The following is a 109,697-nucleotide window of genomic DNA, read 5'->3' as shown; positions in this document are numbered from 1 at the left end:
AGGATACAGTCCGAACTGTTGAGGCTAGGACCGTCAAACTTGGTACACATGCACATTATGACAAGCGGAGGATGCCTATTATTTTTCAAGGTCAAGGTCGTAGTCAGGGCCGTAACTGCCGATGAGGCAGACGAGGCAACTGCCTCGTCTGATTTTTTGGCAAAAAAGAAAATAAAATTATATAAATGTTATATTATAGGATATATGTTTAAAATGAAGACAAGCACCTTTGTCTTTGACACCATATTACGATTCTTTACATAGTACAAATGAAACACAAACATGATAAATTGGGATTTAAAAAGTGTCATTTTCAGTCGTAAAGTCAATCGGCGGCCCCCAATCCCCTGCCTCCCCTGATTTAGAACCCTACTTACGGCCCTGGTAGTATCACTTGATCTTATTTTCGCTATAGATATATTGTCCTGAAATTTAGTCACAAGCTTCCTCTCGGAGGAGGAATATAAATTCAGTTTGTATTTCAGCTGGATTGGTGCACCACTGCCTAATTTAGAGGTAAAAGTAGGTCAAACAGTTTTCCAGATTTTTAGCGTCATGAATACAGGTATTGCCCTGAAATTTTGTCACAATCTCCACCTCAGAGAAATACATAATCAGTTCACATTTCAACTTGATTGGTGCACCATGACCTACTTTTGGGCTAAATGTATGTTAAATAGTTTTCTGGACTTTTTCTCATCATTGATATAACTATTGCACTGTTTAATGTTTAATGGGCGTATGTTGTACTGTTTGCGGTACTCTTGTTCCAACGGGGGATAATGAAGGTCCGTGAAATTCACAATATTTGTTCCTCTTGGCCCATAGATATTAGATATAACTAATTGTGAACTATTTTCTAATTCGTCTAATATATATATATATATATATTTTCAATAACGCATTTTAAGGCTTATATTGTAAATGTCTTATTGTTAAGACTGCAAAAAACTGGTGCACCATGCAAATTTTCCTGGGGGTAGGGTGGGACTACAACAGGGAATCAACGTTTTACATTGGTGTAGATAAACACAGAGAGATCATCTTTAAGGATGAGGAAGTATTGGGGGAAATTGAAATATGGATCATGTGATTAGGGTGGGGTTGGAATCAGGAATAAAATTTCATATGATACATAAATATAGGGGGAAATAGGGCATCTCTATGTTGTGTGGATTCAAGATGGCTTAAGTAATGGTCCCGTTTGTAGGGTCGTGATACATGTATGTGTTCAAAATTTTTCGTGGGAATGAAAACGGTGGAAAAAAATATATAAAATTTTCTTTTGAAGAACACCAGGTTGACTCAGGTGAATATTGTGACTCATGGACCTCTTGCTTCTGATCACCACTAAGTAGACTTCTCCCAAAAGCAGAGCAAAGAAAATGCAGAGTCTATGTGATTTCCTATTTTATTCCTTATAGCACAAGAAGGATGGTTGGCTAAGGCGTCCAGAGCAGTGGAAACCGTGTGCTTGTAATGCCGAAATCGGAAATATCTATACTACATCATGATTCCCATTGCTTCGTTTTGTGGATTTCGGGCGTTCAAGGTTCATGTCGTCTTCTAAATTCTGTAAAGTGTAGATAATGCGATTAAGTTGTAGATGAAAGATGAAGATAACGAACAGTGATCAATCTCATAACTACAATAAGCAATACACAATAGAGAGCTGGGCAAACACGGACCCCTGGATATACCAGAGGTGGGACCAGGTGCCCAGGAGGAGCAAGTATCACCTTTCGACCGGTCACATCCACCGTGAGCCCCACACCCTGACCAGGTAAACGGAGTTATCCGTAGTCAAAATTAGTGTGCCAAGAACGGCCTAACAATCGGTATGAAACAAGTCAGACAGCATTTGACCCAATGATAATACGAGTAAGTGGTAGATAAGGCAAGTTGTAGATAATGTCAGTAAGTTGTAGATAATGCGAGTAAGTTGTAGATAATGTCAGTAAGTTGTAGATAATGTCAGTAAGTGGTAGATAATGTCAATAAGTGGTAGATAATGTCAATAAGTGGTAGATAATGTCAGTAAGTTGTAGATAATGTCAGTAAGTGGTAGATAATGTCAGTAAGTTGTAGATAATGTCAGTAAGTGGTAGATAATGTCAGTAAGTTGTAGATAATGCGAGTAAGTTGTAGATAATGTCAGTAAGTTGTAGATAATGTCAGTAAGTTGTAGATAATGTCAGTAAGTGGTAGATAATGTCAATAAGTGGTAGATAATGTCAGTAAGTGGTAGATAATGTCAGTAAGTTGTAGATAATGTCAGTAAGTGGTAGATAATGTCAGTAAGTTGTAGATAATGCGAGTAAGTTGTAGATAATGTCGGTGTTTTGTAGATAATGCGAATAGGTTGTAGATAATGTCAGTCAGTTGTAGAAAAGGCGAGTAAGTTGTAGATAATGTCAATAAGTTGTAGACAATGCCAGTCAGTTGTAGATAATGTCAGTAAGTGGTAGATAATGTCAGTAAGTTGTAGATAATGCGAGTAAGTTGTAGATAATGCGAGTAAGTTGTAGATAATGCGAATAAGTTGTAGACAATGCCAGTCAGTTGTAGATAAGGCGAGTAAGTTGTAGATAATGTAAGTTTCCTTGATGCGACATGTATAGTGTACACTTCCTCCTCTGTATTACCCCCAGATCAGTCAATTAACTTGATTACTATCATTATACGTACACTCTGTTCAGGGAAGCTGGCATCCAAGAACACTCTCATTTCAGTTATGACAATGTTAGTACTCAATATTTGACACATTGTGCACATACAGTGCCGATGGTAGCATTTATATGTGTGCTAGATACCACAGGCAATGGTATCGCTTAGGTTCTACTATTGAATTGAATAGAGTAAATTTGAATCCAAGCAATAAAATGCCTGTTCTAGATATATTGCAAGTGCTTACAGTGGCTAATGGGAACCGCTTCAGGTACCAGTGCAACCACATATAAATAGTACCCGTCAAATATGGCTTAGCACCCTGGGGCTACCGGGTAGTGCAGCTATAATGCTCCAAACCTAGGGTCTGATAAGTCTCCTACTTTCCCCTGATATAATTTCCATCTTTTTTTCCGAACTGTTGACTGGCGTAAAGACGTCACCAGTACTAGGCGAAGTGCCACAAATGTTAAACTATGTATGGCCTTTACGGCTGTAGCAGTGAGGGTGAGGGTTCTTTATTGTGACTTGGGACCTTAGTTCTGATCTTCATATCCAAATTAAAAGACCCGTGACTTTCACTCCTAATGCCGGGCGCTTAACGAAGGAACAATTAATTTAATCAAGAAATCATAAATGATTACTTGTCCTGATTAGCGATCAGCTGATATTTCCGAGAGTGCAGAAATCAATATTCGACGTCACCCAGTGCTCCTCTGCTGTCCACTACTAATTTTTCTCTCTCTTTTTTTTTTATTTATTGAAATGCATATTTTCTAATGAGTATTTCATGTCAGTAGGAGAAAAAAAAAAAGCCCGCGTGATTCATTCAATTTTGAGAATCTAAAAAAAAAAATAGGTTGCCTGGCCTTAAAACAGATCATGGCTTGGATTTCTCGACAAAATCTCAAACTGAAGTTCGAGTTTTCTTTTATTTGAACAGTCAGAATATGAGTAAAATCTCAGACTTAAGGTATCCCATGTATAATGAAAGGATAATGAACAATTTTGAAGGATTTAGATCAACATAAAAGTTTATTATTTTAAAAATAATGATGAAAGTGAAGCAGATGAAATTCACATGACTGGTAAATGATTAGAAGCTGACCTTTTTGCACTTAAGACTTTTTGGAAGAGTTGTCTGCCCTTTGTAAAAATAAGAAAAATCTAATTTTCTAAAAATGTATATGGTCAATGATTAAATTTATTTCATATTTTCATAAGAAGAAAGTATATGTAACTTTCTACCATGAGATAATTATGAAAATATAATTTGTTTTTAGAATATTGTAATAAAACCTGCCTTTTCCATATACTTCAATGTTAAATTCTATGTGAAATAAATCAGGCAGTAAACAAAATTTTGAAAATTCCTATGGTGGATTATTTTTATTTGAAGGACCCTTCAAAATGATACCATAATTACAAATATTCCACCATCCATTTATTAGATATGAAATATGGTCATTATACATTGAATACCTTAAGTCCAAAATTTTTTTTATAGCTTTTTAAAACATAGATAAACACACAAGACAACTTTCATCCTTGCATTCACACAGTTGGGAAAAATAATATCACGGGTAGCATTTTGAAATAACAGCAATTAAGTCCAAGTTTTGACCTAAAGTTGTTTCGAGAAACCCGAGTCTAGTTGCACATAAGTCCTAGTCATCCGTTTTGCCACTAATAATAACATTTATTAATGTTTGTTATTTATATCCCATGCCGTTTCAATATATCATAGTATAGTTCTCGGTAAAAGCATTTGAGTTAAATGAGTATTTCATGTCAGTAGGAGGAAAACCTGCCCGCCGAATTTAATTTTGAAACAAATAGCCTGTTCTGAGAATCTAAAACTTTATGTTGCCTGGTCTTACAACAACAAATCTCGCTTGCACACAACTCCCAGTAAACTAGAGATGCACATCTGTTTGTCACAAATAATAACATTTATTAATGTTTTGTTAATCATTTTAATCCCATGCTGTTTCAATGTATTATAGTATTCATAAAATATTTCATAATTGATTGATTAACTACTAACGTCACGTGAAAATATTTAATTTCATATTAGATAGTGGCAATTTACCAAACGAATAGTTATTACGAAATAGTATTCCAATATATAAACAAAAAGGAGCACAAAACGATCCTAGAAATTATAGGCCGATCACAATATTAAGTTGTGTGGGTAAACTTTTCACATCCACACTGGATTGACGATGAATTTAACATCATATGTGAAAATGAAGCCGGGTTCCAGAAAGGTTACCCTACAACAGATAATATTTTTGTTCTTTTAAAACTCACTCATTGATATATCGAAGAGCAAGAAAAAGATATTCTTTTGCACATTCTAAGATTTTGAAAAGGCGTTCGATAAGGTTTGGAGAGATCGGCTATTTGGCAGAAGCTTTGAACATACAATACAAATGGGTTTCAAATTCTCAGTATACATGTATGAAAATATCAAATCCAGGATTTCGTTTCAGGTGAAATATCGGAATATTTTTCATGAAATAATTGATTAAGACAGGGAGAAAATTTGTCTCCGTCTTTTTAAAAAAAAAAATGTTTTGCCATTCATTTGAATGATTTAGAGAAGTTTTTCATTGACAAAATATTCAAAACTGTCAGAACTCGAAGACAAGTTATTTATACATGTATACCTACAATTATTCGTACTGCTTTACGCAGATGATATTTCTCTTGGCTGACTTACAAAACAACTGGTTCTGTGTACAGTGCAAAATATGGAATTAATATATATATATATGTGATTTTTTCAAATGAAAGAATGTCATGTCAAAATGTTCGTTTCACTGATTATATGATGACAAAACAATAAATGTTTGCATTTCAGCGCAATGTAGGAATTCAAATTCGATACTCAAAATCTTGAAATCGTTAAAGAATTTGTATATTTAGGTGTAGTTTTCTTATGTGGAGGGTCATTTCTAAAATAACGTTAAACGTAGTGTAAATAAAGGTACTCAGGCAATGTATGAAATTTTAAGAAAGGGTTGTATACACAACTCATTTATCTAAGTTGTCAATATCAGTTGTTTCTCAAAACTGTGACAATACTATTATACGGTTGTCAAATTGGGGCCATGTAAATACTGAATCAATAGAAAGACTCCATCTAAAATTTTCAAGTTGTTATTGTGTCTAAAACGGTCAACATCAAATTATATGTATATAGAGAGATATAGCCTATCCACTGGACGTATACATCAAAACCAGAATATTAGGTTACCGGGCAAAACTATCATCACAGAGATGACAAACTGTCAACGGTTTTATATAATTCTATATTAAACACATTTTAAACAAGTTTAATTCGAAATGGCTACTATGTATAAAACATACTTTAGATTCATCAGGATGCAGTGATATTTTCATGTTCTAGAATCCGATTAATAAAAAGTGGTTAAATGAAAGCGAGACTTAGATTCTTTGACCAATTTCAGCAAACCTTCAACTCTGATGTTTCAAATTCTTCAAAGGGATTAAACTATAGAATATTTTTAAAAAATCAATTCAAGAACAGAAATGGTTGGGTTGCTTTGAAATATGTCATCTTTCATAGAGACAGCAGTACTAAACAAACTGGAAAAACGACACATTAAATGTAGAATTTTTCAAAAAGACCAGAAGCACTTTTAAAATGTTACATGTACATCTTCAGTGTGTTTATAACATCTATTATGTACAAGGTCTGAACAATGTGAAGTAAAAGCTGTGAGAGGAGTTGGTTACACAAAGTAGGTACGTACCGTACTTAAAAAATGACAAATCAACTACATCATGTACATGTAAATTTTTCAAAGTATGTCTGATCACTTCCAAAATTATCACTTATATTATAACATTGATACTCAACTTTCTTGCCCTGGTCCTCCAGAATATGTACATTAGATCATGTACATGTTCTTTATGTATGGTATGTATGTATATGCATGTATGTACAGTGTAATGTATGTTTTTTTCTTTTGTTCTACTCTAGAACCCCGTGTAGATCCAGTCCCCAGTACCCCTTGTCATAAGAGGCGACTAAATGGGGCGGTCCCTCGAATGAGACCGCGAAAAACCGAGGTCCTGTGTCATGATAAATATTCTGTCCTGCTCAAATGCCATAAGCGCTGAGCATAGGCCTAAATTCTGCAGCCCTTCAATGGCAACGTCTCCATATGAGTGAAATAGTCTCAAGAGGGACGTTAAACAATATTCTATCTACTCTGGATACTGACTTTGTGTATTGTATATTTCAGTATTTGTATTTCTCTATACCTTTTGTATATTGGTTTATGAGAATAAAATCATCATCATCAGAAAGAATATAGTTCTTGGTATAAGTATCGAATTATAGGAGGAATAGATAAATGAATAGGTAGGTAGGTACACTGTAGATATTTACATTGTCATAGCAAGTTATTTGACTTAATTGCCTAGATGGACAAGCAGTATACAAAATATGAAAGCTCTACCTTAAATAGTTCAGTAGATATTGAATATGTTTGGGGAGTGTTGTTAAAAGTAGGTCAAACTCCAAGGTTAAAATATCAAACACCAGTGTTACAGGTTCTTACCATAAACAATATATATACAAAATATGAATGTCCTGCCTAAAATAGTTCTGGATATACTTAATAGGTTATGCTTTCTTAAAAGTAGGTCAAACTCTAAGTTCAAAGGATATAATATGAAAGCTCTTGCCATGAGGAATTATATACAAGATATAAAAGATCTACCATAAATAGTTCAGGACATATTGAATAGGCTAAATTTGTATTTAAAGTAGGTCAAACTTCTAGGTCAAGGTCACACACCATAGTATCACATGAAAGGTCTTGCTGTAAAAAATGTATATACAAAATATGAAAGCCCTACATGTAGTTTAAATATTCCAAGAAATATTTTTTAAAGATTTTTCCTACATGTATCAGCATGTAAAACTGATCCCTTACTGTGACCCCACCCTACCCCCAGAGACAATGATTTGAACAAACTTGAATCTACTCTATGTCAGGAAGTTCTCATGTACAAATTTCCACTTTCTTGGCCACTGAAATGGTTCTTGAGAAAAAGATTCTCTCTATATTCGAATAATTTTTTTGATCCCTTATTGTGGCTCCATCCTACCCCTGGGGGGCCATGATTTAACTACTTGAATCTGCACTATGTAAGGAATCTTTCAGTAAAATTTCAACTTTTTTGGCCCAGGGGTTCTTGAGAAAAATTTTTTAACGACCCTTCCCTATTTTAGCATTTTTGTGATTATCTCCCCTTTGAAGGAGGCATTGCTCTTCATTTAAAGAAACTTGAATCCCCTTCGCCCAAGGATGATTTGTACCATGTATGATTGAAATTGGCCTACTAGTTCTGGAGGAGAAGAAGAAAATGTGAAAAGTTAACAGACAGCAGACAAAATAAAGGTGATGAGCTTTCAGGTCAGTGAGCTAAAAAGCTAAAATTTTTGTTTTCCGTCCATAGATCATCTGTAATGTTCAAACCTTTGCTATCATAAAGTCGTTTGAGTATCTATATTGGTAATGGATTCAGCAATCCCCAGTCAATCTTATAAAACACAAGTCCCTGATCTGATATTGCAAAGACCAGATCACATTAGAATACTGTAAATGTATTACATTTGGCTGTGTATTCTATTTAGCGCCTTTGGCGGAACGCAGCTTCCGCTAAATCAAGTACATCGCTAAATGCCATCCGTAAATCTAGATGTTTAAAGTAATTCAGGAATGCGCTAAATCAAATCTACGCTAACTTGTTGAAAAAACGATTTCCGCCAAATATCGTACACGGCAAATATAATACGTTTACAGTATCTCCTTTTACCAAAGCTAAAACAAAGTAATACCAATAAAGTCAAACTTTATTATCAAATTTTGAAACTCACTTGAACAATTCTTGTCGACAATAACTATTTCAAAATCTTTTTTAAAACTGTTAGATCAGATCAAGCAATGAAATCACAAAACATCTACAAATGTTTGTCACAGACTTGTTAATATCACACAAGAGTGAAAGTTATTTTGATGTAAAGAATAAATAATACTGTCAATAATCACATACCGTCTGTGGAATTTTGATCAGCGGTTAAAAAAATGAACATTATAAAACACTTTAATATAAGAATTACTTTGAAGGGAAAATCACTATATTAAGTACACAAGAGGAGAAAAGTCTCACAACTTAGTCGGTGGTTAATGTGCAATCTTAGAGGCACAATTATTACTGACATTCTTGCTTAGGTGACAACATTCAATCCCAATAAATAATGAATTGTGATTAGATTTTACATAAATGCATTTCCATCTAAAATGAAATTCAAAACTGCACTGCTGATTTAATCCTCATTTTATGAAATATTTCTCGATAACAAAACACTTTTTCATTACTGAATGTTTTGTGTAAAATAATGCAAATATGGGAAGTGACCTCTTTTTAAAAAAAACCATGGTAAATACTAAATGCATCACAAAGGAAATTAATTACAAACAGCCAAAAAAAAATAAAAATAAATAAATAAATAAAAAAAAAAACAACAAAAAATCCGAACAACATAACATACAAAATCATAATATCATTTGCATTTGTTATATACCATGCATCAAAATGAAAGACCATGAAGAGACATTTGAATAAAATATGGTTTGTATTCATCACTCTTTAACATTAAGCACTAGTATGGAGCAATCTACAATGAAAAAATAACAACATAAAAAGAAACAAATTACAGACGAATATTGTAACAGCATCCTCTAGTAGCACTTATCAAGGTGTGTATTTACATGTTCATATAGGAATGTATATATGTCATGTTTACAAAAATAAAAACAACAATTTATCACAGTTTTGGGGGGTTTGTATGTGCTTAAAACTAGAGGTTAGGAGTAAAAGTACCTAAACAATACAATGTACTCTGTGAAGATGCGATGACTTTTGATGTAATACTTACAGTTGTCAAAACAAATACCATTAAAAAAAACCTCATTCATTATTTCGACTTTAATTCACAAGTCTCTTTTGTGGGAATTAAAATGATCGAAAATATCAATATTGAAAATTCCTCCATGTGGAATACATGATTTCAATAAATTAGCTGAAGCTTTTCCCCAAAAATTTCCGGTGAAGAATCCCACCAAATCTATCACAAATACATCTATAAGTCCTACTCTGTAGTTTCACACACTGCCTCAGTCAGGTTAAGCTCAGTTTTGGCACATTCACACTCTCATTGTTCTCATCTTCTTTTTAAACACTCCAGTCCAAGATTTCATAGGCCTTCAGACTTGCCAGAACGATGTAGATAGTCCACATGAAAAACAGAGTAAGGCTGCTACCCCATTTGATGAAGGGATTTTTGCCTCCAAGCTCTCCGCCAACAAACTGTAACATGTCAAATAATATATCATCAAATCAGGTGTAAATCATTGCACAATGATAGAAAATATATTTAGAATCAGGATTACGTAACTTCAGATTATGCATCAGTTGCCTCCCTTTGTGAAACACTTAATGCACGCTGGACTAACAAATATTTATACATGTATAATGAATTTTATAATAGTTATTATAAAGAGTAATTGTTCCAAAAATCTCGCAATACTTTTACCTTCTGCAACTTAAATATTGAATTTCTCTAAAAAAAGATATCTCAAAATTAAGTTTGGGATTTCTTTTATTTGAGCAGTCAAAATTTGAGTAAAATCTCAGTTTCAACTTAATTTTGTCCCCAAAACATCCAGGCCTGAAGAAGGCTATAGTGCAAAGCTCTAAAGTAAGATAGATGACAAGGATTGATTGATTGTATATTGTTTAACATCCCTCTCAAGAATATTTCACTCATATAGAGACGTCACCATTGACAGTAAAGGGCTGCAAAATTTAGGCCTATGCTCAGCGCTTACGGCCTTTGAGCAGGGAGGGATCTTTATCGTGCCACACCTGCTGTGACACGGGACCTCATTTTTTGCGGTCTTATCTGAAGGACCGCCCCATTTAGTCGCCTCTTATGACAAGCAAAGGGGTACTGAGGATCTATTCTAACCCAGATCCCCACGGGAGATGACAAGGAAGTTATGTTTTACTCTGCTAACAAATTATAAAATGGATTTCATTAAAATCTTCACAAAAGATAGCTTTGCTTTACTGCCAAGAGCTGATTTTGGGAGTGCATATGTAGCTGCTTATTTACAGGAAATTTGAACTACGACATTAGCTCAATGTAGTAGAGTCCTACTGTCAATCATGCAAGATAAGCACAGGGAGTGTGATCCGTCCTTGGATTAGTGACCATTTCGATAAGCACAGGGAGTGTGATCCGTCCTTGGATTAGTGACCGTTTCGATAAGCACAGGGAGTGTGATCCGTTCTTGGATTAGTGACCGTTTCGTTACACAGAGAGTTGGTGTGACTGTTTCATATTACACAGAGAGTTTGGGGTTTGCAATATCTGAATGCTTTTCTTTTGATGCATGTTCATTTACAACTTACATGCCAGTGGTTTGTTATATATTTACAATCCAATCTTTTTAATTTTATCTCATAATGGTATCATACATACATTCACCCACATAGTATAAGTAACAAATAATAGCAAGGTTGACAGTAAACATGTAAAGAATGGCAAAGACATTAATCAAAAATATTTTTCCATACAGCCCATATTGTACTGAATTTTTTTAACTGTTCTTTATAAATATTCAATCCGATCTTACCTTCCTCCTGAGTATCAGTATGATAATGCACAAAGCTCCTAAGGAGGAGAAGATGATAACACTCTGAGTTAAGTTTCCTGTAGGTACTTTATACTCGGTCCCATTGGCATAAGCATACATAGTACTCAACACCCAAGGCAGTCCTAAGCCAAGGAATACGTTCACACTATTACTGCCTACAAAGAACAATGTTCACACTATTACTGCCTACAAAGAACAATCAACAGCCAACCATAACTAAGTAAGACGTGCAATACTGGTACATGTACACTTAACATACTGTATGAAACATTATATATAAATATAGCTACCCAAAACCAGCACATTCATTAAATTGGAAACAATCTTAGTATTTTCGTAAAATATGGTAATTCGATCAACCAAACAAGCTACAGTCATGAGTATCTCTACCTGTTACATTTCCAATTGCAGCATCAGCATGCTCATCCTGTATGGCTGCTGTCCGACTGGCAAATGTATCTGGTAAACTGGTTCCCAAAGCAATAATAGTTATACCAGTTACACTGGTTTTCAGACCCACTACACAACCAAGCAAATGTCCAAGCTGCCACGGAAACAAAATTCATGCATATTAAAGTCAAGTACGATGTATCTAAACGCGTAATCTCATTAATTAACATTAAATTTATCTATTTCAAATCAATTTGTTCTGCAATGCTTTCATTTATCTTAAATAACATACCTGTTCAATAACTAATGTAAGTAATGCAATGTACACTAGGGAAAATACAAATGCTGGCCAAGCACCTAACATCGTCCTACAAGAAAGACAAAAGCATGATAACTAAAGGAGCTCTGATAATACAATATTCTGCTGTTATTTACATCTTCCTGTTGACCAGACTGAGACTTGAACCCCGAACCTTCTGTTACCTGTGCAGGTGCTCTATCAACTGAGCTACTGGACCGACACACCCAATCCCTGTTACACTGTGAATACTACTTATAGGAATAACTTACGTTGGTGGCACCATTGCTCCAACAAGTTTCCAAAAGAAGGTAAGGAAGTGAAGAAAATAATCCATGAACGATGGTGGGACATCATTTCCGTCATCATCCTGACCGCCCTCTATAGACATAGCACTGAAAAAAGAATTGTCACATTTAAGGAAGGATCTCCATTTTTCAGCATCCATCAAACAAGAGTACCACATAGTAGTACATTCCCTTGCATGAATCCTATGTATGACTTTAATGTATGACCTTTTGGTAAGTGTCTGACCTTAACACCTGTCTGCAGGGATTTATCTAGGTTGTTTTTACTACCGGTATAAGGTACCTTTCCCCTTTGGCAACAAATGGATATTTCCCCTTCCACAGATAAAAAATTCCCCATCATTTGTAGAAACTTGACAAAATTGTATGAGAATTTTCAACAAAAATCATTTTTTCCAAGTCATTTTCTATAATTGTCAGACTTACAATATAGATAAAATGAGTAATCAATCAATTTACATGGCTGTAATGATCTGTGGATATTATACTCCATGGATGTCCCCCACCACCATCCCCTGGAAGCTCAATGACTGCATTCTCAAAAATTCCCCTTAAATTTAAAATGGATAGTAACATCTAAATGCTGGGTAAAACCTTGGTCTGTCGATCAGCCTGAGACCGACAAATAATCGAGAGGATCGATGAAATTCAAAACATAGTCTAGCCATTGTGCTGGTAAATAACATGTTAGGTTTATGAAAAAATAAGACATTTACCTATAACAGACCAGGATAAAACGATAAAAATTAAAATACATGTAAATATTTTGAATAACAAGAGGCCCATGGGCCATATCACTCACTTGAGTCTCCTTAGCCCATATTCAAAGATTTTCCCTATACATTCACATGTAAAACTTTGATTCCCAATTGTGACCCCACCCTACCTCCTGGCAACATTATTTGAACAAACTCGAATCTGCACTATGTTAGGAAGCTTCTATGTAAATTTGAACTATTCTAGCCCAGTGGTTCTTGAGTAGAAGACTTTTGAATGACCCCACCCTATTTTTGTACTTATCTCCCCTTTGAATGGGACATAGCCATTCATTTGAACTTGGACCCTCTTTACCCAAGGACGATTTGTACCAGAGTTGATTGAAAATGGCCAGCTGGTTCTAGATAAGAAGATTTTTAAAATTTTCAGTGTATTTTCACTATTTTGCTATTATCTCCCCTTGGAGAAGAGTGTTGCCCCTCATTTGAACAAAATTGAATCTCCCTCACTTAAGATTGATTTGTGCCAAGTTTGATTGAAATTTACTGAGTGGTTCTGGAGAAGATGACCTCAACAACAGACAATGGAAAGTTTTGATCAGAAAAGCTCATTTGAACCTTCAGCTCAGGTGAGCTTAAAACAACGTGATTTTATTAGAAAATTGTTTTATTAATGAGTTCGGAGGTCTACATTACAAAATGTCTACCTTGTACATGATGATGTTTAAATGAAGGATCTGATATTGATGATGTAGTAAATTTAGAGATAGCAATTGAGAATGATGACTGATTAAATTCTGATTTTTCATTGTCTAACATTCTTGAATAAATCAAAATCAATTATAAAAATTTGCTACTACCTTTTATTAGTAAAAATTATGTAATACATTGCATTCTATTTGAGATACCAGTAGGACAGACAAATCTGGTACAGGACTATTAACTTTCTATGGTTACTGGTCCCGTCGACCAGCGAGTTAAAATGCTAAGCTGTGAACACTGCTTTTGGCTCAAATTCAATATCCTTCTATCTGAGAACAAGTATGAGAGTGAAAATGGAATGGTTTAAATGTTGTTCATAACATTGCTACATTTCATTATGAACTTATGGCCCAACTTAAAACCTTATTTGTGACAATGAAATCAAGAGTCACATTCCTCTCCCACTTCAGTTGATGCAGTAAGCATCTCAAATGGCATTCTTCATGTGTTGTCCACAATATTTTTCTTTCAGACTGACTATTATCTTGACCTAGTAACTATTTGATTCAGGAATCAATTACCCAGTAGACATTTTCTTTATTCACTTACCATTTCCAGTTTGTATCAGAAAGAGAACTGGAAATCATTCAATACAAGTACTGAATATCAGGGTGTAGTGATATCCCGATACATTCTGGCAATGAACCAGGTCTGTGATATAGATACAGAGTTGGGTTTGATAAAAATCAATCAAGTTAGATACAACAATCAATAACTGTAATTGCCTAAAAAAAAATTCTAAATTTTGAATACTAGGAAAATGTGTGGAACATTTTGACTGGCAAGTGGGTGGCCAAATTCTGCTCGGTGGTCATTGCATATTCTGGTAAAACAACAAATCTATTTGTTCATTTAAACTGTCGTTACAAATTAAACCCAACAGACAAGAACAAGCAATGATCATGTTTTCGCTTGTCTACAAGTTGTAATATTGGCGGCAGAGATAGAGTGTTTAATTTTGGAATGTCAAAAATTACAAAAACATCCCAATTCTATGGATAAATGGCTACTATAATTTGAGTGATATGATTAATAGTCTTGTTGATTGAATGGGTGCTTACAAATTGAAATTATTTTTTAAAACATAAAATTCTCATAACATTGACAGATCCATAGTTCATATGTTTTGCCAAATAAAAAGTTAAAACTTTACTTTGCTTTTTTAGTATTAATCTTTTCATTGAAAAAAGTAGATGCCCATCTTATCGTTAAACTCAATGTCACTGCATATATAAAAGTCACTTTTATATATGTTGTATTAAATAAATCTGGCCAATATACAGCTCTGCTGAATACGTCCAAGTGAACTTTTCTGATTGAAATGTGTGTTGTCTTTCCTTGTGATCGACTGTCATTGTAAACTTTTCACAATTTGATCTTCTCCAGAACCACTTACTCAATTTCAACCAAACTTGGAACAAAGTATCCTTGGATGAAGGGGATTCAAGTTTGTTCAAATGAAAGTCCATCTCCCTTTCCAGGGAAGAGATATTCAAGAAAAGGCCAAAAATAGGGTAGGGTCATTTAAATATTTTCTCAATAACCACTAGGCTAGAATAGATTAAACTTTAAAAATCTTTTCTCAAGAGCAACAGGGCTCTATGATTTGTCATTTTGACATGCAAGCCTTGCTGGGAGGTGTAGATTCAAATTTGTTCAGTATGTTGTAGGGTGGGTCCACAAGGAATAATTTCTTTTTACTCAGGAATATATTGAAAAAGTCTTTAAAAAACTTCTCATAAAGGTTAGGTTATGATTATAGTCATGTTTGATTGGCAAGCATCCTCAGGTAGTGTAGATTCCAGTTTATTCAAATCATAACCCTGCATCACAAACGGAGGGTAGAGTGGGGCTACAATAGAGGATCAGTATTTAATCATCCTTAGGTAGTGTAGATTCAATTTTGTTTGAACCATGGTCCCAGACGTGACGTAGGTTGTAGCCATAGTATGGATCAAATATTCAGTATATTTCAAAAAAATCTAAAAATTTTCTTCTCAAGGACTGGGATTGATTAGTCATACCAATATGCAAGCATTCCAATGTAGTGTCGAATTATATCTTATTAAATCATAGTCCCTGAGGCTAGGGTAGGACTAAAATATCAATTCAAGTTTTCATGAGAATATATATACTAGGATTCTCACTAGATGCTTTTATGTACGAAATATTGCATCACTGTTTATAGGGCATGTATACTTACTTCCTGAACTGCCCTCCCCATGTGATCGGTTCGTCTTCCTCCTCCTCTTTGATAACCTCGGCGATTCGATCCTCTAGTGATTCTAAAATAATCCCATACACCAGTGTAGCAGAAGTAGCTTAGTGCTTTATTCAAATGCCTCTTTTAGATATGGATTTGGAATTTACTAATTATTGTTATTATTTTCATTTTTTACTACTTTTACTGATAATAGACAATAATGATGAAGTCTGTCTTCATTGATTTTTATTTGAAATATCAAAATATATCATTATGATTCCCCCAAGGTTAAATAAGTTGATTGTGTGCAGGGCCCTCTGTATTATGAGTATAAGCAGCCTTACCTTTGTTTATATGACAGACTACAGCACTTCTGTGGCCTATTTTTGCACCCAAACTTGGATTTTTCAGTGCAACAACAAAGTTTTTAGATCCCTGAAAAAAAAATTTACAATCAGGTTTTCCAAATCATATTGTAATATACAATTAAAAAAAAATATCCTTTGAATTTTCATGCAAGTTGAGTTTTTTTTTTGGGGGGGGGGGGGGGGGGGGGGTGTTTGTTATGATTCAAAATTGCTGTTCCTTTAGTCTATGGACATAAAATTGGTATATAGAATAGAAGTATATGTCTATTACTAATAACAATTCAAAAAGTTTGTAAAACATTCAGCATGTAGAAAATATGGTAACCCTTTGACCTGAATATTCAGTAAGGTGATGGACAACCTTCCTTATTAATGAAGTTTGATAACTAGTATGTAATATATAACCATAACTCCCTACACAGTCTGATATCATATGAAGGGTTCTCTAGTCATTTTCCAGATAATAGTAGAAAACCTTGTGACCTTTTGACCTGAAAATCAATGGGGCAAATCAAACTGCATATCAAGTTTGATGACTATCAAGTAAAGAGTTTCTAAATCAGGTCACACAATTGGACAAGAAAAATCCATGACCTGAAAATTAAAAAGGGTCATTTACAAGTCAAGATCAACCTGCCAATGAAGTTTACTAACTATCAAAGGGCTCTTTAGCCACAGTTGGTGTTTGCATCATAGAAAGCTCTTTGGCTATGACCTTTTGACCTGAATCTAGCAGTCATGACCAACTGCCAATTTAGTTTGATGACTACTGTACATGAATCAGGGTTCTGAAGTTTTTGGTTGGACAACAATTGATTTATGCATGGTATACAGTCCAATGACCTGAAAATGAATAGGTCCTGCTAATTTGATAGGATGAACTTGCCAGCAGAGTTTGATAATAACCATGCAGATACATATGCAGGCTCTCTATTAGTTGGACAACATACATGTATCGACTACTGACCTATCAACACACCCACTGATGGATCAACCCACATGTGCAAAGCAATAACAGAAATTTAGAAGTGTTATTCCTAATAATGTAATGACTAATCAAAGCATAACAAAACTTAAATCCGTGAAAGTAAACAGAAAAAAGCTAAAAGTGAAAAAAGGCGAAATCTTGGGTTTCGTTTCTCTTCTTCAAATGCCACCATTCAAAGCACCAACATTATTACCCATGATGTTTCTTTAGGTGACAACTGATTCTTTTTAAAATGACTTAAACAATCGAAGTATTGTAGCATTGTTGTATTTGTCCTATTAAGAATTTCAAACAGAAAAATCACCATCTTCCCTCAAGTTTGGTCTGCTTCATATGCATCTATCAAGTAATTGTAATACCCCCCCCCCCCCCCCACAAAAAAAAAGAAAGAAAAGAAATTCCCATGTTAGTACATGTATTACTATATTATTATGGTTCTTTGATCTAGTGAGAAAATGATTATCAATAACTAGCCAATATATTCTATTATGCCTGTATCATTAAAACTACCATATCGCTAAAACTGTCTTATCAGGATCAAACCCTACAAAATGGGCATATTTGAAATATTGTGCATTATTGCAAAACCAGCTCTCCATACCTTACTACTAAAATTAGGCTGCATTTTATGTCTGCACAATTATACAAACATTTCATACTCTCAGTCCCTGTGTTATGTATGAGCCTCTAAATTCTCAGTACATTTATTAGTAATTCATTACTTCAACCAATATTGTGACCTTGACCTTTTCTATATAACCTTCAGCTATACCATGAAACACCCTCAGGTAATATAAACCTTTGTGTTAAATATGTTTGTCTGTACAGTTTCACACAGATGTTGTCCAAGTTACAAAGATTACAATTTATTCTTTCAAACAGGAATAAAAAAGTTGTTTATTTGCCAACACGTATACCATCTTTTTATACATTCAATACATAAAGAATATGTAAATCGAGTGTAAACAAATCAAAGCTCTCAGTGACAATGACCTTCTCAAAGGCATGTACATATTAGGAATATAACCCCAGGTCGAAAGCTGAGTCAAGATGAGCACCTCACTTTCTCTGTTGCAAAGATATGGACCCAACATGAAGGAGGACTGCAATACAGGCATTCTCTCCCAAAATTTGTTTGTGGATTGTATATATATAGGGGAAAAAAGCAATTGTAGCATTAACTAAAAATCAGAGGGAAGACAGTATGTGTTACTTAATTATGTCAAAAGTCACATTTAAAACAGGAAATGAAATGTGCCCAATTTTCAAAGTGCCATTGGAACTTAAAAAAAGTAAATGTAAAAGCTTTCTGGGGGATAATTAAAAGCAATAGGAAACAGCATAAGGAAATATTTACCATACTCTGCAGGTACTAAAACAATTAAGTTACAAAAATAACTCAGCAGTACATTACAATGACAGGATATGTAAAAAAGAAAAAGGAAAGCGTGATCCAAATCATTCCATTACCACAAAATATAAAAATTCACATCGGTATATAAGTACATTTATGTACCAAGGACAATGTCTTAAAAACCAATATTACATAGTAACCAACATATTGAATAGTTTTTAAGTTCATAAGAACCATATACCCCATACTTTCATTTTTGTAGAGGACTATGTATGATTTTAAAGCTTTAAAGGAAGACTAAATCTTCTTTTTTAAATTTCATGAATGAGATCATGTTCAAATACAGTTTCATATTACTCATCTACAGTCAATTGAAGTACATAGCATTTATAGTGATCCAAAATGCTCATTTTTGTGAACTGTTTTCTTTCCGAAAAGACAGAGTGCAGCTTTAGACAAACAAAATTTTCCTATCATATATATATATACATTTGTATAGGAATGATAAATCTATAATATAAATACAGAGTTTGTCCAAGCCTGCAATTGAATTTTTCTAGAGTAATAAGATATCCAATGACCACATCTCCCCTTCGCATTAGTGTAATTAACTGCTTGACAGGAAGGCATCAACCTATCTACTCATAAAATCTACCACATACACATCTTTGATGATCTTGAATCTCATCAAAACCGGAACAGACAGTGTGATGTAAAAAATTATTGATTTTTGTGGTCTTGAATACAAAAGAAACCCACATCATGGCAGTCTCTATAGATAGCGAGAATTTCAATTTTTAATGTTTTCAAATTAGTACTGAAGCTTATCTAGGTTGTATATCAGCAGAATAGTATGACAAATCTTTATCACATAATTAATCCTATCATTTATCATGTAAAATTGTTTTTGGGTTGCCTTCCCCTTTAAGCCCACCTCATTTCATTATTTCTCAACTATCTTCCATTGATAAAAGACATGGCCCTAAATTTTTTAACAAAACAACAACATACCACCCAATTTTTCATAAATTCTCATTATCTCCCCTTTCAAGAGTGTGACCTTTCATTTTAACAAACTTGAATCCCCTTCACCAAAGGATATTTTGTGCAAAGAGTGGTTGAAATTGGTTCAGCAATTCTTGAGAATATGATATTTAGAATAGAATAGAATAAATAGACTAGAATTGATTTATTGAAACCAATTTGGGGCCCTTGAGGGCATGCAAGTAAAGAGCAACACACATAAGAAGTCAAAATTGATAGCACAACATGTCGACAAAAAAAAACCAACAAAAAAAAACCAACCAGACTACAGAAGATTATTGCGATGGGGATTATCTGTAATAAATGCTTATTTGACATATGTAATTAATATATGTACAGAAAAGAACCTGGACATGTAACATATACACTTGTACTAGAGTATTAACATTATTACTCATTTACATTTGTTTGCTTCTTTTTAAGATTATATAATGCACTATCTTTTGCTTTAAAAATATTGATTAAAAAACTGCCTAGCTTGATAATCAACATATCATTTTCATTAGACATAATCCATAGAAATTTTTCCTTATTTGTTAAACTATAATATTTTTTTACTATTTTTAGCAATATCCTCAAAAAATTCACGTTTATCCTGTTTATATAAGGGACATTCAATCAGCGAATGAATGAATATCTAAAATTTAACATCCAATTTTTCATAATCATCGCCTTGAAAGGTGTGGCTGTTCAAGTAGATAAACTCAATCCTTCACCTAAGGATACTCTGGTGTCACATCCAACTTTTTATGATTTTTATAATTCTCAATAATCTCCTCTTTGAGGAGTGTGTGACCCTTCATTTGAATAAACTTGAATCCTCTTCACCTAAGGATGCTTTGTAACAAGTTTGGTTAAAATGAGCTCATCAGTGTCAGAGAACACATTGATTGTGTGGAAAACTTAACGACGAAGACGCCAATAAAATTTTGATCAGAAAAAATTACTTGAGCCTTTGATATCAAGGGAGATAAAATCTGCATAAAAAAATCACCATTTTTGATTTACTATGTCTTGATATCAACAAGAGGCCCATGGGCCTTAATGGAACCTGAGTATCATAGCCCATACAGGTAGTCTCATATTTGCATATCATCCTCAATAGGGAGTCTTTTGTGCAAATGTTTATGATCTTTCAAAATACATACAATTTTTATTCATTTACAGAAAAAGGAAAAATGAAAGTTTGAAGCATATGAATCATTTTAACATTCCCTAATGTTTTAATACATTTTCACTATAAGGGCCATATTGGCCCTGCCCTAGGGTCTGAACCCCGGACCCAGGAGCCATGAATTTCACAATTTATGTAGAGAGCTTCATGGACATCATAATCATGCATTTAATTTTTCTTCCACATGTTTGGAAGTAGAGAAGATTTTTGAAAATATGGCCTTTTTAAAGCATATTTGGGCCCATCCATGAGGCCCCAGAGGTGGTAAGGTAATAAATTTCAAAATTTACAGCCCTCTTATCCTAGAGATGCTTCACACCAAAAACGGTAACAATTGATCTTGTAGTTTTCAAGAAGTTAAAAAAGTAAAATTATTATACTTTCATGTGTTTGTAATGAACATGAAATACCTGCATTGATAGACAAAACATTGCATGACAATGATTGATAAAATGTCAACAGACGTAAGACAGTAAGTTTTTCTGCTTTGTTGTTTATATATAACGTTTAGTAAAATAAAACAAATATTGCATGTAGTTGAGGGTAACATTGAAAATTTTACCCCTTCAGAAACCATTGTCAACCTCAACTACGACTCGGTTGACAATGGTTTTCTCGGGGTGAAAATTTTCAATGTTAACCTCAACTACATGCAATATTTATGTATTGTTAGTGGGTGATGCACAACGACGGACGATGACCAACCGCAATAGGTCACCTGAGTGACTCAGATGACCTAAAAATTATGACAAAATGATTATGAAGTCATAATTCCAATGCTATGTCATTTTGATCAAAAGATTCTTGCACAAAATACACTTTATTGTGAAACGAAAGCATGACTGTTGATTTTGATGTTTATATATAACGTTTAGTAAAATAAAACAAATATTGCATGTAGTTGAGGGTAACATTGAAAATTTTACCCCTTCAGAAACCATTGTCAACCTCAACTACGACTCGGTTGACAATGGTTTTCTCGGGGTGAAAATTTTCAATGTTAACCTCAACTACATGCAATATTTATGTATTGTTAGTGGGTGATGCACAACGACGGACGATGACCAACCGCAATAGGTCACCTGAGTGACTCAGATGACCTAAAAATTATGACAAAATGATTATGAAGTCATAATTCCAATGCTATGTCATTTTGATCAAAAGATTCTTGCACAAAATACACTTTATTGTGAAACGAAAGCATGACTGTTGATTTTGATGGACAAATAGACCTTCAATCATATATAGTCCTTTACATTCCCAGTAATCAAACATAGGATATCCAATAATTATTGCATATTTATTTATTGCATCACATTCAGTGATGCTGGTTTTTGTCATAGTGTGTATATGTACCTTGGAATCCTTGTTGATTTTGATTTCTATTGTTTTGCTGGTTTCTTGATGTTTAAATTCCAGCGTTCCGGACACCTGGATGTAGTCCACATCTTTAGAAAGACTTGTCCCACCTACTGCTGTACCATCGCTGCAAAAAATGAAACTTGTTTTAAGATCTTATCCATAAAACTAAAATAAACTTAATGAAATCAGATCCTGTCTCAAGCTTTGTAATGAATATACAGTGAAAATATTAAGACTCCAATCAAAAGTTGAGCTCAATCCAATTCTATGGCCCAGAAACCTGATATACATGCAGTCTATTTCCAAGCAAAACCAAACTCTATTTTGGCAGCTACTGCCATGACATCTTACATGGTGGAATATTCCATTGTGACCTTGCCATCCAATCCGTAATCTCTCTCCACATTCACTCTGACTTTCCCTGATGACAGATCAGCATAGGTATGTGGAGTCTCAAACTGAAATTCTCCAGGTTCTGTCAAATTGAAGAAGAAATTAGAGTAAATTTAAAACAATGCATTGAAAATCATGTATGTTCAATATAAAATTGGAAAAATTGTAAACATTGTCTATAGCTTATATACAGGTTACAGTGAATACATATTACCACGAGGTAATATTCACATCCCCCACAAATAAACAGTTCATATTAAGTACAATTCTTATGTCAAAGCTACATAGAACTTCTACATTGCAGTGAATAAGATTTCTGCATTGAGAAAAAAAATACCAACCATCATCATCAACAACGGTAACCCTGGTAACGCTGGGATCCCCGAGAGATGTACCTTTTGTTGCATTTTTGAGAATCACGTAAAAGTCACAATCATTCTCAAACTGATTGTCATTGACGATGTCAATTGTGATGCACTGTCGATACTCGGTGTCCTTGAAGGTCTATAATAAAATTACTAAAATATCATGAAGGTCTATCACAGAATTACTAAAATATAAAGGTGTATGAAGGTCTATAACAGAATTACTAAAATATCATAAAGGCGCATGAGCACAAGAATTTGTTAGTATGCTCATTTTACTTCAACCCACATTATTGTACAAATCGCAGGCTGCGTATGCATGTGTGATAACAATATGTGCAAAATCATTTCATATGTGCTGGATTCATCCACAAACATTTATTGAAAAATAATTTGCATTCATGAAGATTTACAAATTTCAAGTATTTGTGATGCAGTTTTGTTTCTGTGGTCATTGGATCTCCCTAATACTGACCAGGACACCGGTCTGGTATTTGAAATCTTTGCCAGCTTTCCCTGATCCCTCCCTGGTCTCAAACTCTACATTGACTGTCCCCTCAAACACCTGTTCTACATTTTGTTTGTTGGCCGGGTTGGCAGTGGGGGGAATCGGTGTAGGCTGGGTGGAGCCATTCTTGAAAGCAACTGTGTCTCCATTCTGTAATGGATATTAACAATACACTGTATATCAGTTCATGTGTTAGGATTTGGAGAAATCCCTGGCAGTTATAAAGCAGCAGTTTATTGGTACATGTAATGAATAATCAAATCTTTTGCCTCACCATGGAATAACAATAAATATGATTCCATAAATATTCTAATTCAAAATAAAAATTTCCATTTACCATAATCTGTGCTTTCATCCCAGCTTTTCTGCAAAGTCAAAGACATAAAATTGTGTGAATTATGTGTTAATAGAGGATCTCTAGCTAGTTCCAGAACCGCAAACTTCAATATCTGTCCTTTAAATATCAAAATGTCAATGCACAACTTCTCTAATTAACATAAGATGAATCTAAAAAATTCCATTTTTAAGATTGCATTAAAATTCAAGGTCATGCAATGAAGTTTACGAGTATTTATCCGTCTTGAAAAAGAAATCTAAGCTGTTAAACAAACTAAAAACATCTTTGTTTTTCACTTACATAATAGACCCCTGCCCAGAAATCACACACTTAAGAATTCTACAAATGTTTGTGTAATGCACCTTTTATGTTCATTTGCCTGAGATACACAAAATCAAACAAAAACAATTAAGTTTGTGAAGACAAAGTCACGTGTAAACAAAGATGCAGTAATGTATTTTGTCTCTTACTCACATCGATATAAACAAAGTATTCAAGCAGAATCAATGACATTTAAGAAGATATATTACTCCTAAATTTTTAGTAAAACTTTTCTTTTATAGATCGAGGTCTAAGAATGTTGAATAACATCCTTGAAAAACTGTAGGAACATGATGAAGAAAGTTGTTTTTGGTAGCAACAATTCTTTCTTCTCTTCAAATTGAAAAGAACAAGAAAAGGGTCAAGGAGGGAAACTTACGGCATATTTCTGTGAAAAAGAACATCAATAGTAAGCTTCCCTGCACTCTCAAGAACAGCATATCTGTCTGATGCAAATGTAAACTTTCCATACAAGTCACCTACATTATCAAGAAAAGAAATCATCAGTTGATTTGATTGATTTTTCTGAAAAATTAATTTTGTTACATTGTAAAAGAAAAACATGGGGAGGCATTTATTGATCATTATTTCTTTGAAACAATTTCAAAGCCATAAATTTTATTGTTTCAGAAGTCCAACTGCAATATCGTAATAAAATCTAAAAACATTATATTTTCTTAATTCAAGTTTGTGTAAAATACTTTGGAGTCAATAGAAATGCCCCACCTCCATATCAGTGAGTGAATTTACAGGGAATATAAAGCAAAAACTTCTCTTAGTAAAACAATACAAATCAAATGATCAAAATGACATATACAATTGGAGATGGTTGCAAGAACTAACCTGCAGGCATTTTGCCGTCCTTGTTTGCCTGGTTGATGGTCTGAACCTGTTTAACTAATTCAGCAAACCTAGCAGACTTGTGGCCACTACCAACTCTCTTCTTCGTTCCAGTCATAGCACTGACCACGGCATGGCGAAACCTGCCAATTCAATGTTTAAAAGTTCATTTCAAACATCACAAATTATGATTAACTGTATTCAAAGTTCAATTGACAATCTACATTTTTTGTCTCATATAAACTGTGCTGACATTAATTAGGTCACACCACATAATGTCCTGGGAATTACATCAAACTTATAGATGAAAGTCACGCAACATGACATCCTGGGATTATGTCATCATGATGCATTTAATTCCTCTGTTTCCATTTTGTTGCTTTATGTCAAATAAAATTCAAACTTATTTTGAATTAATCAAATTACATCAAATGTATTTTGAAAAAATTGAATTATAATTAATCTCTACTCATTTAATGTGATATAAGGAAAAATCTAATACTAACTTATGTCACATTAAATGAGTAGAAATTACTTGAATAAAGAAAGGATGTGCAAATAAGACAATTTCATACATTTCATGCATGAAGGCAAGAGAACATCAAGTAATTCTAGATCGGTATAAATATCATACAACTGTAGAACACTGCACTGCTACAACAAATAGTAAAGTCAGGAATAAGTTGACAAGCCTTCACAGTGCATAGCATTGAGTGAGATTCACTAATGTCTATAGATTACACAAGCTCACTATAATGTCTATAGATTACACACACAAAGTCCATCAAATAGGATTTGCATCTTCTTGTTTAGAAAAATGGGAATTTAGTGCTGAATCATGATACAATTGAGATGACACCTTAATAATATCAGTAAATGTACTCCCCCTAAAAGATCATTACCCAAAAAATGCACTAGGTTGTAGAGCTTAGATATAGTCAAGCATTCACTACAAGATACTGAATCTTTTCCTCTAAATGTGTGATAGATATGAAATTTGCAATTATCCATGTAAAACTTTGAAATGAATGGGATCATATATCAATCATATTAAATGAGCAGAAACATTCATTTTCCAGCTGTATGTTGTTTGACCAGTATAAAATTCTGGCCATAATACACCTTAAATCACAGCTGAAACTTTTTTCAAATTCTGCCTGGAATTCTACAGTAAAATAATTATCCACATGTAGACCTGGACTTATAATTGTATGTAAATGGGATTCTGACTGTTAAATTGTCACAGAAATTAAGAATCTGTTGAATTAAATAATTTGAGACAAAGTGTATATTCTGAGATTGCACTTCTATTCAATTGTATGTTATACATTCACTTATATACTTTCAAGATCTGACCAACAGTATAGATGGACAAAACAATCGTGATTTATTGAAATATATTATAAAATCTAGGCCATCATACTAATGTAGAAAAATTAAGTCATTTCTTTTAAAACAAGAAATATTTCAGAAACATGTATGACCCTGTGGTACAAAATTGAAAAGGGTACGTTATACACATGTATCATTTGATATTGATAGTAGTGCCAAAACACAAGATATTGAGTGGACAATATCTTTCTATGTCAAGAGTTGTTTGACCCTTGATCTTGTGACCTCAAAATCAATAATGTTCATCTACTCCTAAGGATGTACCAGTGTACCAAGTTTAGTGTCCATCAAGCAAATGATTCTTAGAATATAGGAGGCAATATATTACGATGTCCAGTTTGCCCTTGAACTTTGACCATGTCAGCCCAAAATTGATAGGGGTCACCTACTCCATATGATGTACCAGTGTAACAAGTTTGATGTCTGTCAAGCAAAGGGTTCTCAAGATATTGAGCAGACAGTATCTTCCTATGTTCAGCTTGATACTTGACCTTTGACCATCTCACCTAAAAAACAATAGGGGTCATCTACTTCTTAAGGTACCAGTAAATCCAATTTTCTGTCTGACAAGCAAAGGGTTCTCATGATGTTAAGACAGTATCTTCCTACGTCCAGTTTGACCCTTGACCTTTGACATTGTGACCTCAAAATCAATAGGGGTCATGTACTCCTCACAATGTACATGTACCAAGTTTGATATCTTTTAGGAAAGGGTTCTCAAGATATTGAGTGGACATATATCTTCCCATGTCTAGAGTGGATTGACCAATCAATAGGATTCCTGTTCTACTCATAACCAACCCATGTATGAAATATCATTACAATACAGTGAATGGTTCTCAAGATATTGAGCGGACACATGTGGTCTATTGACTGATATACTGACAGACTAACAGGTGCAAAAGCAATATGCTCCTCTTGTTTGATTAGGGGGTATAATGAATTTGTTTAATAGTAACTACAGATCTTTGTGTCTAAGCAAGTCAAATGAAACCATTCATATTCTTGAAGGTACTTCTATGTGTGAGTGGAGTAAATTGTGTGAGCTAGTTTCTAAATTATGTAGCATTCAAAATTACATTATTTCCCATGCACTGTGAGAACTCTGACTTAGAAAATACAATTTTTCACAAAACAAACCTTCTCATGATGAAACTCTCAAACAGAGAAATAATAAAGCAATGTGGAACATTTATAAACTTTATAAATTCATAACAAAGAGCATATGCTTTATTCATAACTCAACTTTGCTTTGGAGAATTCTGACTTGCATGAAATATCATAAAATAGTTGGTAATTTTAAGTCAAAGTATACAGATACATTCAAGCAAGAGCATATGAATTATGATGCAGGTATAATGATTTTTAAATCCTTGTATCAGCATATATGTTTAGCAATTACTAAGTAAATGTACATAAAAAAACCTGATCGAGTTATTTCCCTTGCAAACCTTTTCCAAAGTACACGTAAATAAAAACTGGGAAATTTTTTATCAAAACCAAATTTATAAGAACAAGAAAGTATAAGTGAGAAAATGCAAATAGGTAGAAAAATCATACTACTGCTAGCTGATACAAACAGAAAATCTTCATGCAATTTTCTAACATGGTGAAATAATAGCTACTTACTCTGCTAGCAGTAACACTACAGATATCTGCTAGTTTGTGTAGTACATTTGCTACAATTTTACATACCGAGCTTTGTTCAATACACTGGTGTTGATATTTTTATGATTTCTACACCATAAAACAACATGTCAATTAAAAACACACCAAAAGAAAGACAGTTAATTGTTCAAAAGGAAATACGATAAATTCTACAATAACACACTCAAATTTAAACAAATTATGCTTTCTTTGTGAGAATTGAATAAAATCAATCGTTATTTCATCACTTTCATTATCAAATTCTCATGTAAATCATGCATGGAGCAATAATCTACAGATTAAGAACTAAGAATACAAAAACTAATTTACATTTTCTGGACTATTAGGATTCTAATTCTTATCTGATTTCAAAGAGAGGGCATTGTTCTCCTTGTTTGAAATCCATTATGGATTACTTCTATAGATGAAATGTACACTACAACATGGACAATTAATGTATATGGAAATCAAGAGTTGAAAAACTGGGAGGGTGTTTCTGACCTCAGAATAAGATTAACTAGCACTATAGTAGTTTAGTATAATCCATTCTAAGCATGTTATTTATGGCGAATTAATGCCACGAGTGTTAATATATATGTACTTGTAAGTTAGTTGCAATCTCTTTATACCTAGCTGGTGCATATATTTTGCAATTATAAAAGCCATGAATACAGAGTGCATTTCATCTACAAGTATTATAAGTTCATGTGTCTTCATAGTAACAGTAGAGCATGTACATAGATTGGTATAATCATGATCAGACAAAGTGAAAGACTGCTCTATCAGTACTAGGTCTTCAATGTTTTACCTTCTGTAAGAATTTCCAGAGCTGTTACAGAAAATCTACTTGTATTACACACAACTTACAACCACCAGTGGAAGTACACACAACTTAGAACCACCAATGGATGTAAACACAACTTACAACCACCAGTGGAAGTACCCGAAACTTACAACCACGAATGGAAATATACACTCAACTTACAACCACAAGTACACACAACTTACAACCACCTGTGGAAGTATACAAACAACTTACAACCACCAGTGGAAGTACACACAACTTACAACCACCAGTGGAAGTACATACAACTTACAACCACCAGTGGAAGTACACATAACTTACAACCACCTGTGGAAGTATACAAACAACTTACAACCACCAGTGAAAGTACACTCAACTTACAACCACCAGTGGAAGTACACACAACTTACAACCACCAGTGGAAGTACATACAACTTACAACCACCAACATCTGCTTTGGAATTAGTGTGGTGTAACCCATGCAGATAATATTACTCTAGCTGTTCTTTTACATTGGTTGCTTACATATATAAAAGCATATTAAAGGCAATTAAAAGTGTTCTTTGTATATTACTGAGCTTTGTTACTGTATAGTTAAATACATCTTAACATCACTGAGCTTCATTGACAAGTGATTTCATACATCATTGAGTTTAGATACTATAAAATGATTTTATATCATTGTACAGAACGAGTTTTGTTTATCACTGAGCTTTGTTACTACATGGTTACACATATCACTGTCTAGGTTGATTAAGGAGGTAATTAAGGTATGCCAGAGAAATTTGATATGGATGAAAAGTGGAGGATATGTACAGCAATATTTTGAAATTGAAAACTTTCAAATTTACTTTATTTAGTCCAAAAATGCAGTTTTAGTAGAAAGCAATCAATTTTTTTTTTTTAAAACCCCTGCTTGACTCGAACCCACAATCTACAGTTCAGCAGTTGACATGCTAACCTACTGAGCTACTGCATGAGCTTGGCAATGATTTTTGAAATGAATAGACAAATATTGCTGATATTCATATTTCCATCCATGTTCTAAAAGGAAGTCAGCCATTATGATGATGTAGAGTACCTCCTTAAATACATCTTTGTACATCACTGAGCTTTAGAATGTAACAGGAAGGGAGAAATGCAATGGACCAGACAGGGATTTGAACTTATGCTCCCTGAAAATCTAGTCAGGTGCTCTAACAACAGAACTATCTGGCACAGGCAATCAACCACATTCCTTCCTCCTTAAATGTCTTCACACCTGAAGACATCAATCCAGGATCTTTATCCCCTGGCAGGCATTTTCACCTGTCAGTTCCAGGGGCTGGTCAACAGCACCAAATGTGACAGGAAAGAGTCTATGGTACCAAATGTAACAGGAAAGAATAAAATGCAAGGGACCATACAGGGATTTGAACCCGGGCCCCTTGAATCTTTAGTCAGGTGCTCTACCGACTGAGCAATCTGGCACAAGTGAATGAAGTTTTCAATGAACCCGACTGACTGTCACATTTACATCACTGAGATTTGTTACATCACTGAACTTTGTTACATCACTGAACTTTGTTGCTAAATTATTACAGGAGACTCTCAATATCTCAAAGTTCAAGGGACCTTGACAAAACTTTGAGAGATCAAGAGATTGAAGGTTCAATCAAATCCGGATATCAAAGTTCTGACCATTATGGTTCAGATTTGATAGTAAATGGAAGTGTCTATTTACAACATTATTATCCAATTATTCTCTCAAAATTACTGTCTCATTGTCAAGTCAAAATAAACGTTTGGAAATTAAACAGCATCCTCCCACTCTGCAGTTAAAATTGGCCAATATAACAATTAATTATCTACCCCAAAAAGGAAGCACAGTTGTAGGGTTAAAACTGACCAATTAAACAATTAATTATCTACCCCAAAAAGGAAGCACAGTTGTGAGGTTAAACTGACCAATTAAACTATTAATCATCTACCCCAAAGAGAAGCATAGGTGCAGTGTCACCTTTGTAACAACCTAATTAACATGGCCACACTAGCCCCAGGTGTTCCACAGTTATCTACACAGGTAAGGTCCAAGCTTATTGACCTAGTTCATGATGATGATATGGTTATATAATTAATGTGAGGATCTTAGCCAACATTGTTTGCTTCTTTCTTTGTTTTTTGTTAATTAGAACATAGGAACTGCTGTTCACAGTGACAAAAAATGGTTGACAGAGGGAATCTGAGCATTTTGTTAATGATGCTTGAGGATATATTTGTGCTGCTACTACAGGAAATTTTTCTTTTTCCCAGGATCTCAATCCAATTCATTATAAGCAAATAAAGTTTGAATTATACCTCTGATGTTGTGATTTTTTACAACATTTTCTCTGAGATATGATTTGATTGTGACTGATTTATTTCTAATGTTTATTTATAGAGCATGTAATTATTAATCATAAGCAAAAAACCCCACAAAAATATCTTTGCGGTAGTCAATAAAAGGGATGCATAAGCTTGCAGTTAATTGGTATCATCACATTCGATCTCGGATGTCCAGTTGACATGCTTGGCCACATCTGTCATCAGAACCTGAGCTATTGTCTCATTGGTATGTTTTTATCTTAGCCCACGTAAAGTTTTAGTGATGCAGCTTAAAATTAAGTCTTTAAAACATTGCTGTGCCGTTATTTCTTTGTTCGTTCAGTTGAACAATTCACCTTTGGTTGTCCAATATTAGTGAGCAGTTTGACATTATTTATATATCAGACTGTCTCCAAGGTAAATGAAATTGAAAGGACAATGCTTTAAGTACGATATCTGCCAAATACAGTTTTCTATGGAAAAAATATCAAATAGTTTGAGGCCCCTTATGACTGAAAGCTGTCTGATTTTTTTAATACAGAATTTATACGGGCATATATCCAATACAGAAATAATCGTATGCTTGATTAAATGGCATCTATATGCTACCACCTCTTCTAGATATCTTAGATATCACAACTCACAAGTGAAAAACAATGAAATATGTTTTACGGGGCCCAAATTTCACTTTAAGAGATCAAGAACTTTGAGACCATTGAGAATCATCTGTATATACATTTGATAAAGTTATATAAATTCTGAATATTCTGCTCTATTTTCTATACAAAATATCAGCTTTCAGGCAGCAGTCCATTCTACACAAAAACAACCAATCACATATTCGTGCACTGTTAATTGTACAAATAGGCAGTATCATAGCACCAGAATGCATGCAACATTACTAATAAAAGTACTAAGACCCCACATTTGTATAATATATACATATATATTTGTCTTTCTAATGTTAGATTTTCTACAGCATGACTGCTTACCTTGCCCTGGCAAATGACTGCTGGGGCTCCTTGGTGCCCTTCTCTAACTTGACTAGTCGATCTTCAGCATTAGTTTGATCATGCTCCTTATCGTGGCTGAAAGTAGAAACATACTTAAACTGAATATCTTGTATAACATGGGAAGATGTTGTTTCAAATTATCTCTCTTAGGAAATATCTTCCACAACTTCCAAGAAAGCTGGAAAAAATTCAATGCAACACAATTGAATAAATGCAGCACCTAAAAAAAAACTATAATGGCATATGACTGTTATATGATTGACGATTAAATGTTTTTCAATCAAAAACAAATTGGGTAATTCTGTCCATTTCATAGCCATTCAAATGGTGAAAAATGATTAAAGCTCCTGTAATAGTTAAGAATATCATTTACTATTTCCAATGGCATGCATTGCCTTTCCATGATTTAATTCACACAAGTTTCTGTATTATAATTACCTCGAAAGAACAATCTACAAATATAGATAAATTTATGACTGAATAAGATGTGATTGTGAAAAACAGTATGCCCCGACCCGAATGTCACAGCCATGTTCAATTCTGGCAGATTTGACCTTGACCTTTATCGGTCTCAGAATTTTGTCCTTGAACTTTCAGTTCATCAAGTATGAAAATCTATCTTGTACATGCAGTTCAAAAGTTACAAAGTGAAGAAAGTACAAGACAAAGTCAGGAAGACTGACCAAAAATAATGACCCCCCCCCCCCTCCCTCCCTCCTCTGTATCCGATATTCCGGGGCATGAAAATATCACGCAGTTTATTGTAAATGTGTCACATTTATGAAAGAATGACGAGTCAAATTAACCCCCTCGTAAATGACTAGTTTTGATCATCCTGATCTGGTAACCACGTTGTGAATATGAAATTCCAGTTCCTTTAGAGGGGATTTGAAAATCCTATGTACACCAATATCTGATGATATCAGTAGGTAATGTAATCATCCAGTATTCAGGTCAGTTGTATCTAAAAACAAAACCTTGCCAACTTATCAAAGGGCACAGTGGTCTTCTTATGCTTCAGTTGTACTGTAGACAGCAGGATAATGATATCAATTAAATCACAAGACAAAAACTTGATGTCCTAAATATTACTAGATTTAATGTCTTTGAGGAGATAGAGAGGTTTGCTCTGTGTTTATGGAAGGCCTGGGCTGTTGTCTTGCAAGAAATGTAAAATCTGCCACTACTTTGATCTTCTAAACATGCTTTGTTGGTTATCAACGTTCTGCACTGCTCTTAGGCTCAGGACATAGTCCACGTCATGAATGTATAGGTTTCAAAAGACAACATAGATTTTAAGGAGATTAGGATACTAATGATTTTTATGAGGTAATTGCTTCGCAGAACATTTAATATGACAGTATTGTACTTTAAACAGAGAAAAGCATTCTTGTGTGGGTTGCAATCATTTAATTTTTCATTTGTTTAAAGTGGCTTATTACACCTTGAAAGAGTTTCTCAAATCAGCATTTGATAGATATGATGATATGCAGTAAGTACATATGGCTAAATGGTATGAAATATGCAATTTTGTATTTCAAAAAATGTGATTTTCCCCCAAAAAAATTTCATTAAGTATGATAATGAAAATAATATTCTGGCAGATTTGAACTCGGGATCTGTGGGTCAATCAGTAACCTGATACTTCATCCACTGAGCTACGATAAAAGACAAACAAATCAATTGAAATAAATTCGCAAAATATTTAAATTTTCATCTTGTGACAATAGTGTCATAAAAAGTATTAGTCTTGGTATTATGAGCCACCTTGTCAGATTCATTGAAATTTAAAATATATAAAAACAGACATACAAAATTTTTTAACCAGATAGGCATGTAGCTACATTATTTTTCTTACCATTGATACCTTTAGAATCTTCTCCAGTAATGGTTTAATTTATTAACTTTATTTACATGCTTTTAATAAGATTGATACAGGATTACCAGTTTTAATATACAAGTGCAAAGCAGAAGCTAAAAATATAACTAAAGCCAATTAATGCATAATAATATTGCATGCAGTTTCTATAGATTATCTTACACAAAAAAAACCCAATAAAGAGATATTGATATACATTTAACTTCAAGTAAAAATTGATACATCTTATCATTGCAAAATCTAACAACAAAAACTTTGAACGGTCTAAAACTGCTAGGAAGAAGTATGGCTATCAGTCAATGCATTTTTGCATTGTAATATAATTTTCTTTCTTTCTCTGAATTCATACCTTCATAACTTTTGTAAGAAGAAATATTTCAGACTACCAAAACTGATATATTAATATTAATTATTAACATTTTTAATATCTAATAGTTAATTTATTTAAAAAAAATAAAAGCAATAGATTAAATCTCATCAAAATACTTACTAAGGCATAATTATATACATGGGGTGTTCCAAAAATAATGTCACTTGCATTGCTTCTTCTATACTACAAATGTTTTGATCAGCCCTTCAAAATACTCTCCATTTGCCTGATTGCACCTTTTTACCGAGTTAATCCACTTTTGGAAGCAATCAGTTCATATACTCTTCAATGGGGACACTATTCACATACTGATAAGCAGCAGATCCAAAGGTGAAAGGCCAAATCTGGTGAATGCATAGGATGTGGAAGGACCGTTTGACTAAAAAAATTCTGTTACATTTAATTTTTGCATGCCTAATTGTGAGAGGGTGCTTACCAAAAATAATGTCATCTGAGCATTTTCCCGTGGAAATCGTAGTGTGAACTCAAGAACAGTCACAGGAAAGTTCTATAAAAATACTCTCAAAAAAATTAAAGAATTACTGGTAATACCAAATTTGCTGCCCAAATGATTTTGAGTGATAGTGCACCCACTCACAAGGCGCACATTAATTTGTGATCGAATTTTTGGAGTCAGAGAAGGTAACAGTCATCCTACATCCCCCGTATTCACCAGATTTGGCCCCATCCGACTATTTTCTGTTTCCCAAACACAAATATCATCTACATGTACCTGGAAAGATATACAATTAGAGGAATGTGCCCTGGGATCTGCTATTTATCAATATCTCAATGGTATCCCAACTGAAGAGTATGAACTAGCTGTGCTTCCAAAAGTGGATTTAACTATTCATAAGCACAGAGCAAGTCATTTGTATAGTATAGGAGAAACAATGCAAGTGACATTACATTATTTTTTGTATACCCCTCGCACCAAAGAAAACTGGATGTAAAGTGGAGGATTATATAATTTCAAATTTACATTATCTATCAAAAAAATGCAGTTTCTGTGGAAACTAACCTGACAAAATACAGTAAAACTCTGATATAGTGAATTTCTGTGGACACTCTATAAAAATTCGCTATAAGCGTAATTCGCTATATGTTTATAGTGAATTCATAATCAAAATATAACGAATTCGTTATAAAACTGATTTGTTCTACATGTATATCAGTTGTATAAGAAAGCAGCAATCGATATACTTGCGTTTGTATTGTCTCTAAGAGAAATTAAGCCTATGTATTTTTGAGAAGAAATATTTATGCAAGAAATATACACACTGATTTATATATGATAATTCATCTTGATCGAGGGATTATTAAGTCGTGCAAGAACATGTCGAAAGAAAAATGTCATGAAAATTATGTGCAATACATACAAACAGTCTATCTTAGTTGTCATTTACTTAATGCTTTACACAAATAAACGAGTGTACGATAAAATAAATGCATGCAAACTTCAAATTTAATTAAATAAAGTAATAAACAATACCAACAATATATTTGCTAAATGTATGTGTAAGTTTTGTTTTGCGTTAACAAACTCTTTTGAAAAAATACAAAGAGATATTTCATATTAAGCAATTGTTAAAAACCACGAATTTAAAATGAAAAAAAAAAATCATTAGAAAAGGTGATTTTTACGTTCATTTTTAATACAAGTGGAATTTGAATTTACTTCGTTATATCCATAAATTCGCTATATCTGTCTTCGTTATAGAAGCAGACTTTTATATAAAACATATAAAGAATTTACCGGGGAAATCGATTTCACTTCGCTATAACCGTAATTTTGCTATATCCATGTTCAGTATATTCGAGTTTTACTGTATGTTGAACTCTGCTATTAACCCATCAAGCTATCCAGTTAAGTATAATACAAGATTTAAAGCACAAGGAATTTATTACTGAAATTCACTTTTCCATTTGTTTCAAACGGAAGTCAGCCATAATATGACAATGTGTTATTCTTCTTTAAAAATAATGTATGCATTTCCTGGGAAATTGAAAAGCTTTAAAACAAGAAGGGAAGAGAAATTGCAAGAAGCAATCAAATTGTTTATTTAGTATTACTGTTGTCAACTTATCGGTTTTAGAAAGTAATGTAGTATGTGCTAAACAAAACACTATTTTACTTTGTGATTTGTGCAAACACACACGCACTAATTCAATGACATGTATCAGTTGGAACCCCATAATTCGTCCATACCCTAAAATTGTCTATAAATTTTTGGTACATACATGTAGCACATTTTGAACAGTTTCTTTAAGATGTCAAGTCATTTTCACTGCTACTGAATGATCTGCACATCAGTACTTTGTTAGTAAAGTTGATGAAAAGGTAGGTTTATCAATTTGCACATGCTGGCCATTTCTACATAACAAGTTTTTCTAAGGGGGACGATTTATGGGTACTCGAGGATACTTCTAAACAAAAGTTGGTATTCAACTCTCATCAAGTTTTAATATGACATTCAGCCATATTGGATAGATTTCCATTCTCTATCTAAAACACCAAATAACTCCATTCCCCAATAAAAAGAAAACCTTTATTACAAAAACTTTAGACTGGTGTCTGGTACCACATTCAGCAGACCATGTACTACAATTTGTAGCAGTCAAAGTGATAAAAAATAAATGTTCTGACCAATCAACTAGTATTTCTCACACACACAAGTTACTGAATTATGCATCAAGTGTCCAAGGAAGAACTGGCTAATGAGAAGCAGTGTCATAATATTATCAGGCTCCGGCTACTTGGAGCAGACGGCAGAAGTTACCTGTCACTGTCTAGCAATACACTGATGTCTTTGGTGGATTTCAAACCAGGAGATAAAGAAAGTCGACGGTCATTGCCATAAGGATGATGATCATCTGATCTTGAAAAACAATGCATTATAATCTGTTTAATCTGTTACCATTAAAGTTTTCATTAAAGCTGCATGCACAGAGGTTAATGCTTATGTGGTCCCATGGTGCACACAGTTCAGTGCTGCGTGATATTCCTAAAAATACTGCATCTACAAAAATACACACTGTCAAATGCACAAGAGCTCATTATTCTGAAATTCTGGAGAGTAATTCAATTTTAAAGATGATAAACAGATGTCTTGCCACAACGTAGAAATGGATAGGTACTCTTATGTGTGTGTGTGTGTGTGATCCAGGTATTGTATCAAATCATACCAGTCGGTAATAACCAGTAATCATATCTATTTTCCTAAATATTTACAAACAACAGTACCCACGAAAAAGTACTTTCTCAAGCCATAGTACAAGCAATTGCAAAATCCTTTAAGAATAATCCTTGCAATGAATGGAAAGAAAGCTTAAATTTTGAAATTTGGAACATGGTCTACTAGTTTGATCAGCCTGCAGGAGTCAATACCAAAAATTTTAACTATTGACTGCAATGGCTAGAGTCAACATCACCATTTCTATAAAACAATCAGCAAATATTTGAAAGAAAGTGTTTCACAAGTACAAAAACTGTCATGTTTTGAAATTTGTTATGACATCTATATTGATTTTCCAAACTCTTCAATTCAATTCACACGGTACATTTATAACAAGACTGGTAACCATGTTTTTGCTTTTCTATATATTGATTGTTCCTTGATAAGTGATTCTATCTATCAAGTTCCTTCAGTGTTTGAGGGTTTCTCTGAATGAAAATAATGTATACTTTTTATAAGGTAAGAGGACCCCACAGAATTGTTGGTATGCTTATAGCTATAGAATTAACACTATACCAACAAACACAAGTTCCAATGGACTTGGATACCAATGCCAGCATACAAATGAGGGTATATAGACAGTGAAAGTCACAATTCAAAAGGTAGTCATTGGATTCACAAATTCTGACCTTCTATTGGTACATTGTTTCAATATCTAGAACATGTCAATATTTTTTTTTTTTCATATCAGTGTCCATATCTATATAACACTGACACAAAGAGCAAAAAAGAACAGAGAAAAAGTAATTAAACAAATACCGCAAAAAAGAAGAGAACATGTTATCAGAAGGAAAACAGCTTGACTGTATATCATACACAATGCAAATTAAATACGCAGTTGTCACAGAGAGAGATCGAGATCATTGATGCAAGAATGAAGAGCGCTGCACCAGGCTTGGGAGATCATAGAGGAGTTAGCTAAGCTGCAGGATACCACCATGATCGACATTGATAAGAGATTCTGTAACAGTAATTGTAGGGCAGGTGTGTACTCATGTCGGGGAACAATTGGCTGTGTGTATCAGTTCCTCCCTCTCAGTAACTGTAATTAATTGCACTGTAAGGAATTGATGCTCTGCCTTTATTTGGTATTGGATTCTAAGTTTCAGACAGCCTGGACAATTCTAAACCCTTCCCAAACTGTACAATCACCACAATTCTGTAACAAGCTACCTGGTAACCAGTGTCAATATTCAAAATGAGTTATATACGAGACCATTGAAACGAACATGCAGTTTACCATTCAAGAATAATGCTCCAAAAATATGTTAAAAATTTGCTTGGTTTCTATAACAATATTCTGCCTGAAATCAAAAGACACACTGATGACTTATATCTGCCAAAAATACCCACACCATTTTTTTAAAAAGTGTATAATATGGGTATATAAAAAAAAAGAGTTTAAATTCTGAAACATTTATCACTTTAAACAGCTAAACTGGAAGGAAACAGACAATTCAACGTGTTTATACATTTTCAGCATACACATTTCTGACACTCTGTGCTCATGCAAAGAAATCAGCTCAACAGGTGAGAACCAAAAGAATAGAATCAGCCAAGACACTTGTACACACTGCAAGGTTTCTGAATTTTAAGTGATACACTGTGTGTAATTCAAATCAGTTATTTGGTTGCTGTTAAAAAAAACAATACATTGGATATGAAGATTAACAAAGTGCCAAATGAAGCCATCGCCTGTTACTTGACCTGAACTGCTACAGGAGGAAGGTATATTTCTGGCTTACCTTGATTTTTTATCAAGAGAATTCAGGCTGAGCACACTGAAACAAAAATATTATATCACATCCAACCCAACACAAGATCTTAATGTACTAAAAAAAATAGCAGTTCTTTTTTTTTGGTGGATTTTTTCTCCCAGAAACTTTCAGAGAGACATTGGCAGTTTGCTAATGTATCAGAATAGAAAAGGTGTGATCAATGATAACACCACACAGTAACAAGATAAGTCAAATTATTATTGTGTTGATGCTGTGGGTTTCCTTAGAATGTTGTGTAAAAACATATAAAACACAAAATACATTTCCAAATATCAAATATGCAGCAAATGGGTATAAAAATCTGATTTTAAAATCATCTGTTTTAAATGATCTGCATGAATAGCAGGTCTGAAAACAATTCATTGTAGTTTGTCAGATCCAAAGATCTTCACCACAATTTCCTGCTGTGAAATCTTGAAAACTGAAGATAACCAAGTGTCATCGAACCCATCAAATCTGCTCCTACATATAGTTTTTGTAAGCATGCGTGAAAACACATGAAATTCAATATCCATCGACAAATTAAAAGTGATTTTTTAAATGCAGTAAATGATTCTATATCGGATGAACCAACATGTAAATCTTAATCAAGTGCAAAGTGATGTTACTATGATAATGTACAGAGACATCTAGACAAATAGTTTAAATTATCTACAAACTGATGAGATTACCTTAGTTTCTGTTGCCGTTCCACCTCCAGCATGTGGAGTTCTTTTCCTGCGGTGACATGTCCAGCAAATGATCCTCTTCTCTGCTGGTTGGTCATGATCCTGATGTGGTCCTGCAATATGCCATATACATGTAAATTTACACATCCTGTGAAATCTAGTGGATATATATTAGTACAGATAAAATGCAAAATTTAATGAATGCATCTAGATGCAAGTATATGTACATGTACTATAAATAAAAATTTATTCACAAGAACATTATTTACGAGCAATTTCATAAGACTAGCCATTAACGCAAATTTTGTTCTTGAGAATAAACTTTTACTTATAGAATATTTATTAAGAAAGAAATAATGATTTGCCAAAGTTATCTGTATAAATATCTGCCAGTAAATAGCTTAAAGACTATTTCCCAGTCTTGAAACTATTGCAACCACCAATGTGATTTCAGAAGTACTTTTCCTGTGCCCTCCATGTGACATATCAGTTGAAATCCAGTGTCTGACAGACAGCTCTTGTACCATCCCACAATGATGAAAGTCAATGTTTCTACTTCTCTGTAGTTTAGTTTATTTGGTATGATCAAATACCTTCACTAACTACTCGAGTGACAGCAAGTTCATAGTTCCCCTTGACAGTAATTATTTCCCTTGGCTGCATGTGTCTTGGGGAGATGCAGTATACTAGCTGGAAAGTTTCCTCGGTAGATAGTGTATTCTACATCTACCGTCCCATACAAGAATGTGTATGTATAATCTAACCCTAGGAATACAGTTGTCTTTTGTACCTTACAATCTCTACCAGAGTAGTTGATAGTACCTAGCATATCTCTATCTGAATTGTTATTCATACTGACACAATCTTTATCTGAGTTACTCATATAACACCTCATCAATGTCTCAATTCTGTTAGCTGAAGACAGATTTTTCAGTTGCATCAGATTTAAAGTTTCATTTGATAGTGTATGCTGAAACATTTGTACCAAATAATCAAACCAGCTGAGGTAATCCCATTTCACAAGAAATGCTCAAAACTATGCATAATACTTCATGGCTATTTGTATTAAATCATTAGGTATAAAAATATACTGTAAATCAAGTGTTATAAAATTGGTTTTTTTACTTTAGAATTTTGGCTAGTCTGAGATGTTGAGTATATAAGCAGTTAGAAACTGCTTACTGAGTATATACTAGTTCATTTATTCCAATAGACTCATTTTTATTCTTTTTAAATGAAAATATAATCGCCAAGGTTTAATGATTTATTCAATGTTTGAAGGAATATATCAACTAGTTCTGCATGATTATCTCAGAGTGATTTGTCTGTTTATTTAAGAAATAAATTTCATTTTTGAATTTTTTTCATCATTGAGGGCATGAAATGTGACACTTTATGCCAGCATACTTCATCATTAGTGTGTTTGTATGCCAGTGTGATTAAGTGCTGCATGCCCTCAATTGCATTTTCAAAACTGAAATTTATTTCTTAAATTCACATTCTACTCTTAGTTCTGAATTCCCAGCCGATGAAATAGACATACTATATTCATCAAGATTCATACGCACATTGTTCACATCTGCATTGTGTTCATGAGGAAATGTTTATCATTATAGGTGGTAAAGATATCAGAGGCAAAAATATTGGAAATGTTCATATTGTGGTATAAATGGTCAAGAAAAACCAAAATCAAGTTTAAGTTACACAAGTATATAATATTGTGATCCTAATGAAAAGATAACTGATGATACAAAATGAGTAAGAGGCTCACTGGGCTTTAAATAATCACCCCGAGTAACATGCATAACTCTTCCACGGACAGCTCAATCATACATTACAAGATAATTGTCTTTAAACCATGAAAATAAATTGCCCTTAGCTTTATAGATTCATTTTTTTTTTCAATGCCCAAGAATGAAAGAGCATTTCAAAAATTTTTTTACTATATTTTCACTATATGATTGCCACAGCTCCCTGAACTCTCAATAACTTGTTCAAGAGTCATCAATTCAAATCCGAAGTATTTCTGTTTTTCATTACCATGCATATATCATTTTGTCACAATGCAAATTAAGGGGTTGATTTCACTACATAAAGTGCATCATCACATTTTTTAAAACCTATTTTGCTCTGCCCTTATAGCTAGAGCCTGAAACCAATGATTTAGGGGTAGGGAGTTGTCACACAATTTGGGTAGACATTCATGACCAGGCAAACAGTATTTTCTTCAGAGTACATAGAAGTGAAAAAGATTTATAAAAATATTCATTGTATTTTCACTATATACCCATTTTGGTCCCACCTTAAAAGCCTGAACCTTTGGTCCATGAATTTTAAAATTTGAGTAGAGGGTTTCATGCTCTTCATTATTATAAACCATGTGTATTTTTTTTCCCGTGTGGTGCAAATGGTTAAAAAGTAGAGTTTTTAAGAAATAACCTATTCTTACTATGTTTGCAATGTCTATTAGAATGTTCCTCAGTGAAGAGGATTTTTAAAGATTTCATCATCGTTTAAGATATTGAGTTTTCACCCCACCACTCATCCCCTGGGATTGCAGTGAGGCGTGGACTGTGACACTTTATGTCAGCATACATACTTCATGGAGAACGATATATAGTGCTTCATTGCTGTTCATACCCTCACATATTTTCTAGAAAGAAATTTATTTTTTTATATTTACATTTTACTTTCATTTCTGTCAGATTATCCCCTGCTGTTAAAATAGTCTTAATACTATATATCTATAAAGATCCATATGCACGTCATTCACATTCATGAGGAAATGTTTATCATTCTAGTATTGGTAAAGACATCAAAGGTAAAACATTGGAAATATGTGTGTATATATATATTCCAGCAGTGGAAGTCTATTTATATTCATGAACATTTTTAATAACAAGGCCATACTTAAAAAAGTATAAATGCCATTGCAAATTATCTTGTCATTTCATAGTCATTTTTATACTTCTGTTGACTTCTTTAATTTCAGAAAAAATGCTTGTTGGGTAATTATAGAATTATTCTAAAAATAATGAGCTTCTCCTACCATTTATGTAACGGGTCCAAGAATTTTTATTAAATTTGTAATGCTTCTCTTCTACTCGAGCTCTGTGAAGTGATTGATTGCTTGAGTGTATATACTGTAAATTTAGATCCTGTATTATTTTCATCCAAATGGCAAAAAGGAAAAAAAAATTCATTTTGAATTTGCGCCCCAAATCATTTATTATACAAATGTACTTTTAAAACTTTAAGGGTAAATATGAGTGAGTTAATTCACATTTCCAAGTAATGCAGGATTAAAAGCACAAAATATGAAGATATTCTTTTAAATCTAAATGTAAATCATATTTTAAGCTTGACTTCTAAATGTGGGTATGTGTATACTTGTTACAATATCAAATACAAAGAAAGGAGTAGTCAATTCAGGTGTATTTAGTGAATCTACAAAGAACATCACACTTACACCGCAATGAAAGTGAGACTTCTACTCTTTTCAATAAAAATTATCTCTGAAAATTTTCATAATTTCAGATTAAAAAAGCCTAGCACTGAAATTGATAACATGAAAAATAAAAAAAAAATGAAGCTCTTCAAAATTTTATCCTGATGTGCTACAATTGCAATATATGTCAACATGCAAATATTGTGTTAGTTGATTACACTTTGCATGTTGCAATGACCATGCAATCTGTGGTTATAATCTTCGGATCCTTAGAATCAATTAAAGTTGCCAACAACAATGGCATAAATTCAGATTAAAACAATGAAGCTGCGGGATGAATAAAATTTCTATTAAAAAATTGTGACCAAGATCTATTTTTTGGAGCATTTTCAACATAACTGTACCACAAGTGTATAAAATATCTTACATGGTGGGTAACTAGGGATTTCAAAGTATACAATATACAATTACATTCTGCAATTTATGATTATTTGAAATGTGATAAGTACCCTCAAGGACTCCTGTTTTAGTGGGTCTACCTTCTAGTGCATGAAGATCAATTTATTCCTATCTCAAATCAATACAACAGTTTAAATTAATTCTCTTGCAAAATAAAGACTACACAAAGGTGTAATTGACCCTGTCATATGCTTTTGTGTCTCATTGATATGCACTAGTACATTCTCTTGGTCTTTAATACTTAAAGTTCAGCCTATAGTATAATTAAATTTTTTTTCATTGAAATATCTACCAGAACTGAGAACATTTTAAAAAAAACCCATTAAACATTTGTGAATTTTTCCAATAAACATCTTTTGTCCCAGTTTCTTTGACAAGTTTAGCATTATTTGATTGAAAGTGCTACCAAATATTACACATTTCCTTGACCTTCACTTGACTAAAAATGAGAACTTCACTCAGCCATTAATACTAGCTAGTAGAACATTCTTTATTAGATAATAGAAAATGTGCAGACACAATTAGGAAGAGTCAGGAGGCTGAAAATCTAATAATTCCTAATGGAAATGGCAAAATTTCTAATTTATATCTGATGGCTTTTCTTCACTTCCTTGTAGTTGAGGAACTACTTTCCTGTCTACCCTGCTCTCACACTTACCATTTGTTTAGGTTCCTGAGCATCTACTTCATTGTTTTTCTTACAACATTTATCCTTCCACCACCCATTGTCTGTGGCATAGGCCAGGAAGACAAAGAGAGGCATATAGAGGAGGGTTACCCAGGCCTCCCAGGGATCAATCACCCCCGGGGAAATGTACTGAACGGCTAGCAGCAACCAAATATAGGCCCAAAGTGACCATATGGCAGTCAGTAAGAAGACTCCAAACTCTTTGATAGATTTAGTCTCTCCGTTACCAACACTAACCACACAAACTGATGTGATTATCAAAAGATTGAATGCTGCACTTCCAATAATGGTAAATGTTCCTAGAGAGTCCTTATCCGAATTGTCTATACCAAGGGAACCAATTGACTCAAAAGTGGCAAGAAGAATTTCTGGAGCACTGCTCCCTAATGCCATCAAAGTCAGGTTAGCAACAGTCTCATTCCAAATGAATACCTCCACCTCTCTCATTTCTCCCTTTTCTGAATCCCATTGTTTTACAATTCGTTTTTTGCTAGTAAGAACCTCAATGCTGTTCATGAATATGTCCGAGGAAATGGCTACTCCAAGGAAAAAATAAATCATGCAGATTGTGTATAACAATCCCCTGAGCCATTCCGGCCATAAATTTTCTGCTGGGACTAGGATCCAACTTTTGCAATACTCCGATGTATTGCTGGCAAGGTATTCCACAACATACCCTCTGTCTCCGTAATTAGTTCTCAATTCATACACCATGGTGAACTTTAGGTAAGAAAACACAATTTATCCCTCCCTCTGGTGATCCTGCAGTGTAAAGTTCCTCACAGACCTCTTCCTCTGAGACTGCTAAGGTCTACGCAAATTACACAGAAACAATTAAGATCACCACTGAGCAAGCGTGCTACCTATATATACATGTGTCGATGGTAAAAAGCTTTCAATACCAAAAAAATCTCTCTCAACCCAGAGTGTTTACTTCATCCTCTGACATACATCACCACTGTGTGAGAAATAAAATAAAACAATTCCCCAGCTCTGCTGAATACTTTGATAATTTCCATCAGCACAAGTAGATGCTCCCACCAACAGTGTATTAGCTGTGTATTAAGCTCTAGGCTACAACAGACTTCAGCAATTAGATAATCTTATCAGATGTAAGGGGACTACCAAGAGATCAAATAGATCTTCTGGGCAAAGGCATTGTACACTGAAGCCAATCGAGCATGATGAATCTATAATATCAAATTTAACAAGTCCAATTTAACCTTTAAATATACCTTTCATAATATAAGACCTTGTCTCTGAATTGGAGTGAACGACTTCATATTAAACTTTGATAGATTATAATCCAGTCATTTATATGAAAATTCAAATAGGTATAGAATATCCTTTTGTTTAAAATCTTAAAAACTACTGATACTGTCGACCATAAAACAGCACTCATCTCTTTATTCTTTTAAGCGGAACAATTAATCAACACATAATGTCTTAAAATTTCAACTTGAGAGAGTCAAAGTGATTGCAAAATACTTTTTTTCACTGTTTCACACCAGATTAAAGACTCTGACCTTTATCTTTGAATGTTTCCTCAAGATTTTCTTTATTCAAATGATCATTACCATTTTCTCTTTTAAGAATAACATATAAAAGTGTGTGCATATTTTAAAAACTCTTATATTTTGCTAACTGAAGTATAGTCACTGCTAGGAAACTACAGTGTCTAAGATTTCTTGAGGAATTAACAGGGTCCTACTGACACATGTTCTTTGAGTATCTGTCATATTGCCCAGGAATTGTTGTTTGACATCTAATACACGCAAAAAAGCACCCCTGACTAGAAGTTTACATCAGCTAACAAGTGTACTAAAGAAGTTGGTCAAGTAGTATACATCTTTCAATAGTGAGAGGCTGGCATAAGCTGCAAGGCCACTTAGGTAAGCTAGTACTATGCAATACCTAGCTATTCTATTCAATTGACATTTCAAAAACTAGACGTTTAGGATCTTTAAAATGTTGACAGCTGCAAATAATGCTTAACATAAGTCAGTGTATCATGCTAGAAATTTTGCCATAGTATACTGAAAATTTCTTATTCTAATTTTGCCTAGGTTTACCATTAAACGAAAGTAACTCCTATCATTTATATCAATCTGCTTTAAATTTGTGCAATGGAAATGACAATTAATGCAACAAAACCAACATCCCAGCATTGCTAGTTGTACTTATAAACCTGGTGTATACTCAGGAAGTAATGAACACATTTTTGTGTATGTTACAGAATAATCTCAGAGGTCGAAAAATGTTGATTTGAAATATAAAAGCCAGGGCTTTTATATTTCAAACAACATTTTGAGACCAAGGAGGATATCCTGCAACATACATGAAAACAAGAACTTTATTTCTATTCTACTGCGGCTCAGAAATATACAGCCGATCGTTTTCCTATATACAGTAGCTACGAATTAGGTCATTGTGATGTCATAGCAGTTTCCGAAACAGTCTACATTGTTTTCAGTTGACGAAAAAGGTGAGATATAGGGGTATACTAAAAAATATTTCAAGTATTTAGTTTGATGTTAACGGATTTATATCAATTGCTTAGAATACAGTTTCCAAAAAACTTATCTGCATGTGCATCGCTATATTCCTCTTGGAATGCAGACGATTGGTTTATAATGAATGACAAATGTTTACAACATATATTGATTGATTTTTATGATTATAAAATAGAATTATCTGTCATCGATTTTATTGTTGCTTTAGCAAGTGAGATATGTGCATCAATTTTCTCATAATCAGTTAATATGTATGAAGGTATATTGTAGAATAATGACTGTGGAATTCCTTTGATCTTTGTAATAACCATGGTAGAATATAAAGTATATACATATTCTTCTTACTGCTGTTTTTCTATGTAAATTTGAAAATGTTAATTTGCATGAAATCACACCCGTGAGGAGGAATATTAAACAAGTCTGATCCAGGACATATGACATCACAATGAGATGACAAATGTAAACACCTTTTTAAAACTAAACTTGCATTTGACTGAAATATTGGTGTCACTGAATTCCTATTGAATATATAAGAAAGTATGTCATTAAAAATGACATCGTCGGATACCCACGGCTGATCTCGTCTTCAAGACGATGATCGAGATCAGCCGTGGGTATCCGAAGATGTAAAAATGATGAAGTTAAGACTTTTTCATTGGTTTATTTTCCATGAAGTATGCCGATGTGAAAAGTATCAAATTCATATCTAACTAATTAAAAAATTTTGAAATGGAAAATATTGTCTTTAAATGAATCAATATGTATTTCATACTTAATAAAACAGTATGTGAATACAGTAAAACTTGGTTATAACAAATTCCTTTCCTTTGTAATATCCAAAATTCAATGTATAATGTTTGTATTACGTACTGTACATTAAAAATCGGTTTGACTCAGTACAATAAAACATGCTTATAGTGAAGTGCTAGGAACAAACAATTTTCATTCATTGTAAACGTAATTTGTTATATGAAATAAATTCATGATATGTTTTAAAACTGCAGATCACTTCACTGTGAGCATGGATTCATTATAAGCCTGTTTGTTGTAACCGTGTTTTACTGTAATATATGATCCTTACTCAAATAAATAAAAAACATACCCAACATCAATATCTCATACAATATCATGAATTAATGCAATATTCATTTCAAAATAAGCACTGGTAGTTTTGGTAATGCAGGCAATTGGAACTTGAGCATATAATGTGACTTTCTAGGACTTCACTTTGCCTAGCAGCCCAATTTGGATGTAACTTATTCACTCCTCATACCTGCATATTGTGGCTTGGTTGTCACTGGAACAAGTATTAGTTGAAGTTTCTTTATGATTCTGATTTAGAATTAGATACTACTTGTGCAGTACTTGCAAGTTAATATATCCAGTGACAAAAACAAAAGAAGGAACAATGGAATAATGCAGTAGAGAATCAAATAAAAAATGATTTTTGAAAAATTTCTTCTTTTTCTTTTCTTTTTTTTTTTTTTTTTTTTTTTTTTTAGATACATTATATATACAAGCTAGTCCAAATGCATTGCTTTAATGCATATCTCAAAAAAGCAAGAAAACTCACAAGGGGCAAGAAAACAATTAAGTCCATTATATTTGTAAATTTTGCTGCAAATTATTTGAAGATATTCTAACTGATTTTTTTAGTGAAGAAATGACAACATTGTGGCAGATGCATAAATAGTTTGTGTTATGACTGAGAAATTTGCAATATCTTAAATTGTTCATACTGAAAGTGTTTTAATGTATATTCTCAATCTGCCTGCAGTCGGAATGATGTCAGCACTTAAACTGAATGCCAATAAATAGTGTTAATATCCTTGACTAGCATTTGTGGCCTAGCTAGCTGTTATATAGCAATTGTACTGTACAAGGGTATATATAGAGCAACGGCACGGAAACACTGCCAGGTTTGAAAATATCACAACTTAGACAGAATATATGCAAGGCATAAGGAAATGTTGATATAAAATGAGGACAGACAGTTATGTAACCATGTATCGAGGCAAGATTTATTATCCAAAACATTTATCATCAAAAGACATAGTGTTTATATATTGTCATCCACAGTTTTGTCTATCAATTTTTGGCAGCCTGCTGTGTGTATATAATGTATGCTATACGTCTGTAATTTACATGTTGAAGTAATTAAACTATCCCATCAATCATTTTCTTTTTTTATCTGGGTATGTGAGGAATGTCAGATACAGTTTAATATGAACAAACATTAATTCAGGATGACCTCCAAGAACTAAACAATGATAATTCTTCTCAACTTAGAACCTGAAACTGAGGTCTTAGATGAGCTCAGTTACCATTTATCAAAAGCAAGAAATAAAAGTACCTTCTTGTATAAAAGTGTGCAACAAATTCCACATTAATAATTTTTTTTAATTAATACAACATAAACAGGACATGTTTGAGAAAGAGGAAATGTCTTGAAACAAGAATTACAGCTATTCATTCACTTATAAATATCAATGGACTCCCACTTAATGTTCAAAGTTTATAAGCACAAAGTTAAACAATTTTGATTGTCAATGTCAAGGTCACAAATCTGTAAAATATCTCACAGCTGGAAAGACTGTCTCACATATAAATTTACACTCTCTAAATATCCAAGCTATCTCACTTATAGGCCTGGGGTGCATTTTACAAAAGAACTTACGACTTACGACCAATTTTACATACAGGAATTATTCCGTTTATTGAAAGATGATTCACTCCATTGTAAAATAGTGAAAACATAATGTTGAAAATTAAGTTTTAGAAACGTTTCAATTCCTTCATTGAAACTAATAACTGTGCTATACAATTTAAGACTTGCGACTTTGTCGTAATTTTTTTTTGTAAAACGGGCCCCAGAATTTATTACAAATATTTTTTGCTATGGTCGGACAGAATTAAACATCAAGACAAAGACTGTATAGACTGGAGTCCTCCATTCCGTAGAGAATGTGCTTACCAGGCCTTATATTGATACTGATATATTGATAATGTCCATATTATGGCCTTTTCAATCCACATCAACCTATTGATGCTTTTTAACAGGGGTTTGCTTATCCTTCGATGTGTTTGAAAACTCATCTTGTTCGCTTTTATCCTTGTTTTTACACAGGGCTAACAAAGTGCTTTCAAAGTGTCTAGAAAACACCCCCACAACAGACAAGAGTGATCGGCTCAAGCCTTGGTCAATTAATACCAATACCCTTCTTATATACCTTGGATATTTGGTAATATGGGGTATCCCCCTGGGATCATGAAATTTACAATTTTGGTAAAGGTCAACCTACTCCTTCTAAAAATCTATTTAGCTTTAATTTTGTTTCAATAGCATTAAAGAAGATATTATTTAAATGTTTTACACATATATATACAATATAATACTAAGTTTTGGCCCCTACCCTGGGGATCATGAAATTTCCAAATTTCGTAGAGGACTTTTAAAATTCCTGCTCGATCTACATCACAATGTATTTAGTTTTTCTTACACATTTGTGGTTGTACAGAAGATTTTTTTTTTTAAATTGTCAATTTTGGACAGTTTTTGCCCCAATCCTCAGGCCCCAGGGGTGCAGGAGTCCTGAAATTTACAATTTATGTCCCCCTTGTCCCAAAGATGCTTCATACCAAAATTGAAAGGAATTGGAATGGCAGTTATCAAGAACAAGTTGAAAATGTTCTATTATTCACACATTTGATAACTGGCCATTTTGGCCCCACCCTGATACCAAAACCCCATCCCCTGGAAATTTACAATTTTGGTAAAGGACTACCTCACAGTTCTTGCATTAAATATCCATTTAGTTTCAATTTAGTATCCATAGCACTAAAGAAGATGTTGATGAAGTGTTGTACACATAAATACTATATAACATCCTGGGGTCAGAACCTCTACCCCGGGGATCATGAAATTTACAACTGTGGTAGAGGACTTAAATTCCTGCTCTACATCACTATACATGATTTAGTTATTTTACTCATGTGCGGGTGTAGAGAATAAGATTTTGGAAAATTGGGTCAATTTTGGGCAGTATTCGCCCCACCCCTAAGGCCCCAGGGGTGTAGGAGTCCTGAAAGTAACAATATATGCCCCCCTTGTTCCAAAGATGCTCCATACCAAATTTGAAAAGAATTGGAATAGTAGTTATCAAGAGGAAGTTAAAATTGTTCAATTGTTAACACACAACGGACGTCGCATGATGATGGACAATAACTAATTGCAATAGGTCACCTGAGTTTACTCAGGTGACCTAAAAACAATAAGAATAAAAAATGCTTTAGAAACATATATACCCATGTGTGGAAATATTGGAAAGGATCAACTTTAAATTTACAATGTCTGTATAATGATGATGAAAAATATGCCTCTTTCTACTGGTCAGGGATAACCACAATACTATATTTGACCTCTGTCAGGCAAAGGGTTCTAAAGATAATGCACAATAGGGTGCCTGGGTAGCGTAGTGGTTAACTCACTCACTCTTATTAACACTACAACCTGAGTTCGATCTTCAGGATCGACAGTGGTTGTATGTGAGAGGGTATTGTGGTTGCCCACTCGGACATAAGGGCTTCCTCCAGGTACTCTGGTTTAGCTCCCACATCAATGACCCTTTCATGCCAAAATCCAAGCTGACAAGAGTTAGAATAGATCCTCAGTACCCCTTGCTTGTCATAAGAGGCGACTAAATAGGGCGGTCCTTCAGATCAGACTGCAAAAACCAAGGTCCTGTGTCATAACAGGTGTGGCACGATAAAGATTCCTCCCTGCTCAGAGGCCGTAAGCGCCGAGCATAGGCCTACATTTTTGCAGCCCTTCACCGGCAGTGGTGATGTCTCGATATGAGTGATAAATTCTCGAGAGGGACACTAAACAATATACAGCCAACCATCAATATTCAATCATCAATTATCATTGTATGAATTTTATACATGTATTAATTTAATGTCCCCTTTGAAATGTGAATATTTTCTTTGTTGGAAGACCAAGATAATATTTCTGACCAGTTGTGTGTCATTTCTTTGTAATTTAATGTCAAAAATGAAGCATTTCATTGTCTTTGTTTTCTTTGACCAAATTCTCATTTTAATGTTTGCTTTTTTTAAAATAAAAATTGTTGTTGAAAACGTAAAGCAATGTTGTGAACAACATTAATGTTTCTACCAGCAACATAGAGCGACGATGTGAACATTAATGTTTCTACCAGTGACATAGAACAACACTGTGAACATTAATGTTTCTACCAGAGACATATCTTTAAGAGATACATACATTACAAATCTTGTTCATGAAGCCACGTACTCTACAAATGTGCATTTCCCCATAAAAATTTCAATTTAGGAAAAGTTGTACATCTATTATATCACAGGATCATCATTTCTTTTATAAAAGAGCATCAGAAAGATTTGCATACACACTTCATTAAAGTAAACTTTGCTTAGAAAATGTGTAAGTCATTCTAGAGGTCAAATCAAGTTTGTACCATATATGTTATCCTTTGGACATTTTATTGTGACCATACACTATTATAACATCTATAACTGTATATAGCTCACTACCACTATTGTGGTAATTTTATTAAATTGTAATGACAAAATGTTGTAATGACATGGTGTGTTAACGATATTGCAATGAAGATGCCTCAATGGATAATGGTACACCACAGTAATTATGGCATGGCCTATCCAGATATTACTTTACAAGTAATACAGAATACTTTTGACACTTGTATCTTTAAGGCGTATTGTAAAACTTTGTACCTTGATAGTTACCAGCAATGTTTCTACACAATATGTGCAATTGCTTGCACATCATTTTGACTAACACTAGCCTTATGGGGATTATCATCAAAAAATTTATGCAAAACCATGCATCTACAGCAAACATTTAGAATTTGCATCCAGGACTCAAACAGGACAAGACAAGATGTACAAACTTACACTCTGGAATGGATCTAGGATTTTTTTGTCCAGGATGGGGGTAGGGGTGTCCAAAAAGTTAAATATTTTTTTAAAAGCATTGAAAAAAGGGTAACCCGTATTACAGGTTGTAAATACCCTGTCTCAGTGTGTGTTATTGGTAGGGGCACACCCCTTATGACTATGCAGTGTGGGTCTAGCTTGTTTTATGTGTTTTAGGCAACAATAACCTCATCCAAACAAATAGATACTGTTTCTATATACATTGGGGGAGAGGAAGGAGGGAGTTGGGTAAAAAATTTGGTGCCTGTATGATAAGTCTTACTTGTTCTCACCAATAGCAACTGTCCACGGATATATCTATAATCAACTGCATACAATCATAAGTTTATAAATTATCATGTATCACACTTAACTTTATAAGAATAAAGGTAACATAAGTGTGAAACATGATAATTTTATAAATCTTATTATGTTTGTGTTTTTAATTTTAACAGAGAGAGGGGGTCTAGACCACCCCTATCCCTCCTAAATCTGTCATGTACTCTAATGCAGGTACCATCATCATTTGTTATTGTGATCATATGCATAGTACATACACCCTTTTGAAGAAAAGTTTTGCATATCAATATTACATCAACAGTTACCTGTGCTTCCTCATCTTCCACCTTTTTCTTCCTGCAGCATTTGCATCCATTATCCACTAAATATGACATGATGACAAAAATGGGCATATAAGCCAAAGTCAGCCATGCCTCCCATGGTTCTATGACCCCTGGACTAGAATAATTCACCACAATCAACATCCATATGTAGGCCCAAATAGACCAGACTGCAGTCACTAAGAACACACCAAATTCACTAATCCTTTTGATCTCTGGCTTGGGAACACTAACAATACATATAGAAGTTATTATTAGCAAATTAAAAGCAGCACTTCCAATAATTGTAAAAGTTCCCAAGGAATCCTCGACGACTTCTTCACCTAACTTGAGAGCTGTCTCTCCCAGTGCTAGGATGATCTCCGGAGCACTACTGCCCAGAGCCATTAGTGTTAAGTTGGCCACTGTTTCATTCCAAATTAAGATTTCTCTTTCTTCCGTTTCCTTCTTTTCTGCATTATATACAATTATTTTTCGTTTTCCACTGGTTATTACTTCTATACTTGCCATAAAAATATCGGACGCAATGGCGACACCAAGAAAGAAGTACATGAGAGCCACAATGTATAAAGCACCTCTGAGACCCTTGGGCCAAAGATTCTCAGCTGGTAATAGTATCCAACTAAAGCAAGCATCTGTCCCATTGTCCAAGTACTCCACCACATAACCATTGCTGTAATAGGTGTAATGATTAACAGACATCTTGTTTTAAAGTGTCTGAAGTCTGTCTGAAATCCGTGCTTATATCCTGAAATAGAAGAAATAGCAATTAGACCGAATATGCTTCCAGATTATAGAGAACAATACATGTATAAATTTAGGGCCTAATTTGTCGAATACTAGTGGTAGTGCATGCACAGTTGCTGAGATTTAACCTTATCAGGGGTAATGAATACTGACAACACATGGGCACTGTGGTGTACTCCAATATCAAGATTGTCAAAATATGACTAAAAAATTCTATCATTTGACCTTTACATAAAAGGTCAAGGTCATTAAAATGGCACACAATAAAATGTCTTATCATGGTATACTCACATACCAAATCTCAAAGGCAAAAGACAAAAAAAGTTATAATGGTTCGGACAAAAAAACATGCCCCCCAAATTCTACTGTTTGACCTTTACATAAAAGGTCTAGGTCATAAAAAATGGCAAAAATCATGTCAAAAGATAAAAAACTTATGGCTCAGACAAACTTTGTATGATAGGCGGAAGAGGAAGATTCACACTAAAACAGTATATCCCCCTTCTGGGAAGGGGAGACATAGAAGGGGAGACACAACAAGAAATGATTTAGAAATATTTTTCCCCCCATGTGGCAAGATTGAAAAGGATCAACTTTGAATTTAGAATATCTGTAATGATAGTGAAAAACTAGTCAGAGGCAACCACAATACTACATGTAATAAAGTCTGATCTCTCAAGATACTGAACAGACATGTTTTTTGAGTCATGACCTTGGACCTTGTGATTTGAAATCCAATGGGGTCATCTACTCTTCTGGGGGTAGCAGTGCACCAAGTTTGGGGTTTGTCAATTAAGCAATAGGTTCTCAAGATACTGAGTATAGAGCAGACAATATCTTACTATGACAATTTACCTTGTGACTTCAAAACCAATAGGGGACATACTTCTTTAAGGGTGAACCAGTCTTCCAAGTTTGATTAAGTATACAATATCCTTCTATGTCCAGAGTAGATTGATCCTTGACCCTTGACTTAAAATCAATTGGGGTCATCTGCTCTTTAGTGGATACCAGTACAACATGATGATGTACTGATGTCTGTCAAGCAAAAGGTTCTTAAGATATGGAGCAGACAATACATCCAACTGACCGACTGGTACTGGAAACCAACATTCTCCCCCCCCCCCCCCCCCCTTTTTTAAAGAAATCTAAATTATAGTTCTGTCCTGCCCTGGGGGTCATGGTAAGAAGAAATATGAATCTACACTACATGAGTATGCTTGTGCATAATTTGACAAATTCTATCCCTGTAGACACTTAAAAATAGAATGTTTCCATACTCAAAAAAGAAAAAAATTAAATTTGCATTGAGGTCCGATCCTAGCCCTGTGGGTCATGACATGAACAAAGGTTGGGTTTGTCTTTACAGTGATGTTTTAATGGTAAGAAAGTCTCCTTGCCACACGTTGAAAAACATCTTGGCAAAGTGAAGAAACAGAAACCATACTGAAATTTCACGCTCATCCGAAAAATGTAATAACTGATTAGAAAAACCGTAAGATACTTAAGTCAAACCGTTGCTTTTACTTCAAAGCTTGATCTGATAAATAATCAGCCAAGTACAGCAGGACCCCCACCCCACCCTGAAAAAGAGGAACAATATACTTGCAGAATAAATTAAATAGGATTTGAAAAAATAATATCAAATGATGAATACCTTACATTGACAACAAAGAAAATCATTATCCTGTATAACATCCTTGCGACTCATTTCCTATTCACAGTACCTTGTACTATACAAACACACTTAAATGCACCTCAACATCCTTAACTGTCAGAAATTCAAGGACTACAGGTGGCCCCCCACTGACTCCCATGTTCCTTCACATTACAGCGCAGATATAAATACGTTCAGGTCATGTTTATTCAAGAGCTTATGTTTTAGCAATAGGTGCTAAAATCTTCATAAAATTATACAAGGGATTATAATCACCAAGAAAAATCAATACTGGGCATTACATGGGATTATAATTAAATGCATATAAACTGAAATAGTCTTTTACCGGCCTAAAAAATTACTTTATCTAATTACTAGAAACAAAAATACATGAAAATTTTGTATATAATATACATAAGAGAATTTTTTTTCTTTTTCTTTCTTTTTTACAAATTTATTGAGATCTATGTTACAAATAAGTGTACAAATGCATATACACATACATATACATACATTAAAGCAAGAGAGAGAGAGAGAAAAAGAGGAGTGGGGAGAGAGAAAGACTGGTGGAAATAGAGAGGGGTGGTGAAAGAGAGAGAAAGTAATATGATATCATTTGATACAAGTATGGTAAATCAATCATAACATAAGAGAATTTAACAAATTACAAAACTCTAATTACAAATTCCATTGAGGTTAAGAAATCTCATATAAATGATACTCAATTGTAATTTTCAGAGAAAATTTTGCCAAAGTACATACTCTTCTTACCAAATCTTCTAAAATTAAGATATCCAAACTAATCATTTCTACAATATCTCCATTGAATACTTGACAAAACTTTTTCAAACTGAATTCTTCCAAATAGAGGCTGCAAATCCCTCTAACAGGATTTTAGGGAAATCCTCAATGGTATAAATCCAGAGTTTATCCATTCTGATAATTCAATCTTCTATATTCCTTGGGAGTAGTAATCAAGAAAAGAAGAGACAATCTGATCAGTTGTCCGATCATGCAACAAACTGCTCATTTCCTCACAGTTTTTGCATTGATTGTTTAATTGGGCCTGAAGACTCGATGAAAATTGATTTACCTCAGCAACAGCTATTAAAGAAACCTCATTTCACAATTCTTAAGTTCCTTATACACTCAAATCTTGATAAAAACGAAAACAGCTTCATCTAGTTGATAGAGCCTAATTGGTGTCTGATTTGAAAATTGGTTCCATTTCTTTAAGCAAAGTGTTTTCCAAGAGGAAATGAACAAACCCGTATCAATCAATATAACGCTATTTCTGTAAACCCCGTGTTACCCATATCCAAGTGATGCTTCCAAACAAAGCTAAAATCAATCTTTAGCAATGTAAATATAACATATACACATACTGGTACCTTTTCTTGAAATTTTACAAATCAAAAAATGCTAAGTCAAGATTTAAGAATTCATTTAGACTCTGGGTCAATATAATTTGAAGACTATGAAACTGTCTTACATATTCTAATCGAGATTATTCAGCGCCCCTTAGAAAGTGTATACTTAAAAGACTTGTATAAGCCCACCCCATTTTAATATCTTCTTTGACATAGGGACATGCAGAAAATTTAAATGTTAAGAAATGTATTATTAATCCTCTAAACGAAACATAATCACAGGTTAGCTGTTATATACACAATAGGAAAATCATTGCGAAAAGCAATTAAAACACAATTTTAACTCTCCCCCACCGAACGATATTTAAAAATTATAAATGTGTATTTTAAAAAAGTAAATATCAAAGAAAGCTTTGACCCATATACCTTTTTACAGAATGGATGTTTGTTATGGCTACTGATCTGAGGCTATGCAACAGAAAATTACAAGGCTTAAATATAAATTGTTGTGCTTCCACTAATATCCAAGTACATTCTCATGACCACACATGTAATATTCAACTATTTCAATACAGTCTGGTATAAAAAGTTTGTAATCATTAAAAACTACAGTATTCTGTTATATCCAATGTTAAAGTGATAAACAGAAACAAAGCCCACAAAGTGGGTAGAGGAATAGATGGACGTCTTTCAGCTAGGTCTTGAAGATGTAACACCAAAAAAAAACCTCTCCTCAAGAATGACAAGGGCTGGCAAGGGGTATAATGAACTTATTTTGACCTATCCTTTTTTCATCTGGGATGAAATCAAATACATGTAGTTTACATTGTAAAAGTTATTCTATAACAATAATTATAGATACATTAACTAAAGTCTGTTTGAAGATAAACAAATTATTAGTACAAGTGTACCTTAAATCTCTATGCTGGTCTCATCCAAGCACTGGGCATCATGGTTTGAACAATCTTGAATCTACACAATATGAGGATGCTTGTATATCAATTTACTAAAATGCAGCCTTGTGGTCTGGGGAGGGACATTTTAAAAGAATTTTCAAATTTTTCCCTCTACAAAGCTAAGTTAATCCCTGTTGCGGCAATATCATGGCTCCTTGGGTCATGGTGTGCACAGATTTGGGAATTTACGTCACATGATGCCTGTGTAACAGGAAAGGAGAAAATGCACTATACCAGACTGGGATTTGAACCTGGGCTCCATGAATTTTTAGTCAAGTGTTCCATCAACCAAGCTATCTGCCCACCAGTGATCGAACCTGGCTGACTGCCACATTCATCCCTCTTTAAATGTCTATACACTTTGAAGACATCAATCCAGGATTTTCATCTGTGGGCATGCATTTTTGTCCATTAGTTTTAGGTGCTAGTCAATGACATCAAATGTAGTAGAGAGGGAGAAAATGCCACAGACCAGACCACGATTCGAACCTGTGCTCCCTGTATCTCTAATAATGTGCTCTACGACCGAACTACCTGGACTCAGTTGCATTATGATGAGTTAAGTTTAACTGACAGTTAACGTCTAGTTAACGCTATATAAATATAGGAGTTAATGGGAAGTTAACTGTCTGTTAAAGTTAACTAACCATCGTGCAACTGGGTCCTGGTCACCTGTGATTAACCAAGCTGTCCATCTCATTCTTTCCTCCTTAAAAAATATCACCCCAGGGTTCTCATCTTCTGTCAGGCATTTTCACCCATCAATTCCTGGGCAGATCTACCTCACCAGATAACAGGATGGGAGAAAATACAACAGATCAGACTGGGATTCCAACCAAGGACCCGGAATCTCAAGACAGGTGCTCTACCAGCTGTCATATCTGGCCACCCGTGATCGAACCCAGCTGACTGCCACATTCCTTCCTTCTTTATAAGTATTCATATTTTAAAGATGTCAACCCAGGATCTTTATCCCTTCTCAGGCATTTTCGCTTGTCATTTCCAGAGGCTGGTCTACTGCACCAAATATAACAGGAAAAGAAAAAATGCAATGGACCAGACTGGGATTTGAATCTGGGCCTCCTGATCATATCGAATCTTAAGTCAGATGCTCTACCAACTGAGCTATCAAGCACTGGTGATCAAACCCATCCATCTGCCATACTAGAATATGAGTTTCACAAATAGTAACTTTGTCATTCATAAGAAGATTTTAACAAAATTAGCCTATATATTTCTATGTAAAACCTTTAACCAATTCCTGGTCTGAAGGTCTTGGATTGAAGAAACTTGCATCTTCATTATACAGAGTTTTCCTACAAGTTTAGCTTTATTTGGTCTTAGCAGATGATTATAAAAACCCTCTTTTTGAAAAAAATTTTCTTCATTATCTCCCCTTGTAAAGGAGTATGGCCCTGTCATCTGAACGGTGAAACTTAAATTCCTTTTACCCATTGGCAAGTATACTTTGAGCCAAGCTTGATTGAAATAGACATAACGGTTTTGAAGAAGTCAAAAATATGAACAGTTTACAGACAGATGATGCATAAATTTCAATCAGAAAAGCTTACTTGAGCTGGAATGGCTCAGGTGATCTGGTACTACAGACTGTAACAGAATCCAGCTTCATTAGTACGAGTGTGGGATGGCGGAATTTCCCTCACCCAAATGAGTAAGTAATGAAGGATTATTTTTCTCACATTTTACCTACAGGTTAGTGCCGTAATTCGGGAGCTTTGAGAAGATCAAAATCCTCATTTGAACTTTAAAAATGCAAAAACTAATTAGACAGTCAGTAAGAGCATACCTGAGAATGGTTTACACTTCATGTGTTACACTAAATAACCCCAGAAAGCAAAATCAAATCCAAATTTGAGAAATCCAATGCAAAACATGTAACTTAAATCATCAAAAATACATGACATAATAAATTTAAATTGACAGCTAGACTGTAAGTATCCTGTGTATTATTTCCTCAAACCAATTTTCTGAGAAATATAATTTATGGAACGACAAATATTCTAAATAATTCATACCATACTTGTTTAATTCGCTGACCATTCCATACTAACTGTTACGAATTCCAATAAATATTCTGATCAAAGATGCTCTGCAATTTGAAATTTCCCTACAGAATGTAAGAAGTTTGTAAATTGTATGTTTACATAGAGAACAATGTACTAAATGAAATTTACTTCCCCAAGCGAATTGCTCCTGAGACTGAAAAAATTGATATTTTCAACTCATGCAAATCATTCATGTCCACTGGGAATAAATCATTATATAGCGAATTCTAAAGTTAATGAGTTATATTTCCTATATGTACCAATACTTCAGATGGAACAATATTTTGAATGCAGTCATATGCTTGTAAAGAAAATTTCATGACAAAACAAGATCTTTTTCAATTTTTTTCCTTCCTTATAAGTGTGTTTTATGTTGTTGAAATTCTTATCATTTAACTACCATTCGAAATCCTGAAATTGAAGACAAGGAAAATCAAACTGGCCATGTATAACTTTTGTATCATCTGTAATTTCTGCCAAAAATGCCAAACAAGATGAAAAAAAGCAATTTTGACAACTAAGGTATTAATCCACAAGATGATGGGTGTGTACCATCTTTGCTTACATCAGAGAAAGTGTAATGAAGATCAGATTCACGGTGATAAATGATACATATTTCATGAACTCTGCTAACTGATTGCCTGTAAGATCAATGCTTTCATTACAGCCTGTGGAAGTCCGGTAATATAAAGCTGTTGGGCCATATCAGTTTTGGGTCTCGATCTTCTCCACTTTTATCAATTAGCAATATGCACTGGGTAAATATAGATAAATTTAATTTATCACATCATTGATTCTGCCACATTATTTCATCATGAGGAGATAAAATTGATGTATATGAAAAATGTAGATTTCATTCTGAATAATACATCAAGAAACTCACATGCTACATTTTAATTAGAAATAGAAAGTAGTCAATTAAAACAGTAAAGGGGGTAGAGAGTAAACACTTTACCAGATCAGGTCAGGCTAATTACGATTCAAAAGGAGTTAAAAGTATGTTAATCTTGATCATTCGTGCGCAAAGTCCAATGGGCATACAATATCCTCTAGGTTACCACACACAAATAGAATACGAAATAACACGCAGGATTAACTCTCACCTGTCTACAGCTGTGATTAACGAAAGTTTACTTCCCACCCCAACCAACACATGGGTCTGCACAACTCCGATCTCTATTGTTCATTTGCAAACTTCACCTGAAACATAAAAAAAGTGAATAAAGATTATGATCAGATTATCTTAAACCCACATTTGGCTACATTTGTATTTCCATTTCACAATCAACAGAGGAGTTTAATTGTATCTAAATATGTTATTATGTACTTTTCATCAAACAAAGAATGGCAAATGCAAAAACCCATGAAGTAGGCTTACATGTGCATATCAATATGAACACTAATTCAGTCCAATTTTACCCATCTGTTCTAGGTTGGACATTGTTATCCATACTTACAGCAAATGATTGATTTAAATTGAACATTTATTAGTGATTTATCAATATCAATGGTTGAAAGTGGAAAAACTGTATTAATTTCTACTCAATTTAGCTAAATTTAATTATAATTCAAAGAAAATGTGTGTGTTGCCACCTTTAAGATGTCGGACACATATAAACAAAAGCATAAATCAACATCAGAAAATTACGTATTACATTAAGTTTACAGACGGACAGACAGACTATGGACAAACGTTGATCACAAAACCTCACGAGCTTCCAGCTCAGGTGAGCTAAAACACAGTAGGACTCTTATAATTTTAAAAATGACTATATGCAGTGTTCGAAATTAACCATAGACCGAGTCTATGTCAAATAACACTGGTCTATGCCAATTGTAATTGAGATAGACCAAATTGTCTATGCCATTTTTCTAGATTTAAAGAAATAAAGTTATCCCCAAAGGGACCCTGCATGGTCAGTCAACGTCTGATAAACGTTATGAGGTAAGGAGGATATTGTTATGGAAATGGAAAAAATATGTTTTCTAAGTACATTAGAAGTAAATGAAAGTGTTTTAAATTTGTGGGGTTTTTTTCCCATCGATGTTGTGGTCTATGCCAATTCGATGAGGTCTATGTCATATTGTTTTGGCATAGACCCATGGTCTATACCAAGTTTTAAACCAATTTCGAACACTGTCTATGTGCCTTTTATCATCTTTGATAGGAAAAAATTATCTTCTACAAATGTAGGTAAAAATTTTCCATTTAAAGGATCTAACTTGACAATTTTATTATGTATTCCAGATAGTCATAACAATGATCCTTAAAATGCTGGTATGTTTCATGTATATGATATATCATACTTCTTGGGAAAACTATGAAAGAACTGCAATCCATTTGTTAGTTAATATTTAATTTTTTTCCCTTGTCTATTACTTTTTCTTTCAATAGTTTTAGGGTAGGGCAGAACATTTCTTCCTTTTTTTTTCTTTCTTCATTATTTGACATTTTTGAAAGATATAAGATCTCCGGAAAAAAATCTTCACAGCAAAAATGAATAATGGGTATTTTCAAATTTAGAACAATAAAATTGTTACTAGATATTCCTGCATTATTTCAACCCTTGAAATATAAAGTTAAGTGAAGAATCTGGAACCATACAATAATGGTACAATTTTAAAACTCAAGGTCGACATCCAAGGCTAAAAAAATGAATTTGTATGTTCATGCAATTATATTAGGGATTAAATTAAGGCGATCGAGTCGACCAACAAATATGAGTCAAACGACAAAGACACATGCACAATTGATTGATTGATTGAATATTGTTTAACTTCCCTCTTGAGAATATTTCACTCATATGGAGACGTCATCACTGCCGGTGAAGGGCTGCAAAATTTAGGCCTGTTACTAAAATTTCAAGAAATCAAGAAGTTAAAAATGCGTTCAATTGTTAATGGACGACACATGATGAGGGATGCAGACCAATAGGAAAAGGTTGATTGAATGACTCCGCTAGGTGATCTGAAAATCCATGAAAGTCAAATCTTATAGCGATTGAAGAATGGAATTTTTGAAAAATATGCAATAATCAAGATCAAAGGGACAAAAAGGTGTGGTAAACTGGGATTTAAAACATGATACCAAAACTCTTTATATAGTACAACATAACTTATAGATTGAGTTACAGACCCTGAAATGATCTACTTTCCCACTTGAATGGTTCAAGCATTTGAAAATTTCCTCAGTTGTTGACTCAATGATAGAATGAAGCAGAATCTGGAAATGCTTGTTCTACAGTTTCAAATGTAAGCAGTCTAAACAAAACAGCAAAAGTAGTGAATGTATCTTTTTCATGAAATGCTGGTAATATATATGCAAAGACCCGCAGCATGGGTTTTCAAAGTGGAAGTGGGGAAACCTGGGAAGAATTCAGTAGAAATAGTATTACCCCATTACAGTTTTCTACTGTCTAAAAACGAGGGAGAATTGTATAAGTTAAAATACTTGTAAATGCCTCATGCCACTATATTTGCATTTATGTCATAAGATGCAGACTTGCAGTGATTGTCATTGATACATATTCCTGTTTGGTGTTATACATGAAATTTGTAGTTATAAACATTGTTGAAAAAGCCCCCCCCCCCCCCCCCCTTCTCTCCCGAATATAACAAAATACAACCAAACATGCAATCAGAATTAACATACTAACATAAAGTGTACAAAAACACTGACTGAGCTCACATATATATATATATATATATAAAACCACTAAAGTTCCAACAACACCCGATACCTCAGAGTGTCGGATCCACAACATGGATACAAGGTCAAATACAAAATATTATACAAAGCACTAAAATGACCAACGACACGAACACCAAGATTGTCAAATTTTCGGGACGACCCATCCCTTCTTCAGGACAAATGAAAACAATATATATATATATATATATATATATATATATAATCTATTTTGTAAGGATATTTCAATGAGGGAAATGCAAATTATTATTATGATCAATTAGATAGAAAAAGTATTTCCATGCAACACTATCTGATCAGCCATTGGAACATTAGTCTTCTGATATCGATGCTGAGTGGACAGGAGATTTCTTGGAGAAATTTCACAGGTAATAGTTCAGATTGCAAATTTTAGTTCAAAATAATTTCCTTCCATTCTTGCGCATGTGTTACTTTTCATTTTGTCCTCATTATAAAGATCAACCCTTTCACTTAAAGAGTTTCTAATGACAATGCAAAGACAATGAACGGTGAACACACGGAGAGCAAATGGTGAACGGATGGGGAATGCAAATAGGAAAATGGTAAAGTAGAATGTTTCAGGGACTACAATGTCAAGAACATAAGAATTCAGATTAAAACTTATAGTTATCAGTAAAACGTTCTTGTCACAAATAAAACATATGCAGAACATTCTAAATATTTGAACATATCTCTTAAAGAGGTTCGCACCTGAGATTTGGAGTAATGTCAATTTTTTAAGAAGTGTATTTTTGATTTCCACATTGAAGGAGAATCAGGAATTAAAAAGAAAAAAACTCTTGAGTTCGCAATGCTTAATTATACCCCCCGCAACAAGTTGTGGGGGGGGGGGGGGGGGGGGGGGGGGTATACTGGAATCGGGTTGTCCGTCTGTCTGTCCGTCCGTCCGTCTGTAGACGCAATGGTTTCCGGGCTCTATAGCATTATCCTTTCCACCTACCGTCACCATATCATATATATGGACTACCCATGGGATGAAGATGTTTCCTATCGATTTTGGGGTCAAAAGGTCAAAGGTCAAGCGCACTGGACATCGAAGTAGCAATATGGTTTCCGGGCTCTAAAGCGTTATCCTTTCCACCTACAGTCACCATATCATACATATGGACTACCCATGGGATGAAGATGTTCCCTATCGATTTTGGGGTCAAAAGGTCAAAGGTCAAGTGCACTGGACATCGAAGTAGCAATATGGTTTCTGGGCTCTAAAGCGTTATCCTTTCCACCTACAGTCACCATATCATACATATGGACTACCCATGGGATGAAGATGTTCCCTATCGATTTTGGGGTCAAAAGGTCAAAGGTCAAGTGAACTGGACATTGAAGTAGCAATATGGTTTCTGGGCTCTAAAGCGTTATCCTTTCCACCTACAGTCATCATATCATACATATGGACTACCCATGGGATGAAGATGTTCCCTATCGATTTTGGGGTCAAAAGGTCAAAGGTCACATGCACTGGACATCGAAGTAGCAATATGGTTCGGTTTGTCATGCCATTTGTTTTTTACACTCAGAAAAGAGGTAGTTTATACCTATTACCAACACCCTTTGGGAGATTGGGGTAAGCGGGGGGTATTCTTAGTGAGCATTGCTCACAGTACCTCTTGTCGTTATTGATCGAGCTACAGTGTTCTAAACATGACCTTTTTGCACTTAAATTTATTCAACACAACATAAGTAACACAAATTAATCATTGCAGAAAATAGATATATAATCATGTCTTCTAACAATACAAATAAAAAAAAAAAAGGTTAATACTAGAAATGGAAATGAATAATGACCTTTTTGCACTTGATATACGAAAAAATTCAGGATATCAAATTTGAGTTTAAAAGGACATATTGGGATTAATGTCAATTTCTAAAATTCCACATAATTTCCAAGGTCTTGTGTTATGATTTAAAATGAAACTAAAAAAAAAGTGGGGGTTGCATGAGCATAAAAATTTTTAATCATTGGCGAAAATACTTAATTTTTAAACAATTTAATTGCGAGTAAATTAATTCTAACTCTTTTAAGAATTGGTGTTCTATTTGGAAAAATGTATCAACCAAATTAATAAATTACATTTGAACTATAGTTCCAAGTCTCAAATACTTGTATCATAAATCATAAAACTGAAATACAAGTACAAGTATAGGAGTATAAAAATAGAAGATATATTGGATGAAACTAAAACTGTAAAATCATGCAGATATAGAACTTTTTGATTAATCAATCCTTCTGCCACAAAATATAGACCCTGTCAAACCCTTTCAAAAATTGAATTAACACAACAATTTTCAACTGGATAGGGTTCAGCATATAGGTATGTGTAATATGTTTGCACCAATGGAATCAGTTATGAACCAGTAGCATCCTGCACAGTTGTGCTCAAAAGCTCAGGAGCTAACTTCCTTAAACTAGGTCATTTATTTAGTATCATTCCAAATATCTTGACACATTAGGGAAAACTACTTTCATCTGTTAATTACAAGAGAAAACTAAATACCGTTATACAAGACACCAACACCATGACCAGTCACTCATCTACAAGGAAGCCAGACTACAGTCATTCTTTGATTTGCATATTTTATTGTTATTGTGTTCAGCTTCTGCATTATATTTCTTGATTTAGAGAACAACATAATCTTTAGACGATTTACTTATAGGATATTGATTCAATATTGGGAAAATACGCCCGCCTGAGGTTTTGCATGGTAAAACCAAACTTGTGAGGTTTGCAGAGATCTGCACAAAGACCGAGAGTGGGCATATTTTAATCGGCATACAGTCAATAACCTTTTTTATCACATCTTTAAATTCTACATATATTTCTTAATCTAAAAGTATATACCTAAGGTATTTTTCTACATTTTCAGAAGCAAACTCAGTGTTTAAGTCTGCCATCATTATTTGTAAGCAAAGGAAAGGTGATGTTTCAACTGTGTATATAGTAAAAGTATATATAAGTCCTAGACCTTTTCAGGGTGTGCTTTTGTGGGTCATTAAAAGCTTGGGTTATATTATCTCTAAAAATTCCGTAGAAAAATTTTCTAAATGTGCGATTAAATGTTATTAGTACTGTATCATACTATTCACTTGATATTTAGTTCACTTATTATAATCCACTCTGATATAGTGACTGTATACAATGTTAAGTCTGTCATAAAATTTACAATTCAATAACTCCAATACTATTCATTACAATTATTTTGATTGAACAAAAGTAAAGCTAAACGAGAATTTGCACATCAATATATCCCAAAACGCTATGTATATACATACGCGCCTGGAAACAAATAACATAGTGCAGGCTAGGAAACTAAAGTATTCAATGAAATTGATAATACAGGGAACGTATTGGAATTAAAGAATCAAACATTCCTTTTGAAGAATTTATCGATGTGTAAACTCCGGACATTTTACTCACAAACTTAGCAACTTTTATTCAGTTTGTGAGTAAAATGTCCAGAGTTTACACATTGATAAATTCTTCAAAAAGAATGTTTAATCCTATAATATCATGCAGTCAATGTCCTAGCTCATGATCTAACATTCTATGATTTCGTCTGTCACTCTGCATGTTTATGGTAACTATAACAGTGCTATTTGTAACAGGAACCATAACAGACGTTCTCCAAATATTAATTCCGTCTATCAAACAGTGGCTTCTGTTTAAGTAATTTCAATTGAATTGTTCAACAGACACTTATATATACTAACAATATGAATTTTATTCCAAGTCCTCTTTTTAGAAGAGAGCTTAGTCTAAACTGAAGATTAAATATTATCCAGTCTATATCTAACAAAAATGTATATCTGCTGGTCATTAAATTTCACAATACCAATCATGAAAGAACCTCAATACATACCTATGACATGAATTTCAAATCATTTCATAAAAAATAATAGACCAAGTCTAAATGGTGTGTTAAAAATAACACATGCACATTTATGTGTGCTACCAATTTCAACTAAAGTCTTCAAAAGATACTTATATTATCAACTAACAGAATGTATTTCAAATGCTAACAGAATGAATTTCACACTCTTTCCATTGCTTACACTTATAATGTTTAAACATACATTTTCCAATCAAATTAGTGCACATGCATGCATGTGCTGTTTAGTAATTTTGAACAATTGCTGGTCTGTTAATTATAAGTCTTATCATATACCTACAACATGAATTTCAAAACATATAACAATAAAACAAACAAGACTGATAAAAAAAATAACCAACCAAAGCAATGTATATGTGCATGCATTTCAGATCTATTAACCATATTACTGTATATAGGCGCTTTCATTACATATCCATGATATGAATGAAAGGTGAAGATAACTAACCTTGATTAATCTCATAACTCCTATAAGCAATACAAAATAGAGTTGGGCAAACACAGACCCCTGGATATCAGAGGTGGGATCAGGTGCCTAGGAGTAGTACCGTAAGCATCTCCTGTTGACCAGTCACACCCACCGTGACCCCTATATTTTGATCAGGTACATGGAGTTATCCACAGTCAAAATCAGTGTGCCACAATCGGTATGAAACACGTCAGACAGCATTTGACCCAATGACAGGTTATATGGGCAAACTAGATCAATATAACAACCATAGAATTTGCGAAATGCTGATTTTAAACGAGACTGTTGAAACCCCTGTATCATCTATTTGTTTGTCAGTAATATGCCTGTCTCGATTTAAAAACTGATCATGCTCAGAACATTACATACTCAAAATTAAGTTTACATGCATGTGCATGCTACATCAGTGATTTTGATCATCCCATCAGTTAATCAAGAGTCTCAATGTAATTTTCAAACTATTTCATTGAAAATCAAACATGTTATATTGTTGCCTTGTTAGATACATGCATATACAAGCAAAATGTTATTTGTTCCCACATACAAATGGTATGCCAGGTTTTTTTAAGGTCTTTTCAAGGGCCTCCTGGGCCTTAGTTTCCAATACGGAAAAATAGCGAAATTTGCTTGAAATTGGGAAAAACGTTCCATGGATACAAAGCAAGGAGAAAACCAAACCAGTGCAATAAGGAATAAGCTCCTCTTGACCTGCAATTAGTCAAAGCTTATCTCATTTAAATAAACAGAGGCCCCCAAAAAAAGGTTTTGAAGCAAAAAGGCCCCTGAAGAAGATTTATGAACTAACGTTGCGTGGGGTACAATAGGAAGGCCTCGAGCTTTAAAAGCATGAAATAAGTTACACGGACAACCATGTGCAAGGTATTTTCTCAAGTCCAACAACCTGCAATTTTCTCAAAAAATAAAGAAAATCAAAATCCTTGCCACATGCAAATACAAACATTCTGCAAAATAAAAAGGTCCTAACCTGAAAACTGTGGGAGAGGTTAGACAGACAAATAATGTACCCTCCATATAACATTAAATTTCAAATAAAGGGGCAAAACTCCTGCAAGAGAGGTTGAAATGGAGCAAATTGCAACATGGTCTAGATCGAGTGACCTATATAGAAGCTACACAGCAAAGTTCAGCATGAAATGTGTCAGAGAACAGAAAATCCCAAATGGATGGATGGGCGTACATAAACTGTACGAAAATACGACCCATCTAAAGACAAGCATACAAGAAGATTTCATTTAATCCAGTGTCATTTCTAAGAACACTTATGGTATAAAAAAAAGGGGCTGAAGAAAAGAGTAAGAATAAGAAATCGAGTAAAACCAATATTTTTCCAAACATAGTTGGGGAACATTACCAAATGTGTGCAAAGTAATGAATGTAAGATATCTGGAAGAATCCATCCATTGATGTCAAACATGGCCTAGTTTTTCATAGTAAAGACCTTCTTCTCATCAATGCATATTTATTTAAATCATATTTGTTAGATAATTATGATCTTAACACTGCGTTATTTGCAGAACCATCTATTCTATTTTATTGACTGATTCACTGAAAAGCATAGCCACCCGTAGAGATGTGCGATATTTTAGCTATTGTCCACTAATCAATGTGCATCATGTCAGAATTCAATATCTTGCAAGTAAAACAAACTTTCAAAACCCTTACTGTTGAGTTTTAAATCGCTGGTTAACCATTTGATCAATTGGTTTTTAAATGTCCAAGATTATAACAATACTATAGGTATTTTAAACGAAGGGTTTTAGGCTAAATCCAGTTCACAAGCATAATGCATCTAAAGCCTATCTATGTACGTAACTGTGCCAAAGTTTAATATGTTACCCAGTCTTGCACATGTTAAACATTTCTCCACATGCAGTTTTACTGTAGATCCTTATATATACATCAAATTAAAAATGATCAATCTAAACATTCTATGGAAGTAAAGCAGTACCAGAAAGAGTCTTCTACATATGAATATTACTGGACAGTCAGCGTCCCTGAAACATTCTACTTTCTCATTAATCTGTTGGTTCGCCATTCCCAAATTGCTGTTCATTCACCGTGCACTTGCCATTCAATTTTGCGCTCACCATTCACCGACCACTTGTGTTCACCGTTCACAAAGCGTTCAGCATTCACTCACCGTGTCTTAACTGGATCTTCACCTGCATGCACTCACCGAGTTCATTCAACATTCACTCATCATTCAGTCTTTAATCATATTGTTTTTTCATTGTTATTCGGAACTCCGAAGTGAAAGGTTCGATCTTTCTAACATAGACAAAATGAAAATGAAATATGTACACAAATGTTGGAAGGATTTAACTCTCACATCATATTACAAATATGATTTTAAACAACAAATCCCCAATATTCTTGATTAATTATAAAAAGGCAAAAATTCTAGATATTATAGAATATGTTATCAAGCATGCAATCTTTTTCTAGTTTTCCATGTATCTGTACATAGTGTCTATATGTGATTTGTTTTTATTTGTGCATGCTTGTTGCATGAATTTACCATGATTTCATGAGCAATATCCATTCAATATGTTTTGATTGAATATATATTAGGAACAATGAAACATGCTGTTTCATTATTTCAATTTACTTTACTTTTAAGAAAGCTTTCGCCCAGAATTTTAATCATTGAATTAGTAATTAGCACCAGATTATTGAATCTAAATTCTTTCTTTAAAAAAAATTGATAGAAATAAAACAATACTTTTAAGCTTTATATATTCAAGCTTTATTGTTATTTCGATTAAAAAGGTATTTCTAAATTGATTAAAAATCGGTTTTGAAAAAAGATTAACTGATGCAGTTTAACTGTGTTTATAAATGTTATAATAATTCATTTTTTACGGTGCCTCACTTCGGCATTTGATGCATAATTGATGTTAAACATCATAAATAACCTCTTGAATCATCCATTAATCATTTTTCTTATCATTAATTGCTGTTTTGATTAATTGTATGCTGACTGTTTTTTTCTTCATGCATGCAAGAAATATTAAACAGCATTTAAATAAATGTGTTATCTTTTAAGAAGCAAATGCATAAAACATGTGTGTACCAGTACAAGTACAGAGGTACGCAATCTTTCTCACGACAAAGCAAGAGTCTTCCCAATCAATTTAGTTTCTTCTGGAAGTGTTCATCACAAAAAGTGATTGTCTTATTAATCTAGTCTGGTGATACTGTCACTGCAAAATTTACTCCTTGATTTAATTTATTTATCTTTTTTTTTTTACACCTGATTATGGAATAAGTACAATACAAGAAAATACCCAAGGTATTCCAAATAAATTGTTCATCTTGCATTAAGTGTTGTTCACCAATCACTCACTATTTGTGCTCTGTTCATGTTCTGCATTCACTAAGTGTTCAGCATTTACACAGTGTTCACTCATCATTTACTCACCGTTCATTGTGGGAAAGTAGAAACATTACAGGGCTGTATGTCAGTTTGTGATCAAATGCATTTGATGCCTTATTTGTTGTTTTATTATTATACATTTGCAGACTGTCTTTTAATAATGATTAATAATTATAGATAAAAAAACCCTCAATAGCATTTGACAGTCTGGTATTTACAGTCTAGTGACCAACACATTATATTCCTTAGCCCGCTAGAAGTTCTGCAGCGATACTTTGATTCAATGTTTTCATGTACATTGTGTTATTGTTTTATTTTTTATCATATTTCTAAGTTTCATTTTTATCATTTTATCTTTTAAGGTCAAACAGGACTTTTCTGCCATTTTTTTCTAAAACAATTTTTTCATCTCTTTGATATATGAATTATTATTACTACAGAAATTTGATCCAAAGAGACGGATCACATCGAGTTGACAGGGCAAGGATCATAAGATCAAAGGAGTCGCAAAGCGTCAAGTTTGATCTGATAATCTGCGCCTGTCAACGAGATGTGATCCAACTCTTCAAATTAACTATAGTAATGATAAATTATTATATATGTATTATTAAATCCACATTCATAAGATAATAACTGTATTCCAAATCATCAAAAAACACAAACAGTGAATTCATTTTTTGTGTACGCAGTTGCGTGATGCACTGTGACATCATCAGTTTCAGAGACACATAATATGGATTCAGATCACCACTGTGGTGATCTGGAAAGTTGGATCACACTCTGAATTTTACAGTATCTAAACACAGATTATTGATGGGTCAGAGCTCCAGATAATCTTATCTGATTCTTGTATGATTTCTCAAATAGGTTTAAAGGTACATACGTACTTATCTATAATAAAAAAAAATTTGGTTTTTTAACTAAAATGGTTAATGTATCTATAATGGTGATACATAATAATTCATGCAAAGTACACCATTTGATTTCATTTCTGATGGAAGGAATAGGTCGAAATTTTAAATTCATTCTTGATCAATTAACTCTTGGACATCTTTGGTTGCCTTGTATAATGTATGCATTGCACACGCCATCTTCACACATAGTCAGAACAAAAAATGGCATTGGGTAAATTTTGACATTGAGTCCATCGACTTAAGATATGGGAGTATAAAGGACATACCAAACTAAATTTATTATGCTATATCATATGTAAAACACTTAAGAGTAGTTAAATATGCACAGATCCAAGAATTCCTGGGGAAAAAAGCACATGGTATATGCTAATAAGACAGTCAGGTGGTCAGCACTTGACTAATTTTTTTAAGAAAGTATGTCAAAAACGACAGTGTGTCTTTTGAAACTATTTTCATTTATATATCTCTACAACCGTAGTTTTTTGTATGCATATTTAATAGTCAAAGAGTTTTTTGTTTCATTTTATTCATAGAATACAGTAGTATCAATATTTTTATTTAAATCTAACATAAGAATTGGAGTTACCTATAAATTTATATTGCAATATCATTACCATACTTTGTAAATTGGTCTGGTTGGCTCAGTGGTTGGCACGGATCACCTTACTAGTTAATGCAAATGTTCTGGGTTCAATTTCCGATTGATCCAAACATTTCTCTAATCCACAATCTCTTCTCTACACAAATGCATTAAGATGGACATTCATTTTAATCAATAATCTCAGCCCTACACAAATGTAGTAAGAAGGACATTAATTCTAATGGGGGAAATCTCATCGTCAAACAATTTTTGGAAAGATGGGATTTGTTTTGGAAACAGGTCCAAAGTTAACATAGAATTCTAATTGAAAAGTCAATATCATAAATTTATGACTCCAATATTTAAGGAAATTTTGGGGGTTTCATGGGCAGGGGTAAACTCTGATTTACATTGATGAATCTTGGGTTGGTACGGGATACATGGCTAAGTTTATATGGGGCCATATATAGTTCCCACAAGTTGAGGTCAGAGGTTAATTGTAGTTCCGGGGGGGGGGGGGGGGGGGGGTTCAACTGGAACATATTTCAAACAGAAACCTGAATCAGAAACTGGGGACTATCATAACAAGATAAAATCCAAAAACTTTAGAAAGTGGTTTCAATGAAAAATTATTAGCTTATATTTAACCTCAAAGAAAAAAGTGTCATCATTAGGGATACTGCTTCGTACTTTTTCATTCAGTTTATACAAATGTCCAACATCCAGTACAAGAAAGGCCAATATTTAGTAATGGCAAAAGAATCAATCTATGTAATAATCTAATATAAATATCATAATGATCATAATATAAATACTAATTAAAAAATGCTTTCACCAGAAGTCTTGGTGCTTGCAAAATTACACCTTCCCCAAATTATAAAATCTGTTTTCTTATACAGTTAGAGATTTTGGAAATAAAATCTGAGACCTCCTCTATATATTTCACTTGAAAACCCATATCAGAATTAATTAGGCCACATCTGAAATGATTAAATTGTTTTCTCGAAACATTTTACAAACAAATTGATGACCCTTTAAAAATCACAACTGAAGCATTTGATTTGATAACAGTCCAAGACTGGGAGCAAGCATGTGATAAGACATATGTCTTAAGCAATAAAGAATATATATATTAAGCATGATTGTGACACATAACGAAAGTTGAAGATGATTCTCTCATTCAGGATTTCATCTTGGATGAAGAGGTCAAGAGTTGTTATACCCTTGGAACAACTCAAACAGTTCCCAAACTTAAGCTAGCTGGTATTGGGTGGGGTGTACAAAAACATCTCTTCATGCATCTACATATGCTTAAAAATAAACTTGGGGTAGAAATGAAATAATCCATCACGATGGTATGTGGTTCTGAGTCTACTCAGATTTCAGCAAGAAAAAGAGAATATCTTTCAGATTTTATAGCTATAACATTCCTTTCACTTTTATTTCTCTTTACCTTTCTGCATTTGTTTATGCGTGATTTTTTTCATACTAAGGAATATAAAAATTCATATGGAATCCATGATAAATGTTTTAGATAATGCTTTTGTGCAAGAATGTATGACTATTTAAAAGTATTAATTGAATCATCAAATAATGGTTGAATTTCCACAATTTACTGAGATTCATGTGTCTGATTCCTACATTAGATGGAGCAAATTTTTTATGAAAAAATTTCCTTGAGCCCTGCAGTTTATTCATAGAAAAGACAACTCCATGTGGAGTTATCCTTTTCATTTCAAACCCCTAGCTATTTTTTGGACTCCTCCAAGTCATAACAAATTTTATTTGACTCCGCCCTATCATGTCACTTGGATTTTACGATATCAAGGTGATGGTAAAAATATTATAATGTACTGGTTTTTGAAATTCATTCTATATGATCATATCCACATCAATATACTTACATTTCCAATGCTTTTGCTTTTGATATCTTTGCAAATTGTAATGATAGCCATTTCCTCATGCATGCTATGCAGTTATAAACAATCCACTTATTTTGAAGGTTGGGAATTCCCAAAACAAAAAATGAAATTAGAATATGCCAATATGCAAGTTCCGAGTTACCCAGAAGTTATTTCCCTTTGTCGAACTCTTTCGCATTTTATGACGTATGGTGGGTACACAATGTATACATTATATCGTAGACTGGCATTGTACATAATGATTACGTACGATTAATGTAACAAAAGCGTAACTTTTGTTTATATCAAATCACTGGTATGCATATATTCTGGCCATATCAAGCATAATTTGTTTGAATAAGATCATCAAATTGGCTATTGAATCATTATTCGTTTCCTCTTCTACATGAGTGACGCTTTTATCAAAGAAAGATGGCAATTAACAATATTTGTTTGAGCCATTTTGTTATCCAATACTCATAAACTCACTAAAGTTGCCTTTTCCCTGAGATAGGATGGTCTCAGAAACTCTGGATATCATCTTTTAAGAAATAATACAACGATAGTAATTAGCAAATGTACCCACTGTCATCATATTTTACGTCATAATTTACGGAAGAGTTCGACAAAGGGAAATAACTCTTGGGGAACTCGGAACTTCCGTATTGTATCTTGTCAAGTCAAAGTCAACCACTTTGTCTTTTACTACCATATGTTTTATTTAAATTCTTTCTATTGTTTTATCATTTCCTTCATAGCTCTTGCAGGTCTTTTATTAATATATATTATCATTGATCATTAGCACAAAACATTGTACAGCGCATAGAAACTATATGTAATTTTGCGCTTTATAAATGAATAAAATAAAAAATAAATTTCATTTTTGATACAGGAGGTTATGAACTGTAACACTATCTCACACTCTTCATGAAGTGTACTGGCATGAAGCATCACAATTCATTCCCTCATGTATTTTCAAAACTAAAATTAATTTCCTTAAAATGGCAAACTGCAAGTCTCTTTTTCTTGACATGTAAATTTTTAACAAGCATTCTGAGAGTATTGCATGGCAATGAATTGTCCCCTACCGGTTGCAAAATTCCTGGACCGCAACAGTATTCAAAGTTCATTATGTAGGTTATGGTAAAGGGGGAAATTGGGGGACCAAGATAGGAATGGTTGGAAATCAACTACTATTCAAGTAGAGACTATAGACCAGGAAAAAAGACAAATTTAAAAGGTTTAGGTCTTTAACCAAGTCAATAAACTGTGAAATGTAAGTGATCATGAATAACTTTGCTACATTGTTGTATTAAAATGCCAGAAGTTTTAAATGAGTGCAGTACTCTTACATATGTATCTACAGAAATAAGAAACTTGGATGTAAACTAATAATTCATGCTATTTTTCGAAGTCCAGGGGCCATAACTTCATGAAAAATCAACAGACCAAGATGAAATTCGATCTTGATCTGTAACTTGTTAAGGCAAAGCAATTAATGTACCAAATATCAAATGAATATCTGAAAGCACATCCAAAAAAATCCAGAAAACTGATAATTCATGCTATTTTTTCTAAGTCCAAGGGCCATAACTTAGTGAAAAATCAACGGGCTGAGATGAAATTCAAACTTGATCTGTAACTTGTTATGGCAAAGCAATGTATCAAATAAATATCTGCAAGAGCAGAGAAAAAAGTGCGAAAAACTGAACTGACAGACAGACGGACGGACGGAGCACAAACCTAAAGTCCCCTTCAACTTCGTCGGTAGGGGTCTAAAAAGAAATTTCCATATATCTTTCATAATAAAACTAATTTCAATTTGCATTTTGGTGGAGCTATAAATGTAGTTATTGTACAGATGACAAAATTCTATCAGTCTCTATCAATGCCTATACTAACAGGTGTGTCTCATCATTGTTCTTATTGTAGTAGTTTTAAAAGGGTATGGACTCGATTTTGGTACAAAAAATTATTAAGATATTTATGAATTGATAATATGATAGCTAGTATTTGATTTAAGTAAAACATAGCAACAAACCTAATTTTCAACAAGAGTACCGCAAACAGTACATAATACGCCCGTGAAAATGCTTACATAAGGTGTTTTTCTTAAGCCATAATTTGTACAATTTTGCTTCAGGTAGTATCAGCCATCATCAGGCAGTGACATACTTTCTTTGCATAATATGAATAAAGGGTCTTAGCTTAAAACTGTGACAGATAGACAAACCAATAGTTCTGTGTGTAAAATATTTCCCCAAATTCTACCATGTTCAACAACCTGTAAATATTCAAAATGTCAAAGAAAATTAAAAATTGTTGAGAATCAAAATCCTTGCACTCTATGCACATCTTCAAGTTATTTACAGATACCCTAGCTTCTAAACTGTGAGAGGAGTTATAAGGTCAAACCATGTCCTTTATCTAATATAATATTTCCTAAAAATGGACTAAGTTCAACAATGTGTAATTTTCTTAAACTTTGAAGAAAATCAAAATCCTTGCGACATGCACATCTTCCATACCCATAAAAATACTCTGTAAAATAAGAAGGTCCTCACTTGAAAACTGTGGTAGGAAAAACAGCCAAATCATGTACTCTCTATGTAATAATTCCTCAAAAAATAAGAAGGTTCTCACTTGAAAACTGTTGGAAGAGTTCACCAAACAAATCATGTACTCTCTTTGTAATACTTCCTCAAAACTGACTAAGTTCAACAAGCTGTAATTTTCTCAAAAATTGAAGAAATCAAAATCCTTGCCACATGCACATCTTCAATATCCATACAAACCCTCTGTAAAACAAGATGATCCTCACTTGAAAATTGTGGGAGGATTTCACCAGATAAATTATGTACCCTCCATACAATAATTTTCAAATAAAGGGGCAAAACTCCTGCAAAAAAGGTCAAAATGGATCAAAATTGCAAAATGATTTAGGGTGATCCACAAAGAAGCTACATAGCAAGTTTCAGCTTCATATGTGACAGAGAAATGAAATTAGAAACAGAAAACAAACCCCGAACAAACGGACGGACGGACAGGCATCGTTGTACCATAATACGAGACGGGCGTATAAAAAACTAATGTAAAGATGTATTTGAGACATTTAAACTTTTCATTTTCAAAACATTCAGTCATGAGCCCTGTTTATGTTTACATGTCACAAGACTCAACTATCAGCTTTGTGCCAAAGTTGAAGGCTTTGGTGAAAAAAGCTTTTATAATGAAAATTTTTCTGTTCTTTATTTGTGCTTGCTCCCTAAATTGATTTATCATGAACATATGTTGAATGCTTTTGGCATACTTTTTAGAAATCTTGGTGTTCTCATCTCTGCATGTGGTTTCCTAGCTAAGACAAGCCTGTTGACAAACATGATTTTGGCAGCCATTTTATGTAAATACAAAGTATGCCCTGTGTAAAAATATTTTTAATTCACTTATTCACAAAAGATATTATTTCTATCACAAAAAACTGTCAATTTCAATCAATCAAAAATTGTGCCCATGCCCCTTTAACATATTAAGAAATTAATTTCGTTTTCAAAATGAGGGTTCGACGCTTCACACCGTGGCACATACTTCATGAAACGAATTAGTGCTTCATAAAAAGCATGCTGGCGTAAAGTGTTGCAGTTCATAGCCTCATTTATTTTCAAAAAGTAAATTTATTATTTCTCATATGTACATTCTACTTTCATTTCTGTCAGAATTCCCAGTGTTATAATAGACATACTATATTTATCAAAATTCATACACACAATGTTCACAACTGCACCACATTCATGAGGAAATGGCTATCATTACAATTTGTTTATATATCAAAGGCAAATAAAAACTCATAGAAAATTTAAATATAGAAGAAAAGATATCTGGAAAGTTACAGGAAACACCAAAAATTGCTTAAAATAACATCATCTCTTTGCAACTCCCCCCCCCTTTCCCCTCCATAAAAAACCTGTCAAAATTTGCACATTTGATATCCCATTGAGACCTTTAATGTCCAAATTCTCAATAGTAAATTTTAAAAAATTGAATGTGAGCATTTTGTTGAGTATTTATACTATATTGAATTTTGCTGTTTCCCAATACTGGTGAAGCAACTGCAAAGGTTGGAATATCTAATATATATTTTTATTTGAAGGTCCTCTCATGATCTTTTGATAAGTCTCATGATCTTTTGATAAGGTTCTGAAAATTTTATTTAAAGTTCCTCTCATAATCTTTTTAACAGAAGAAATTCTATTCATCACAAATAAATCAAATCAAGTATTTTTACTTTCCTGTCAAACACGAATTGTTAACAAAGGACACTTCTTATGTAAAACAACTTTGTACTTCGTACATTTAAGAAAAATGTTAAAATGCGCTTAATGCTCGCATTGCTAATCATAATAATTCATTGTTAATTAAAATATCCAAGTATATATACCTAATTATCCTTCTACTTTTCTTATAAATCAATAAATTACATGTCTACTTCTTTTTTTAATGTGCTTAAAACCCACTTGGTTTTCACTTGCATTCAAATAAAACTCAAAATCAAAACAAGAATTAACCCTTCAATTTGTGACACAAATCAATTTTACAAAGTCATTCATGCCATGTAAAATGAATTTCAATTTGACAAGATCTTTGACTTTCTGATTTATAAGTCCATCAGAATCAAAACCAGAATACAGAGATGAATGACAGTAAAACACTGGGGTTTTTTTTTTGCACTTGTCAAATCAATAATTATATCTAATGAACTCTTTTGTGAAATCTCATAGAATCAGAAATCACACAAGTAGAATAAGCATTTGGAAACGTACCCCCAAGGAGTTGACAAGTTCCACAGACCCTGTCCTGCTAAGTACCATTCAAGTGTGGCTTCAAATCGTACTCCATCAGCAGCATTCTGCAATAGTTAGCATGCCAACTATATACACTGTACTATTTCATTCAATAAAGGTATCACCAGGTTTCTTCCCCCACACAATGTAAGTTCTCATAACATGTCATTAACTTCTAATAAGAATTGTCCCAGATCTGAATAGCGGCTTTGGTAAACCTAGCAAAGACATTCAAGTTTGCTTAACAGTAAAAGTCCTGTGAACTGAAATAGCATGCTAAATAAGTGACGTCAAACTATTACTTTGGCAAATCATTAAAAGGCTTTGTTACTACATACATGTATTTGCTGTTTGGTCGAGGAATTAAAAAGCAGCAAATCCATACACAAAGTATAAGAAAGGACAGGTCATATGAATAACCTTCACTGTATATGACTAGTTAAAAAACTGTGTGAAGAAGACATTAAATATCTTTCAAGGCTGATCAGTTCTGTCAAGAATGAAAGCACAACCAGCACACTGATCATAAAGCATTGTGTCCGCGCTGACACTCATTTTTATGCGATTTCTTTTAACAATTCTTTTTCAGAATTTTGGTAATCCCCTTGTGCAGTTGTGTATAGTCATTTTCAGGTGATGAAGGAAGAGCCATTAAATCTTTCTGTTATTTTGTAAAGCCTATATACTTTAATAGTAAATATGAAATCCACACTGACATAAACTGAGAAAATTCAGCTGATTTATAAACATAAACATTCTACAGGATATATAAAAAACTTCTGTTAATTGTGCTCAGATATGGGCCAATCTATATTTACTAGTGATTCTAGTTCCTTCAGACCCAGGCCCATTACATCTATTCCTTTCAGCGTAATACTTGTCCGCAAAGTTTGAAAAATATATTTACTTTTCCGCAAAGTGTCATTACGTTTTCGCAAAAAAATATACAGCGATTATTATACACAAGCATTACGTTTGCGCAATTCACCTGTGGCGATATGTTCAACTCAGGTGATTATAAGATCTTATCAGTTATGTATGTCTGTGAAACATGGAGATCGTACACACTGAAACCAACAAGGGAAAACCATGCATTTTATATGATGGATATTCCTACAGATTATCACATACTTTGAAGAATGGTGATGTTGTATACAGCAATAAACACGCTGTATCGTGTCATTTTATCAGTATTAGTAACTTTTATGCTGTACGTTGTACTGTCGGAATTTTAAAATAAATATGCCATAGAAATGCTATGGTTCTTTTTTGTTTTTTTGTTGTTGTTTTTTTTTTTTTTTGTTTTTTTTTTTTTTTGTTTTTTTTACATGTAATCCAATTAAGAATGCTGGTTTTTTTTTGGTTTTTTTTTTACCTGTAATCCAGGTAAGACATTTGCGGTATCATAATGCCATATTTTATATAGCAAAAAAAAAAAAAGATGAAAACTTGCGGAATAACATTTTTTGCAAATATGTAATATCAATTTGTGGAAATGTGGTGCACAAATTCCTTTAATTCTAAATTTTTATATTTAATCTGACATACAAACTAAAGCCTTGATCCTATCCTGCCTGAGGTCAGTTTTAACGACACTAAAATTGTATGTCTGTTAATATGCACAGGCTATTTAGTTTTCAATCAGAGAATTCCATTTTTTTTATTTTACATAATATCTACATTAACTTTGTATCTTCTATAACGTACATTCCTTTTTAAAGAGGGATCTGATTCTCTAGCAAACTTGAACAAATTTAACACTTACCTAAAATATATCCAATAATAAAACCCCTCACAGACACATTGGAGGGTGGGAAATAGAGAATTTGTGCTCACTGAAGAATGAATGGTTTTCAAGATATAATCTGGACAACGTAACACACATACCCTCACAATGGAAAAAAAATATATGTATAATTTCTTGAATGTTAAAAATTCTCAATCAAATAGCAAGTGCACAACTTAATTATCTATATAAAGTATACACAAGGTTTTAATCAAATCTGTTCATCAGTGTTAAGATATACTCTGGATAAATTACGTCTACAGGTAGACAGACAAGGTTATTCCAGTATAACCCCCAAAATTCTTTTGCAGAGGGTATAAAAATGCAGTGGTGTAAGACATGATCTTTTATTCTCCCATTATCTCACTATGTTTGCAAAAATGTGCACTTATATGACCTTTGACCCCATAAACCTCTTTGAGGTCATGGGATACCATGACAAACTTTATAAAAAATTGTTCCCTGTCCAATTCCTAACAAAATTATATTGTCATATGCCTACCTCAAATTGTGATACATGCAGATTTAAATCGATTTACATTTTACTCTTTAAAAACCTCTCAAATGTGTCGGTAGAGAAAGGGTTAAGATAACAATTTCGGGTCAACAATATGCAATTTTGAGAGGAAAAATGGCTGGTCAGTAGGATTATGGGAGTTCAATTCAATGCTGATAATTCAGTAAATGTACATAGACACAAATTTTCTTGGTCCTAAACTTTAAAGCTCTCTGTGCTCCCTACAAAATTAAACTGAATAATAATTATTACATTGATCTATCATCAGGGCAAGTACAGCTACATATATACATGCATGTATCCAGAATTTTTTTCAAAAGGGGGGGGGGGGGTCCAACCCTTGTAATTTCTTCCAGGGGTCCACTTACCTATAGGTACTTAAAACTTTGTCTTTTACGACTGAAAGTGCATAAAAATAGGAAAGTTGGAAAAACCTGAAACACAAAAACATCTCAATATTACATTCGCCATTTCATCATAAGCATTATGACGTCAATATGACAACCATAACATCAGATTGCTCTATTGGGATAAGATCAACATGCTCAAGAATTTTTCTGACATAGCAAACGAGTTCAAAGAGACATTTTAATCATTCTAATTCAATTTAAATTTCAAAATCAAATAACATCACACACTACCAGTGTTTACAGCTTAGCATCTTCATTAACTCTACTGGTCCTAGATCAGTAAAACCATGTAAAGTTACTGATCCTGTACCAGATTTGTCTGTCCTTCTGGTGACGAAGATAAAATGTAATATTGTAAAAGAAATAAAATGCAATGATCCAGACCAGGATTTGAACCCATTCCTACTGAATCTCCAGTCTGTTGCTGTACTGAGCTATTTGGCCACTGGCAATTGATCTCTTCTGACCACATTCCTCCCTCCTTAAATGTCTTCATACCTTGAAGACATCAACCCAGGATCTTTATCCCCTGGCAGGCATTTTCACCTGTCAATTCCCTAGGAGCTGGTCTTCAGCAACAAATGTAACAGGAAGGAAAAAAAATGCAACAGATCAGACCAGGACTTGAACCCAGGTCCCCTGAATCTCTAGTTAGGTGCTCTACTGAGCTTTCTGACCACCAGCACTTGATCCCATCTGACAACCACATTCCTCCATCCTTAAATGTCTTCAAACCTTGAAGACATCATTCCAAAATCTTTATTCCCTGGCAGTCATTTTCACCTGTCAGTTCTAGGGGCTGGCCTACAGCATTAAATGTAATGGAAAGGGAAACAAGAGACCCACAGGCCTTATCAGTCACCTGATTATTAGCTGAAAGTATCACCCAGCCCCAGGGGCTACAACATTTAGAAAAAATTTCCTGTTCTGAATATCTAAGCTAAATTCTTAATATTCAGCAAAAGTATAAAACAAGATTTAAATGCCCTCAAAAGTGCCTATACTGATGAAAAGATTTACAATTTTGGTAGAGGCCTGTCTGTTCTACATCACTATGCATTTAGTTTTTCTTACACATGTGCAATTGTAGATGTCTAAGAAATTTTTGGCAGCTAGTTTTTCCCTGCCCCTAAGGCCCCAGGAGTGGAAGAGTCCTGAAATTTTCAATTTGTCACCCTTGTTTCAAAGATATGCTTCAGTCTAAATCTGATGAGAATTGGAATTGGAATGGTAGTTATCAAGTTGTTCAATATGTTCAGTTGTTAACACATTTGATTACTGACCATTTTGGCCCCACCCTAATACCAAAACTCCAACCCTGGGATCATGAAATTTGCAATTTTGGTAAAGCACTACTTGCTCATTCTAAGTATCCATTCAGTTTCAATTTAGTATCAATAGCATTAAAGAAGATGCCTTTTTAATGCTTTATACACATAAATACTATCAACCAAATTTGGCCCCACCCTGGAGTCAGAACCTCTATCCTAGGGATCATGAAATTTTCCTGTTCTAGATCACTAAGCATTTAGTTTTTCTTACACATGTGTGGTTGTAGAGAAGATTTTTGAAAAATGGTCAATTTCTGGCAGTTTTTTGCCTGGCCCCAGGGATGCAGGAGTCCTGAAATTTACAATTAATGTTCCTCTTGTCCCCAAGATCTTTCAAACCAAATTTGAAAAGAATTGGAATGGTAGTTATCAAGAAGAACTAAAAATTGTTCAATTGTTAATGTACAACAGATGATGCGCATGATGATGAACGATGATGAACGCAGACCAATTGCAATAGGTCACCTGAGCTGCAGGGATATCCCAAAAAAGTCAAGAAAACTGTAATTCAAGGTTCATAACTCTTTTAACAATAAGTCAAGAAAATGATCTATAATCCATTGATATGAGTTCATGTATAAATTATAAATTCATTAGCTGCAGGGATATAGCCAAAAAATCTAGAGAACTGTCAATGCACGGATGCATAAGCTGATCACTGTTAGGCTCCCAACTATAAGCAGGGCCCTTAGTTATATACCCCAACAATTGTAAAACTAGATGTGTCGGCACAACACGAATGCCCCCACCTGCAGTAAAGTCAAATGTAGGAAATTCATCTAAGTATAGCATTGAATGGGGTATTCAGATTGTATGTTACATGCATTTAGTACAATGAAGAACTCAACAACAATCCTTAAGTTTATATGTTTTAACAGCCATAAAATAAATACAACTCCATAAAAAATCAAAGAACTGGAAGAAAACTCAAACTCGATCTGTAACTCATCAATATACATCTGCATACAAAAAATCAGTTCAATATTGCAAGTTGTTTAGAAAAAAAAGTCTGAAAATTGGTCATAACAGTATAATTTTTCTATGTTAAAGGGGAACAACTCCATAAAAATTATGAACAAACCGGAACAAAATTCAAACTCGATCTACAACTCATCAATATACACCTGCATACAAAAAATCAATTCAATATCTCAAGGCATTTATAAAGAAAAGTCAGGAAAACTGTTCCCAATATTAATTTTTCTACGTTAAAGGAACCCAACTCCATCAAAAATCAATGAACCGAAACAAAATTCAAACTTGATCTACAACTCATCAATATACACCTGCATAAGAAAAATCAAATCAATATCTAAAGGCTTTTTTTTTTTTTTTTTTAAAAAGGCAGGAAAACTGGGTGCCGAAGAAGGACGGACAAGGGTAAAACTATATGCCCAAACCGGAGGCATAAAAAATTATGAAGAAAATTACCCACCACATGAATTTAAGGAAAGAGGGAAGGGACTAGTTACTTTTCAATGATCAAAATGGCATGAGATGCACAGCATGTATTGACACATGCTGAATACTTAAGGCCCCTAAAACCATTTTATTACTAGGTCAAAAGACTACAGGGTAAGCACCTGTCACTGATCACAAGAAATCAGTATCGCATCTCATTACCACAAATACTGTAACATCTCAGACTGAAGCTGCTGACAAGAAATCAGTATCGCATCTCATTACCACAAATACTGTAACATCTCAGACTGAAGCTGCTGACAAGAAATCAGTATTGCATCTCATTACCACAAATACTGTAACATCTCAGACTGAAGCTGCTGACAAGAAATCAGTATCGCATCTCATTACCACAAATACTGTAACATCTCAGACTGAAGCTGCTGACAAGAAATCAGTATTGCATCTCATTACCACAAATACTGTAACATCTCAGACTGAAGCTGCTGACAAGAAATCAGTATCGCATCTCATTACCACAAATACTGTAACATCTCAGACTGAAGCTGCTCACAAGAAATCAGTATCGCATCTCATTACCACAAATACTGTAACATCTCAGACTGAAGCTGCTGACAAGAAATCAGTATCGCATCTCATTATCACAAATACTGTAACATCTCAGACTGAAGCTGTTCACAAGACTGATTGCATTGAATGAAGACAGAAACAAATTAAACTGAAATTTCAAAACATTCATGCACTAATTAATAAAAAATAATCGTCAAATCAGTGACTTAATTTGATTAAATGAACTTGATATTGCCAAAGGTTTTGAACATGGAACAGCTTACAACAAGCATACAGCAGCTACAGCTTTTTTATAGTATTTCTGCTGTAGAAAAGGGAAATATGAGTGTATTGTTGAAGTCCATCAAATTCTTTTCTCTTGCTATGAATGGTAGTACATGTACCAACAGCACAGTTGTGGAGAGAGAAACACTATTTTTCACACAGCCAAAAATGGAAAGATTACATTGTATCTTGATTTGTTTGTGAGAGCCAAATTCTACATCTTCATTAAACTTCTATATATTTGTGAAAGTCAGCATGAAAGAAAATGGATCTGAGCAGCAAATGAGTTAACTTCTTAGCTTCAGAAGAGATGGGGCTTCAATGTGGTGGGTAAGAAGATTGGACTATATAGTCACTTTAATATGATACAGAAACCCTGAAATCATTGGAATACATTTCTTAACACATAGGTTGGAATTGACATTTAAAGCAGTTTTCAAAATGACACACTGTACACTCTGCTAACACTACTACTTGGTTATTATTATATGTACATGTATTTTACAAAATTAGTTCTAAAAAGAAAATGTCTGGGAGAAGCATACAGGTTTGTTGAATTTTATTCATTACTCCATGTTTATGCAAGTATGACATTTCATTCATTCAGTATGCCTAATATTTCTTCTTATTAGATTTAAGGTGTGAGAGGCACATTGCCTGAGATGCCTCACAGAGTAAATGGAAGCAGTTGGTTGCTCCATGTGAGGAATATCTTGGGTACACTATTTGATACCTTTCGTTACAGTGTGCATCGCATGGAAATGACAAGGCAGAAGGACTAAATGTTTGGATGTTGGAAAATTATTCCATTGTGCTGTATGCTGCACTTTTTCAGATACATAAATGATAGTTAATGTAGTTATGGAAACACATCAAATATTCATATGATGAATTTAAGCCATTGGTCTTCTCGTGTGTTTATCCTTAACGCTCCAGAAAAATGACAATACACTGGGAGATGTCAAAGTGTGTTTTAAAAGACCTCCTACTTTAGATTAACATCAAGTAAAACTAATAGATTTATTTCCCTTCAGAAATAAAAATGAATGTCCCCATGATCACATTCCCCCCCCCCTTTTAAAACATTATTAGGGACTAGTATACCAGAATTCAGTAGCTTCAGGAATTGGCCCTGTGAAATGAAATCTGGTATACTACTGTAGAGCCAGTTTGTATTTATAATTGTAGCTATATTCTATTTATTTTAAGGAGGAATACTACACCAGAGAAAACAAGATGTGTTTGTGAAACACAAATGCCCCCGATAATGGCCAATTACGAAGATGGCCAAGATCACAAGGGCAAATATCTTGGTACCAGTAGAAAGATCTTGTCAAAAGAAATGCTCATGTACAATATGAAAGCTCTAATATTTACCATTTAGAAGTTATGACCAATGTAAAAAAAAAAATTTAAAGTAGGTCAAATGTCAAGGTCAAAAGGTTCAATACCAACGGAAAGGTCTTGTCACAAGGAATACTCAAGTGAAATATCAAAGCTCTATCTCTTACTGTTCAAAAGTTATTAGCAAGGTTAAAGTTTTCAAAAAGTAGGTCAAACTCCAAGGTCAAGGTCACGGGGTCAAAAATGTTGGTACCCACGGAAAGGTCTTGTCACAAGGAATACTCATGTGAAATATCAAAGCTCTATCACTTACTGTTCAAAAGTTATTAGCAAGGTTAAAGTTTCAGACAGAATGACAGAATGAGAGAATTACAGAATGACAGAATTACAAAATGACAGAATGACAGACAGGACAAAAACAATATGCCCCCCCCCCCGATCTTCGATCTCGGGGGCATAAAAATGAAGGATTTGTACAACATTATTTTGAAATTAAATGCTGAAAGTTTTCAGTAAAAAATGCCGGTTTAGTAAAAGTAATCTAGATCTGGGGGGTGGGGGGGGGGGAAATAAAACCCCTACTAGAATCAGACTCATGATCTACAGATTCACAGTTGACATGCTAACCTACTGAGTTACTACTCAGCTAGGCAATTAATTCTAAAAGGAATGGAAAAATACTGTTAATATCTATATTTTCATTCATGTTTTAAAAGGATGTCGGCAATCATGACAATGTAGTATACCTCCTTAACATTATTGATTAATTCTAATAAGATATTTCATTGTGTGGTTTATTTCCCTATAGTTTTGGAACACTTACCTAAGTAATTAGTGCATATATACAGTGTGTGATACAATGGTGTTGGCTGATGCAAATTTTATGACTACCCTGTATGGTGTATATGCTGTCACTTACGCATGCATCTGCTTTTAGAGTACTCTCTGTGGGAGCAGTACTGACTCTCTGTGGGAGCAGCACTGACTTTGTGGGAGCAGCACTGAGAACTGACTCTGTGAGAGCAGCACTGACTCTCTTTGGGAGCAGCACTGAGCACTGACTCTGTGGGAGCACTGACTCTCTGTGGGAGCAGCACTGACTCTCTGTGGGAGCAGGACTGACTCTCTGTGGGAGCAGCACTGACTCTCTGTGGGAGCAGCACTGAGCACTGCCTCTCTGTGGGAGCAGCACGGACTCTGTGGGAACAGCACTGAGTACTGACTTTCTGTGGGAGCAGCATTGACTCTCTGTGGGAGCAGCACTGACTCTCTGTGGGAGCAGCACTGACTCTCTGTGGGAGCAGCACGGACTCTGTGGGAGCAGCACGGACTATCCTGTTTACTTGTCTAATTACTACAATCATCTTTGGAGTGTTCCTTTGAAGTTTTATATCTATTTTGATGAGATTTTTATAAAATATGTGTATATCTTAAGTAAAGAGATGAAAAAACCTGTAGAGAGATATCACAAGAAACTAATAATTCAGGATGTGGAGATGGCACACCCAAAGCCATGGCAACTTATAACAAGTCACTAATAATTCAGGATGTGGAGATGGCACATCCAAAGCCATGGCAACTTATAACAAGTCACTAATAATTCAGGATGTGGAGACGGCGCACCCAAAGCCATGACAACTTATAACAAGACACTATAATTCAGGATGTGGAGACGGAGCACCCAAAGCCATGGCAACTTATAACAAGTCTTTTGAGAGTGAAAGTACATAATAGTGTAAAAGTGAGGAATCAGATGAGTTAGAGTGGGAGCTTGATCAAGGTGAAAATAAGAGTGAATTTTGAAGATTTGTGTTGGAGCTGCAGAAGGAAATATTGTGTTAATAAAATGTTCAATGACCATTTAAAGTGTTATTGAAATGTAATTGGTATTTGGACTGACTGAGAAAAAGATTTTATGAATTCTGTATCTTAATCAGGTAAATGGAGTAATCTGTAGTCAAACTCAGTATGAAAAGAATGGTCTAACAATTGGTATGAAACATGCCAGTCAGTATTTGAACTAATGACAGGTTGCATTTGCAAATCAGATCATTGATATCAGCAATATTTGACTTTTCCTTTTCCATTTAACCGACTGCAGAACTGTAGGTCGCAGGTTCAAGTCCACCAGGGGTTTTTAATTTTTTCCAGATTACCTTCTACTAAAACTGTATTTTTTGACAAAATAAAGTAAATTTGAAAATTTTCAACTTCAAAATATTGTTGTAAATATCCTCTACTTTTCATCTACATCAAATTTCTCTGGTGTAGTATACCTCCTTAAGTTGAGTTATTATTTAGCCATTAACAGGTATGATCATTGAAGCAGATATGGTATTTTTCATTTCGAATTCACCAAGACATATGAATTTGAATTTAAGCAAGTTTTGTTAATAGATAAAATGCCATTGCCATATTAAAATGTCAAGTTGAAGGCCAAAGCAAGATACTTTTTTTCTCAAGATGAAGTTTTTAAATAAGAATACAAAAAAAACAGGTCTCATAATAAAGGAGCATAAATAGTGTCCATGGGAATTCCAACAGACTGCTGAAAGACTTGATCACCAAAGACTCCATAGATATTGTCAACAAGAAACTCCAGCATTTTTTTTTAATATCAAATCACGAGTACTTATGCATAGAATGAAATGGTGTTTAACAAAGTAGTTTTTTGGATAACTGATCACAAAATATATTTCTGAGTTCCAATCTTATTGAAGAAATAGCTGTCTATGGTGTCAAAAGGCCTAGTCTTTAATTCATTGTGAGGAATGGTGAAGTAAAGTGTTGAAAAGTCAGGTTTTTATGTTGATTTTAGAAAAGTTCTGTGATGTCAAATTTATTACTGCTATATAGCTATTTTCAGCTACCATCTCCCAGTTAATTGACAAAAGGGCAAGACTTTAGTCCCAAAAATGCTTTGTGCCTAAAAGTTTGGTAGAAAAAAGTCAAAAATGAGAAAGTTTAGACTTACTTCAATTAGAAAAAGTTACTTGAGCTTTCAGCAGCAGCAATGAATTGTAAGAGGATAATGAAGCAGCAAAATCAAACAGATGCAAGAAAGCAGAGCAATGCTCCCAATCACATGTTAGATTCACACACCATCTGATGATGAAATCTATGTAAGTTATCAAGTCAAATCTCAGTAACGGGTATCATCAGTGGTTACAATGAATGCAACAGCAAATATACTCGATCCCACAAAGATATGCAACACTGATGATATACCACAGGACTAAAGGATAAAAAAATCATTAAAATTATATAGTACAATATGTCACTAATGTTGCTAATTTAGTTCTAGGAAAGGTTACATCTACCTGTCATATTCTGGACCATTGAAAGATTGAAAATAAATGGAATAGTATCCAGCAGTGTAGTGAACAGTGGGAATGTGACAAATGTAAACAAACCATCAATGTTTACCTAGAACATTATAATACAGCCAAGTCTGGTACACACATCAAACAAAATGCCATTACAGAAAGGTAGAAAATCACCTCTTCCACATACCTAAAAATTCTACATGTTATACTGGAAAACAGAATTAAATTGCAGTGTAGTGTTTCGACCTTTATGAACCATGGATAGCGGTCTGCATATAACTCATTGCTTAGAGCACCTGACTAGCAATGCAAGGGTCCTGGGTTTGATTCAAAAGAGAGAGGGAGAGAGAGGTAGAGAGAGGTAGAGGTAGAGAGAGAGAGAGAGAGAGAGAGAGAGAGAGAGAGAGAGAGAGAGAGAGAGAGAGATTACAGCAGAATAACATTTTGCCTATTAATGAAGTTTGGAAACTGGAGATACCAGAAAATGGAAATATTGATATGGTGAAAATATGAAGAATCATCAATGGAAAACAATTGTCAAATCCTCCATTTGTAAAATCATACCAGCAAATATGAAAATGAATTATAATTCATATAAATTTAAAATATGTTACAAACTAAAGCCTGTAATCATTGGAAATTAGATAAATCTTGATCTTAATTTATAGATAATTACCTTTACTCTTTTCATTTGTTTTAATCCAAAATAAATGTGCAAATTCAAGTTCTCTATGTTATATTCTTGATCAAACTTACCAGTGGACTCAACATTTTGACAAAGTATGTACTCTATAATGATCTGACATGCGAATTCCAAGTTGTCCAATTGTTGTTTCTATTTGTTGAACTCTTTAGTATGATGAAATGCTGTCACACAAAATGTATTTTCACACACGTGGTGGGTACAAATGCCCATTGACACAGTCATATCTTGCCTAATGGATGATTACCAGCCACAATGCAACCGCCTGAACTGTAGAGGAACAAAAACACTGCATTCATTCAAGACAACAATGACCAAAGTGACAACACAATGGCATTTCATATCAATGATGTATATACCATATAAATCTACATCTCGTCCAAAAGAACCTCAGAAAAACAAGAGACCCATAGGCCACAACACTCACCTGAGTCACCCTGCTCCTGCTGTTCATCTTCAGAAGATTTTAAAAAAGATTTTTTACCATCTTTATTCCCACGAAAAATTTTGAAGACCCCCATCTTATTAGTCAAACAGGGTCATGACTTAACCCAACTTGTATCCACACAAAATAGAGATGCTCTGTATGTATTATGTAAAATGTTATACCCAATTCTAGCTCCATCCTAACCCAATGGTCCATTTTTTTTTTGGACTGATTGATTGTTTATGGTTTTAAAAAGTAGGTACCATGTTTAAAAAAATGACATGTAAATTTTCTGAAGAATGTCCGATCACCAGTGGTTCTTGCGAAGAAGATTTTTAAAGATTTTCCATATATATGTATGTAAAACTTTGATCCCCTATTGTGGCCCCACTCTACCCCCAGGGTCATGATTTTAACAAACTTGAATCTGCACTATGTCAGAGAGCTTTCATGTAAATTTCAGCTCTTCTGGCCCAGTGGTTTCTAAATGACCCCACCCTATTTTTGTGATTATCTCTCCTTTGAAGGGGGCACGGCTCTTCATTTGAACAAACTTGAAAGCCCTTCACCCAAGGATGCTTTCTGCCATGTTTGGTTGAAATTAGCCCAGTGGTTCTGAAGAAGAAGTTGAAAATGTAAAAAGTTTACATATGGACAGACAGACGACTGACAACAGGCAATCAGAAAAGCTCACTTGAGCTTTCAGTTCAGGCGAGCTAAAAAGTCTAGAAAACTGTCAAATGCTTGTTATTTTCTAAGTCCAAGGTCCATAACTCTTTCAACAAGAGTACAGTAAACAATACATAATACATCCGTGAGAAGGTTGTTTGTATTATGACATTGATTGGCAAACATGGCTAAAATGCCAGGAGTTGTAGAGGCTTTAATTAAGGTAGTATCAGCCATCATCAAACTGACATACTTTGTCTTATAACATATGAATAAAGGAAGGTCAGTAATATATTACTTGTACCTGGTCTTTTAAATTTTCATATATCTATTCAGGGAGGCTTATTCGATATATGGGTTAACCTTACAAGAGGCCCATGGGCCACATCGCTCACCTAAGTCACCATGCCCTGCCATTGTTCATTTGTTGTGATTTTAAAAAACAAAACATATTGTGGTCCCAACGTAGCCCCAAAGTATCACAACATAACTGGAAATGAATTCACAAAACAAAGAGATGCCTCAACAGTACACCAATATGAACTAATATGATCTTGCTGTTCTGGATAAGACCAAGGTCACAAGGCCATAGATTATGATATAATATGAAGACCTTGCCATAATTAAAGAAATCTACATAAAGAATATGAAATCTCTATCTTCAGGGCTCGCGCTGCCCATCGCATTTGTTGCATTTTGCGATTTTTCAGGGGAAAATGCGACAGAAATTCCGGAAATGCGACACGGACATTTCGTATTTTAGAAATCGCGGCGCCATCTTGGATTTCAGCTGTTGGCATCCAAACAGCCTCAGGACTGTTTTACCTGTGCAGAATGTGGATACCCTGTCGCATGGGAACAATAGACGTAGGAGTGTCTTGTTTATTTAGCAGTTTACACAAGACAAAAGGTTGATCCTCTGTGTGCAGGTAGGTGTGAATGAAATGAACTTTACACGTGCGAGTTGCCTACATATCGTAATGAAAATAGAAATAAAGTATTCTGTGTAGCTTACTGGGGAGGTACCTGTTTTAGACTGGGAGGAATAAAAAGCATGTGACTATGCACACAAGCTAGTTAATGGAAGATACTTATCAATAATTTGTTTTTATTTGTCAATAAAAACATATAAAATTTAATTTGTCGGTACAAAAACAATTTCATCTAGAAAATTAAATTATTGAATGTTCAGCTACATTTTCTAATCCATTTGACGGTAGTATAGTTTTAAAATGGGGGAATGTTGGGGAAATTGTATCATTCTTTAGGTCTTTGGTTTGATCTATATGGAAAATGGCCATGAGGAAACGCAAAATTGTAGGTTTTTCTGACATTGCTATGCTGTCATCTTTTGACTTCACATCATCTTAAGCCATTTAAAAATTTATTTCAGACTTCCCGAGTTCCCTTTTCTACAACATGATGATATTTACTAAAGGACTGCCTTGCCATTCAAGATTTCAAGATGAAAACAGGATTCTTCAGTGAATTCTTTGAAGAATGTGATGTTGTGGAACTATGATGATGTGTTATGTATTACAGTAATTAATCTTCAGTATCTTTGTCATCAGTGACTTTTTATAGACTGCAAATTTAATGTTAATGATGAGTATTATATGTCATTTGCACTACTAACATGATTAATAAACATATAGAAACTCTTTATTGTCTTTATTCAATGTATAGCCAGTTATAGGCTATGGAATACCCCCTATTTTTTTCCCAGCTGGTATGAAATAGAATTGAATCAACTTAGCCAACAACAATATTTAAAAATAAAACCATGATTGTGCTGCAATGTCGTCTAGACTGACTGATAAGCAATCTGCTGAAATACAATATCATATTGTGATTTATAATAAAAGCTGAACAAAGCTATGTTCTAAGAATAATCATAATATATTATGATATGTAGTATATGCCCTCTTGAATAATATACATGAAATATAGATAAATATAGATAAACAGTATGAGTCGATGCACGCGCGCCAGGTTGCGACACAAAATTTTGGTCCAGTGTGAGCCCTGATCTTAAATAGTTCAGTAGATATTAAATAGGTAAGATTTTCATGAAAAGTAGGTAAAACTTCCAGGTCAAGGTCACAAACTACTGCATCACATGAAAGGTGTTTTCATAAAAAAAAATGTACATACAAAATATGAAACCCCTAGCTTAAATAGTTCAAGAGATATTTTTAAGAGTTTACCTATATATCAGCATATAACACTTTGATCCCCTATTGTTTGCCCCACCCTACCCCCAGAGACCATGAATTGCACAATCTTGAATCTGCTCTATGTAAGGAAGCTTTCATGTAAATTTGAACTTTTCAGGCCCGGTGGTTTTTGAGAAGATTTTCCCTGTATGCTTGAATGTAAAATTTTGATCCCCTATTGTGGCCCCACCCTACCTCTGGGGGCCATCATTTGAACAAACTTGAATCAGCACTATGTCAGGAAGCTTTTGTTTAAATGTTAACTTTTCTGGCCCAGTGGTTCTTGAGAAGAAAATTTTTAAAGATTTTCCCTACATGCTCGAATGTAAAACTTTGATCCCCTATTGTGGCCCCACCCTACCTCTGGAGGCCATGAATTTTACTATCTTGAATCTGCAATATATCAGGAAACTTTCATGTAAATGTAAATTTCTCTAGCCCAGTGGTTCTTGAAAAGAAAATTTTTCAAGATTTTACCTAATTATTAGCATGTTAAACATTGATCCCCTATTGTGGCCCCATCCTACCCCCGGGGACCATGATTTTTACAAACTTGATTTAAAGAAACTTGAATTTGCACTATCTCAGGAAGCTTTCATGTAAATGTAAACTTTCCTAGCCCAGTGGTTCTTGAGATTTTCAAATGACCCCACCCTATTTTTGCATTTTTGTGATTATCTCCACTTTGAAGGAACCATGGCCCTTCATTTGAACAAATGTGAATCCCCTTCACCTAGGCCTGCTTTGTGCAAAGTTTGATTGAAATTGGCATGCTGATTCTGGAGAAGATTTTTAAAATTTGTCAGTGATTTTAGCTATTATCTCCCTTTGAAGAATGGCATTGCCCTTCAATTGAACATTCTTGAATCCCCTTCACCCAAAGATGCTTTTTTGCCAAGTTTGGTTGAAATTGGCCCAGTGGTTCTGGAGAAGAAATCGAAAATGTGAAAAGTTTACAGACAGATGGACAGACAGACAACGTGTGATCAGATAAGCTCACTTGAGCTTTTAGCTCAGGTGAGCTAAAACTACATCAAACTCTAAGGTGCTTACAAGGGCAAAAATATTTAAAATTAATGCAATCATAATATAATTAGTACTTTCTATTTCATAAATGACTAAATGGAGTTGATGGTTTGTGACAGTGAATCATGATTGGTAGTCCTTTGATTGAATTTGAGAATGGGTCCTTGTCCACAAAAAGGGCTGAACAATGTAACTTTCTCCTTGGCTGATACTCAGACTAAACATCTAATTTCCCAGAGTACTGGCTACCTTTGAAACATCTGCTTTATAATCTGTAAGCTTGTGAAATCCTTTGTGACCTTGTACATCAAACTGATTGATATAACTAATTAAGTGTGGAAATCTTTCCTAAATGTTCAATGATGTTCTCCTTAGTTTGATGAAAAACTGTTCTTACTATCCCAATTCATCTCCAGATATCCATCCAGAGCATAAACATTGCTGTTTTTCCTCCCTGCACATTGATTCTTCAATGAGCAATAAAACATCCCCTTTATTGACCTGTCACAGTATTCTGATTCGGATCAATCAGCTGTGTACATCCAATAACACATTCAAGTTTGTTTTATCAAATATGGGCATCATACAGATCTTACTCCATCTGCTATGTCAATTGCCGTATCAAGTTTCTTGAGTAAAGCTGCAAGTTTGAAGATCAATACAATGTATAGTCAAATAAAATAAATGTGTCTTGACTTTGTGCTCATACACTTTGCCTTTGTAGTAGTTACAATTTACAGTGTTTCAGTCTCAGGCACTTTGTGTCTGTAGTAGATACAACATGCAGTGTTTCATAGTCCCATGTACTTTGTGTCTGTAGTAGAATTACACCATGCAGTGTTTCATAGTCCCATGTACTTTGTGTCTGTAGTAGAATTACACCATGCAGTGTTTCATCGTCCCATGTACTTTGTGTCTGTAGTAGAATTACACCATGCAGTGTTTCATAGTCCCATGTACTTTGTGTCTGTAGTAGAATTACACCATGCAGTGTTTCATAGTCCCATGTACTTTGTGTCTGTAGTAGAATTACACCATGCAGTGTTTCATAGTCCCATGTACTTTGTGTCTGTAGTAGAATTACACCATGCAGTGTTTCATAGTCTCATGTACTTTGTGTCTGTAGTAGATACACCATGCAGTGTTTCATAGTCTCAGGCATTTTGTGTCTCTGGTAGATACAACATGCAGTGTTTCATAGTCTCAGGCATTTTGTGTCTGTAGTAGATACACCATGTAGTGTTTCATAGTCCCATGTACTTTGTGTCTGTAGTAGAATTACACCATGCAGTGTTTCATAGTCCCATGTACTTTGTGTCTGTAGTAGAATTACACCATGCAGTGTTTCATAGTCCCATGTACTTTGTGTCTGTAGTAGAATTACACCATGCAGTGTTTCATAGTCTCATGTACTTTGTGTCTGTAGTAGAATTACACCATGCAGTGTTTCATAGTCTCAGGCATTTCCACTCTTCTAACAGAGGCACATGCAATGTCAAAAATGACATTTGAAATGACTGTTTTCATCAGAATCTATCCAATAGTTTTCATGGTGATTAAGGTCTTCTAAGGCCTCTCTTATACGTCATCTTTGTGGTAAAAAAAACAGTTTTACCTACTCTTTGGATTGAATCATTCATCCAAGATATCCTGTTATTAATTGTCACTTTCATCTCGAAATCCTTCAAATTATGAGAATCATATGCATGCGTTCAAACACATTCTGCTGCATCTAGCATCAAATATGGAATAATACAGTATTTCATATGCTTGGAATAAGTTTTTCACATAACATTTCTAGCTAGCATTCAACAGGTTCTGGAATTAATACATTGTTCCCGTCTTCTTGTGACCGCGATGTACTGTGAATTAAGGTAGTGATTGCATGGGTCATTGAAAATTAATGAATCTATGAATTTTTGTGATTTTTACATATTTTGTAGTTGACAGTAATTGTAACTCATTATGAAAGTATCAGATATGGTTTTCATGGAAATTGTGATGCTACGGTTGTCATAGTAAACCCTCTTGTCGACTTTCCGTAATAAATGGTACAGATATTTTAGATGGTATTTAAAAATTATACAAAAGGGGTAAGTGATACAAGTTTTATATCAAATTGAAGTTAAAGCCTTAAGGACGACAGACCTAATTCGAAATTTTGCACTTCTGTGCAGAAAGCCGCACACACCACTATTTACAGTCTCTGCGCATTGTGACGTCGCTGCAATTGTTTCATCACATTATGAACATGCGAAATTTATGAACTGAACTTGAGACTGTATATTTCTTTCATTATACTGTACAAGTAATATATCTTATTTTAATCCATATTTCATATAAATTCTTCAATAAAGTCAATTTATAGAATTTCCGTAACTTTTGTATCTGTTAATCCGTGACTTTAAAATATCTGTCCGTGATTCTTCCGTGTGTTATGTGTAATTTCTGGGATTCCGTAATCGTCCGTGTTTTTACAACCTCCCGCGCATATGCCGTGAATTAAATTGACTTAGATGCACAACGAAGTACAAAAAATGTATATACTCTTTTGTTATTAAAATTTTACTTCTGGATATAGTTTATATCATGAATATTCTTATTAATAGTAATTACTGCATTACTCTATAAACAACTGACGATTTACGGCATGCACCAGAAGCGTATTACTAAAAAACCGACGATAATTTTTATTTACAACCAACTGCGGAAAAGAGGGTAGAATTATATTTTGAAATGACTAAACCATATCAATCAACAACAACCGAAGAACAGAGGCAGGACAGGGGGGTAGTTTCTCTCTCGGCTGACAATAAACATGCCATCGCCCCTACCCATTGGATAGATATTTTATTATCATTATAGCAAAGCAGAATAATTCCTATTCCGACAACAAAGCAAATCGTTCCGTCATAATGTTGGGAACAGCTGTTATAGTTGTGACGTTGAATACGCCGCTGGGCTTTGTATTTGACGTCACAATACCGAATTGCGCGGAAAATCGATGCTGTCGTTGAATAGTTTGAAGACTATCATTCTAGTGCAGATCTTAGCACAGAACCGATCACACGGCAGAAATACATATATTTTGGTGAAAATAGTCGGCTTATCGTCATCTTTTGATACAGAGAAAAAAATACATTCAGGTAGAATAAGGCTTTAGTTACTCATGTCTGAGATTGCAATTGCCAATCAACATGCATGTACCACGTATTACATAAACATGTATATGCATTTACATTCAATACAAGTACAAGAAATGTCAGAATTCCTGTATTAAAATAAATTTATGCTACTCTTTAGCTTAACTTATAAAAATGTTTCAGGGAATAAAAGTCCATTTTGTTTCTGAGAGTGTTTATCTGAAAAATCTTATAAATGATGATGACACTTGAAGTACATGTTAAATCCTATCTTCAAACTGTCCGATAAGTCATGTACTTGGTCTCTTATCAATATAAAATATGTATGCTTTTATTCAAACATTTGAACTTTTTAAATTTATTTAGAATGGTTAAAGATTATGAAAATGAAAACAAAATGTGCACATTACATATACCTGTATACATAAATCCGTTGTCTTAGGCTGCATACTGAGCTCTATATCGGATTTATTGAATTTGTGACAGTTCATACATTTCATATTTTGACACCACCCCTGGAATATTATGCAATGACTCGGTGTTTACATATGATTTGTGAACTTTTTTCTAATTCATATGATTATTTAGTATAAAGGAAAAGCATGAAACTACAAGTAGAAAACCTATCCATTTCTTATTTAATGACATTTTCTTTGAAAACTGGCCAAAAATCGTCCTTTGACATGCTTCCCTGAAAAAGAAGTGTCGATGACCCATTCTTTTTTTCTTACAATTAGTAAGTTTATTGTCTTTTTAAAATCACTTTAATTTGGATTAAAACTCTATTGTAGAATTTTTTTAATTTTAACTTTTATATTGCACATTGGAAATTTACCTATATTTCCTTTGCAATTACGACTACTTCATAGCAAACTTTTGAAACGCCCCCCGCTGACAATCAAATACGATTTTCATTTGTTTTTTTCCATTGATTTTAAAGGGACTGGTTCACGTTGTTCGAAAGAAATGTTTTTCATTTTTGATGTTAAAAATTAAAAATATAGCTCATTCAATGTTGACAACCAAAATTTGGACCCTCTGAGTGCAAGGATAAGAGCAGTATCTTGGCTTTGATTCTGTGTTACGTAAACAAAGACTCGGGTCTTTTTATGTAAACAAACAAACCAGTGAAACGTTAATTTTGTAATTTAAAGCATCTTCATATTGTACAATCACAAATTTTAACTTTTAAATGATACATTTTACCTAAAGAATATTTGAGATGTGATATATAATAAACTTGGATGAATATCCATTTATTTTGAAAACCCCGGCCGGCCATAAACAATAACACACCTCAATTTTTGTTTTCAAAACAAATAATAAACTCTCTATAATGAGCTTCCGTTATGATGAATATAACCTTAATTTTTTAGTGAAACCTTCTAAACATATTAGACTGTATATTTTGATTATTTAAAGTGAAGAACAAAATTTGGAAGAAAATCTTGAATCGCGATCAGTCCCTTTAACTCATTAATGCATGCTTTACCTTATATCAAAATTTGAATAAAATCTCTATTGTAGAAACGAATTAGGTCCGTCACCCTTAAATAATATATAATTTGTATTAATATGTCCATTTGTTTTTATATGAAGTAGAAGCAGGGCTGCTTATGAGCAATTTCGCAATTTTCAGAAGGCAATTATTCACCAAAGTAGACATATTTTCACCCCCTGAGAAATAAATGACCAATGAATTTTTTTTATTTTCAAATATGTTTTAACATATGTTAGTAGGAATTTTTCCTGAAAGTATCAATATTGGTTTTCAGGTTTACTATGGCGCTATGAGCACTATAGTTACCCCCTCCCCCTCCTTACATAAATGCTGCAGGTGATAATTGCAATAAATATGCATCTTACATGCATTTATTTTAACTCATATTAAAACTATAAAAATGTTTTGATGTTTATTATTGAATTTATTCCACATAGAATGATAGTACTGTTGCTTTGGAGATGTTTTTATTACTTTCTGTTTGAAATTACTTGTATATATGCATGCTCTGGAAGTGTGTGTTAAAAACACAGGAAATATAACCCATCCGATGTAAACTGTGCATTGTGACGTCGATACCTACAACATCTTTATTTTTTTTTCTCCTCTCAAACCAAGCGATTATCAAACAACAACAAAACTTTCTTATTTTTTATATTATAAGAAATAACTGAACTAATTGAGAAAAAGATATTAACAGCAAGTGTTGCTTTTCAGAATACACACTTTGATTTCTCTTAACATCCACGCTGCATAGTAGCATTTTAGATTTATGTGCACTAATACTATATACATGTCATGAAATTCATTATATGTTATGATTTTAATAGGCCTAGTGGTTTGTGAATTAAATTTACGTGCTGTAAGACTGAAAATTAACGGGGGGGTGGGGGTGGGGGCTATATGTATCATGGAGACTTAGGGCCTAATGACTATTATTTAAATGATAATTAAAACATAAGGGATTTTTCATTTCTATTGTATTTTATTTGTATATTTCTAAACATATTTTCACTTTACCCTGTGTCTGGTTATGGCTGACAAGTCTTTGTTTCCATCATCTGTCATTATTACTGATGCTCAAGCGCTTGACATATTCCGGAATCGGAAACGAAAATAGTCTCTTTTTAGATACTACATGAATAAACCACGTGATGCCTTGCATTCACTACCTTAACTGGACTAGAATACAAAAATATAATGTCAAGTACATGTATAAAATCTTTTAAAATACAGGTATTACATGATATATATTCTTACACGCAAGTTAAAATTTTAATCAATTTTGTTATACATACTACCTACCTCCAAACAATTGATCATTTGGTCCCAGCTGTCTTCTAGTTTGGAAATGAAGCCTTTAAGGCTTTTCTTTTGCGGACCCTGCATTTGACATGGCATTTTATGCACTTCAAATGCATTCATCAGTTAATCTGTAAACTAAAGGTTTGACGATCTCTATTATAATTATTCCATTCACAACAATAAACCATCAGACTTAATTCTTACAAGCAATTAAAGCCCAAAAAGACATTTTCATATGTTAAAGCATCATAAAAGTTTGACCATTCAATGTCTCATAGTGTGCAAGATTAATATATTGTTGATTACACTATGTATTCCACCAGGTGCATCGACTGGCATACGTTTCATGATCCTAGACCCCAAAATATCCAATTTATGATCTGGACAAGAAATACATAATTGATGGATGAACATGCAGACATGTACGGACATTTTATATAGATGAGCATACAAAAATGTTTATGTGAGCAAGTCACATGCATATTATTCCGTAATTATTTTGTCCAGCTGTAGATACAATGATCAGAAAATAGATTGTGCAAGATCTAGTATATAACATGTAAACATTAAGAGTAATATTCAGTATTACATCATTTGTTGCCAGGTTGCAGGTAATTCATTTTAGTGTTTATTACAATCAATTCTGATAAAATGTCTGGATACCTATAAGTTGTACTCTATAGCTGTGAATGGAAACATGTGGCCTATGTTTGTTTACTTGTACCCCAGGCAGTATTACTGCATGAGTTTACATTTTCATTCAATCATAAATATTTACATTCACTGAATCTTTTCTCTTATATTTCTTTTGAAATTGACATTGCTTTCATCATAGACAATGAATACATATTTGTTGCAAACTAGTTCGATCTGGATTTTTAATACCACCTGGTCGCATAATCATTACCAGATATATGAAAAGTTGCCAAGGTCAACAGGTGTATTTTATCTTATCTGTTTTGACTGTGTGTCTTAGTTTTCGAGTACCATTTTGTGATGTTTTATTAAAAAAAATTTTTTTAAATTAAACAAGAGGCCCAGGGGCCTTATAGGTCACCTGAGTATCATGTAACAACCTTCCAATGTTTGAATTGGGTTTGTGTTTAAATATAAGAATTTTACTTTTGGATGGAAGAAACATTGAATAGCTATGTGGTCAGCCCCGCCTTTGCACCAGAACCCCTGACCCAGGGGCCATAAATTTCAGTTTTGAAAGAAGCATCCTTGATCATCATTATCATACTATTAGTTTGTCTACTTGATACCCAGCAGCAGAGGAGAAGATTTTCAAAAAAATAAAATGCATTTTCACTATATGATCAATAGGGCCCCACCCTAATATCAGAACCCCTGACCCAGGGGCCATGAATTTCACAATTTTGAAAGAGGCATCCTTGCTCATCATAACCATGCTATTGGTTTGTCTACTTAATACCCAAGGACAGAGAAGAAGATTTTCAAAGAAATAATGCATTTTCACTATATGAATTATAGAGCCCCACCCTAGCACCAGAACCCCTGATCCAGGGGCCATGAATTTCACAATTTTTAACAAGAGGTACTGTGAGCAATGCTCACTATGAATACCCCCCGCTTACCCCAATCTCCCAAATGGTGTTGGTAATAGGTATAAACTACCTCTTTTCTGAGTGTTGCTACTTCGATGTCCAGTGCGCATGACCTTTGACCTTTTGACCCCAAAATCGATAGGGAACATCTTCATCCCATGGGTAGTCCATATGTATGATATGGTGACTGTAGGTGGAAAGGATAACGCTTTAGAGCCCGGAAACCATATTGCTACTTCAATGTCCAGTGCGCATGACCTTTGACCTTTTGACCCCAAAATCAATATGGATCATCTTCATCCCATGGGTAGTCCATATGTATGATATGGTGACTGTAGGTGGAAAGGATAACGTTTTAGAGCCCGGAAACCATATTGCTACTTCAATGTCCAGTGTGCTTGACCTTTGACCTTTTGACCCCAAAATCGATAGGGAACATCTTCATCCCATGGAAACCATTGCGTCTACAGACGGACGGACGGACAGACGGACAACCCGATTCCAGTATAAAGAGGCATCCTTGCTCATCATTACCATGCTATTAGTTTGTCTACTTAATACCCAGAGACAGAGAAGAAGATTTTCAAAGAATTTCTACATTTTCACTATATGACCAATAGAGCCCCACCCTAACACAAGAACCCCTGCCCCAGGGGCCATGAATTTCACAATTTTGGTAGAGGGCTCAACGCTCATTATAATTATGCCCACAGTTTGGCTTCTTGATGTCCAGGAGTAAAGAAGATTTTTTAAAATTACACTCATTTTGATGGTTTTTGCCCCACCCCTCAGGCCCCAGGGGGGCAGGGACCACGAATTTCACAATTTTTGTTCCCCTCCACCCACAGATGCTATATGCCAAAATTGGTTGAAATTGGTTCAGGGGTTTCAGAGAAGAAGCTGAAATGTTCAAATGTTAACGTACGACGCACGACGAACGACGACGGACAAAAACAGATAGCAATAGGTCACCTGAATAATTCAGGTGACCTAAAAATTCTTATGTTTTTATGTATTATAACTGAGACATTATATGCTGTGTGTGCGTGTGTTTATTATGTTCCCCAAACAAAGTTTGGGAACATATTGTTTTTACTCTGTTTCTTATTATTATTATTATTATTTTTATTATTCTTTTTCTCCGGTACTTTTTTGTCCGGTAGTGTTCTCAAAAACTACAAAAGGGATCGATATGAAACTTTCCAGGATAATAGTATAGCGTTTGTAGATGTGCATAGTGATAGTCATTTTGTCTTCACGTGCATGCACGCGCGCGCACGTGCACTGCAATTTTGGTACAAAAAATGGAAAATCAGAATATTAAAGGGATCGATATGAAACCTAAATAGGATGATAGTATATCATTTGTAGATATGAAAAATGATAGTTATTTTGTCTTCACGCGCACGCATACGCGTGCACGTGCATTACAAAATTTGTACACTAACTTTGGAATCAGTTTAACTTTTTTGTTGTTCATTGAAATGGCTTGATATTCATATCATAGGTAGATATTGAGACCCTTAACTGATTTTCATGGTCAAAATTACCAATTTGCACGCGCATGCACGTGCGCTTCATTTTGATTGGATAGTACTAAAACGTCTGTAACTATCTTATTTACGAAGCGAATGAGATGATATTCACAGCATATGTAGAAAATACGTGTATCTATATATTGGTGTAATAAAAAGGGCCAACTAACACGCGCATGCGCGTGCAATGTTTTTCAAATGTTCAGTTTTTAAAGGACAATAACGTTTTTGTTTTTCATCAAATTCTATTGATATTAATGGTTTAGATGTGTCTTGGTACTCCTTACAAATTGCTGTGGTTAGAATTACTGCTCAGCACGTGCATGCACGTGTGCTGAATTCTGATTGGACGATTTTAAAATCGCTATAACTTCCTTATATTTGGTGGAAACGTTATGAAATTCACACTGTGGGTATATGATACACATGCCTGTTGAACGACATCAACAAAAATTCGGAATCATACACGCGTGCGCGTGTATGCGCGTGCAACGCTTTCTTTCATTTTTTTTGGTACTGAAATGACCATACTGAACGTAGTACATGTAATTAAAGGCTAAAATAAAATGATTTTTTGCTATAGATTCACAAGGACATCGCTTTTTAATTGGGGGAGGTTTGGGGAACATATGTAACGGTCCCCGTTACAATTAGAACTAGTTTCATTATTATTATTATTTTAATACACCCTGAAACTGACGTTTATTCTTATCTAGCATATTTAGGGTATCTTGTGTTTTCATGTTTTATATGTACAATCAGGATAGGTACAGCTACGGACTGTTTACATGTGATAACGCCTTTTATATCATTGCTTTTTAATGTTTTATTTATTTTCTATGTATTATGTGTATAACATTCTGTTGTAAGGTATATATGCATTGTAAAGCACCTTTGAGCGTACACAGTGTATGAAAAGGGTGCTATATATTATTATTATTTAAAGTAACGAAATTGTCAACAATACGATATTTCAGTACTTAAATGTAAAACACGGACCCCTGGACACACCAGAGGTTGGATCAGGTGCCTAGGAGGAGTAAGCATCCCCTGTCGACCGGTCACACCCGCCGTGAGCCCTATATACTGTTCAGGTAAACGGAGTTATCCGCAGTCAAAATCAGTGTGCCAAGAACGGTTTAACAATCGGTATGAAACACATCAGTCAGCATTTGACCCAATGATAGGTTGTATTGACGAACTAGATAGTTATAACGACCATATAATTTGTGAAATGCTGACTTCAGTCGAGACTGTTGAAACCCCTGTACCATCAATTTGTTTGTCAGTAGATTACCTCGATTTAAAAACTGACTATACGCAGAACAAGCTCTTGCATATCGAATCAGTTGAGATATATGAACACCATATACAGGTGATAATGGAATATTGCTACATGAAGTTCACGATGGAGAAGCTGAAATCATCCCGTTTGTCATGCAGTTGAGTTGTCAATTTACCGTTAATGTATACTTTTAATAAAATATCTAAGTATGAAGCAGAAGTGAACGACTCTGTGGTGTCCTTTATTTCAAGCTCACAGGGATATATCAAATCGACATTGTTAATAGACAAAATGTCATCGATATATCGAAATGTCGAATTGAAGGCCACAGCGAGATATTTTTTCATCTCACGTAGAAGATTTTGAATAAATTCTGCTTCATATGAATATAGAAACAGGTCAACTAACAAAGAAGCACAATTCGTGCCCATGGGAATTCCAACAGACTGTTGGAAGACCTGATCACCAAAGACCACGAAAATATTGTCAATGAGGAACTCTAGCATATTTTTTTTTATTTCAACTTCAGAGTACTTGTGCGTGGAATCAGAGTGGTGTTTAACAAAGTAAGTTTTTGAATGACTGATCACTAGATATGAATATTTCCGTTGTCCATTTTTGTTGAAGAAGCAACTGTCTATGATGTCAAAGAGTCTAGTCTTTAATGTAAAACTTATACGGTACCAATTTTGATGCACCAGATGCGCATTTCGACAAATAATGTCTCTTCAGTGATGCTCAACCGAAATGTTTGAAATCCTAAATAACAATGAAGGTTTAGAGCTATTATAAGGAAAAACAGTGTGCCAAAAAAGTGGAGTCAAATTCGTCTAAGGATAAGAGCTATGCGTGAGGGAGATAATCCTTAATTTTGAAATGAATTTCTGAATTTTATAACAGCAATTAAATATACATCCGTATTTTCAAGCTAGTAACAAAGTACTTAGCTACTGGGCTGTAGAGACCCTCGGGGACTAACAGTCCACCAGCAGAGGCCTCGACCCAGGGGTCATAATGTAAATCTAGTTTATATATTTTTTAAAATACATAGAAATATATTGTAAATATGAACAATAAAATATTTTCTTTGTTGTTTAATTGGTTGATGAAGGTTACAGCAATCATTGCAGGAAAAATTTACGCAACCCGATCTTCGAATCATCACCCGAAAAAACAACAAAGAGAGCATTTTATTGTTTAATATATTTTGTGCTGAATAATCATATAGATTAGGTTATTCTTCATTCATAAGATAAGTATACCCTATGCATGTTGTTGTTTACTTATTGATACTTTTAATTTTCTATATCTAATTCTTTAATGTAGTAACTAGGTATACACTATAGCTTACATCCAAGGTGTATTTTGAACATTATTGTTCACAGTTTATGATATTGTCAGAAAACATTACTCAAAATAGGTAAAATAATGCATTTTGAGGATGGAATCCCCCCTTTGAAACCCAAAATTAATGGTAGAACTCCCCCTCCCCTTTCAAAAATCCCTGGATCCGCCCCTGATTGCATTTGTACACACATGAACATCAGTCAAAACATGAGATAACCCATGATCCTGTGGAAAATGTATGTAATGCAGATCTAGTCATAATTTTTCTGTTGAAATAAATGCTTTTTATTAAGTAAACTTCATATCAAATAAGAACAGAGGTTCCTGAATTTGTTCCATGTATGCGTCCTTTGATAATCATATACTGTGATGTTAAATACATGTCATTATATACCGAGTAGTCATGACTGTCAGGTCGAGTAAATATGTCTCGTTTACACTATATACAATCTGTGATAATCAGCTGAGTTGTCCACTTAACAAGATTATGTTAACTCAAACTTGTTACATTTAACAAACAAATCTGAGAGTACAATAATTGTGTTCAGTTAAGAAGATAATTGTCCTTATCTAGGAATTGTCATTTCATATTATTGTTGGTTCCTACCATGCACTTTTCTTTTAGTTGGAGTCAATGGAAACTCGTGAACTGTCTTCTTCCTGTTTGGTGAAAATCTTACTTCAGTTTTCAAAAATAAAGTTGCATTAGACAAACCTCAACAAAAAAATCCTTCCTCTGCAATTTCACCATCTTTCATTGGCACATGTTTCTGGATTAGGTCTCTCAATAATTGAATGCCATCTGAAATTCATTGCAGTCCAACAATCCAATGGACTTGGTCATACTGCAAATGTCAAAAATTAAATGAAGATTTAATGGTTATTAATTGCCGACTTTAGGTCCTATGCTATAGTAGTCATTGACCATAGTCCAAAAGGCATACCTTCTAGTGAGAAATGAATTGGCCAATCAACCGTTGAGGCATTTGAAATGGTGACCGTCAAAGATCCCATAGGATACTTAAGATGGCACCCCTTGTGAGGTCCCCCAACCATAACCAATCAAATGCCCCATTTAGTCCATTAGAAAATAGCAACTGGTCGTAACCAATCATTTCATTTCTAAAGATACTTGCCTTTAGGTCTGACCACAATAGCATCACTTTTGAAAAAAAAATTGCTTGAGGCAAGGTCCACAATTATATCTCAGATACAGAAATTTTCTGAACTTCAATTTTATTTCCTACAAATATGTATTAGATTTTGCTGAATTTTTCTTATTTAACTATTCATTACATTTTTCAAATGGTCGTACAAGAGATTTTCCACTGCCACTGTAGTATATTGTGTACCAAGACAAAGAACACCGGTTAATCACTATTTGTGATGAAACCTCTATTTACTAATGAGATACCTGCTTTGTTTTGATGCCTGAATAATCACTGTATTTACATTTCAAATGTTTTGGATATAAGTACTAAACTCAAAAGA

At 34.0% G+C, this 109,697-nt stretch overlaps 1 protein-coding gene, 1 long non-coding RNA gene and 1 pseudogene across 21 annotated transcripts; 2 read left to right on the top strand and 1 right to left on the bottom strand.

Moving 5' to 3' along the window:
- Positions 1 to 8,545: 8,545 nt before the first annotated feature.
- On the bottom strand, positions 8,546 to 109,029 carry LOC125649575 (sodium/calcium exchanger 2-like). 20 transcript variants are annotated; one of them, XM_048877204.2, is made up of 28 exons: positions 108,922 to 109,029; positions 102,472 to 102,606; positions 92,238 to 92,454; positions 83,183 to 83,248; positions 82,277 to 82,346; positions 80,491 to 80,576; positions 61,895 to 63,645; positions 53,981 to 54,743; positions 40,298 to 40,407; positions 39,594 to 39,629; positions 37,393 to 37,491; positions 32,343 to 32,438; positions 28,251 to 28,292; positions 25,167 to 25,306; positions 24,703 to 24,802; positions 24,003 to 24,030; positions 23,633 to 23,815; positions 23,134 to 23,296; positions 22,751 to 22,874; positions 22,394 to 22,523; positions 18,823 to 18,837; positions 16,454 to 16,544; positions 16,110 to 16,191; positions 12,393 to 12,515; positions 12,115 to 12,190; positions 11,823 to 11,976; positions 11,412 to 11,587; positions 8,546 to 10,080 (listed from the first exon to the last, which is right to left on the bottom strand). In XM_048877204.2, exons 8-28 carry the CDS (start codon positions 54,695 to 54,697, stop codon positions 9,946 to 9,948), a joined length of 2,820 nt encoding a protein of 939 aa, XP_048733161.1. In that variant the 5' UTR covers positions 54,698 to 54,743; positions 61,895 to 63,645; positions 80,491 to 80,576; positions 82,277 to 82,346; positions 83,183 to 83,248; positions 92,238 to 92,454; positions 102,472 to 102,606; positions 108,922 to 109,029; the 3' UTR covers positions 8,546 to 9,945. The 20 variants fall into 20 exon arrangements, with proteins under 20 accessions (XP_048733161.1, XP_048733165.1, XP_056020511.1 ...); XM_048877208.2 differs by lacking the exons at positions 39,594 to 39,629; positions 83,183 to 83,248; positions 92,238 to 92,454; positions 102,472 to 102,606; positions 108,922 to 109,029 and having other exon boundaries at positions 61,895 to 61,991; positions 80,491 to 83,085; XM_056164536.1 differs by lacking the exons at positions 37,393 to 37,491; positions 83,183 to 83,248; positions 92,238 to 92,454; positions 102,472 to 102,606; positions 108,922 to 109,029 and having other exon boundaries at positions 61,895 to 61,991; positions 80,491 to 83,082.
- On the top strand, positions 82,929 to 87,810 carry LOC130054956 (uncharacterized; annotated as a pseudogene).
- On the top strand, positions 94,029 to 94,778 carry LOC130054535 (uncharacterized). The gene is made up of 2 exons (XR_008802812.1): positions 94,029 to 94,209; positions 94,674 to 94,778. It is a non-coding gene; the product is annotated as an uncharacterized LOC130054535 (long non-coding RNA).
- Positions 109,030 to 109,697: the final 668 nt, after the last annotated feature.

This window comes from Ostrea edulis, chromosome 5, assembly GCF_947568905.1.
Source record: "Ostrea edulis chromosome 5, xbOstEdul1.1, whole genome shotgun sequence".
In the NCBI taxonomy this organism is placed as follows: domain Eukaryota; kingdom Metazoa; phylum Mollusca; class Bivalvia; order Ostreida; family Ostreidae; genus Ostrea; species Ostrea edulis.
The sequence above is the reverse complement of the archived record's forward strand: the minus strand, read 5'-3'. Positions and strand labels throughout refer to the sequence as shown.

Coding starts and splice junctions, on each gene's coding strand:
- LOC125649575 (XM_048877202.2), bottom strand. CDS start 45,603: ATGGTGTATGAATTGAGAACTAATTACGGAGACAGAGGGTATGTTGTG. Junction 16,192..16,453: donor AGTCTGTCATATAAACAAAG/GTAAGGCTGCTT, acceptor GGATTATTTTAG/AATCACTAGAGGATCGAATC. Junction 10,081..11,411: donor TACTGATACTCAGGAGGAAG/GTAAGATCGGAT, acceptor GACATGTTACAG/TTTGTTGGCGGAGAGCTTGG.